General features: G+C 37.7%; 10 protein-coding genes and 2 long non-coding RNA genes across 20 annotated transcripts in view; 8 read left to right on the forward strand and 4 right to left on the reverse strand.

The window, feature by feature from the left end:
- The window catches only part of LOC310741155 (eosinophil peroxidase-like), a 152605-nt gene extending 146595 nt beyond the window's left edge, over nt 1–6010 (forward strand). For both annotated transcript variants that reach the window (XM_083568704.1, XM_083568703.1), the window contains exons 9-17: nt 690–850; nt 1461–1719; nt 1976–2146; nt 2381–2618; nt 3155–3354; nt 4146–4177; nt 4395–4445; nt 4867–4926; nt 5062–6010. In XM_083568704.1, coding sequence (XP_083424830.1) covers nt 690–850; nt 1461–1719; nt 1976–2146; nt 2381–2618; nt 3155–3354; nt 4146–4177; nt 4395–4445; nt 4867–4926; nt 5062–5067 — 1178 coding nt within the window. In that variant the 3' untranslated portion in view covers nt 5068–6010. The remainder of the gene's footprint in view (nt 1–689; nt 851–1460; nt 1720–1975; nt 2147–2380; nt 2619–3154; nt 3355–4145; nt 4178–4394; nt 4446–4866; nt 4927–5061) is intronic.
- Nucleotides 6011–18401: 12391 nt separating this feature from the next.
- On the forward strand, nt 18402–30142 carry LOC310741159 (eosinophil peroxidase-like). Of its 4 annotated transcripts, none has more exons than XR_014537864.1 (14): nt 18402–18523; nt 18988–19125; nt 21345–21441; nt 22405–22580; nt 22966–23098; nt 23241–23370; nt 24547–24753; nt 25127–25490; nt 26619–26779; nt 27319–27577; nt 27857–28027; nt 28754–28991; nt 29248–29618; nt 29716–30142. XR_014537864.1 is itself a non-coding variant. In XM_083568710.1 (14 exons), exons 2-13 carry the CDS (start codon nt 19059–19061, stop codon nt 29447–29449), a joined length of 2205 nt encoding a protein of 734 aa, XP_083424836.1. In that variant the 5' UTR covers nt 18402–18523; nt 18988–19058; the 3' UTR covers nt 29450–29452; nt 29687–30142. The 4 variants fall into 4 exon arrangements, 3 of the variants coding, with proteins under 3 accessions (XP_083424836.1, XP_083424837.1, XP_083424838.1); XM_083568710.1 differs by having other exon boundaries at nt 29248–29452; nt 29687–30142; XM_083568711.1 differs by having other exon boundaries at nt 29248–29452.
- Nucleotides 30143–43918: 13776 nt separating this feature from the next.
- On the forward strand, nt 43919–57973 carry loxa (lysyl oxidase a). Its single transcript, XM_083568808.1, has 7 exons — nt 43919–44793; nt 46485–46593; nt 47965–48102; nt 54587–54743; nt 55223–55318; nt 56034–56149; nt 57431–57973. Exons 1-7 carry the CDS (start codon nt 44214–44216, stop codon nt 57435–57437), a joined length of 1203 nt encoding a protein of 400 aa, XP_083424934.1. The 5' UTR covers nt 43919–44213; the 3' UTR covers nt 57438–57973.
- Nucleotides 57974–58829: 856 nt separating this feature from the next.
- snx24 (sorting nexin 24) lies at nt 58830–65885 on the forward strand. Its single transcript, XM_083568859.1, has 7 exons — nt 58830–59396; nt 59633–59716; nt 61255–61359; nt 62638–62732; nt 62849–62878; nt 63193–63257; nt 65651–65885. Exons 1-7 carry the CDS (start codon nt 59160–59162, stop codon nt 65719–65721), a joined length of 687 nt encoding a protein of 228 aa, XP_083424985.1. The 5' UTR covers nt 58830–59159; the 3' UTR covers nt 65722–65885.
- Nucleotides 65886–66683: 798 nt separating this feature from the next.
- Nucleotides 66684–69816, reverse strand: LOC310741235. Its single transcript, XR_014537888.1, has 2 exons — nt 69622–69816; nt 66684–69502 (listed from the first exon to the last, which is right to left on the reverse strand). It is a non-coding gene; the product is annotated as an uncharacterized lncRNA (long non-coding RNA).
- A 686-nt stretch (nt 69817–70502) lies between these two features.
- Nucleotides 70503–81075, reverse strand: ggcx (gamma-glutamyl carboxylase). Of its 2 annotated transcripts, none has more exons than XM_083568705.1 (15): nt 80653–81075; nt 80204–80410; nt 79317–79475; nt 77677–77842; nt 77350–77428; nt 77150–77256; nt 76482–76645; nt 75647–75948; nt 75404–75535; nt 75063–75214; nt 74396–74565; nt 74007–74137; nt 73697–73844; nt 73290–73494; nt 70503–71132 (listed from the first exon to the last, which is right to left on the reverse strand). In XM_083568705.1, the coding sequence occupies exons 1-15, from the start codon at nt 80681–80683 to the stop codon at nt 70973–70975; spliced, it is 2313 nt and encodes a 770-aa protein (XP_083424831.1). In that variant the 5' UTR covers nt 80684–81075; the 3' UTR covers nt 70503–70972. The 2 variants fall into 2 exon arrangements, with proteins under 2 accessions (XP_083424831.1, XP_083424832.1); XM_083568706.1 differs by lacking the exon at nt 80653–81075 and adding an exon at nt 80001–80120 and having other exon boundaries at nt 80204–80341.
- A 1574-nt stretch (nt 81076–82649) lies between these two features.
- Nucleotides 82650–93300, forward strand: gmcl1 (germ cell-less, spermatogenesis associated). Its single transcript, XM_083568790.1, has 15 exons — nt 82650–82915; nt 84508–84695; nt 85409–85532; nt 86550–86646; nt 86747–86844; nt 87765–87877; nt 87962–88027; nt 88128–88212; nt 88337–88427; nt 89866–90006; nt 90437–90506; nt 91407–91482; nt 91831–91976; nt 92089–92176; nt 92427–93300. Exons 2-15 carry the CDS (start codon nt 84520–84522, stop codon nt 92565–92567), a joined length of 1512 nt encoding a protein of 503 aa, XP_083424916.1. The 5' UTR covers nt 82650–82915; nt 84508–84519; the 3' UTR covers nt 92568–93300.
- Nucleotides 93301–94768: 1468 nt separating this feature from the next.
- On the reverse strand, nt 94769–97339 carry fam136a (family with sequence similarity 136 member A). The gene is made up of 3 exons (XM_083568871.1): nt 96968–97339; nt 95690–95830; nt 94769–95129 (listed from the first exon to the last, which is right to left on the reverse strand). The coding sequence occupies exons 1-3, from the start codon at nt 97052–97054 to the stop codon at nt 94941–94943; spliced, it is 417 nt and encodes a 138-aa protein (XP_083424997.1). The 5' UTR covers nt 97055–97339; the 3' UTR covers nt 94769–94940.
- Nucleotides 97340–97352: 13 nt separating this feature from the next.
- pcyox1 (prenylcysteine oxidase 1) lies at nt 97353–102494 on the forward strand. Of its 3 annotated transcripts, XM_083568788.1 has the most exons (8): nt 97353–97433; nt 97581–97674; nt 98181–98326; nt 99248–99454; nt 99704–99878; nt 100035–100246; nt 100495–100647; nt 101236–102494. In XM_083568788.1, exons 3-8 carry the CDS (start codon nt 98215–98217, stop codon nt 101904–101906), a joined length of 1530 nt encoding a protein of 509 aa, XP_083424914.1. In that variant the 5' UTR covers nt 97353–97433; nt 97581–97674; nt 98181–98214; the 3' UTR covers nt 101907–102494. The 3 variants fall into 3 exon arrangements, with proteins under 3 accessions (XP_083424914.1, XP_083424915.1, XP_083424913.1); XM_083568789.1 differs by lacking the exon at nt 97581–97674; XM_083568787.1 differs by lacking the exon at nt 97353–97433 and having other exon boundaries at nt 97594–97748.
- Nucleotides 102495–106963: 4469 nt separating this feature from the next.
- Nucleotides 106964–116428, forward strand: LOC310741229 (uncharacterized protein). 2 transcript variants are annotated; one of them, XM_083568870.1, is made up of 11 exons: nt 106964–107131; nt 108600–108653; nt 108763–108786; nt 109067–109096; nt 109826–109858; nt 110063–110122; nt 111583–111633; nt 112387–112431; nt 112536–112571; nt 114824–114856; nt 116316–116428. In XM_083568870.1, exons 1-11 carry the CDS (start codon nt 107077–107079, stop codon nt 116339–116341), a joined length of 447 nt encoding a protein of 148 aa, XP_083424996.1. In that variant the 5' UTR covers nt 106964–107076; the 3' UTR covers nt 116342–116428. The 2 variants fall into 2 exon arrangements, with proteins under 2 accessions (XP_083424996.1, XP_083424995.1); XM_083568869.1 differs by having other exon boundaries at nt 106975–107131; nt 108760–108786.
- Nucleotides 116429–118410: 1982 nt separating this feature from the next.
- slc20a1b (solute carrier family 20 member 1b) lies at nt 118411–135896 on the reverse strand. Its single transcript, XM_083568764.1, has 11 exons — nt 135586–135896; nt 131481–132242; nt 131245–131385; nt 130635–130720; nt 130300–130396; nt 125438–125557; nt 124033–124245; nt 123325–123859; nt 122514–122699; nt 122182–122266; nt 118411–120899 (listed from the first exon to the last, which is right to left on the reverse strand). Exons 2-11 carry the CDS (start codon nt 131827–131829, stop codon nt 120738–120740), a joined length of 1974 nt encoding a protein of 657 aa, XP_083424890.1. The 5' UTR covers nt 131830–132242; nt 135586–135896; the 3' UTR covers nt 118411–120737.
- Nucleotides 125564–126929, forward strand: LOC310741247. Its single transcript, XR_014537903.1, has 2 exons — nt 125564–125987; nt 126033–126929. It is a non-coding gene; the product is annotated as an uncharacterized lncRNA (long non-coding RNA).
- Nucleotides 135897–144179: the final 8283 nt, after the last annotated feature.

Below are 144179 nucleotides of genomic sequence, written 5' to 3' on the forward strand. Positions count from 1 at the left end.
ATATATATATATATATATATATATATATATATATATATATATATATATATAGAGGCGTGTCCTGAGAGTCACATAGAATATAGATTACCATGAAAGAGGTAGAGCTGCGTTCTCCTGGAGAGCAGAGCAGGAAAACAACACCTGGCTTTATTTAATATTCAGTCAGAAGGCACTTAAGTAAATCTTGAAAAGTCTGAACCGAAGAAATAAAAGCGAACTGTCTGTACCATATGGAATTGCAGAGCATAATATTTTTTTCCATTGTATCGTATTGCATTAAATCAAATCAAAATCAGATAATAACAGATGTGAATCGTATCGCATCGGTAGCTGCTTCATATGTGTCTATAAAAATCAATATAATTTTTAAGATATAGACAAGCCACAGACTAAATATTAGACACCCTGAGACTGTGTAATCACTTCAGGCAACATATCTGATAACATTTACAGGCAGCATTTTGGTTAAAATACTCTTGTACATGTTATCTACAATTATCCTATTATAATGAATAAATAAGCACATTTCTGACACTGCTGCTTGTCTACATTTGCAGAAAGGGCCACATTGTTTGCCATTTAAATGTTTCGCTAAAGCATTCCTTACAGTATCTAAAAATATCAAGCAAGAAAATGTAATAAAAAATAAGAAGCAAGTACAAAGAGCTAAGAACAGCTGATGTGTGCAGGTGATGAGCGCGTGGACGAGAACATCGCTCTCACTTCGCTCCACACACTCTTCCTGCGAGAGCACAACCGGGTCGCTCGTGCTCTGCGACGTTTGAACCCATTTTGGAGTAGCGAACAGCTTTATCAGGAAGCTCGCAAAATTGTGGGAGCCTACCATCAGGTACTACAAACAAGCACACACACAAATGCATGAATAATTAAGAATAATGAAATTCTTTTTTTTTGGAACCCGAACAGAACTGAAGAGTTGCTGGGCCTGACTTCTTTTTGGCCCACACTATAGATCTAAGCTCCGTTTGAGATTTTACACAAAAGAACAGATGTTTAGACATTTTGAATGAAACCACTAATGGGACATCGTTCATTTTTATGCTATTAACCAGACCTTATAATGCAGTTTAATACAATGATCAACCCTATTGCATTTATCACCAAGCCAGTCATTGGTATTAACCTTAAATTTTATATCACCAGTGGCTTTAAACATATACATATATTATCCATTCAGGATATCCAATCATTTGTGTGCTTTTTTTTTTCGTTATTGTGACAGATCACAATGATTCATTTCTAAATCCAGGTCTTTCCTAGCGAGATTGAAATTATTCTTCACGTTCACTGTCTAGAAATTGATTCAATTCAGACAAGACCTGTTTGGTGTCCGGTGCTTTCTTGTGCACTAGAGTTAAGAAGCTAATATAGCTAATATATGTCGTGTAAAATATATATATAACTGACTATATAGTAAATATCCATGCTGTGTCTTGCAGATCATAGTGTTTAGAGATTATCTGCCACACATCGTGGGACCAGAGGCCGCACGCACAAAGCTCGGCAAGTATCCCGGGTACAACCTCAACGTTGACCCGAGCATCTCCAACGTTTTCGCCACCGCTGCGTACCGCTTCGCCCACGCCACCATCCAGCCCCTCATCTTCCGTCTGAACGAAAACTTTCGGGAAAATCCACAGTTTCCCAGCGTTCCTCTGCACCAGGCCTTTTTTACACCGTGGAGAATTATATTCGAAGGTGAGTTAATACATCAGATTTTGCAAAACTCAATGTGTTTGGTAGTGTATTTTGTCAGCAATAAAACAAGCAGATTAAAACATAGCTATATCCAAAACACAGGGCAAGCAAAAGAGCACCACTGATGTATGTTGATGTGCTTTTCAGAATCGTTTTTGAGAGTTTTTCAGAGTTCTTATGGTTTGCCATATGTTTTTTTAAAAATCCAACTGTATCAAGTAGCATTTTTGAGTCTCACCCAAAATTCCACACACAGGTGGGATTGACCCTCAGATCCGGGGGCTGATTAGTAGTCCGGCGAAGCTGAACAAGCAGGACGGGATTCTGGTGGACGCTGTGAGAGAAAGACTTTTTGCTTTCACCAGCAAAATCGCACAGGACCTGGGTTCACTTAACCTGCAGAGGAGCAGAGAGCATGGCCTGCCAGGTACACACACACACACACACACACACACACACACACACACACACACACACAGACACACACACACACACACACACACACACACACACACATCCCATGGATAGAGAGTTACACACATCAGAACACAGCCATATACAGAAAGATTAATAAACTTATTTATAAGGGATCATCATAACTTTATTAAGTTAAAGACGAATGATTCCAACACATTGTCAAACATATTTTTTCCCCCATTAGGTTATAATGCATGGCGGAGGTTTTGTGGCCTGTCCACACCCAGGAATCTCGGAGAACTGAGTGCCGTTCTAAATAATGCAAATCTGGCACGTAAACTCCTTGACCTCTACGGCTCTCCTGATAACATCGACCTCTGGGCAGCGGGTATTGCAGAACCGTTCGTTGCCGGAGGCCGAGTCGGGCCGGTGTTCTCCTGCATCATTACTTCTCAGTTCCAGAATATTCGCCAAGGAGACAGGTGATGTGTCCTCAACAAAATCACTGAATAAAATGGCTTCTACAATTTCCCCTTGGATTCTGATTAGTCAGAAGTTTCGTTTCGATTAGTTTTTCAGTTCAGCTTGGCTATGCATGCTTGCACAATGGCTCGTGTTTATGACCCTCTCATGTATATTTACATGTACATTTACATTTATGGCATTTGGCAGATGCCTTTATATAGAGCAACTACCGAGCAGCTGTGGGGTTGAGCTATATTAAACTTACACACTACCCTGGCTTAAGTGGTTATATTATAACCCTGATAGCACTTATTTTACCTCAATCATAATGGCATATGGCAGAACATAAATATACTGTATGTCATATGTTACAAATAGTGCAAGCATCCAAAGAACCTCTTACCACATGCACATAATATTACATAACAGTACTGTATGAATAAATAAATCACATATCTTATTTACCTAAACGGCCCCTTATTCCAAACACACATAATCATGTTTCTATCTGAGATCAGCAATTAATCTGGATCCCTGTCATTTTTGCACTCAGGCTCTGGTGGGAGAACACTGGGGTTTTCACCCCACAACAGAGAGATGCACTGAATAAAGTGTCTCTATCTCGCATCATCTGTGACAACACCGGCATCAGCAGAGTTCCTAGAGACGCTTTCAGCTTTAGTCCCAACCAAGCAAGCTTCGTCAATTGCAGAAGCCTCCCGTTCGTCAACTTGAGTGCTTGGAGGGAATCAAGTAAGTGAGAGATCTAAATCCCAAGATTACATCCTGTTAACATTCCTTTTTATGTTTCATTTGGTTAAATAAATGGCATAATTTATGCCAAATACAGTTCTTACAAAGGTTTATTTAAACATCCTTAATAAGAAGCTAGCAAGTGTGATCCAAATCCGAATTCTGTCTGCTGAAACATGATAATAACACCTGATGAGAATCTGTTGATTGTACAATCACTGCCAATACATCAATGAAGCTCCTGCAAGTATGGCAAGATATTTTCACATCAAGACAACGATAATGACATTCGAAACTAGCATTAAAAAACTATCAAATATTACAGGTATAATTAGTGGACCAAAAAATAGTCTGACAAAAAAGCATCTAAGTTCATTTCCATACTGTACATATTTAGTCCCTGAGTTACAACGGTTCTCCTGATGACTAATGTAGGATAATTTGGGACGATGCCAGGACGTACGTGTCTCCCGCCTTGTGAGATGCCGTACTCTAACCTACAGTGTTGGGGCGTGTATTGTTTTCTGTAAAAAAAACAATAAAACAAAGATTCCACTCAGGATGAAAGGAAAATAATTAAAGCCATCCTTCAGAGATTAGCACTTGGAGGCATGAGCTAGGACGGTTCTGAGAAGCTTTGAAATATTGCCTCTGTGGAATACACATTGCTTATGGTTAGTCATTTAGTCATACTCTTACTACAGTGTGTGTGTGTCTGTGCGTGTGTGTGTGTGTGTGTGTGTGTGTGTGTGTGTGTCTGTGATGTTGACCTTTGGTGTTTTATCTTCCAGCGAAGGGTGAAAATGTCCTTGATGAAAACGAGGTCAGTAAAAAGTGTCTTCTATTTATTAAATAATATTGAAAAAAGTATGATGAAACACCTGAATTGTTAATTTCATTTAAACTGGATTTTTTTGACTTTTTCCACAAATTGAAATACGACAACCCAAAAAAGTGCCCTGCATCAAACCAATCAGCTTTAATTGTTGTTTTTAAAATTTCTACAACAATTTAGTAAATCTTTTTTTAACTCCTTTTAGATTCTAGGAAAAGAACAAACCAATGACTTACAGGACGTATTGGACAACCAGGTATAATATACAAAAACGCCAACATTTTAATCCTGTTAACATGCATTTAAAATGGTTTTTCTTTGTTTAAATAAATGCCATTATTTATGTCAAAAAGACCGTTCTTACAAAGTGAGCTCTCACCAGTCCTCGAATAGTCAACTCCCCAGTTGTTAAGTCTATTTTTTGCCTGGTATGGGGGGTCCTGGATCCCCCCAGCCCCCCCTCAATTCAAGCACTGGATCTCAAACCAGGGTATAAGACTACAGTAGGTTCTGAAAGTATTTAGACCACTTCAGCTTTTGCACATTTCATTTTAGATTGACTTTTTCCACAAATCTACCTACGACAGCCCATAAAGTCATGCACGGCATCAACCCTTTCAATTGTTATTTTTTTAAAGCTTCGACAAGTGCATAAATATAAACGATTTATTTTTCAGGTTCCAGGAGAAGAAGAATCCAATGACCTCCAGGACTTAGTGAACGTGCTGGACAACCAGGTATAATATACAAGAAGTTACAATGTAAACAGATTTTTGAATCTCAAACAAGGACAATTTTATTTAAATGTATAGAACATTTCATTCTGACTTATCCCATTTTTTCCTTTCTATCACTTTTTCTTACACTCCAAGAAATGAGAGACCCCAGTGGTCTTTATTGAAACCCCTGGACCCCCTGGATACCCCTGAACCCCCAGGTTCTTGCACCATCCTGGATGTCTGTGGACCCCTCGACCATTTATCCTTCTTTCATCTATAAACATCTGAACCTCCACTATCCCCAGAAATCCGAGTTCACCTGGAACATACATGAAATCAGCGACATCTGCAGTGTCAATGGTCTACCACTAGGGGTGCATGTTCTTCAAAGGCCTCATTTAACACTCAAGTTTTGTTACCCAGCAATATCCCAGGTTACTTATACAATCACACAACATATCCTTATATCAGTGATTATCGGTAACAATAACAATAGAAAGGGATGCATATTTTGAGGTGGTTTATATACACCAGTACACACAAAAAAAAGACTGTTTTTACATGGTTATACAGTTCATATATACATCCTCCTTCCCTTTTCTCCTCCCCTGTGCACTGTTTTTTTTATTGTAGGTTACAAATGAAAACATTGTAAAGCTTCTTTCTAAAGATAATTGCTTTTGAATGCTTTGTTAATAACATTTTAAAACAAAGGCTTGCAGAAAAGAAAAAAAAAAGATTTACTGTGAAGTCAGGCAATCAGTCTCCTGTCAAAATCAGTTATGGTGCTATAACGCTGATGCTTTCTTTTTTTTACTGAAGACTTAAATGAAATTTACTGCTCATATACCAGATAACTCAGATACCAGAGTTTTGGCAAATTGACAACATTTAGAATAAGATGATGCACTGTGTGATCTGCTACATAAGATCTGTATTCTGGTCTGATCAGCGCTATAATTTTTACATATACTGCATATTTTTCATTCTATAATACGTGCTCTCGTTGCCTTTTTTAAATGTTGTGTTTTATATTTTATACACATTTTATATTGTGTTACAAACCAGTTTGCAAATAAAATGATGTACCTGGTCTGTGCAACTTTTGGCGTCTTTAATGATGTGTAAAAAAATTTAAATGAGATAATGAGAATAATAATTATATAATAATACCAATAATCATTAACAATAAACATGGATGTATATATAAATATCGCCAGTAGATGGAGCCAGCACGCTTGCACAAATTTACACAAAACGTATCCATGGCGTAAAACACTCATTAGCTGAATGATGGCGTTTTCTCTTGCTGTATGGATGTTATTTAACCTCCCATTGGCCTGTATTAATACCACATAACTAAAGTAGTGAATTGATAGTACTGTCGTGGCTATAATTGTTCTACACTCCATCGTGGATTAAAAGTGTTTTTTTAATGATTTCATGGTTTAGTAATGATAATGGTAATTGTAATACCCACTCTTTGCAACTGTGGTAAGCAGACAAAACACAGCACGGTGGTTTTAAGCAGCTTTGTCAGGCAAGAACTGCAATCTGAGGCTAAAGGGCAATGACTCACTGACTCCGCTCACTGAATTTACATAGTGAAATCATAAGACAGGCCTTGGACCTGCAGTTGGAGTTAGCTGCCCTACATTGGCAGGAATCTAAGTAGGAGAAACTTCTAATTTTTCGAATATAAACAGTCATTTTTAGTCAAGAGCCTCGAAAACAGTTTTATACAACACTGTAACAAGAAAGTTACAAAGTAACAAGATTATTGTTCAGGAATGATTTTACTGATCGGCTGCAAAAAAAAAAAAAAAAAAAAAAAAAGGCTCCTGGGGCTCTCAATAAAAAAAAAAAGTAAGTAAATAAATAAATAACACTATCTGAAGGTTTACCATCAATAACTTCACAACACAAAACCATAACAAAGACAGATATAAGGCAGGGGTCAGGCTCTGAGCCTGCCTCAATTTAAATAACCATCAACAAAGGCTTGTTTTGACCATTGGTTGTGATATTCACCAGGTGCATCAATGAGCCTTGGCCATGATCCTGTCACAGGTTCACCAGTGTTCTTTCCTTGGACCACTTTTAATAGATACTGGCCACTGCAGAAACAGCTCACAAGACCTGCAGTTATAGAGATGCTCTGACTCAATTTGGCCCTTGTCAAACTCACTTAAATCCTTAAGATTGCCATTTTTCCTGCTTCTAAAATGATCACTTGCTTCCTAATATATCCCACCCGCTAACAGGTGCCATAATGAAGAGATAATCAGTGTTATTCACTTCTGGTCATAATGGTATTCCTGAAGTGTCTCTCTCTCTCTCTCTCTCTCTCTCTCTCTCTCTCTCTCTCTCTCTATATATATATATATATATATATATATATATATATATATATATATATATATATATATATATATATATATATATATATATATGTATGTATATATGTATTTGGGTCAGGGTGCCCTCTAGTGGCAAAGCAGTGAATTCTTCCATTACTAAAAAGGGGTAATCAAATGGTCAACCTGGATCTTTGGTAGTACTTTAGGGGTTTCTGGGATTCTCTGTTTGGACCACACCCGCTGTCCAAACCGCTTGGATAATGCCAGTGGCTCACTTGTTAAATTCTCTCAAAAGGCAATTAGTTAATCCCAGCTTTTATGGTATTTACTGTTGTGTCTCAATTTTTAAATACTTTGTTAGTCTCAGCCTACAATCCATTGATTCTTGGTGAGTTACACTTTTTTTTTTATTTTAGTCCTTGTTCGACTTTTGGTTTTAGTGCTTAAGGTTTTGATTTTCTTTTAATAGAGTTTTAAAAGAGTCTTAAAACTGGAACTCATAGTTTGTATCGACACATTCTATATAATATTATGTAGGGAAAGTTTTTGCTCAGTAATTTTTATAAAAAAAAAATATATATATACAGTGTTTATTCTTATTCTTAATTAATACATTACAGGTGTGACTACTATGATTCAGTCTACAGTCAAGCATTTGTAAATTAATATCATTTTCATAATTGTGACCACAATGGATGTGCAATAAATCATTATAATCAAGTATTCCTAAAAAGCTCAAAAGTTTTAAAAGTTATATTTCAATTATGTAAAATTGTGCTCAGAAAAAGTTTTATATAATGAATCATTTAATGAATCATTTAATTTTTGTCATGATTTTTGTTTGTTTATATCTTCTATTAACGAGTATTGTTTACTGTTTAGAGTTTATCATTATAGTAAATTGTTGCTGAAGTTTAAAATTATGCCAAAAAAGTTGATAAGAAGACATCAGTGCTCTTTATTTGTTTGGAAGTATAAACCTTGACCTAAGAAACCTGTCTGTGGACTCATTATAAGATATACATGTCCAATACAAAGGTAATTGAAAAATTGACTCATACACAGTTTATTGGCCAGGTGTGACAGGTTTTCTTCCTCAATTCATAACAAAAAGAAAAGTCTCTAAGAGTTGCCAAGTGTTTGCATTTTGTAGCTGAAACTGATCTAACGATTATGATCGCAGAATTTTTTCTTTGTTGAAGGAAAAGAAATTCAATAACATAATTAAGTAAAGAACACACTAGAGCAGGTAGGTGTATCAAGTTCCTTTAGTAAAATAAGGGGAAATTAACAATCTACTAATGAATTAATTATGAATATTTTGTTTTTTAGAACCTTTATTTACTGAGGAGGATTTCTAGTAGAGCAGAATGAACATGGATTTTGGTGCTAGGCCAGGATGCAATAGGCAATTTCAGCCAATTGTACGGGTAAAAGGACTGATCTCTGGGAACATTCATATAGGTAATTGGTAAATCAAATTTGCCATAACCTTATAATCTTTCACTTCTGCACATTTCCTCTTCAGTGCCTTAGCCTTAGAACATTTGTCTGTACTTCTTAATGATGTCCATCTATCTATCTACAAACACAAAATAAAAAAATAAAAAAGCTGGTTGGTGCTTAGTTGTAAACACGAACAATTTGTTCCAACTTGCTTTTCAACATAAACTTTAATCAATTTTAATGCATTATAATTAATTTTTTCAAATAAACTCCTAAATCTCTGAAACAACAATAAACCAGTTCTCAAAACCTATAAAGTCAATTTTGTTTTCCTGTTTGCTGCAGTAATTAAGACAAAAATATATATATTTTTTACTTTGTTAGTGATACTCATTTGGCTTGGTTTAACTGTTGGCTCAAAGACTAAAGCGTTTATTTTGTTTCTCAAATTTATACTCTGTAACAACATGTCACATTTTAGGAGTTCTTGTCGATTTTCCAGATCATTATCATACTTTTTGTTAGAGATCATACCTATCGTGTATCGTCAGAACCAGGGCTTGATCCAGGGCAGACTGCATGGGACACGTTAACTGTAGCAGCGTGCCACAGAAGAGTGGGTGGACCCAAGCGCAGAGACAGATTTAAGATTTTTTATGTTTCATTTCAAAAAGTCAAAAATGGGGCAAAAAGAAAAAAGACAAAGCAAAGATAAAAACTCAGGAAATCAATCAATCAATACATAAATCAATCAATACAATACAATAAATCTTATAGAGAAAAATGATTTAAGTAAAATACTTAAGTTCAGGGTGCAGCAATAAAAAAGCAGAACTGAAGAAACCCAAAATGATGGATGGCATGCACAAGTAGCTGGGCCAAGCAGAACAAGGACCTAGCAAAGAACTGACACTAAGGGAAAACTTAAATACACAATGATTGATAGGATGATAAATACTTTCTTTCGGCTTCTCCCGTTAGGGGTCGCCACAGCGGATTCTCCGCACGTTTGATTTTGCATATGTTTTACGCTGGATGCCCTTCCTAACGCAACCCTCCCCAATTTATCCGGGCTTGGGACCGGCACTGAGAGTGGCTGGGGATGGTTCCTTGACCGGGGATCGAACCCGGGTCGCAACAGTGAGAACGCTGCATCTTAACCACTAGACCACCAGGGGACCGATAGGATGATTTATGATGCTGAACTAAAATTCATTCTTGGTTAAGGAGAGGTCTCAGCTGCGATCTTTGATACCCATTGTGTCCAGCTGATATCAGGGAAGGAACACACAATACACAGTGTTGCACAAATGTTCTTCAGTTTATTGCAGGAAACAGTGGACTAAACCTGAGCTAAAACTATTCCTTATTTGGTAATAAGTCATGGAAAACCAGAAATGTGTTCGCCTGGACAGGATGTCACGTATACCTCATACTCACATTTTGAAGATCCTTCAGACACTGCACAGACACCACAGGAATGTGTTGGAATAGAAAAAGTGTGAGGCAATTTTAATAGGTTGCACCAGCGCAACCGATATCCCATTGTGTGAGGCAATTTTCAATTTTTGCTTTAATCAAACAATAGTGTTGTAATTGAGATGTTTATTCCTTTGCTTGTCACAGAACTTCGGCTGGTGTTTGTGTTTATATATTTCAGAATAATGTTCGCATAAAAAACGACATCTTGCTGGTAAAAAAAATTAAATATGGCTGGTAGAATATAGTGTTACAAAACAAATGAGACCACAAAATAAAAAATTATAAAAAAAGTAATAGAGGCGGAATCTCGGGCTTGAATCTCCTCTCTATACGCAGGTGTCTTTTCTGCACTACCTATTATTTCAAACCTTTTATTTCCAGCCAGTAACATTATGGAAACAAAATGATTGATGAAAAATGGTGCAGGATTCTAACGATATATGGGAGGATTTTATACCCCACGTGTGTGAGTCTTAGTTTTATTACTCTTTACAAACTCTAACTGGCCGAAGCAGCACAGGGTGTGACGAACCAGGAAGTGATGCAGCTCTCAGTTCGGCACAAACAGCTGTTTATAGCTCGTGCTAACTGGGCTTTGTTTACAAAAAAAAGAAAACAAGGGTTACAATATTTCTCCCTTTACAGTTGTATATGCTGTTAAATAAAAAAAGGTTTTATTGCCTGTTTGTTTTTATAAGAGAAATGCTTGAAAAGTGTGTATGTGTGTGTGTGTGTGTGTGTGTGTGTGTGTGTGTGTGTGTGTGTGTGTGTGTGTGTGTGTGTGTGTGTGTGTGTGTGTGTATTGTTGAATAAAAAAGCAGAACTGAAGAAACCCAAAATGATGGATGGCATGCACAAGTAGCTGGGCCAAGCAGAACAAGGACCTAGCAAAGAACTGACACTAAGGGAAAACTTAAATACACAATGATTGATAGGATGATATATACTTTCTTTCGGCTTCTCCCGTTAGGGGGCGCCACAGCGGATTCTCCGCACGTTTGATTTTGCATATGTTTTACGCTGGATGCCCTTCCTAACGCAACCCTCCCCAATTTATCCGGGCTTGGGACCGGCACTGAGAGTGGCTGGGGATGGTTCCCTGACCGGGGATCGAACCCGGGTCGCAACAGTGAGAACGCTGCATCTTAACCACTAAGATTGAAATGGCTGCACATCAATATGAATGGCCATGACTGTAAAACAAAAGCTTGTCTGGCTACCTGGTCATCAATATAAATGCCAAATCAATATCAATATCAACCATGTCACAAAAGCCTTTAATAGTCAGCAATGCATTTCTATGCAGACTGTATGAATAGAGTATGAATGACCACCTGAGTTTAGCCGATGGCTCTCAAACAGGGGGATGGAGAAAAGGATCAGACATAATCTCAGATAAATGTTTGTAGGAATCACATTTGTAAGGAAAATCTTCATAAAATTTGAAATATAAACTCATGAGACATGTGACTTTCATATATCCATGGCACTTCATTATCGTATTCATCATCTTATCATCTTATTATCCTTTTGAGCAATATCAACTTTGATGATAGACAGTATTCCAAAGATATCTAAATTGTGTATGTAGCACTTTTTTTTCATGAACTGTTAACATTTAAATTTAAGTAGGGCATTACAGCTGTGAGTCCTAATATTTGGGCTGGGTGGTGCAGGGAGGGGCAAACCAGACATAGTCTCAGATAAATGTTTGTAGCAATCTCATTTTTCATGATATCGCCATTCAATTTGAAATATAAACTCATTTACATTTACATTTACATTTGTGGCATTTATTAGACGCCCTTATCCAGAGCGACATACAAAAGTGCTTTAAATCTCTAGTAATGAACTCATGAGCCATGTGGCTTTTAACCCATTACTTTGGATCACTCCAGGACTGATTTCATGTATTTATATGTGAAGAAATACATTTCTATTCAGGAAATGTTTTTTTTTTTTCTGTACTTCATCATTTATAACTTATCTTTTGCAATATTAACGTTGAATAATGGACAGTAAAGATCAAAGTGTCTTCTTAATAAAGATATTTAAATTGTGTTTGTAGCCCACTTTTATCAGGAACTTTAAACATTTAAATTTAGGTCGGGCATTTTCAGCTGTGAGTTCCAAAATCTATGCCGAATGGGTGACACAAGAGCACTCTGGCGACCTCTGGTGGTGAAACATAGGAACGACAGAGAAAACCAAAATAAACAAGGGCAGAATCCTGTCAGTATGTACACCCCACTCAAAGTCTTACCTCTTAATTATGAATTAGTCAGTACACTAAAATACCAAAGATCTGAGTTAATCTGCACGATCATTATCATTAAGATGAAAATCAGTCTTTGTTTCCAGTAAAACACAAAAAATCTGATTGAAGAGCGTGATAAACTCATTATGCGTGCAGTTGCTAATCCCTATTCATCTAGGGAGACACGTGCAGGCAGAATAAGCAAAAAAAATATGTAGTTCGCCATGTTAATGTGAAACGTAAAGCCTGAAGACGTTTCCAATCTACAAAATTTAAAGTTATGGCTTTGTAAGAGCTTTTACGTAATTATTTGTTGTTTATCTTTTTTACAGCTTCAATTTAGTAAGTGAATTTAACGCTTAGTTACATATTGCCAAAATTCGGAATGCATGCTTTACTTATGGGAAACGAAGCACCAGTTTCATTGTGTATGGTTTGTTAGATGTCATTACGTAGGACCTTCAGATTTAAGATTTAAGATTGCGGATTATTTTTTTGTTTTAATAACTGTTCGAAAAAAAAGAAACTGGATTTGTCACACTTTCTACTCAATCTTATGTCTAAAACTGAAACAAAGAGCATAAGAATTAGAAAGATTGCTACCACCGGCTTTACCTGGAAACAGGGAATTTATATTTATATATAACAGTTACCCACACATGAGTCAAGCATCCAGCATACACATCCATGAGCCCTTTATTAGGCATAATACAATCAGAATAAAACCAAAAATTTATTTCCTTGTTCATTGCTACACTATTATATGAATCATAACATAAGTATAAACAGGACCTGAAATGAAAGGCATGCATTGACACCCTCTCGAGAAAGGTTTAGAAGTTTTTCTTCCTTAGCCAGTCTAACAAGAGCTTCTGGTGCAGTTTAACTCTGTCATTAAGTTTGTCCTGTAGAGATCAAGCACTGTCTGGTTAGGGTCAGCTACCAATCCTAACAAACTGTACATCACAGAGTAAGAAAACAAGCATCAAAAATCAGACACCAGGCCTACCACCCCTTATAAATGCTGCTTTCTGGTAGACCAACTTATGAACCTTGAAACTCATACCAACTCATCTTCTGTGCAGTACATATAAACCCATTCAGGTGCAATATGTAAACATGCTGATACCATTTCTATGCACTTCTTTCTGCTTGCACATATCCGTATATAAGATCTCCAAATTCTCCACAGTCGTCTCGGTTGTACAATCTTGTGTCAATGTTGTACCAAAATACTTCAGACACTAAATGCGCTTTACACTTGGTAAAAAAGTAAACTTTCTGATTCTGTGTCCAAACGGTACCTTGTATTTCTTTCATATTATTTCCTAGATTTACTAGCATTTAAAAATGAAGCAGCCATGACGTTATTAAAGTGTTGATTTTTTAGCAACACAAGAATTTGACTGAAAAGGCACTCGACTCATAAGAAATCTTTTCTCCCTATTATATAACGAATAACAAGTATAAGGGTTTCTGAGTTCCCAAGTGTTTCCTTAGTTGAAGAAAAACCTCTTTACATCTAGTGAAATTAAAAACACTTCTAAGGAGGCAGGCATATCACTGTAAAAGTATTCAAAAGAGTTCATGAATGTAAACACAGAGTTTATGTCAAGATGCAAACCACAGATTCAAGTGCAAAAAATAATAGGATAGACTAAGGAAAGAAAGAAGGAAGAAAAAAAAAGAAGCCCAGTTCTCATACAAGAGACGCAACATCTGAAAACTGGTTTACTACTGTTTATTGCTGGTGACTGGTATTAGGAGAAGCAGGATAAATTATGAAGTTTATACTTTTTACTGCTTATATTCGGTCAAATTACTGCAAAACAAATATGATTTTGCTGCTCTTCACGGTACAGATTAATAATGACCCAGAGTCAGTTAGTTACATTCTCTTGAATAACTGACAAAACTGAAAGCAGAAAGACCTACAATCAACTCAAATCAGGGGAAGAATGTGAAAAAAATATGGCTGTAATTCTTTGTAAGGATTGTAAGATTCATCTTTTTGCATTGGTACAAAAAAGTTAATGTTATTCATCGATTTAAAAAAGTGTGCATCAGATACTTATCTATTTATAATTTAATTTTTTAAAAACTGACTAATAATTTGTGACCACTATTTTATATGTAGCTTGATTTTCCTCCTCGCTGAACTGTTTCTCTCAGCACGTTGTTGCCACGTGAATATGACATATCACAACGTTAAAGAGGGCGAGGCATCTTATTGCACTTTCCGCCTACACTTCAATCATAGCGTCTCAAGGTTACGACCGTAACCCTAGTTCCCCGAGTGAATGAGACGCTGCGTCGAAGCGCTTTGACAACGCAGGGGGCGTAACCAAAGCGTTTCAACGCAGCCTAAGTTCCCGAAAAGGAACGTCTCAAGGTTACGACCGTAACCCTAGTTCCCCGAGTGAACGAGACGCTGCGTCAAAGCACTTTGGCAATGCAGGGGGCGTTCCCAAAGCGTTTCGACGCAGCTCGAGTTCCCGAATGGGAACGTCTCTAGGTTACGACTGTAACCCTAGTTCCCCGAGTGAACGAGACGCTGCGGCAAACGCTTTAGGAACGTTGCCAAAGCATTTCGACGCAGCTACAGTTCCCGAAGTGGAACTCATTGCTTAATTTAAAATCCGTTGCAGTGATCTAAAGAGGTGAAATAACCACAATGGTGTCAATGTTCAATACTTATGGACCGGACTGTAACTCTATAATTGCCTACTTCACGTTTTATTAGTTTTACACGTTTTAGTCTTTACATCAGTGAAAAAAAATGTGTTCCTCATATGAAACGGCACGTGAATTTTATTTTTTTCTTTACTGAGAACTTATCCACAATCATGTGACTAATCGGATTCAGGAATTCAGCTGTTCGTGGGTGTATTGTTATTAATGCAAACTTTCCTGTTTTGCTAAATGTCAGGTGAAGTTTTTAGAAAAGACATAAAACATCATTAATAATTAAAAATCTATTGTTTTCAAAAGTTTCTCTCTGTTTGCTTGTAGATTTTCAAACCGATCCCAAATAGTATAAACTGTCATGATTAATGGAATGCGAAATAAAGAAATGTGGTAATTTGTCTTATGAAACAGATGAACGCAACCTTTTAAACACATCAAACGAATTAAGTGCAATTGAACTAATTACCCAGGTAAGTGATGTGATATTGTGAACAGATATATAGTGTCACTGACGCAAATCTGAGTACGTGACTCAAAGAAGGAATGAGGACAACATTTTTCTTCAGAAAGGACATGAATAATTAGATACATACAGGTAGCAGAATGGTGAAAGGGTTCTGGAGAAAATGTAATATTACATCAATGTGTGTTTTTGTGTTTATGACAAAACCTTGGAGGAAGAAAAGGGTTTAATTAGCAATAATAAATAATATTGCAAAAAAACAGGAAGCAGGTGAAACAAATTGAAACGAAAATGAATTTAGCTACAAGTTAAGGTAAGGTGAAGAAATAATAAACATAATGAAAGCAATTCTCTGATATTCACTAATATAGCGACAATTACTGCTCAAACAGTCTGGCCGATATTCTTGGACCTTTCTGATTAATATGGTGTCTCAAAATGGATGGAAAAATTAAACGAAAGAATATTTTACCAGGGCCATGGTGCTGCATAAAACACAGATCTAACTACAACTATACACTGTATTACATAAAGTGTAGAAACGTGCAAATAACACAATACAGTACAATGATTACCCCCAAAACAGAGCAATAGGCAGAGTGAGTCTATTGATTTGGATCTGCATGATTTGCAGCCTTATTAAGTGCTGATTGGATAATTGCATAAATAAGCAGGTGTTCCTGTTAAAGTGGCCATTAAGAGTATCTACTTCTTCCTCTTTCGGCTGCTCCCATTAGGGGTCACAGAGCAGATCATCCGTCTCCATACCGCCCTGTCCTCTACATCTGCCTCTTTCAACCCAACTACCTGCATGTCTTCCTTCACCACATCCATAAACCTCCTCCTTGGTCCTTTTCCTCCTTCCTGGTGGCTCCATCCTCAGCATTCTCCTACTGATATACCCCATGTCCCTCCTCTGCACATGTCCAAACCATCTCAATCTCACCTCCCTCACCTTGTCTCCAAAACGTCCTACATGCTCTGTCCCTCTAATAAACTCATTTCTAATCCTGTCTATTGTCATCACTCCCAACAAAAACCTCAACATCTTCAGCTCTGCTCCCTCCAGCTCCACCTCCTGTCTTTTACTCAATGCCACTGTTTTTAAACCATATAACATCTCAGGTCTCACCACAGTCCTATAAACTTACCCTTTCACTCTCACAGATACTCTTCTATCACAAATCACTCCTGCTATCACTCTTCTCCACCCACTCCACTCTGCCTGCACTCTTTTCTTCACTTCTCTAACACACTCTCCATTACTTTGCACTGTTGACCCCAGGTACCTGAACTCCTCCACCTTTTCCACATTCTCTCAGAGAGAGAGAGAGAGAGAGAGAGAGAGAGAGAGAGAGAGAGAAAGAGAAAGAGAAAGAGAGATAGAGGCATTTCAAATATGGAGGGTGAATACTATTTTACTAAAGCAAGCTCCAAATCTCTACACTACAAACACAACTTTGCACCTATCATCTGGAGCAGTTCAGAATCAATATTTGTCAAATAACATGACAGAAAATTTGCAGCGCTCCTCAGAGGCTGTAATCCAGTGGTACCGCTCGTGTTACTTATATTTACTGTGCCTACTGTCCAGCACAGTATAGAGCATTTACAGTAGTGTGTAGTGCATGTAGTATATAAAATAATTGGTAGTGTTTATTTGTAGTATGCAGTGAATGTGGTATATAGTGTGGTATATGCTTCATGTACTATGGAGTTTATGTAGTATATAGTGTATTATATTGTATGTAGTAAATCATTAATCTATTATAAAGTACCTGTAGTATATACTGTAGTATGCAGTACAGCATGTAGAATATTGAGTTTTTCTCGGCAGTTTGCAGTGTATGTAGTATTTACTGTAGTATGTGGTATAAAGTAAATGTAGTAAATTCTGTCATTAGTAAGTTATTTCAAACCAAGCATTTTTTCCAATGTTTCGTTTCAGCAGATTGCAGAAGGAAGTATGCAGACAAGGAAACACATTTTCTCGTAGTGGAGGAGTCAAAGATATTATCTGTAAACGATCCAAAAGTATTTGTACACTTCATTATATTGGACACTCCTTAACTGCTATGTGATTAAGGGACTTCCCTTATTTTTGCAGCCAGGAACATATCATGTAAAAACAACAATGCACAGATAGCAATACAGATTTATTTTATACCTATAAGAAATCAAGTCAAACATTAGGTATTTTACAAAAAAAGGTATTTTCCTGAAGACAACCCAAATTTGTGTAGATTGTAAATATGAATTTTATATATAAATGTGTTTGGGATTTAAGTACGCAGTCAGTTTAATAGAATTAAACACACCTTAATGTCATGAAAAGGTATTTAATATGTATAAGCAAGTATTTTGAGATCCGCAGCCATAAATGTTTTTGACGTGTTATGTTTTTTTTTTTCCTGTCTGCACTGCACATTTGGTAGATGCATTTTTTATCCACAGTTAGGCAGAATCTGATGCAAGCAAATAATTGATCTAGAAATAATTTAAAAATAAGAAATAGATTTTGAAGTACATGTAATGCTTTATTTAAAGGGTCAGGTGGTCATGTGGAATCTGGAGGAAATACAATACAAATGCTAAAAACAAATCGCATAATACAGACCTTTTGCTTCTTTTATTATTAATAACAATAAATAATAAAAATAATTAGATCATTAATTACACATTAATTGTAACACATGCGCATCGCTGATGACATTTTGGAAAGCCCACATGGGTGGATGATTATTAATCCCACTTGAAAGTAAAACAATGACAGTAAGAGGAAGGAGGAAATGCACCCATATAAAATGCTAGGAAATTGCTCATTAGTGCGATGCACCTATGATATGCTGCTGGCTGTATAAATGCTCTGTGTACATACATAACCACACCAATTTTTAGAGCCAAAGAGGCAACACACAGGTGAGCAACTACAATTGTATTATTTTATTAATATTATTATTATTTTTTTTAATCAAAGAAACTAAATTCAAAAATGTTATGTGAATTTTTATTTTTTTTTGTCTTTGCTAATGTGATTGATTTTGGTTAGTTTCACAATGTATGGTTTTACTGAGCACAAATGAGAATTATATGATAATTGTAGAATAATTATTTATTATAAATCTTTGGTCATATATATATATATATATATATATATATATATATATATATATATATATATATATATATATATATATATATATATATATATATATATATATGTATCTACAATTCTCATATAAGGAATGCTAATCAGACACTAAGGCAGAAACATGGAATATATATATATATAAAAAAAAATAAAAATTTGTGGTAACCTGAAAAAAAAAAGTTATTTTTTTTCTTTTTGGAACATTGTTTGAAACTTTTCCCCGTTTCTTCAGATTAAAAAAGAAGAAAATACGTGAGAATACCCTTCCTGTAAATCTGGAGTGTGTCCATCCGTACTGTTGCCATGAATCTCTTACCATCCGCAGTGGTGCTGACACTGTGCTTCATGATCAGCTCTCTGACTGTATCAGGTGAGTTTTAAACAGAAGCAGGAAACACATACCACAAGAAATAATGTAAAATCCAAGAATCCTTTGACAGACGGTGTGGTTAAAAGTATGTGGACACATGACTGTCACACACATATGGTTTTTCAGAAAAAAACTCTACAAACACATTGTGTTTAATTTCTTTGTATGGTGCAGATTTTAATTTCCTTTCACTGGAATTGAGAGGCATGACGATGCTTCTGTGCATAAAGCGAGCTTCATAAAGACATGGTTTGCTGATTTTGATAAGGGTTAAAGAGCTCATATGTCATTTGGCCTCAACCTCACTGAACACATTTGGGATGAAATCGAACTCTGACTGCACCCCAGACCTCCTGACCATTGTCAGTGTTTGCTTTTGTAGCTGATTGATCACAAATCCCCACAAAGTCTACATAGAAGATAGAAGCACATTATAAAAGCAATAAGAACATATGGGTGTAAAGGTAATTTATGGACACCTGACTGATTAATAGTTATAATAAAGGTAGAGATCAAGTTGAACCAGACTCAATTAAATAGGAGGTTGCTGGTATTGACAAATAACTGCTGAAAAAATGTTCAGAATTTTCCTTTAATTGATGTGTGAAGGGTGCGGTCGAAAAATAAAAATAAACTGTAAAGAAGATTTCCGGCACATTTTTTTTGCCATTATGAAACCGAAACACTCGTGTTTGCTGAATGTATGAAATCTTCAGATAAGTAAAAAAGAAAAGTTAAAAGGGCCTAATTCTCTGTGGATGCCTTTGTTTTGTTTACCATTCTGTCTGAACTCTGTCTAAACAAAAAAACAGGAGTTGGGGAGATTCTGAAATTGAATTTCTACATGTAAACATGATCAGGATGTAAAAGTATGTAAATAATAAGGCTCACACACATCGTATAAAATCAATTGTATAGAAAATCAGGTTCTTCTGCATAGGATCAGGCCATATCACACCACCCTGCCATAGATCAGTTTTCAATAAATAAATTCCAAGTGTGTTTTATTAGATTTTACAGTAAAAAGAGAGTCATATTTTTATACAAACCTGTGTATAGTGCAGAGAACGTTTCTTTGGCTTATATTATTTTTTGTTATTTGTATGTTACTACCGTAATAAATTGTCCGGTGGTCCTGAATTATTGATCTGAAATGTTGAAATGCAAAACATTTCAAAACATTTTTATCAAGCAAATGAGAAAAGTTAATTTTTTAACAAAGGCACCTGCTTAAAATGAGCCACTAAATGCAAATGTCTGGAGGACTGTATATTGTTGTATAGTCATTGGCGTTCTTTTATTAAAATTCCTACCAGATACTACAGCCTTCGAAACCCATTGGCCCTCCAATTCCTGGAACAAACACACACACACACACACACACACACACACACACACACACACACACACACACACATACACACACACACACACACACACACACACACACACATTCCAGCACTAACTCTCCATCTTCTTAATAAAGCATAGATACACAAACACACAAACTCACACAAATGCACACAAATGCACACAAATGCACACACACACACACACACACACACACACACACACACACACACACACACACACACACACACATTCCAGCACTGACTCTCCATCTCCTTAATGAAGCATAGATACACAAACACACAAACACACAAACTCACACAAATGCACACAAATGCACACACACACACACACACACACACACACACACACACACACACACACACACACACACACACACACACACACACACACCATTTTTAAAGACTTTTGCTCAAGAAAACAATAGGCTCACTCTAACTCTTGTTCTTTGACTACTGCCAAGCTGTGTTTTTTTTGTTTGTTTGTTTGTTTTGCAAAAATGGATCATCCTTGGTTTGGATTTTGTTTCACTCTTTGTGAAATGCATGAACTTATTCCTTATATGAGAATTGTAGAATAATTATTTATTATAAATCTTTGATCAAGCATTGAGAAGATTCAGAATTTCTCTAATGGGCACACCTGAGGTTGTTACTCCTAACTGGCATCAAACTGTCCCAAGTTATATAAATAGTCTGGAGTTTGATGAAGAACACGGCCATTAATCATGTGAAAAATCTTTATACTGCAGGTCATGATTCTGTTCGGTTCTCTTGCTTTGTGTTCAGCCTGATTATTCTGTGCATTTTCAGATAAATGACTTTTTGCTATGCTGTGTGTTTGTACAGGATCTGAAGAGAACAGTTTGAGCCAGTCTTTTATTCTGGATGCTGTCAATGAAGCTAAAAGACTCGTAGATGACACTTATCTGTTTTCTCGTCAAACGTGAGTCCTCACTTCTATAAGACATTGTAGTAGAGGGAAGCAGAGAGGCCAGAGGGGAACTCGAGTACGCTTACAATGTGAACTATGTGAAAACTGTAAAAACAAGATCATGAAAATTAAAACATAAGAGCCACAGAAACTCTGCAGGACTGCAGCAGAACAAGAATACTTGAAAAGCCATGAAAAGCCAAATTGCCCAATTGTCTGGATATCGCAAGTTTTAAAAAATCTTGATGAAAAATCTTGAAACTTGTTTAAAGTTATGAAATACTAGCCTTTTAACCATAGTAGTGTTTTATGATTATAATGTATGCATTTCTTCTACACAACATGAGAATGTGTGTTAGTTTCCAGTTTATCAACAAATGAAACAATTTACACCTATTTCCTTTTAGTGCAACAAGATATATATAGAATATATATAGAATATAAGGAAAAAGTGTCCAACCTTCCAACACTATTATTATTATTATTATTATTATTATTATTATTATTATTATTATTATTATTATTATTATTATTAGACGCATGACCCTATTTCAGCATGACATGGCTACTGTACATAAAGCGAGCTCCATGAAGACATGGTTTGCTAAGTTTAAGTTTAAAGAGCTCATATGTCCTTTACAAAGAACTTTAACCCCACTTTGGGATGAACTCGAACTCTGTCTGCACCCCAGATCTAACTAACGCTCTTGTAGCCTAATGATCACAAATCCCCACAACATATTTCTAGAAGATAGGAGTTCAATATAAGAGCAATAAGAACATATGTGTGAAGGTCATTTGTGGAGACCTGACTAATGATATACTGATATTTTGGTTATATATTGATACTCACACTGAAATGTGAGCATTTTACATTTGTTTTTATAGTGAAGTTTTATAGCAAAGTTATGTTTTATATCTGTGTGTGTGTGTGTGTGTGTGTGTGTGTGTGTGTGCGTGTGTATGTCTGAACAGGAGCCTTGACAGGGTTCGCAGGGCTGATTTCAAGCCATGTGATGTCCTGCGTCTGATGAAGCAGCCAAGTCGGAAGGCGCGTGAAGCCGTGAGAAGTGCAGATTACCTGGAGCAGACGTTGAGGATCATTGAAAAGAAAACACACCATGCACACAAGAGATCCATCAACGCCACAGGTTTGACGCAAATCGTACTTACAAATGACGTTCTTAGGTTGAGCATCAGCAGGGTTTATCAGGTTTCCTTCACGTACTGTATTTTATTTTATTTACTTTATGCAATGAGGCTATTTTTCCAGAAAGAGCACCTTATGGTGTTTTTAAAATGAAACTATAAACCAGTCAGGGAATGACTGTTTGTAGCTGCTATAATGTAAGTGATAACAGGAACTAGTATGTTTTATAGATGTTCTACAAAAACTAAAAAAGGATAAAAAAAATAAAAATATACGACAATATTCTTGAGCAAAATTTGAATATTTATGCTTGGAAGTGATTGTGGTTGTGCTGTTTTATGTGCAGTGTGTGTGTGTTTACTCTATTTGTATGTTCTTTCTCTCAGCCCTGCTTACTCCTGCTGACCTCAAGACGATCATGCGTCTGACTGGCTGTTTCGCTCAAACCCTGCCACCTTCATGCAGAACAACACCAAATCTAAACAAATATCGCACCGCCTCCAGCGTCTGCAACAACCTGTGAGTCTTGCATTGACAAAGAAACACACACACACACACACACACACACACACACACACACACACACACACACACACACACACATTATTGCCATGTACAAGGTTTCTTCTAATACACAATGCTGTGACTTTTCAATCTATAGGAATAATCCACTTCAGGGAGCTTCAAACACACCATTCACCCGCTGGCTACCTCCTGTTTATGAAGATAACGTCTCTCAACCTAAAGGCTGGAACCAAGACAGGCTCTATAATGGTGTTGTGCTGCCTCTGGTATGCCAGAATAATATGACTTTTGAAAAATACTGTTAGGATTTTAATGTTAAGTCTCTTGATATGTAAAGAAACCAAATTCCAAACAGGCTGTACATTACAGAATGTGTTTCTCTGATATCCGATCCACAAAGCAGCTAAAAACTAGAATGTGACATTTCCTGAAGGAAATATGAGTGGTCCTTAGCGAGATAAGTGTTTCTAAACGTTACATGCCTGGTATTGCCATTGTTTTGTGTGTGTGTGTGTGTGGGGGTCTGGCCAGTGGCGTCACATGATGTCACCTCATTATCCGCCGTTTAACTTCTTTCGCTATGCCGAGTGTAATGTCGTTAGAGTTTTGTGATTATGCCTATATTGTTGGGGTTTAGGGTCTTATGGGGTTATGGGGTTTAGGGTCTTGCTAACCACTAAGCTACCACCTCCCATATTCACCTTCTGAATTTTGCAATAACTAGATAATAAAGACATATAAAGAATGGTAAAAGCTCTATTCTATTGTTGTAGTGAACCAATATTACAATGTTTTTATTGATGGCAACTTCAAAGCACTTTGTAAGTCGCTCTGGATATTGGCATCTGATCAGGGATGTGAATATGATTGTAAAATGCACTTTAATGCTGGGAAAATTCAGAATTGTTGGGAAAATTATTTATAAACACAAATGGAAAAGTTGTGATTGCATAAGTATTCACCTCTGTTGCAGTAAAATTGTAAAACTTTTTTATAAGTCACATTATTAATTATAATGTGACAAGTTTAAGTAGAAAATCAAGGTTTAGTTATAAAAATAAATCCTTAATTTTGATTACAATTTGTTTGAGCATAAATAAAACCCATAAAAAACTCTCAGTGGGTTGCTACCACCAACGTGCTTCACTGCAGGTGTGGTAGTCTCAGAGATCTTAGCAAATGTTGGCCACACTGAGCATAGCAAATTGTTCTGAGGCCAAAGCCTTTTTCCAGTAGTTCAAGTTCAAGTAGTTTCCATTTGTAGAGAGTCTGGTTTATGGTTGATCAACATCTGAGCTCATATCTGAATTATGGAGCTCTTCCTCAAGGTTTTATTTCAGAGTTCTATCTGAGACTCTGCAGCCACAACTGAGTATTTTCTACCTTCTTCTTCAGGAACAATTGTTCTAATCCTCTTCCTCTTTTTCATTTTTGTGTTTAAGGTGAGGCTGGTGTCAAACCGAATTTTCAGCACACAGGAACAATATGTTGAAGGAGATAGTCAGTACACATTCCTCATCACCTTCTTTGGCCAGTGGAACGACCATGACCTGTCCTTCACCCCCGTGTCACCCAGCATCCGGTCCTTTAGCAACGGCATCCAATGTGGGGCGAGCTGCGAGCGCTCAGAGCCATGTTTCCCAATCCAAGTACATACACACACACACACACGCACACACACACACACACACACACACACACACACACACACACACACACACACACACACACACACATATATACACACACAAATTTACATTTATGGCATTTGCCATTTGGCATTTGACACCCTTATCCAGAGCGACTTACATTTATCTTATTTATACAACTGAGCAGTTAAGGGTTCAGGGCCCAACACTAGCATCTTGACCCCTCCTTCACACACACACACACACACACACACACACACACACAAAAACACCTGCCACAGTCATGCACAACACATTTTTCAAGCAAACACTGAGCTGTGAATTCACATGTTTGAAATCAGATTTATGTTATATTTTTGAATATTTTTTTTAGATTCCTAAGAATGACCTTCGCCTGCCCTCGGGGCCCAACAACTGCCTCCCTTTTTTTCGCTCTGCGCCCACCTGTGGCTCTGGAAATGGTGCGTACATGTTTGGAGGCGTTCCGCAGGTGCGGCAGCAGATCAACACTCTGACATCATTCCTGGATGTCGGACAGCTGTATGGCTCCGAGGATGGGCTCGCTCGAGAACTCAGAGACCTCTCCAATGATGAGGGCCTCCTGCGTGTCAACGACAGATTTCAGGACAACGGGCGTGAGCTGCTGCCCTTTACCAATCTGGACAGCAATATATGCGCCACACGCAATCGCATTCAGAACACCACAGGCCTGGAGGAAGTGCCGTGTTTCATTGCAGGTGGGTTTAGAACTCAAGCCCTACTGGTAAATGTCTTTAATTTTGCTATATATGTGAATATAATACACAAACATATATAATAGAAATAGTAATTGTCAGAAAAGCAAGTGAGTGGGGACTGGATGGGAGGATTTAATGAAAAAAGGTAGCAGTCCAATAAACAGTACAGAGTTGAAGAGCCAGGAGACCAAAACCAGCAAACAGAGATACATAGGCCGAGCAAAAACACAAAAAACTAAAAACAGTCCAAAGTCAAAACCAGGGCTCAGGGACAGAATCAGGAACAGGCACTGGCACAGGAACAGAATCAGGAACAGGCACAGGCACAGGGCTCAGAACAGGCAGGGCGTCAAGAGTATACTCAGGGACTAGGAAGCTGGTGAGATAATATGGCCCTGAGCTAATAATTATAACACCTGTAGTGTCTTAAATCTATAGTATCTTAAATGTGTAATATCAAAAGGCCTAAACTCATATTATTTTACAATGGTGACATTGCTAGAAAGGCCAAAGTTAATTACTGAACCGCCTGGACAGATGGTTCTCTGTAAAACAGAAGCGTAGGAGGTAGACTTAATGTTGTCTTAAGACTGGTGAGAGATACGCGCTCTCACCAGTGTTGAGATAATGTTCTTAAAACAAATATGGAATGTGGTCCAGGATGTATATCTTCTTGGGAGGCAACCTCCCCGTTCACCAGATACTTCAAGGTACAGGAAAAGGGATGCCTTTATGGTTTATGATCTGGGAATGTAAGCCCTGGTACAGCTGGAACACATCAGTCTGGACAAAGACAGGTTTCTCTTTACATTCGACATTATTGCATAGTAAGCTCATATGCATCTCATTTACATTAAGAGGTGGACCCGGGAAACGGGCAAGCATTTAATGTGTGTGTAAGCATGGATCTGGAGTCAGACTTTGAATCAGAGCGTGCTGACTCCAGGCTTGACCGGAAGGCCTGTAAAGATGCTTTATTTCTGTGCTAAATAAAAATCATTATTTACACGAAATACGGCGTCTAACGAGAGTCCTTCCAGCCGACAACTACACCTCATCAAGACGACGAAATACACAACACACCTAATAACGCAGTCACAAATAGCTAAGAATGACTGATGTGTGCAGGTGATGCGCGTGTGGACGAGAACATCGCTCTCACTTCGCTGCACACACTCTTTTTGCGAGAACACAACCGGCTTGCCCGTGCTCTGCAGGATATAAACCCACAATGGAGCAGCGAACAGCTTTATCAGGAAGCTCGGAAAATCATGGGAGCCTTCCATCAGGTACAGCACATACGCACACATTTTTGAGACTTTTGTGGAATCAAGAAAACAAGAAAAAAAATAAACAATATGGTATAAAGAGACGCAGATTCCTGTTTGGCCCAATAAGGTCAAATGTCCCATAGATTTTCGACATTTGGGCTTATATACATTGTATGAACAAAATTACTGAAACACCTGACTTTTTCAGCCATGTGTGGTTCATTCATTAAGATGCATGTGGTAAGATAAAATCTTCCCTTCACTTGCACTAGGAGAAACTTGTTCCAGCAAGACAATGCTCCTGTGAAGATATGCTTTTACATGGGCTGGAGTGGAAGATCTCTTGCTGTAGAACGCTGACCTCAGCCCTATTGAACATAATGGATTAGAACTTTGACTGCACTCAGGCCTTCTAACCTCACCTACTGTACTTTAGTACCTGACTTTACTAACACCCTTGTGGCTTAATGAGCACAAATCTCCACAAGGATTTGACCATAAAGTTAACTATTCTCTGTGCTTGACTCACAGAAAAATATGCATGCTGTGTCTTGTAGATCATAGTGTTTAGAGATTATCTGCCACACATTGTGGGAACGGAGGCTGCAAACAAGAAGCTCAGCAGGTATCCCGGCTACAACCCCAACGTCAACCCGACCATCGCCAACGTTTTTGCCACTGCTGCGTACCGCTTCGCCCACGCCACCCTCCAGCCCCTCATCTTCCGTATGAATGAAACCTTCCAGGAACATCCACGTTTCCCCAGCGTTCCTTTGCACAAAGCCTTCTTTACACCCTGGAGAATTATATTTGAAGGTAAGTTAATGAAATTCATCTTTCTGCAAAACCCTTGTGGAAGTACATAAATATAATAGATACATTTTGTATCTATACTGCTTCACACCACTAGGGTTTCTAGTGTTTTAGTGGTTTAGAACATGAAATTCTGGAATTGCGAATGCACAATATGCTACTCAAGAGGTTAAAGGGGTAAAAACACATGATAAGCAACTAAATAACATGGTTAATTCTGTCAGATATATTGCTTATACTCCCAACATTTCAACAGAGTTTTACCTTATACTTCGCCCCCAGGTGGGATTGATCCTCAGATTCGGGGGGTGATTAGTCGTCCGGCAAAGCTGAACAAGCAGGATGGGGTTCTGGTTGATGCTGTAAGAGAAAGACTTTTTGCTTTCACCAGCAATCTCGCCCAGGACCTGGGATCACTTAACCTGCAGAGGAGCCGAGATCATGGCCTGCAAGGTGTATATATATACACACACACACACACACACACACACACACACACACACACACACACACACACACAAAATGACACACTGACAGACAGAAATGACAGACAGACAAAATGACACACAACAAACAGATCGACAGAAATGACAGACAAGCAAACAGACAGACAGACAGACAGACAGACAGACAGACAGACAGACAGACAGACAGACAGACAGACAGACAGACAGACAGACAGACAGACAGGAACAGACAAATAGACAGACAGCTTAACAGACAGGAAAGACAGACAGATAGACAAACAGACAGGCAGAGTGAGAAAATGACAGACAGACAGACAGACAGACAGACAGACAGACAGACAGACAGACAGACAGACAGACAGACAGACAAAAAAAATCATAGACAGAAAGACAGAAATGACAGATAGACAGACAGACAGACAGACAGACAGAATTACACTCAGGCAGACAGACAGAAATTACAAACAGGCAGGCAGCCAGACAGACAAAATGACAGACAGACAGACAGACAGACAGACAGACAGACAGACAGACAGACAGACAGACAGACAGACAGACATACATACAAAAATGGCACACAGACAGGCAGATATAAATGACAAACAGACAGACAAGCAGACAGGCAGAGAGAAATGACACACAAACAGTCATGCAACCAGACAGAAAGAACACATTCACCGCACATGTTTGAATATATATTTTTTCCTATTAGGTTATAACGCATGGCGGACATTTTGTGGCCTGTCCACACCCAAAAATCTCAAAGAACTGGGGACTGTGCTGAATAATACAAATATGGCACATAAACTCCTGGACCTCTACGGCTCTCCTGATAACATTGACATCTGGGCAGGAGGTATTGCTGAACCGTTTGTCGCCGGAGGCCGAGTCGGGCCATTGTTCTCTTGTCTCATTGCCACCCAGTTTCAGAAGATCCGCCAAGGAGACAGGTAATGTGTCCTCAACAAAATTACAGAATAAAATGACTACACCTCTCATGTCTGTATTAGGTTCATATGCGACCAGATGAGTTTAATGATAATGACCATTTTTTTAATGCTCATAAACAGAGTTTTTTACACATAAATAGACAAATAAAAGACTGTTCCTTTAGTGCTTAGTATCAGGATTAGAATAATACATGGGTAATTATCTGAAGATCAGGAGACATGACTTGTTTTTCATCTCCGTCATTTCTGCACCCAGACTCTGGTGGGAGAAAAGTGGTGTTTTCACACCAGCCCAGAAAGCCGCGCTATCCAAAGTGTCTCTATCTCGCATCATCTGTGACAACACGGGCATCAAGAGAGTACCTAGGGATGCTTTCCTCCTAAGTCGCAACAAACCAGGCTTCATCAACTGCGAAAACATTCCGGAGGTCGACCTGACTGCATGGGCGGAACTTTAACAAGTGAGAGCAAGCAAGACGAAAAAAATAAAAAAAATCATAGTTCTAGTTAAAAAGTGTCTAGTTATTAAGAGCTGAATTGTTATACTCAGGAGTCCTCATGCTTTAGAATAGTGAAGACTGTAAGATTTGGAGATTTGTTCCAACATGAAAAACTGAAAATGTATCTGTGATTTTCTGCGTCCTGTGTAAAAAAAAAAAAAAAGACAGTTTTGTAGATGTTTACAGTTCTTATAGTTCAAAATTCTACCAACTTCTTCTACCAGTGCAGTTGAACCATCATCCCTCTTGGACCACTGGTCTACCTGGAAACCTGTGGAACTATCTATGAACATTTTCCATCTTTATGTTTTAATTAAATTACTAGAATTGTATTTTATTTACATGACGGGAAAATGATATTTTAAAAGACTTTTTTCTCACATTGGAAACAGAATGTGTTACTGTAATCTAATTCCATGTGCTGCTCTGAGAATTAATTATAAAATGTTTTTCCTGATTAAATAAGACAAAGTTGTTATTTGTCCTAAACCACATTAGCAAGTCTGTGTAACATCACCAAAGATCTGAATAAGGTTTGAGACTCATGTTTAAATGGGTCAGTAAAATTTCCGGACATTTGTTATGTTTTTTGTTTGCTAAACAGTTGAAATTTTAAATATCCTTGTAAAAACAATACAGACACTCGAGAGTCCTTTCTACACTCTAATACATTCAGATGGAACCAGGAGCTCCTGAGCAATAAATTAGCTTAAAATCTGAGATCATATATTGAGGCATACATGGACACATTAATATATCGTCCACCTCACATGAATGGAGTGCTCCTATTATTTAGCATTTGGTGAATAAAATGCTCAAACTGTAGTGTGATCTTTAGGATGGTGCGATTTCATGGTCTATTGCCAGTAGGTGGCACTAAAATTACTTTATTCACAACGTTTCCGGAGTGTAAACCAGACAATAATGTCCTGATGCACACTTACAGACTATTGATTGTCAAATTTGTTTCAAATTGGTCCAATCCTATCTCATTGTTGAAGCCTAAAGTTATTAGTGTGCATGATTGAACCCTTCAATCACAATAACATTTCAAAAAACTGTAGCCTATAAAGAAATGAATGAAGAGGCTAGATCATTACTTCACTATCAGTAAAGGCTGTATCATGATCAGGTTCTGGAGCCAATCCTGGGAATACTAGGTGTGAGGCAGAATAACCTCCTGAATAACCTTCTGGTGAGGCTACATTATATCACAAGGGTCAATGCACACATGGACACATCAAATTTCCTTGATGGGTTAGTATTGTCCGTGGAAGCCATTTTGAAACCAATAATATACAATCCAAATGTGCCCTAAGCCGCATCAGCAACTCTGAAGAAAATGATTCGGAACGAGTGTAAGAGGCTTCTATGGGCTCCATTACATTACAATTCCACCCTGGAACACATTCTAATAAAACAAATAAAATATAGTTGCATGCCTTTCGATCCCAGGTGCTATTTTATGGTAGTGCTTTTTAGTATTTTAGATCATCCTGGCGCAGTGTAAAAGTAGTAGAAAGTGTAAACACTGGATTCGCAAGAGACTTGGATCGTCTGCGAAGCTATCTACCGGATAGTTATGAGGTGGTTTTACAAGGTTTTAAGACTAATGGTGCTAACTGGTGCAATTCTGACCACATTCGTTACCACGTGTGCAATTTAATCACAAACAACAATTTAGAACAAAGAGCAAACGTGAAATTCTGCATGAAACTGGGCAAATCTGCCAATGAGTCGTCCAAAATTGCATATGATTGACATACAGCGATGCTGCAATCAGTCATTCGAGGTGTTTTGAATGACACGCACGCTTTAAGAGCGGAAGAACATCACTGGAAGACGAGAGATCAGGAAGAGCCTCAATGACCTCAACCCCAAAAAATTTCGAAACCATTCTGGAGCTAGTGCATGATGATTGTCGGAGAACAATCCACATGATCTCACTTCGGTACCCACCCTACTTACCAGATTTGGCTCCTGCGGATTTTAGCCTCTTCTCCAAGATGGAGATCTAGCTTAAAGGTCGGCATTTTGACACCATTATGGAGATCCAGTGCGAATCGCAAGAGGTGATTGAGACACTTCAAAAAAAGACGTCCGGGACATATTTCAGAAGTGACAGGAACGCTGGAAGCGCTGTATTGCTGTGCAAGGAGATTATTTTGAAGGTGATAGCGTGCAAACCAAGATAAATAAAGTACGTTCTTGTCAACAGAGCTACTCTCGAAAACGTTTTAATACCACCACAGAATGACTAAAGTATTTCTGTACCCTTCTCATTATATATAGAGACATGACAAGGGTTAAATCCCACTGCACCACTATCAGGATGGTAGTCAAATGGCATTATGGGTAATCTACTCAATTTACCACTTGCAGAAGTGCCACACTGAAAATGTCTATAAGGATTTGTGAATCTCGTTAAACGCCTATTGTGATTTCACTGTGGAATATTTGACTTCGCAGACTAAACTTTGTTTCTCCAGCTGTCTCTCTTGACTGGATCTAATACCGTCCACTGTCACCCCATTCTGGCTCTGTGAGCCAAACACTGCTGCTTCACTAAACTTTGCAGGCTTTCTGAAGTTCTAAAGATCACGTCTGGTGTTTATTTTTCACTTGACAGCAGTGCTCAATCAAAGCATGATGGCAACCCGCTATGTATTCTTCTAAAGGAAATGACGGAAGAAGAGAGATTTATAATGCACAAACTGAAAAAAAATTAATGAATCATAATCTGCCTGGAATTTCAGAAATGCTCTTGAATTTAGTTCAAGGAGGAAGTCCCTGCTCCAGATTTCCTCCTGAACTCCTCCTCTGGTCTCGCTGTGATTTCTCACTGAATGCAGCATACACGTGTGGAGTGCCACGTAGGCCTGTGTGTGTGCGTATGTGCGTGCGTGTGCTTGTGTGTGTGTGTGTGTGTGTGTGTGTGTGTGTGTGTGTGTGTGTGTGTGTGTTGAGGTTTCACTCGTAGACTCTGAGTAATGGAAACCTCCTGTTTATGCAGGAAAAATCAGTCTGTGTGGAACTTCCATTTTACTGGAACGTTCAAATTATGTGGTATAGAACAAGACACAAAGCCGGCGTTAATTACAGCTCATTTCCTTACCTTTAGTCTTGCTGCTGGTGTTTGTTTGCAAAGTGTCAAGGAGGTTCCACAGACCACTGAGAGGAACATATATATTAAGAAAGCAGGTTAGGAAATAATCAGAATGGGACACAGAAAAGAAATTTCATGTGTTTCATATGAAAACAGATTAGTAGAGAAATGCACCCTGACACCAACATCAAGATGATATAACCACTGTAAAGAGGTGTAAAAAGTACCTGAAAATTATACTTGAGTGAAAGTATAAATACCTTACCGCAAAACATAGTCTATTCCAAGTTCAATTCCAATATGACTTTGAGTCTTAAAGTATCTGATTTGAACAGTACTTAAGTATTTGACTCATATTAAACGTAGGCTCAAAGATTTACAAAGACACATGATAGAGAAAAGCCAAAAACACTTGATTTGTGTGGTTTTATTTCCTAAAACACTCAACACTGCATTAACCAAAATCAACACAACAGCCTCTTTAACATGCCAGAATAAAACAATGATCAAACAAGTCGGTAAAATAAAAAGTCAAAGTAGTAAAGCAATCTTTCTAAAAGGGATCTTCAATTTACCAATAAAATAAAACGTCACTAGGTTCCCCTGAGGGAATGAGAGCTGCGTCGAAAACGCTTTGGGAACACATGTAAAATCTGGCCAATAGGCAGTCATGAAGTCATTGGCGGTCAATGTCGCACAAACCAGGAAGCTACAAAATGGGAACGCAATGGGAGCGACATCAGAGTATGGCACGTTGACGCAGCTCTTTTTCCCTCTGGGAACTAGGGTTACCTACGTCACCGAGTGAAGTTCCCTTTCAGGAACTTGAGCTGCGTCGAAAACTCTTTATGGAAACTAGTGTCCAATCACGCCGTACTGACCAGTCCCTGCCTAGTGTGTCTAAGCACAACCTGCATGCAGGACAGAGGAGCCAGGAGTGGCTCTAATGTCGAGGTCGTAGAACCTGACAAAGGTCAGCGGGGTGGACCAACTCGTAGTATTACAGATGTCCTGGAGCGACACCCCAGCGGACCAGGCCGTAGAGGCCGTCATACCCACCATACCCCATGGAGGGAGCTCTGGAATAGAGAATGGTCTATACTACCTCAGTAGAGAGATCAGCTGCTACGAACTGCACCCCCTCAGGGGCCACAGCCACAGCTTCCATAACTCTGGGCGAGGGGGGGGCCCGGGGTTCCCCCTGTCTGTAAGAGGAGATCCCTCCTGGGAAAAATTTTCAAGGAGGTCCCTCAAGGAGGGACATCAGGTCCGTAAACCAAGGTCTGCCTGGCCACCGAGGTGCCACCAGGAGGAGACGAGCTCCTTCCTGCCAGATTCTTTCCAGAACTCCCAGGAGCAGCGCGATAGGGGGAAAGGCGTACAGACATAGCCTTGGCCATGTCTGCACCATGGCGTCCAGCCCCAATGGGGCTGGGTAAGAGAGAGAGAACCAGAGGGGACAGTGCGAAGTCTCCCGAGTTGCAAACAGATCCACCTGGGCTCTATAATATCTCTGCCATATCTGCTCCACCACCTCGGGATGAAGCCTTTATTCCCCGGGCCTCGGCCCTTGCCTCGAAAGGGCGTCTGCTCTCCAGTTCAACCGGCCCAGGATGTAAACTGCTCTTAATGAGAGGAGTTTCCCCTGGGACCATAGGAGGATCTGCCAGCCAGCCTGTACAGGGTGAGTGACTGGAGACCCCCCTGGTAGTTGATGTATAAGACCACCAACATGTTGTCCATATGGACCAACACGTGGCGACCTCTCAGGTCTCGGTGGAAGTGTTCCAGTGCCAAGAACATGGCCATCATCTCCAGGCAGTTTATGTGCCATGAAAGATGAGACTTGTCCCACCAACCTTGGGCGAAGTGGCTCTCAACGGCTTAATGAGCTTCAGCGATGCAACATCTGGAAGAGATACCCAGCTAGCATTTCTTCAACCCTGGGCATCTCTTCATAGCCGCCCTTCCTTAAACCCTACTATATTCACGTATAGCAAATGCAGGGGAAGGGTATGGGGCGCATATGGGATCTCCCAAGACCTAGATACCTCGGTTTCGAGTTCGGGAAAAAACTGTAGGCCCCGGAGCGGGGGCTGTGCTGCGGGACACAGACAATGCTCATCCAGCTTGCTGGGAGCGCGTTGCTTCCGCTTCTTGTCGGGCCAGGCTATCACTATCACTGCATCACTACCTCCAGGAGCTCTTTGAACAGCACAGGCTGTGAGGAGTCTGTGGGTTTGCTAGCTTCCAAAAACTCTTCCTCCTCTGAGGAAGAGTCCTGGAGCTCTGCATCACACGTATCGGAATAAAGGCCTGCCAGAGCGAGAGCTTTCCCCAGGGAACGGGAGCTCGGCCCAGCAGGGGAGGTTGGAGAGGACTAATCCGTCTCCATGCCTTTTGCTAGGTCGGCCTGCGAGCCCCACAACCTTCGATGCCATTTCGCCCATTTTGTTGCCTCCTGGTTTGCGCGACGTCGACCGCCAATGACGTCACGACTGCCTATTGGCCAGATTTTACACGTGATTCGGAACGTGAACAACGCGAGGTGTTCCCAAAGTGTTTTTGATGCAGCTCAAGATCCTGAAAGGGAACAGTATAATGTAACAAAGTAATAGAGCCATTAGAATTCAATTGACACATACAATTAAAGTAAATAATTGTAGATAAAGTAAATCCATATATTCAGAGCTGACTGTGATTTGATGCAACTCTCAGTCTAAGAGAGGATCGGTATGTGCTTTCAAAAAAACGTAAGTATCCAAAGTATTACGATTTATTATGGCTATAATGTTCATATTATTATTTTTGTTAAAAGATTCTTACTTGTACTAACTTACAAGATTACTCTCAGCATAACAGTTTATTAATAAAATTATATTTATGTGTCAAACACTGATTGATATCCATTAACATTTTCATGAACCCAAAACCTTCTTTTTAACTACTTGAAAAAATGTGAATGTAAATAAAGCCACGGGGGTTGTGGCAAGTTAAAATCAGGAGTTTCTTCTATCATTTATGTCTCTCAAAATGTTCTGCTTGCTGTCGAACTGACGCTGAACTATATGATTATGTAAGTAGATACCACCAAGCGGCAATCAAAATAACATCAAAACAGAGTTAAGTTTTTATCCACTCATAAATAAAAAGGAACGACTGATTTCGCAAAATGTAGTAAGTAAAAAGTGAGATAGTTGACTTTGAAATGTAGTGAAGTTGAGGTAAAAGTCTCCCTAAATGAAAATAATTCAGTAAAGTACAGAAATGCAAAAAAAAAAAAAAAAAACTACAAACTAAATAATTTTTTTACTGTCCACCATTGGAGAGGGCCAATATTTTTTATTCAACTTCAGCAAAAGCTGGTTCTCAAACATTTTTTCATTTATTTTAAGTCTTTTTTGAGGTGAAAATGAAGCCAGCAGTGTTTAAAATTTTGCTCACAAGCAGCAGATGTGGCTTGGGAGTGTTAATGGCAGATCTTCAACTGAGGTGCGAAATTTTGCTGTTTTCCTTTTGGAGTAAATCATGCATAATGTATAAATGATTAGAAATAAAGTCTTTGGAACATCAATGTTTTGAAGAATCGACAGAGTGCCTATATGAATCTTTCCTGTTAAACATAATTTTTGCACTTTTGCGCACCATACTTTGGAATCATGTTGATCATAATTATTTGTTTGTACTTACCAAGGAAGTAAGAACAGCTTGGTGTCCTCATGCTGCTCTAGCAAAGATTTTTATTCCATAGTAACAATTTTGGGAGTTAAATACTGGGATGTTGTTATGTAATAACAAGTAGAACGGGTGTGAGTGCAGGTTATTTTTAATAAAGTGCAAAAGTACAGTATAATCAAATAGACAAAGACATTCATCTGAACCATTACCTCAACAACCACAACAGCAACCATTGAACACAAACTAGAGACAATTAATGATGTGAATGAGGCTATATACAGTGCAAGTGCTGACAGATATACACTTTGGAAAACATGCACACTTGCCTATTAATGCAGTTATCCAATGTGTCAAATCACGCATGTACAGGTTGTTGAGGCATGCATTACAATTGCAGAAGATCACATAAGGTTATACTTCTGTAGGCCGGAGACAGGAATCTGAGGCTATAATGGGCACAGACAGGGGTGCAACTGCACATTTGCTGAGGGGTATGCAAGATCATGGGTGGTGGCCCCCCTACCCCTCCCAAAAAATAGGGGTAAATACAATAATAAATACAGTGCGTGCAATGGCAGACCCCATATGCAGTGCACCTATGCACAGCATATACTGCAGACTGCAAACAGGCGCCTCGGGGCACAGTCTCACTGAAACTGAAACTTGTCAGTTGGATTGATGAAACTTGATTTCTCTTGCCACATGCACTTTGCAACATGTCAACTGCATGACATAACCTGTTTTGTGTCAGCAGGCTGTTGGTGGTTTGGCACACGCTTAATAACTGCTAAGCACTGATTGGATGCCGCAGCCTGTGGCTACCATTTTCCCATATTATATTTGTTACTTCCAGGTAGAAACTGCATCACGTCCGAAATCACAAGCACATGACGACAAGTTCAGACCAGGTCAGAGCGTTTATAGGGGAACCTTTTAAATGTTATTGTATCAAGATCATGCAGCTGACAAATCTGCAGCAATAATATGACACAATCTTAGAGCAGAATCTCAGAAGGAATGTTTTCAAAACCTTGTGAAATCCAAATTATTATCAAATTAAAATGTTCGGATCATTCTAAGAATAGTCTTGTGCTCCTAGTAGAGTGTATACCGGCTATAAGTTTTATAATTTTATTTACTAGTCGCAATTTTAACACATCACCTTACTTCATTTCATCCATTGCTTCATAGCTCTCTGTGTCATTCTTTCTACCACCTGATTGAAATGTCTTGTCATCTTCTGCCGGGAATTCACTCCCCCACATACACACATTTTGCACAAACACTTTTTGTGTTTCAGAAAAGGGAAATTTCAACAACGTGAATGGAGGATCTAGGTTGATCACTTGCAGATTGGATTCCACTGCTATTGAGTATTCAAATTGCCCACAGTAAAAAAACAAAAAAACAAAACTAAAAACAACTATAACCTAGTACATATGGTTCTTTTCTCTCAATGCAATACAAGGAGAAGCAATGAAATGATTTCTTCTTTAGAAGGGCCAAGCATTGAGCTTTTGCAAGTCTCTGATTATTTTTGTACACTATAATAACTGTAATTATTCTGGTTTTCGTTCGGTTTTGGAATATTTTGACATTTTGCTTATTTACTAGCCTTTCGGATGACCCCGCACTGCAATCAAAAATGAGTAATGATTTAAAAAAAATTAATTAAATATATCCTTGCCAATTTGTTGAGATGTATAAAAAAATATTTTTTGCCCTTTTTACTTGACATATCTCCCTTTATTTTGTGAAATTTAAAAACCTTTTTGTACTCAAAAGATCTTATATTCTATAAAAGGCATGACCTTTTTTCCTAATAGGACCATTAGCATCTGTACCTATATACACCAACCAGGCATACCAATATGACCACCTGCCCAATATTGTGTTAGTCCCCCTTTTGCTGCCAAAACAGACGTGACCCTTCGAGCATAAACAACATTAACTTTTTCAGCAGTTTGAGCTACAGGAGCTCGTCTGTTGGATCAGACCACACGAACCAGCCCTTACTCCCCATATGTATTAATGAGCCTCAGCCGCCAACGACCCTGTTGTCGGTTCACCAGTGTTCCTTCCTTGGACCACTTTTAAAATATACTGACCACTGCAGACCAGGAACATCCCACAAGAGCTGCAGTTTTAATGATGATCAGTGTTATTAACTTCACCTGTCATATTGTCATAATGTTATGCCTGTTATAAAATTATAACAGGCATAACATTGCCTGTTGCCTATATATATCCACCTATCCACCTCTTCTTCCACCTCGCTTGATCCACCTATCTGAATAAAATCTCCAATTTAAATTAAATATAAATTATTAAAACAAATAATAGTTGTATGTTATTCTTACAAACATATTTTTTATCACTTTATCACACTACAAACCTTTGGTGCTTGGCCCCTCTCATTGCTGCTGTTTTGACTTTGTGGATAGTAGTGGACTGCCTGAAGTGAACAACGGGTCCTAGTGGAGTAAGACACTCTTATTTTATCCCATTAAACGTCAAAACAGATGGAAATGGGAAAGAATTTATGAGGACAATGTAAAAATGGCCTGGAATGGTCACGGTGTTCTTTCCGTTTTCTTTTCCTGTTTTTGATGCCACTTTTGTCTTGCCAGAGAAGAAGGACATTGACTCACTATACAAAGTTGTTTTGACTCTATAAACTATTTCATACTTTATTTCAGTCTTTGCTGAGCTCAAAGCCAGTAACGGTTTTGAGACTGGGTCAAATGTCTGAGATTTAAATGAGACTCTGCTGCTCTGAGAACATTTGGAAGGAGAAAGGCACATTTTTGCGGCATAAAGTCAGACTCCAAAGCCAGGTCCTGGCTTACACGCACACACACACACACACACACACACACACACACACACACACACACACACACACACACACACGCATACACACATGCACACACATGCATGCACACACAACTTTGAGATAATGTGATTTTCAATAAAACCTTTTGGGGCTCCTTTACAAAGCTGGTTCTTTACTCCTGTTACTGTTAGTTGCTCGTCTTTTGTTTGCCTTTAGGATAAAACAGATTTATGTTAATAGTTGACTAACAGTAATATTCCTTTACATGTTTTAAACCAAATTAATCTGGTTCTGTGCCTCAAAATGTTAACTTCTTGTCTTTGAACAACAGCCAGGGGGCACATTTTAGTACTACTATAAAAGCTGAATTTCTGGAATGGAACAAATAAAAATCCTTTTGTTTCTTTACAGAGAGTTTGCCTTTGGTTTTTCTTGCATATGCCCCCTAGCGTCAGATATGTATCTGGAATGTAGTTTTTCGATTTTCAGAAAGTCGTAGTGCAGAATTAAAAATCAAATGTGGTGCAACGTTGTGGGCATGAAAAAAAGAATCGATTTGATTTAGTTTCATTCTTATTTATTTATTTATTTATTTATTTTACAATAACATTGTCACAAATCAACTTTACAGAAAAACAGAAATGATGTCTTCTCATCTATACCAAATAATCACAGGTCACTTTGACAGGTCAGAAGGATTTATTATTGGAAGGCCATGAGAAACCAGCGATTGAGCGCTGCATCCTTGGTCCTTGTGGTTTGTCCTTGGCTGAGAGAAACCAGACGAAAGTTTGGAGAGCACTGATTAAGTTACTCTAACTACCAATTAGGTGGTAGCCACACGTCTGTGCTGTTTAGGAGGTAAAACAAAGGCTTGTGGTAGGTTTCCAAGTGAATTTTATGGATCATTGAAGGAGGGAAAAGCCCTCACTGCTCCAGCCAAGGTGTCCACGTCAAGGGTTGGTGAAAGTGAGATCTGTTGTTAAACTCACACGCATGCATTAATGAACAAAAGTTACCATTCACAGGATCTACCCTTTTATCCCAGTTTGCCGTATTTTCAAATATTTGGGTAAATTTTTGGGTTAAGCAGCTGATCACACCAATTTCAAAGTCGACGTGTGGTCTATTTGCCTGACAGCAAGTACCCTGTGCTCTGGGAAAAAAAGTCCAGGGGGTGGAATTACTGATTCTTCATACCAAGCATAGTAGGACCTAAATCAAACTCCTTTGACCTATCAGATCTTTTAAGATCGCCCACTTATTATTCATCTTGATATAGTTCTCATTCAAAAGTTTGTACTTTGTAAATTTCGCTAAAATACTTGCTACCTCTCTGTAGTGTATTTGATAGCAACCAATGATTTAAACCAATTATTTATTGACTTCCTAGATGTGTAAAATTTGTGGGGCAGCAGTTCATGTAGCGTTCACAGTTAATTATTGGGGCTGGAATCTATTCCCAATGACTCGCTCTATAGACTCTAAGTTCCTTGAAGGATCCATAGTATCTTCTAGCATTAGCATAAGCACATAACACACTTGGCCAATAAATCTGATTCTGATTCTGAAATTTTTAATGTTGTCCTACCCAACCAAAATCTCTAATCAGATGACAATCGTCTTCAAGCCTTTTTGGGAATCTTCTTGAAGGACCTTCATTTGATTATTATATAAAGTTATATATATATAGAACCATATAGTTCCTCATATAATATTCTGCTTTATCTTCTGTTCTGATGCTTTTCAGTATAATGTCTTATACTTCAATGTTTCTGTCATGAATGTAACTATGGAGATGTTTCATCTTCCAAAATAAACAGTATTGTAGTTTAAACAAAGCCTTACATGCATCTGGAGCAGGGCGGAAAAGAACTCTTAAGGATTTGGAGAATAGTGAGGGGAAAAAAGAATAATGGTGTTTGTGTTCATGACAGAAGAAATTATGCATCTTTCATTACGATTTTGTATATATTTTGTGGCCTCTGTTGCAAGAAGACAGAGGAAACTTTCTGTTTGGATGATTGGCTTTTTTTTTTTCTTCTTTGAGTTCATCCTGCTGTTAAAATTATATCCATGCAGCAACAATATGTTACAATCTTGGCTCACTGAGCATAAATACCACAACGGGTTGAACATTAACCCTTTTAACACTACATTAGAGCCTTGGAGCCTTCATACTACAAAACCATCTGACTGTGTTTGGAGTTCTAAATATTAATTTAAAGCTTTCGGGCAATTAATATTTTTTTATTAAATCTAATATTTGTTTTTTAATGTGAGGTTATTTTTTGGCTGTGTGTGCACTTTGTACCCTTTACATCATTTATAAGCATAGATTTATAATGTAACTAGTGAAGGTTTATTTTAAAAAGTAGGAATCATTTATTGTTTCTGTGAAATCATTTTAATCAGTTTTTTTTATACAACAGATCACATATGTCCGGAATAATTTTTATTTTATGGTAATCACTGATGCATACAAGAGCTGATATATTGTTTTGTCTTTAATCAAATTAGCCTTGCCTGTGGAGTAAGTGAAAAATGTCAACAGTAACTAATTTAATGTATTTAATTATTAATAATAGCTTGTTTTCTGTAATTTGGGTAAACATGTTTAGATATATGTAGGTTTCTGGGTTAGCTTAATGATTAGCTTGTTTACTCTAATGCTAGTCTGGCAGATAGAATATTTAATGTAATGGTCATTTTTAGGTTTAGCTTTGTTTATTTAGATGCTAGTTTAAATATTAACTTGTTTAATGTAGTGCTAGTTTATATGCTAGCTTGTTTACTTTAGTGCTAGTTTGGAGGTTAGCTTGTTTACAGGAATGATGTGTGTGGGCTGGCTTGCTTGCTTAAAGCTAGTTAAAATTTTAGAGTGCAGTAACACTACTGTGTGAATACGGTATCAACCATCAACCAATTGATGTAAATAAAATCATTTGCTCATCTAAATAAGATTCTTTATCCTGGTTGTGGGGAATCCGGAGTCTGTGCCTTTTCAGGCAAATTAAACTAATGCCACTGCAATGGAATAATCTGCAAACATATCGTTAACTCGTTGTTGTTGTTGTTGTTGTTGTTGTTTTTTTGTTTTTTTTTTGGGGGGGGGGGGGGGAAGCAGGCAAAACTCCACACACTTATCTAAGTTCAAGATAAAACTGGGGATGTTTTCAAGTGATGGCCCGCACTATGATTACGCAGTTTATCAATCCATGATTCAGTAAAAAGTTACACATTTTACTTTTTTTTCACAAAATGTGGGATCGGCTCAATACCATGAAAGATATTTTAATTATTTCTTCAACTGGAGTATCATTAACTCTTGAAGTCCAAAGTCACCAGTTTTCAAATAAGGTCTAAAGAGTCTCTTCCTGAAATACTTAAATTAATATTTTCCAGTAAAAAAAAAGAAACTTTTTGCTATTCTAACTATATGCCCTCCAAAGTTTTTTGACTGATGGTATGAGTGGACTGTGACCTAATGAACTCGTATCAGGATATAATTATTAATAGAGACTTAAATGCACTTCTGTAAGTCACTCTGAATAGTATCTGTCTAATGCCATAAATGTCCATGTAAATGTACACAAATTTGGTACAGTAAACTGAAGGACAAATCATTATTGTTATGTGATCAATCACATCTACAGAATATGACCCATGGTTTGTGAACACTCCTCGTAACATTTCGGTTCTTTACGTGTTTGATGTTCATCTATTCCAAACAGGTGAATGAAATCAAACTTAATCTCCAAAGCAACAAACAAACAAGGCACTGTACATGAGTTTGTGAAATTTCCACCCTGCTTGGTCTGCCCCGGTCAGCTGTAAGTGCTATTAGTGTGAAATGGGAATGGAGCAGCAAGGAAGCTCATCCATGAAGCAACCGTCCATGTAAACTAACAAAGTGATTGCTCTAGTGCATAGCACATAAAAATCATTTATCTTCTATTTCATCACTCAGTACTGAGTTCCAAACTGCCTCTGTAAGCAAAATTAGAACAAAGCAGTGTATCATGAGCTTCATGAATGGGGTTTCCATGGCTGATCAGCTGTGCACAAGCCTAAGATCATTAAATGTGATGCCAAGAATCGGCTGGAATATGTGAAGGAGTGCATTCTGGAGCAGTGGACACATGTTCTCCACGTGGACTGATGAATCATGCCTTACTACCTTGCAGTCTGATTTATGAATCTGGGTGTAGTGGATACCAGGGGAGCACTATCTACTGGAAAGCTTAGTGCCAACAGTACATTTTGGTGGAGGAGGGTGATGGTCTGGGGCTGTTTTTCAGCGTTTGGACTCGGTTTCAATAAAGAGTTTATGTTAATGCAATAGCACATGAAGACATTTTAAACAACTTTCCAGCATGATCCTGTTTCATCCACAAACCAAGTTCCATACAGACATAGTTTGATATGTTTGGTGTGAAGGAACTTTAAAGTCCTGCACAAAACTCTGGTTTTAATTCCACTGTACACCTTTGGGATGAAATATTAGTTGATGGCACCCAACATCTGAATGGGAACAGAGTCCCATAAAAAAAAAATTATAGCAGCAATGATGGGGTTTCTATATTCATGCCCCTGGTTTCAGAGTGGCATCAAGCTCATTTACTGTAGAATTTGATGGTCATCTAGCTTTTCACAGAATTTTGTCCCTATAATGTACATCACACTACCATAAATGATGCCACATTTAGTAATTCTTGAACTGAACAAAGGTAGCTCAGTTCATAGCTCTGCCCCGGGATTTTTTTCTATAGTGTTTTTTTTAGGTCATGCAGCTCACGTTCACATTTGCAGGGGCTTGTCTAAGAACGTAATCAGAAACTTTTAGAGGGGAAAAAATTCAAAGAAAAAAATCAACTCCTCCTTCTGCTTTCACTTTGCGCATCAGTCTGGTAAAGCGCAGAGCAATAGGAGGCTGCACTAATTGTATTTTCCCATTATGCTTTTTTATTTATTTTTCACTTATTAGGTTATAGGAAATATTATTTAACCTTTGGATGGTCTATTTTAAATAAACGGGCATCAGGTGTGGGGTTTTTTTCCAATATAATTTGGCGTCTGTAGTCGGGAATCTCCTGGACAAAATGCGCGCACGGCGACTCGACGCGGTGTTTTACGCGTGCGCGCACCTGTGTGTACTAAGCTGCGTGCTCCAGGGCGCACGGTGCCAGCGGGACGCAGCGCCTCTCAGGCGGACCATCCAGTGGCAGCACGACGGCAGACTCTTCAGCATCCTGAGTCAGGGCGCGCAGTACGTGCCTCCGGTAAGAAGAAGCGGAAACCGAGATGTAGAGCAGCAGCAGCAGCAGCAGCAGCAGCAGGATGAGCAGCGCAGACAGCAGCCTCCGGCCAGACCCTTGACCGTAATCAGCAGCGTCGATGCGAGACATAGCGAGCCTTCGCACTCGCACGGATCACGCTTGTTGCCCCTGATACGCGCCGGTGCGCCGCGCGGTCGCCGGAACGACACCGAGCGCGCGGCCCCGAGACCCGTTCCGTCTCCGGCGCCTCAGAGGGCCCGTGAGGATGGAATGGTCGGAGACGATCCTTACAATCCGTACAAGTACAGCGAACAGGAGAACCCGTACTACAACTACTACGACGCGTACGAAAGACCGAGACCGAGACAGAGACCCGGATACGGAACGAGTTACTTTCAGCACGGTAAGGACTTTCTCTGGTACTGTGTACTCTGTTATATATAAAGAAAGAATACAAAAGTCTAAAGAAATAACATAACAATGACAGACAGACAGACAGACAGACAGACAGACAGACAGACAGACAGACAGATAGATAGATAGATAGATAGATAGATAGATAGATAGATAGATAGATAGGATTCAGTGCTCGAATGAGTCTTATGGGGGTCCCCAGTTGTTGTGTAATTCATATATTTTTTACTCAAATAATTTAGGGGACCCCATAAGTTTATTTTTTTTACTTGTCATGGGGGTGTCCAGGATTGCCCCCCCCCCCCCCATTTATTACTGACGTCATTACCCCGTTAACTACCACTTATCCATAAGACCTCATCTTATAATGTAATCTTATACTCATATCTTGTCAGCTTTTTGATTTAGTCTGTAATCATCTAACAGGGTCAAGTGACTGTAGTGTAAATAAAAAAGGGTTTAATGTGTTTATACCATAAGAGCACCCTCCTAACTTCCAGTCTAATACTACACCTTTTTATATATAAATCCACACTAACGGTTGGAAAAAGATAAACTTAAGGTGACAAGTGCCAAGGAAAGTTCTGAACATTCTGATTGGACTATAATTTATCTGATCATCACTATACTGGGCTGAATGAAAAATTCATTGGCAAAGCACAAGACACTTTATATGTGTCTAGAAATGTAACAACACTACTAACAATTACATTTTCACTAGTCTGCAAAGTGTAAAACATTTGCAATGTAGCAGTATAAAATCTATTGTGAATAATGTGAATACATATCAATGGGAGCATACTATGTTTGTATGTATGTATGTATTTATGTATGTATGTATGTACACAGAATTGGGAGTGAAAGTGCATACTTTGTACAGAAGTACTGTACATTACGAATATTTGGCCTAATTTATTTAGTTCCTCGAGCTCTGTGCATCGACCATCTTGAAAAATTCAAACTGCACCCCGTTCTAACTGCCCCACCTCTTCCGCTTTTGCAGATTGGCCAGTGTAATTTTACATATCATTTAGTTTCCCAGTGTAAAAAAAAGCCAGTTAAATGACATGATTTGACCCAAATAGGAAGTTCCTACTAAATAAATTTCAATCATTGCAAACAATTACATTCAGTCTCTTATTTATATACACAAAAGCATGCATACAAATGCATTAGGTAGCATTTAACAGCAATGTTTGCTTTTATGTTTAGAGAATACAAAGGTACACACATTGTTCACTCTAGTAGCAGTACAAATACTCATGGTTTTAAAGTTGACGTTCTGACTACACTTTTTTACTCAAGTTAATGTAAAGAAGTTTGGGCTCCGACATGTATTTAAATAAAAAGTATCCTTGACAACTACCTGTTTTAATGTAATTGGACATAATATTAACATAAAAGAATTACAGAGAATAGATGATGATCAGGTGATCAAGAATGTTTATCCTTCTTCCTTGTTGTTAGCTTTGCAGTTTAGCCTATGTTTGTGATGCATGGATAGCCAGTAAATGATACACCAGTGGTAGATTGAAAAAGCAGTGCAAGGACAAGAAATAGTTTGATTGGCTGAAAATTAGAAGATGAGAAGAAATATTGAATTAAAATATTGATTGTGTCACCAAATAGATTGTGTCGCTAACTCTTGTTGTTGGGATAAGATGTTGACATGTTCCACAGGTTTGCCTGACCTCGTGCCAGATCCATACTACATTCAGTCCTCCATCTATGCGCAAAGGGTGCCTATGTACAACCTCCGATGTGCTGCAGAGGAAAACTGCCTTGCCAGGTATTGCACGAAGAAACTAACATGAAACCTTTGAGAAATGAGTTTGCCCGTAAACGGCTATTAAATAGTCACAACGGTATCATATCACATAAGGGGTCTCGACTTGCATTATATTCTTCAATACACCAAGTGAAGCATAATCAAGAATATAAAGTCAAGTCAGCTTCATGCAGTACTGTGAGCTAGATAATATCAGAGTAAAAACATTCATTTCATTTCATTGTTTTCAAAAGATTAGCACTAATTATTTGTCAAAAAAGTAAAATGTTAAAGATAAAAAAAAAAAAACCCTCTACTTTATACCTAGACTTTCCTGTACTAGCTAGCTACATAAACAGCTAAGCACTCAGTGTTTCTAATTCATTTTATCTCTGGTGAATGGTACACCTAAGGGTTCCTTATGATTAACACAAAAGTGTCCTTGAAATGGCAATGCTACTAGTTAGCTAGCAAATGATAGTGCTTGGTTTGACTGTTGCTAGTGTAATATTTAGCTTTGTATAATGTTTCTATGAGGAAAAATGTGTTAGAAAGTATATTAAGTAACTAACAAGAAGATTAGTAAACTGACATTCTGACTGATAACGGCTTTCTGGATGAATCACCATCATCTCCACAAATTCATGCTAGTTCTGTGAAAAGAGGGAGGAAAAAGTAAACTCTTGCGATAGACAGGGCAGAATTTCCCTCCAAGACATGAAAAAAACCATTAGCTGACTGTGCAAGTCATCACTGATACATACTGAAGCTGTCTAATCTCAAAGAAAGACAGAAATAAAATAGCAACGGTATTAGTTTTCCACACAACTTCTCTGCATTAACACACTTTCCAGGAGTGGTTTGAAGTAGAGACCTGTGGCGCAGGAAAGATTCAAGATTGTGTGGCGGTTGCGGAAGAATAAAATCTTTCGCATGACTCCCATAAAATGGTCTTTAAAATCTAAAAAAAGAATAAATTACTAAAAACAACTGAACTGTTTTGTATCTACTGCACAAAAGCAACAATGGCAACTACTATGAAATAAAACTGTTCGAACAGGGTCGGAATGTTCGGTAGACTACTAGAGCACACTGAGGCACAAAGTCTGAAAGGCAAGACAGAGGAGAATCTCTGAGTGCTATAGATATTACTTCATTATTATAGAGAGGAACATACAACACAAAAAAACCTTAGCCTTTGTTTTAATAAGATATCGTTTCAGTTGATGTTCTACGTTCTGAAAAGTTCCTTGTTCATGTCTATGGGAGAAAATTATATATGTTTTTGCGCTGGAGCATGCAGGAGCGGGACGTGTAAGTCTAGTTTGAAGTCTCTGAGAACTTGAGTGATGTCTGATGCACGGTGTTTGGTGTCCTGTTTGTGACGAGCAGCTCAGCGTACAGGTCAAGTGTGAGAGATTACGATACCCGGATGCTGCTGCGGTTCCCACAGCGTGTCAAGAACCAGGGCACGTCCGACTTCTTGCCGAGCCGGCCACGCTATTCCTGGGAGTGGCACAGCTGCCATCAGTAAGTTTCTCTCTGCCTGTTTCTCAGAAGAACTGTGTGTATGTATTTAGTTGTGATTACTCGTCTGTTTTTTCTGGCACTGTTCCAAAGTCACTTTTGTGACTGATAATTGTAATTTTCTGGAACCTAGATGACCTCAAGAAAAAAACTTATAATAGAAATAATTTACTGTGTGTCCTTTGTGAACATACCTCACTCTATAGAACTAAAAACTGTGTTTTATATTGTGCATGAAACAACCAGTGATCTAGTTATAATTAGAGAAGTTAAAGCCAATTTCATAGATAGAATATTACACTAAATTACACATCACACTGATCTCGATGGTGATCCTCCTGTAGTTGCTAAATACACCTGAATCTGTTTCTCAGCTTTTAATGGGCCTCAAACAACACTTAATTAAGTCTGGCACTCTGAGACTAGCCCATAGATAAAAGCTACATGTTTGTTATAGTTATTATCATAGCTGTGTGCAAGTAATGCAAGGTTATCATTTAGTCTCTTGAACCAGACTTTTGGCTTTTCCCTAGAGCTTCTGATATGTCTTATTGGCAAAAGTGCCAAAAACAGCCTCGTTTCACAGGAAAATTGATACGTTTATGTTTGAGTTATGTTTGTTTTATTGGCAAAAAGCCAATATTTCTCATTTATTAAACCTGACTATGAAAAGTGTCAATCAGATTTTATTCACCTGTAAGTAACCAAGTGCAAAAAGCAAATCAGGTTCCTGATCCTGAAGTTTGTGGCCAGAAAAGTGCCAGATGCATGTGTGCTCTGGGCAAAGTGCCTACAACTGACACATCTCTCATTTGTAGATCTATTCCCTATCATACAGTATCTCACAAAAGTGAGTAAACCCCTAACATTTTAGCAACCATTTTAGTATATCTTCTCAAGGGACAATACTATAGAAATATTGACAATAATGGCTGTATGCTGAGTTGTTTTCAGAGGACAGAAAATCTGTACTGCTATAAAAGCTGCACACTGACTACTCTGAAATATATCCAAGTTTTATTTCTATTGTATTGTCCCTTGAGAAGATATACTAAAATGGTTGCTGAAATGTTAGGGGTTCACTCATTTTTGTGAGATACTGTATGATAGGGAATAGATCTACAAATGAGAGATGTGTCAGCTGTGTGATGTGTGATGTGTCAGGACAGAAAAAAAAAGTGTGTCTTGCCTACAGTTAAGCATGGTGGTGGTAGCATCATGGTCTGGGGATACATAAGTGCTTCTGGTTCTGGGAAGCTGCAGTTAACTGAGGGAAATATGGACCAAACGGCAGTTTTCCAACATAATAACGACCCCAAACACACCACCAACATGACAACTGCTTTGCTGAGGAAGCTCATGGTGAAGATGATGAAGTGGCCAAGTATGTCACCAGACCTGAACCCTATTGAGCACCTGTGGGGCTCAAGCGGAAGGTGGAGAAGCACCATGTGTCTAACATCCAGCAGCTCCCTGATTTCATTATGGAGGAGGCAAAGAGGATCCAACAACCAGTACAGCTCTGGTGAATTCCATGCCCAGAAGGATTAAGGCAGTAATAGATAACAGTGGTGCTCATAGAAAATCTTGACACTTTGGACATATTTTGATTGTTTTGACAAGTTTACTTAGGGTGTACTCACCTTTGTTGCCAGTTATTAAGACAATAATAGCTGAATATTGAATTATTTTTAAAGCAAAGTAAATTTATACTGCTGTACAAGCTGCACATTGACTAAAATGTATCCAAGTTTTATTTTTATAGTATTGTCCCTTGGGAAGATATGCTAAAATGGTTGCCTAAATGTAAGTTTTTTTTTGTGTGTGTGATACAGTAGTTATAAATAGTTGTCTGTAGAATTTTGTGGTCTCCAAAGCCTTGGAACAAAATGATGTTTCACATAGGCTCGTGTTAAATAGCAATAGCTCCATGTTGCCATAATGATATGATATAAAGTCAGACTTTATAGAGCTTTTTTTTCAGAGCTTTTTGAATATTCTCAAGCAAACTCTTTCCAATACTTTGAGCAGCTTTTAGATCCTCCCTCATTGTGATAATTCCCAATTCAATTTAAGATTACAAAGTCCCATTCAGATCATATATAGAGGCTGAGAGAAGATCAGGACAAAACCTCTTTACTTATAATATTTAGTTATTTACTTGGCTTAGAATGGACTGACACTTTAATGCTCCTTTGAGAGAAGCTGTATTGTTACAGCTGCTAGACAGCCCAGTTTGTGAAGGAAGAACATTTGGCAGAAATTTTTGTATATAAAAAAAATTCAAAGAGTGCAGTAAAAGCAGATCTGAGCAGGTGAGGTTTTTTCCTCAGAGGCTCCTGCTGTTGTTCTCTGGAAATCGTTACAGAATATATACCCTTGTTTCGTGATGTGAAAAAAGAAAATCAAGTTCATTCATGTCAGATAGTTTTCCATCTTACAAAATGCAAGCAAAAAAAGTCAAATGTACAATATTATACAGCACTGTTGCTATTGAAAATAGGTCATTTGACACTGTTCAGAATGAACCAATCCCATTCAAACATGAAGTAATTATCATACATTTGTCAAAAAATGGATGAGACAGAAAAAGAAATTAAGAAATTAAGATCCTCTTTTTCTGTGGGATTCTGTCTTTGTACTGTACATTTATAGCATAGAAATGATGTGATTTTTTCTTTATTACAGTTACATCTGATTTGCTCATTAGGAATCATTCATATTAATAAATAATAATATTTAATACGTTAAATTTTTATTTATATGTGGACATCAGTAAAGCTGCTTTGTGACAGTGTTTATTTTTAAATAAATCTTAATCTGTAAAATTGAATTGACTGGATTTTTTTGATGTGACTGCCGACGCTATTGTCCTTGTTAAATGCGCATTGGAATGCAGTGACAATGAGCATCAGCAAGCTGGAAAAATAGGGCCTAGCTTTTGGCAAAATGTACATACAAAATATATGATGATCTGATGAGATGGCTGATCATCCAAAAGCACAATAGCTACAGTATGTTGAAGCATGGTGGTGGCAGCATCATGCTATTAGGCTGCCTTTATTCATCTGGTAGTCAGAATAGAGAGAAACTGAGAATCAATCTACCTGAATTTTGTATCCACTTGGGTGAATTTATTTCAACTCGCTTCATGGTCATATCCGTAAATCGGAGTAAGGTACAGATTAAATACAACAGACATTATGTATTCAGAGTAAAAAAATAACAAGCTGTAAGTTTATATAACAAAATGATAAAAAATTTATTGGGGGCAGTGTCTGCATAAGCTCATCTCACTCTGGTTGGATTTGGATGGTGCAGCTGATAGTTGAATAAAAATGTGGTCTTGTCTAAAGGAAAACAGCATGGAGATCTGCTCTGCATACTCAGCCATTCCAGGCACTTTAATGGCTTCTAGAGAATAGTTTTGTACTGATGTCAGCTCGGTTTCACCACCATGTATGGGGTACATATGGCTGAGCTCCATTTAATACAACAGCCAGACACATACGGGCCATTTAGCATCGCAGTAAAATGTGTTTGCTCTGAACTGTGTTTGTTCTTTTCTTATTTGAGTCTCAGGTCTGTTTTAGTCCTGAAAGGCACACAGTTGCAGATACTGTTAGAAATAAACATAAACATAGCGTCAATGTGTAGCGGGCAACCATTTTAGACAACTTGAAAATGTTCTTTCTTTTTTTTTCTTTCTTTTTTTTTACAAATGCTTATTTTTGGCTCCAGTTTTTGTCCACACCGTGTTGATGAAAATGTAGCTTTTTGAAAACAAAAAGTTTTCTCTCCAAAGTGGATAAATTTGAAAACGCAGTTTTCGCACCACAGTGTGAAGTTTTTTTTTTTAAACGATGACACATTTTATGTTTTGTTAATGCACAGTACAGGGGCGTGAGTGTTTTCAGATGTTTCAGTGTGGATGAGCAACTTTTGGAAAACGATTAAAAGCGAAAGTGTGGACGCGGAGATTTATCCAGATTAGTGTAGACATAGCCAAAATAGAGAGACTGTATTTAGCAGAAATGAAGCCAGGCAGTTCCATGGCAGCACCCAAAATACAGTCAAAGCACAATCCTTACATACCATCTTCTGCAACCTGTGTAACTCCCAGCTTTTTTTTCACATTTTTATGGTCTCTTATTTTTGAAGGTATTATGTGATTTATTTATGGTCCAAACTGTGGCCTGGCCATGACCTTTAGCATGGGAGCCACCTCAAGTCCTGACCATATGTACTTCTGACACATTTATTACCCTTGACCACCTCCCCAGAAGTTAAGAGCAAGTGCAAAAACTTAAGAGCAGGTGCATTTTGCTCACTGATGCTTTGTGTGAATTTACCAATTTGTAATATGTGATAGAAACATGTAATAATGGCAAAGGTTAAAAGGTAAAAAGCACCATAAAGATAATAGAGTTTGTCTTTGCACAAAAATCCTTGATTTAACGTGAAATTGCTGAGCAGGTATTTAAAGAACTGTTAGCTACAATGCAAAACTACTAACCAAACATATTTTTGCGTTAAATGTGCCTGAAATAGTTTTCCTTTCTAATATTTACTTTAACTCTTGGTTCTTGGAAAAAAAAAAAAAAAATGCCATTAGAGGTATAAAGGAATATTGCAATTGTTCAGAATACCTACCGCTCTGTCAGTATTTTAAGAATGTACAGCTTGAGCAATTTTTCAAAATGAAAGAAAGCTATTTTTACAGCAATGTACAATTTGTTTTTTTTCCACGTTCGAACCGAAAAATGCCTTTAGTGTGAAAATCTGTGCGCTAGCACTGACCCCTACATATCCCTATGCCTTTCTCCCCGAAGGGACCCTCAACCTCATTTTCAGCGTTTTATTTGGAGAAAAAAATTTCAGGAATCTTAAGTTAACATCGTGTCATTCAAGTAGAATAAGCAAAGAGGAGCCTGACCGCAGAGCTCCTGGTTTACATTTACATTTAATTGCTGCACTGATGCATTTTTTATGCGAAGCAGCTTACAATGGAGACAGGATACAAATGTGCAGATGAGAGAGGAGGGTCTTGTTCTAGCTTGGCTACAACCTTCTAAATGGCTTCAACTTTCTTCTGAGTTGCCCTTATGGTGCATTTTACATCTGAATCTTTTTCATTATTATGTGTCCTTAATTTTAAAAGAAATAAATGTGTCAATAGTCAAGATTTTAAGTGGTCCCCTGGACAGAAGGTCATAAAAAGGCCATAACTGTATCACGTCACGTGATAAAGAAATAGTGATGGATGGGATCTGCCACCGTTTTTTTATTTCATTGGAAAGAACCTGAGCATTTGAAGAAAATGGTGGCGGATAAGCGAATGATTGTACAATAAAACAGATGGTTGTTACACAAATGGCAGAAAGGAATATAAAGATTGTGTGTTGACTGTGTGTTTGCGTACTTACGTACTACGTACGTATGTAGGCTACCACACATTACACATTATTTAAACCAGTGGTCCCCAATTGGTCCTGGGCCGCACAGAAAGAATACATAACTTACATTATTTCCGTTTTATTTATTTTCTGATTCTAAACAATGTTTTATTTTGGAAAATTACCGGATTCTATCAATTTATGTTCTCATGTTCTCACCTTCTCTCAGGATCTTCTAGAGCTTCTCATTCGAACTCAGTAAATTTTTTCTTCACATCTACAATGCTCCTGCTTACACCAGGATCTTCCAGGATTTTGTCCCCAAACAACCGGTGTGGTTGCAGGCTTTTATTCCAGTCAACCCAGAAGCACACTGGATGGTTGGATTGAAGACTAAGACAAACTGATTAAACCACTGGAATCAGGTGTGACTCCTGATTGGTCGGAATGAAAGCCCACAGCCACATGGTCCTTTGGGATAAGAATAAAGACTCCTGTGTTAGACATTGAATCATCACTATTACCATCTATTTTATTAACGTATAAATTATATTATTATATATAAATATATAAATAATGTACTTTATTCCTGTACTGTGACCACAGAGTTGGAGGCACACTACTGTATCTTTGGATGTGGTGGCATTTTCCTTTTACTTGAACTAGGAGACCCAAACTTGTTCCACAATGACAATACACATGTGCACAAAGCAATATATCTTTGAAGATATGCTTTACATGGGATGGAATGGTATATCCTAAGTGGCCTGCTATAGAGCTCTGTCCCCACCCCTCAATGAACACCTTTGGGATGAATGTGAATGCTGATGACATCCCAGGCCTCCTCATCTTACCTACATCAGTACCTGATTGTATTAATTCCCTTTTGGTTGAATGAGCACAATGCTCCAAAATCACACTTACTATCTAGTGGGACATCTTCCCAGAAGAGTGGCGGTTATTATTACAGAAGAGTCTAAATGTGGAATCAAAAGTTTAAAAAGCACATCATTAAAATAAATTTGTACAATTTTTATATAATCAGTTTTTCACATATTGAGGTGTTGACTGAGTCATATTTGTATCCACAGGCACTATCACAGCATGGACGAATTCAGCCATTATGACCTGCTTGATGCCAGCTCTCAATCCCGTGTGGCCGAGGGACACAAGGCCAGCTTTTGCCTGGAGGACACGTCCTGCGATTACGGCTACTACAGACGCTTTGCATGCACTGCACACACACAGGTGACGCAGCTCCACCTTGGCTGCTCCTGTTGTTAATTCATGCTAAATTAAGCAGGAGTCAACATGAGTGAACTTATGTAGAAATTTAGTTTGTAACATGATAAGCTTTTTTTTTTATTTTTTATTATTATTATTATTATTATTAATAACTTCAGTAGAGAAAAAAAAAGGCTTATGAGGGAATTATTGTTTAAGATGCCAACGATACCGGGAACAAACTTGTTTCACAGATTTTTCCCAACGTTAAATGCAAATATAGATGGGTAAAAACTTCATCAAGAAAATTATTGGCAAATTGCATATATGGAATATACTTCTCGTTGGTAACGGTTTATCTTATCAGCACAAGAGGTGCAAAAGCACATTTGCTTAGGGGCATGCAAGATCATGGTCGATCTCTGGTCAACGCAACTCAATGCAACATGTAAATAAGGACAAGTGCATGCTAATAGTGTTTGTGTGTGTGTTTATTGCTGCAGGGTCTGAGCCCAGGATGTTATGACACTTACAACGCCGACATCGACTGTCAGTGGATTGACATTACAGACGTGAAACCTGGGAATTACATCCTCAAGGTGTGTGACATGAACAAGACACCTGTGTGTGTGTGTGTGTGTGTGTGTGTGTGTGTGTGTGTATAATACATTTCTATCTATCTATCTATCTGTCTATCTATCTATCTATCTATCTATCTATCTATCTATCTATCTATCTATCTATCTATCTATCATCTATCTATCTATCTATCTATCTATCTATCTATATATATATATATATATATATATATATATATATATATATATATATATATATATTTACTACTTGCATGCATACACATACATACATATGCCTTACCTCTGCATCACACACACACACACACACACACACACACACACAAACACACACACCTAAAAACTTGTTATTGTGCTTCAAATACTTGTTGCTGATTGGACAGGATGTGTGACAATCTGAAAGCACAAAAACAGATACCTGGTTACCCGGTGGCTCCCCATCATTTGCTCATGTTAGTGGCAAGCAAATGTGGCAGAATATCTTACCACATGAATCAATGAAAATTAATAGAAATGATTTCCTTTTAACAGTAATCATCAGGCATCTAATTTTCATGTGCTGTTTTGTTTCCACGTCTGGTGTGGTGATGTCATTAATCTGCTGTGTGTTTGTTTGAGTTTGTTAATATGTTTATGGCCCTCTGTATTAACATGTACAATTCAAACAATACACTATAACCATCGTTGTTAGTAATAAATGTTTTGGTTTGTTTTTCAGATCAGCGTTAACCCAAGTTATCAGGTTCAAGAGTCCGACTACAGCAACAACGTTGTGCGCTGTGACCTGCGCTACACCGGCAACTACGTCTACGCTTCAGGGTGCCAGTTGTCACAGTAAGTGTCATCTTAATTTTAGACCCTTGTATTAGGTTTTCAGGGTTGTAAAGTATATCACAGACAGTTCTAACAGTTCAGGGATGCACTATACTCTTAAATACCAGTTTGGAATTAATTGGTAATACATTTAAATCATTAGTGAGGAATCAGGTAGGAGTTATTTATACATATAATGGGGTCAGTATTGTGATTATCATGAGATATAACCTGTACAATTAAATATATTTCTAGCCTGGAAATAGCAATGACAAACTCAGATTTACAGCAGCTGAAGTTATAATGTATACTCTATACACCTATCAGGCATAACATTAAAAGCAAATAACACTGAGAAAGTCTCCATCATGGCACCTGTTAGTGGGTGGAATATATTAAGCAGCGAGTGAACATTTGTCCTCAAAATGTACGTGTTAGAAGCAGGGAAAAATGGGCAAGTGTAAGGATTTGAGCGAGTTTCACAAGTACCAAAATGTGATGACTAGACATCTGGGTCTGAGCATCCCCAAAACTGCAGATCTAGCTAGCTAACTAGCAGAAAACTGCTAGCTAGCTAGCTAGCTAGGTAGGTAGGTGGGTGGTTCAGTTCCAGTTTAAAGACATTATAGTTTTTATTTTAAAAACAACAATTATTATGTATATACAAGCCTATATCCATTCAGTATTGTGTAACCTACAGTCAAATATGTCTAGAGATTATGATATTATACATTTTTATATATTCATGGAGATGTCTTTGTGTACATTGGTATTGTTATGCTGTAACTGGTTTGGGTCTATTAGTTTAAATGAAGGGAAAATTTTACGCTTCTGCATCCAAAGACATTTTATAACAATTGTGATGGGACCTTTTCCTCAATTACACAATTTGGTCTTGTGACTCAATCACTTAAATCACTTGCCCATTTTTTATTCTTCGAACATATAAACTTTGAGAATTTACTGTTCACTCGATACTTTATACATATCCCACCATTTAATAGCTGCAATTTTGATAAGACAGACAACGTTATTTATTTAAATTTGTCATTTAGTTTTAATGTAATGGCTGATCAGCATTTTTTTTTATTTTTTTTTATTAGAACAACATATTCTTTTGCATGAGGCATAATCCATAGAGCCAAGCTGAATTTATAATAAATATTACATTTAATCTTTAAAACATTTTTGTTAATTTTGAAGTATTTTCAAGTTGAAGTTTTGTGTTGAAAAAATAAAAAAATCAGAAAAGGACAAACAGTATCTGAGATATGACACTATGTGTGATTTGCTCTTTTTCAGATATTAAAACAAGTTCAGGGCGACTTCACAGATGGCGACTTCACCGATTCGACTATAACGTTAGTCACGATAAAGAAAAGCGGTGGATTTCCACACTAAGTTTGAATACGATATTTCTGATTCAATAATCTTTTGAAACTTAGCACATATTACAAGATGAAGCTTAGGTGCAGTTCTGTCTTTAATGTTTTTTTTCCCTTTTGGTTATTTTTTTTTTATGAATTGAGATGTCACGTAAGACGACAGACATATTTTAATATAGATTATAAAATGTTTACAAATAAAAGTACCTTCCAGCTGAAGATTAAATGGCTGTGCAGTTTACTTACCATCAAGACCAAGTGTAACTCAGCTATACAGTGAAATAGATTAAAGGCTGAGTCTGTTCCACGCCAGACAAAAGTCAGGTCTTTGCGGATGTCCAGGACTGTCCACTATATTTGTTTATTCTGAGAACTTATTTGACAAAAAAAGCTCATATTACTGCAAGACATTTATTACAGGAAAAACATGACTTGAATAAATCACTTTTCTTTCTTTGAATCAGGCTGAAACTTTTATTTGAATAGTTAGTTTCAACAGGAAATTACAGGTGTGAGCTGTGTGCATTCGAACTGCCAAATCCATGACTTATAAGATTCATCAGGAATCCTGTCCATGTATTTATGTGTCCAAAAATGAAATAATGTTTTACTTGCCTGTTACAAAAATAATTGATGTCATTCAGAATTTGTTTGGATTTAAAACATTACACAGATTTTCCACTGACCACAAATCAGCTGTCATCCAAACTACAAGATTTGTGTATATACTTTGCTTCTATGATGGCAATGTATCTAACAGGTAATGTCTTACAAACACCAGCGAGATTCATCTAAATGCATAACGAAATCAACACACATACACACACACACACACACACACACACACACACACACACACACACACACACACACACACACACACACACACACACGTATGCCTTAAATGATCCCGTTTGTCTGGGTGAAATAAACATGTTGTCTACAATGAATATGAAAATAAGAAAAAAAAAATAAGAAAAACCCCAGAACAATTTTTTGAGTGGGTGTATAGATCAGAAAATCTAGTGACAGCCCTTCCAGAACGGTTAATAATTATAAGAGCATTTGGCAATATAGTGTATTTAGACACTAATAACAGTTACGCATGTATATGCTTTTTGTCACGTGTACTTTACAGCTCAGGGAAATTTTTCGCATATCCGAGTAACGTTAGGCATCTGGGGTCACCCATGATACAGTGCTCCTAGAGGACAGAGGGTTAAGGGCCTAGCTCAAGGGCCCCATGAGTGGCAGTTTGGCAATGCTGGGGATTGAACCACTAACCTTTTGATCATTATCCAAGGGCCTTCAATGGCAGTGGTGGTTCAATAGTTAAGTCTTTGAGTTACTAATCAGAAGTTTGGGGTTTTAAATCCTAGGACTACATATTGGGCCCTTGAGAAAGGCCCCAAGCCCCTTCAGGGGCACTGTATTAAATAAAGACACTTCTTCAGGGTAAAATTTCATTTATTAATTCATTCATATGCATTTTGATCAGCAACTTAGTTTCGTTATACGTATAAAAAAAATACAACGGATCTTATCAAGTGGTAAAAAATAAAGATTTGCTTAGTTGCCTTAAATTATATTACAATAAGACGATTTCAAATCAGGCGGATTAATTCGCTACCTATTAAGGGTCCTCAATGCTGCAGACCGCGCATGCGCGAAATGTTGTATCCTGCGCATCGGCTGCCCGCCTGTTTTCACTGAATCTGACAGCCAGCAAAAGGGTCAACTGGGGATCCTTTTTACGCCTTATTTTATTATTTGTTGAAACCGTTATATATATTTGCACAAATCAAGGTTGTAGAATGCATCCCGTATCTGTGTCAATCCCGTCTTTCCGTTCAGAAGACAACGCCGCGGAGAAAGGCTACACGGTGGGTTATTATAAACCTGTTTACCCCGTATTTCGCGTTTCATTTTTTTTGGGAGTAATAAATAAATTTAGATATATTTAAAAAAATAAACACTTGATTATGAACTGAAATCGGTGAATAGACCAGTGCTTGTGCTGTGATTTGAGATTTTATTATGAGTTTAGTATCATTCCAGTTGAATTGAGGCTGAAGCCCGTGCTACGTTCATTAGTACCACGATTTGCTTGTTCCATCAGGTTTTTAAGATCGAGGTGTTAACGAGCGGGCGGCAGCACACTGTGGAGAAGAGATACAGCGAGTTTCATGCTTTGCACAAAATGGTGAGCTTTTTTTCTCCTCTAATTTTCTTTACCCAGACGGATATATGTGTCGATCTATACTTTTTTCTACCTGCCTTGCATTTTGGTGGTTTTCCGCTGAAACCACCTGCATGTGCAGCCTTCAAGTGCTCCCAAAGTTTAGTATCAAAACCAATCAATTGCAGGTGAAGCGTGGTTTATCTTTATTTCTTACCTTATTTTATTTTCCTAGTTTTCAGCACGCGATGAAAAATCCCTTGTACATGTATCCAATAATACTCTTTTAATAAATGGCCATTCTGATTCTGTATGCAGTGATACACAACACTGTATGCAGTGTGCACAACAATACCTTTAGTGTTTAATTGAATAGTCTTTTAGGTATGATAACGTTTCTGCTGCAAAGTTTAACGCCACACGAAATTGTTATTCAGGATTGCCAGTTTAAAATAATAGATAAATAAAATAAAAATAACTTTAAAACCTCCTCCTCAAACCACCTTAAGTGACATTTTTCTTATTTGTCTCAATCTGTATATGAATCCGCACAATTTGTATTTTGCAGTTTCCAGAATAAATCTTTTTTTATATCATGGAATCGAATGGAACTTTGCTGTGTTTTCTTCCAAAATTAGACCGCTCACTTGGCATTGCATTACATTTGTCCACCCGAAACTACACGTCGAATGTAATGGTGGGAAACTTCAAAACGAAGCATTTTTTTTTTTTGTGCGTCAGAACAAGATCTGACTGTAAATTGGCTCAAAAAAAAACACCTGTGGACTTAATTAGTTGTAGATTAAAAAAGCAAATAAAGCATTAATTCGAGCATGGCAATTAAATTTAGTTTTCAAGTTGCTTGTTAGGCTCTATTGTATACTCAGGGCCACGATCACTTGTAAGGTTCAATGTGTTCGAGCAGGAAGATCAACTTCAACCGTGCACAACACAGTGTGCTCTAAATAAACACACACAAAGGGTTGGATGGGATTTTGGGCTCCCAGGGTTGCACGGTGTGTTTAAGCCAAAAGCTGGAAATCAATAGCAATAACAGAATTGAACTTTAATCACTGTATATTTCTCTCTTTGAGTTACAGTGAAGCAGACGTAGCCTCCCACATGCCACATCAATTTCCTCCTAGAACTGGAGATTTCTACAGCACGATCATATTCACAAATGCATGTTTCTTAAATTACAGCAGCCCCTTTGTATCAGACGGAGAGATAAGCACCGATTTATACCGATTAAGGTTTTTAGTGTGTTTTGTTGTTGTTTTGGGTTAAGCTTAATCTCCTAAACTGTTTCTCACATGAGTATGAGCCATGAAGAATGATAACTGGGTGTGTGTATAATTATCAGCGAGGGTGTGTGAGTAATGTGCAGAACTGTGACTTGCTCTTTCACGCATGGGCTCTACTTTCACAGATAAAGTTACTAAAACTGGCATGAATTTGTTCCTCTGCTAATGCTCATGATAATAAATATTATGATGATAAAAAAACACTGCAGTACTACGTAACCGGCTGAGTTTGTTCTCTTTGTGTTTGCTTCCTTAAAGCTAAAGAAGATAATTAAACCTCCTGAGCTTCCTTCAAAGCATGTAAGGAACTGGATCCCCAAAGTTCTGGAGCAGAGACGACATGGGCTTGAGCTTTACCTACAGGTATGGTATTGACATTTTAGAGATATAAGGCTGAGAGCATATTTTTCTAAAATATTTTAATGTTAATATTTCAACTAAGATGGGTTTGATGAACTGTTCACTGGCTCTCCAAGGTTATGCAAAATCCTCTTTATATCATTGTCAATTAAATATGACTTTAATTCACACACCTCTATAATAGAGGTTAAACGATTAATCGGTTTTGATGATTAATCAGCAAAAATTGATCAGCAAATTGATTGTTAGAACAATCGACTATCAGCAAACATCCATACCGATTTGGGGTTCTGGTCTGCTGTCATTACGAGAGCGGCCTCTAGAGGCAAATCACTGACACCGTCTTCTGTTTGTTTTTACATGCTGCACTGAGAGTAGAGGTCGACCGATATGGGCTTTTATGGGTAACGTCTTGAAAAGTAATGCAGATGTATAAAATAATAAGCTAATCTAGCATTAGGAGGCGTAATAAATATATTTTAAATCATTAGAATCTCAACATAACTGTTAGTCACTCTGGCTCATTTTATTTTCTATTATAGATCCCCATTAAAGAAAGAAAAAATTATGTGGCTCCTTACAGAAAAAAGTTTGCTGACGCTGTTGTATATCATCAGCTCGTATGTGGAAAAACTTTAATCTTGGAGAACCGACGCTTGTCAAGAAACCTTAGCTGACCTGCTATGACTCGGTATAACCTGTGCTGCTGGTGCCCCTAAAAGCCAAACTAATTTCATGTGCCTTAGAATAGATTCTCCTAAACCCAGAGCTCTTTCAGGTTTCTCACTGGGTGCTTCACTGAGAAGAGCAAATCTGTTTAACACTTGAAGCAGAAAGGAATAGTGCTCCTGTGGGCAAATCTTAGTGTTAGCTTTAGCTTTGCGAGTATGCTGCAAAATCGTGAACCTTGTCATCAACTCGCTCCGCTACGAGGGCATTAATGCCGGAGTGGCAGGATTGCTAACTCTACCTAAGGCATCCAGACATTCCTCTGCAGAAACTGGACTGATCTCACACTCGCTAAGCCTCTCTAAACTCTGGATGCGTGCCAAAAGCTGACACAAACAAGAAACTTGCAGCCAGTGAATCAAAAACAAGAAGCAACCGATAATCATTTGTGCATCCGGTTTAGACGATCCTACATTGGCTTCAATAGAACCTGTCTTAGATCATAGGGAACAGCCCTTGATTGAGACATTTGAGACATTTCTCAATTCTCAGTCTTCTGTGATGACCATGTAGATGTTTCTTTTTTTTCTTTTTTTTTTTTTCTTTAAACAGACCATAATCATGGAGAACGAGGTCCTTCCTAAAATATACTTGGATTTCCTCAACATCCGCCACCTCCCGTCCCTACCAAAGGCCGAGAGTTGTGGGTAAGCAGTGTGTCATTTTTAGAAATGAAGACTGAGCCTGTGGCCAGTGTGACTCTATCAAGCTTTGTTTGTTTTTTATTTTTTTTTATTTCATCGGGTTCTTCTCTTGCTTTCAGGTCGTTTGAAACTGAATCCGAGGACTCATGGTATGGCTGTAATTTAATTTTGGGTGAAAAATAAGTCAATAAGATCATTTTAACAGATCAGATTTTTTTTTTTATGTAAAGTGTATGAATCCTTGGGGGGGTTCACACAGTATCAGCGTGTGTGGGGGTGTGAGGGTTGGTTGGGGTTTATCTGGAAATGTGCATGCGCCCATAATTGCAAAGTCAACAGTAATAATGTTACATTTCTCAGACAGAGAGAGAAATGTTGCAAGGAGTCTTGCATAACAGGGCTTCATCTCAGTTGTTCCTTCCTTCCTCATATCATTTTTCTCTGTTTTCCTGTCTAACTGCAGTAAACTGACACATCAGCCAGCACTGCTCTTCCTGAGGGACCCATATCTGCTTCCTGCCTCCAATGGTATGTATCTATATACATATTTAAAAGTCTGTTAGTTATGATGTGCATCATCCTTATTCTCATTTAAAATGATGATTCATAATTTAATTAAAAATTAATAAATAAACTAGACTACATAAGTAGAGAGAGTTTAAACATGCAAAATAAAAATGCGTCATAAACCACACCGGGGTTCAATCAAAAAAAAAAGGGACATCCTTGAAACATGCATGTTCAAGTCATGTGATTGTGTTCATTTAATGATGAGCTTGCACAATCTACATTTGTGAACTGTAGCGTGATGACTCCAGATAGCTGCATCCAGAATGTATTATACTTAAAAAGCTTTCAAGCAATACAAGAAGGGCGGCGATGGGGCATTTTAGCCAACTTTGGAGTTCTATTTTTGCTAGGGAGCTCACAACTATAAACAATTTCTATTTACACGGTGCTGTATTTCCGCTTTGGTTAACGCTCTTCACCCATGTTGTTGGTCCAGTCCGAAAGAGAGCAATGGGAGCAGTGGCACTTGAGTCACATTTTCACATTTCTACACACTTTATAACTAGCTGAGCTAAATTTTGTGTTCACGTGTAGTGCTTTCTGAGACAATCCTGAGTCTAACGTTTGCACAAATTTGTTTACCACAATAGGCGTGTCGAATCTCTTATTAGTATGATGTTGCACATTGTGGGGAAATAGATAGTGTGAAAAGACACCCTTGTTCTATTAAGTGATAAAATTAAGACCATTTATTGTTTTTAACGTTCTCATTATGCCATGGTAAGTCATGAGCTTGATGACTTCTGATTGGAAGATCGTGGGTTCCAATCCCAGCACCACCAAGCTGACACTGCGGGGCCCTAGAGCAAGGCCCTTAAACCTCAAATGCTCAGATAAATAATAAATATGATGATTGTAAGTTACTCTGGATAAGGGCTTTTGCCAAATGCCAATGTAATTCAGAATTCTGATTGGATGGAATGTCTGACTTACCACAGGTGTAGTTGTAGAATTATGACCAAACTCTTGATGTCACCCATATGAGGATGGGTTCCCCTTTGAGTCTGGTTCCTCTCAAGGTTTCTTCCTCATATCATCTAAGGGAGTTTTTCCTTGCCACTGTTGCCACGGCTTGCTCATCAGGGACAAACGCACACCATTCACCTTCACTGTTGTTTTCTGTAAAGCTGCTTTGAGACAATGTCTGTTGTGAAAAGCGCTATACAAATAAACTTGACTTGACTTGACTAGTTGTCAGTTTATGCACTGCTTTGAAGAAGAAGAAAAAAACCCATAGTAACATATTAATTTATTGTAAATTTCCTAATGATCTTTATTGAGCTGAATGGATAGTTCTGGGTGACATTTAACTAGGGTTGCAAAATTCTAGTAATTTGCAAGACTGGAAACTGGGAATATATGGGAATAAACTGGGAATTTACAAAATTGCAGCTTAGCCAATAACACTGAATTTAAATACAAATCTTATAGGATAATTTTGGTTAAAGCCTCCAGATTTAATGCAATTTCAGTTAAATTTCCTCCCTGCATACATTAATCACATACATACAGCACACTTACTGCAGGGCTACTGAGGTCACACTGTACATTCACTGTGCATTTCTTTAAAACACGCATCATTTCTTGAATCCTGTACACAAAATTATATCAGAAAAATGTCCATCTTAGCAAGTATTCACGTAAATTACATAAATTATATTATAATGAATCTGTATTATTTGTATGCATGTCTGCTTATGACCAAACAAACAATTCATGTTCGTTTATGAAACGGTTTATATACATTTCTCCGAATTTCTTATTAATTCCTATAAATACTTGGTATATTTACAAAATTCTCCAGATGAAGTTTCCAAGAAAATGTTCCAGAGATTTTTCACACCCTTTGCAACCCTACATTTAACTGCTATAGTAAATGGCCATTTCAGTAAAGACACAACATGAATTTGGTGACCTGGAGGAAAACCTAATGAAAAATTATTGAATTAAAACAAATCGAATTCCAGATTCGTATATAAAATAACGTGCCATGCATTAAAATCAGGTAGCACACACCTAGCTGTGAATCAGTCTGACTACAATTAACAAAAATATCAAACGGATCAAGTGGATCACTGACCTAAACAAAAACAGGACTAGAATTTCAAAACGGGTCATGTTTGCGGTTAATACGATATGACCCCGTGTTTTAGGAAGTGGACGTATAAATGAATTTCCCATCAGACCAAAACATGTGTTTCTTTAACCTCCTGAAGCTTCAGTGTCTTCTATAAACACTTGGTGCTTTGATATGCGGGACAGCACTGAGCCGTGCCTCTTTTGATCTTTTTTTAACAGTTTGTTGGACGACATAGCATCACTCAAAAACATGTATTTCTTTGCATTTACAGATACGTTTTCAAGCGTAGTCACTGAAGGAGTGATTCATGGAATATTCTATCCGGACCTGCAGCCGAGGTAGACCAGCGCTCGCTCTCCAGCCAAAATAGAACACCTCAGTTTCGTTTTAAGACAAAGAGGCATTTATACTCTAATCGTTTTCACAACACTACAAGAACAAGGTCACAAAGCCTACACTTTTTTTTTTTTTGCATGTATAAAGCCCAGCATTGTGAATTTATAAAGCATCAGCAACTTCGTTTAAACCAAGGGAAAAAAAGTTGAACTAAAAAAAATGCTGTGAAAAATCGTATCGGTCTAATTTGAGCTGGGTGATAAAAGGGGGTTGTGATGAATGTCATCAATAAATGATTCTATTATTTGTTTAAAACTTTTATCAAAAAAAAAGGTGTAAACTAATGTTTAGCGTTTCAAGACTTTTAATATTTACACAAACTCAGACACAGGTTTGTGTATATATACACTGATCATAGCATTATGACCACCTGCCTAATTTTGTGTTGGTCCCCCTTTTGCTGTTAAATAAGTCGTGACCCTTCGAGCATTAACAGCATCAACTTCTGCAGCAGTTTGAGCTACATGAGCTCGTCTGTTGCATCGAAACACATGGGCCATCCTTCGCTCCCTACGTGCATCAGTGAGCCTCGGCTGCCCACGACCCTGTCACCGGTTTACCACTGTTCCTGTTACCACTGCAGACCAAAACTGCCCACAAAAGCTGCAGTTTGGAGATAATCAGACCCAGACGTCTAGCCATCACAAATTGGCCCTTGTCAAACTCACTCAAATCCTTACACTCACCCTTTTATCCTGACAAATCAACTTTGATGGAACCCCCCAAACTGCTTTGAAACTGAACCAGTTTCAGTTGATTCATATGAACAGCCTTACACTCACAAAGCAGGAAGCCCCGCCCTTTCTCTGTTTTTAGTGGTCAGTATGTCTCTCTCTCTCTCTCTCTCTCTGTCTCTCTCTCTCTATATATATATATATATATATATATATATATATATATATATAAAATTTTTGCCACTAGGCATACTGTGATTGGCAACATGTAAACGATTTTACCTGGGCATAACCAACTAATGTTAAAGTATCACCCAGCTCTTGTTAGACCTTAAAAAAAAAAAAATGAAGGTGCTTCATTCATAGATTTTTAATATTGCCTTACTAGTACAACTCAACCCATACCTGTTCAATAAGTAAAGGATATATTGATCCTAGAGACCTGTTTAACAGCTACAGCATGTTCACTAAGCCCCTATGGAAAAAGTTTGGACATCTTGCCTCTGTAGTGTCTGTACTGTAGTAGCACCAATCATGGCATTTTTGCAAAAAGGGAAACTAATCGCAAACTCTTGAGAATCTCTGATTAACCAATGCAGCTGCTAGAAACTGTGAAGGAGAAGTTTATCCGAGTGTAAAGTTTACCAGTCTCCATGTTCAGCACTACACAAGGTCGAAATGGGAGTTGGGAGTAAGTGAGACTCAGTGACACAGGATTCCGTCTTCAGGTACTTGAAGGTGAATGCATTCAAGAAAAAAATATTTTTCCCCAAATGTAGCCAGTCAGCCAAGATGTTGGTCGTTTGCTTTTTGGGGACTATGAAATTATGGCTTATGGAAAATTATTGCTGCATTTGATTGACTTGGAGTTTTTTTGCATTTGGCACAATATCCTACATCTTAAAACTATCTTAGAAACAAGATTATTGCGATGAGTAACATAATCTCTAAAAAAACAACCAGCTATATGCTCAGTGTTCTACATTTAAACAACAGTATTTTAGTTTTTCTTGGTTTTTCATGCAGTGGAAAGCCTTGTTGATTTAACATCCTGGTGATAAGCTGGAAAGAAACTTGTAGATCAAGCAATTTGATGAGTACGATATTCAATTTGAAGGGCTTTATCTGGTTGCAGTTTGGGAATTAGAAGATTCTGGAGGTTGAATATAAAGATGGGCATCTGTTTGCCAGGTAGCTAAACACTGGAATATTATAAGGTCGGCCATATTGGACAACTGGAATCACTTTTCTCTGTATGACCCTTAAACCTTACATGCACAGAGTTGAAGCAGAAAACTGGAAGATGAAAGCAGACAGTTGTGTATATATATTTTTTATAAAATGCTTTATAAATACAGATTATTATTGTTAGCTAATACTTATACAATTGCAGTATTAGTGAGCCTTATATCTCCTATAAAACCTCTTGGCTGATTGCTAGATTTGAAGGAAATTCAGGAAGGAACAACAAAAAAAAAAAAAGTACAATTGGTTTTCTTTAGGTACCAAATACCAGGCATTGATCCATTGCTTAAAACTATTCTAAATAGTACGTAGTGTGTACGAGTGTAATGATGAGCATCATGTCATGATCCCCCTACACAACATTTTAACTTTAACAAATGAACACAAGAGCTACTTATGAGCTACATCGGTGTAAAAATATTGCATCAGGTGCATTATGATAAAGAAAGTGAAGTAGACATTTAACTAAACAGCTAATTGGGCAGACGTTGGTAAGTTGTAGGCATGCTGTTGAGCCTCGTGACCAAAACCCTACAAAAAGTGTCGTATACTATGACTCAGGTACATCGTCTTACGCCACAGCGCTGTTGAATCCTCAATTCCGATTGGTCAGAAGGTGTTTAATAGCCCATAAGAGCAGACACTAGCACAGCTGCAAATTATGCGTTTATATTAACGTGTTGTAGTTTCTATAGTAACTGATAATCAGCTAATCCACATGGGGTGATATGACAGATGCTGCACATAAAATAGATTTTGAAAAAAAATCTTCATTTATGTGGTGCTTTTTTGTGTTAAGTTTTAGTTTTTTTTATTATTATTTATTTAATATTTTTTATTACGTCAATTTTGTTTTTTAGGGGGGATTTTTTTTTTTTTTATTACCTTAAAAACATAAGTGAGCTGCTAATAAAATAAGTGATAACTTGTTTTTTTTCGTAGACTATAAAAAGAATTGCGTGATTGTAATCGGAACTCGGAAAATCGCTGTGGTAAAAGTGGAATAAAATGCATCAGGACAGGAGTCTGACAGGAAACTTATCAACTTTGAGACAGTAACTGCTTTCACACCATCGTGTTGATTTTCCTATAATCCCCCACACACACACCCCAAAAAAAATTTATTCTTTACCTAATTTAACCCTAATAATATGTTTGTTTAGACTCATCAAAGCTAAAATATTCACAAACATTAGTTCATGATGTACTGGAATGAAGTTTGGCCGAATGCAATGTGACAATGACGCATTAAACTTTTTATTGTGTATTTATGGCGACATCTTGAAAATGTTAACATTTTTAGCTCCAAATGATCATTTCTGGCATATCAGACATTTTGATGTATATGTGTATATGTATGTTTGTACTATGTGCCATGATGCTCAGAAGCCTTGGGGTTCCTGGTTAAAGTCGACTCTGAATCCTGTGTCAAGCACTTTACAGAATTATGATTGTTATTAACTCTAATATATAAAAAGGAATAACAGCAATAAAATTGTAAATTTTAAAAATGAGTTCTGTTGTTCTTGTAGGTTATTATAAAAGAAAATGGGGCCTAAATATAGAATGGGGTGTTCAAAAAGCACATACCAGTTTAATGTTCAAGGGGGTCCACAAACATTTGTTTATATAGTGTAATATATTGTGCATTATATTATATAAAACTAGGATTATGCAATGACCTGAATCCTCTGCTTCTTGTGGGCATGGCCTGACCAGCTCTTCTAATAAATATAGGGTAGAGACTTTCACACTAGTGTATTAGGGGGCCAAGCACTAAAGGTGCAACACTACTTCTTTACCGGTAGCTAGTTAAATAATTGTGAAATTTGGTACATTAAATGGGGGGAATTTAAGAAAAATACTGACCAGATTTGGGCCAAGTGCTGCCAATGTTCTAGCACCAATATCAGGGTCAGATTGGGACCCAATTTGCAAGTATGTTTATTCTAGGGGTGTAACGGTACGCATATTCATACCGAAATCTAGCGTTACCCTTGCATTATTTTTTTTATTATTATTATTCAAAATTAAAAACATATGCAACAACGCAAGGGGTATAAAAAAGAAAGTTAGCGCAGTGTCACTGTGGCTACTCACTACGTACCGGAAACAAGATTTGTTTTGCACATGCATGAAAACGCTAAAGTATCCATATTGCTAGCGTTAGCCGCTATGGATTCTTTAGAGTTTAATGTCTAGTTTTAAGAATTTCTCTTTTCTTCTATTTTTAAAAATTTTAAATCCATTTTGGGTTACTGGTTGGGGGGGGTCAATTCCCAGTATTGCCAAGCTGCCACTCTTGGGCCCTTGAGCAAAGCCCTTAACCCTCTATGCTGCAGGGGCGCTAAATCATGGCTGAGATTGCGCTTTGACCCCAGCTTCCTGACATTGCTGGGAAATGCGAAGAAAGAATTTCACAGTGCTGTAATGTACATAGAACAAGTAAAAATCCCCTTTTCCTCTTATACACTAGGCTCTAGAAGTGGCTCTAGTCCACTTAAAAGTTCAAGAGAACCACTTTCTTTTTTTAATTAAGAGTAATTACAGAGCATCCTCACTAACAGCTCATGACCCGTTCCATTTTAATAAGTGAAGACCCCGTGTTCACTGATCCTTTATGGTAAACAAGACAAGGCTGGACGTCCTACCTAAGTATCTGTACTGTTATATCACCAATCATGCCATTTCTGTGAAAGGAGACTAATCACAAACTCAGGTGTGAATCTGATATTCAATATTGCAGTTTTGCATGTTCCCAGGTTTCATATATTACCTGTTTTATTCACACTCATTAAAGAACGCTGATCACCACGCTTCATTGTTTTTATTCTTCTAAAAAAATTATTTTGCATATTAAAAATTTGTTCATCACTGCTCTTTTCACCTATTCCACCATGTTCACATCAACAGCTTCAGGGCAATTTCTCTTGTAAACAATCCAGCTAAACCAAATGGAAGCTTGATTAAAGAATATAAAAAATTAAAGCAGCACATCAAGATTTACAGATCAATTCCGATAGAAAACATGTGGCATGGGTTGCATAGTATGTAACAGTTAGTGTTAAGGGGGAAAATAGTTCAACGTTAAGAAAATCGTAACAAATTCAGTAACATCGTACCTGATTTCATTTTCTGAAACAGCAACGCAGGAATCAAACATAACATTTATGACTGGATTCGTGCTCCACTAACGTAATCAGAACACTGTAAACCTTTTCACACACTGATCTGGAATGTTCCTAAATGTTTGACCCTCGTAGCTCCAGTGTGTGAGGTCACAGCTCTTTGTGTCCCACCTCATTGTTGAGCTGCTCGTTTTGGTTCACATCTGTCTCTGGTGCCTTCATGTTGGCGAAGTCGACTTCCCTCCTGAGCTGCTCCATAGGAGGCAAACCGAACACCAGGTTCCTCATCGCAATGGCAGTCATTAGAAACCTAGATGAAACGAAGAATCATTCATTTATTTATTTTTTTTTGGGGGGGGGGGGGATATGCAATAGAAATTTTGGAGTATTTTCAAATTTAGATCAATGTATAGAAGTAGAAGGAGGTGAACGAGCATTAGCTAGAGAAATGGGCGGGGCTAATAATCTAGATAAAAATAGAAAATGCTTTTCTTTTTTCCTCATGATTAAGTCTCTCAAGGTTAGGTGAGTTTGACAACTGAATGATTTCTGCCAATGATCACAAAGCTCCAATCTCTCTGGATCTATCATGGCCTGTAAAGTGTCTCTTTACAGAGAGTACTGAGAGTAGTTAAATCCAAGGACAACCAATATTCCAGACCTGAAACTTCTTTTCCAAAATGATATGTACAAGTACTAAATGAAAAACATATTGCTGAATTCGGATTGGTCAGAAGGTCCACATTTTTATAGTAACTAACTTGGATACTTGTTTCGAAGACACTATGTAATCTAGGACTGATCAACAAATACAGTCAGGACAGGAGTTTTTGCTTTCCGGTTTCACAGCAACATGTTGCATGTTTTTGGCTAATTTCATTTTTTAAAAAGTGAATAAAATGAGAAGTAACGACTATTTTTAGCTGGTATGATGACAATGAGGAAGAAAAAAAAAAAAAAGAAGCAAATATTCCTGGCACTGAGATGGTTTCCTGAAGCCTTTTTTTTTTTTTTGTTAACAACAAAATTTCAAATGTTTTATAACAAAATATTGGTTTCTAAATTCTAAATGCAGATAAATACAAATGACTTGACAGTCAAACAATTGGTTTGGTCAAAAATCTCAAGTTTCAGATTTAAGTAAGAATATGAAAAGATTAATGACGTTAATATCCAACATGACCTCAAAGACTTGTATGCATCAGATAAGAATGTATAACTTGTATGTATTAGATAAGTGTGAACACTTGCTAGGCAAATTGGGAACATGCTAAAAACCAAGGCGAACAATAGTTTATTGTTAGCAACTATTCTTTATTTAGAGAACGTAAAGCAGAGGGACTCGCACTTTTTTCTAATAAGGGCCAAAAATAAATTACCATATTATATGAAAATAAAAGCTGCCAAAGTTCCCCATATTTATGATTTCATAATATTCATAAATAAATTAGAAAACATTACTCTGGAATTTGCTACAGAAAACTAATAGTTTTATTTTCAAAATGTCCCAGTTCAATTTAACATATAAATAGTACTATATACATATAAAAACATCAAAAGAGTGATTTTGTACTATTATAATTAATGCCTAATATATCTAGTCAGGTTATAAGCTTTAATATGCTTTTTAGCTCAGTGACCTCTATTAAGAGACATAAAGCTGGAGCTTATTTAAAAAAAAACAAAATCTTTCCAGATTTTTTCTGAATTCAAACTCACTTATAGTCTCTACTTTTCATTTTATGTGTTATTTTAAATGTTAATTTACCAATGAGTGAATTACATGAATTATAAATTAATTAATGAATTACAAGTGGATTTTTCCCCTCTTCTTATATATGGCCAAATCAAAAGTCATTAAGTTTGTGCATTTCTGCCAAAGTGACATTGCATATGAGACAAATCTTTTAGAAAAACAAAACACATGCTGGAAAAAATGCTTTTGCTATGAAAAGCTTTAATGAAAGAAAATGACACTGTTAGCATCAACTGTTATTTGAACAGTCATAGGTTCTCAGCGACACTAAGAATATATATGTACTGGCTGTTTCTCTTTTGCTCTGTGGTAACTTATTAGTTATAATTAGAGGTCGACCGATTGATTAGCGGGCAGATTTTTCCCATTTGTTTTAAATTAATCTACGGCAATTTTCTGTATCACGTCTAATTAAGAATTTTATTTTTATTACATGAAGGAAATAAATAAAAATCGCCCATCGGCTGTCCTGATTTCCAAATATCAGCATCAGCCAGACAAAAACCCGAACCGGTCGACCTCTAGTTACACTGTAATTAGTGCCTATGTTGTGAATAAAAATATCTACAGTATTGTATGGCAGGAATTGCTCCCATTTCTACGGTTTAGGTTTAAACCTTTATTAAATAAATCTAATTTAAATCTAAGAAATAATAAAAATGTTTTTTTGGAGTCTAATAAAAAAAATCTGTTTTATCTGAACAATCTTACCCTCGCCGGATCATGTAGTACTTTTTCATGGTGAATCGGTTGAATCTTTCGAGCACGGAAGCCTCTCGGCGTTTTTTCACATCCTGAATGCGCTTCTGGCGCTTAAGGAACAGTCGTACCAGTGGGTCTGTGGCGTTGACATCTGACCCCTCATCATCCAGACCGTTTATAAGCGGCTGCAGCTCAGGGGGCAGAGGCTCTGTCTCTGAAAGACGGGTTAAAATTGCGTATAAAGAAGAAATTTATTATCATATATCAGGAATTTCTATCCTCATGGTTTATTCCTAAAGCCCCATAATCAAATGAGGGTCCTTCAGCGATCTATACAATGCTTTTATTCTCATATTAACAAATATCCGCTGTCTTCGATCAGTCTTCACTGAAGCGACGAGGCTGTGAGCACTTACCGGTCCCATTGCGGACCTTTTCCTGAATCTCCAAAAGCTTGGTGAAGTTCTGCTGCAGCGCCGCCTCGGTGGTGTTAACGTAGATGTACATGTAGCAGGACGGGGCATCTGTTACAGTGTACACTTTGTGATATGCTCCAGCAGGAAGCTACGTATCAAGAGATAACGTTAGACGTCAGACGGTAATTAGCTGATAAAATATAACACACGTTATATGCATCATATTTACATTACTGCCTGCTAATGCTGTGAGAGACAGTAGGTTCTCAGTGTTACTAGTTAAACGTGCATTCGTAAACACTACTTTTACCTGCATCTTTTCCCCTGGAGTGAGTGTGTAGTTCTTTTTCTCATCCACTATCTCCACCTTCACGCTGCCCTGCAGGACCTGAACGCTGGTGTTCCCCAGATCCTCGCTCACATAGTTCTCTAGATGGAGGCCTGCCAACACGATGAGGTCAAATGCAATTAGTGCAGTGCTCTGAAATTCTGATGCAAATAGTATTAAGGTGTGTTTTCAAGGTTAAAAATAAATACATTTTGTTGAACCTAAAATGTCCATGTGCTTATAATATTGTCCATGTTAGCAAATCAGCACTATCTTTTTTTTTTTCTCTCAAAAACCAAATCATATGGCTCCCATTTCACAAAGTAATATACCTCTGAACCTTTAATGTGAGTATGGAGACAGGTGTTTACCTGAAAAGTCAGCTATAAAGACCACCTCTGTCTGGTTATCCAGTGTCCCCTCAATCTCCTCAAATTTCGCCCTCCATGGCGACAAATCGACCAGCAGGGGCATGAGCCAGGGATTGGTACGAAACGGAGACCAGTCTGCTTTCACAATATCGACCCGAGGGTCAAATATCCTACAGTCAGAGAAGGGAAAATTTTTAGAAAAGCATTGCACATGAAGAAATTGCTGAGTAAGCGTTAATCAATGTAATCTGGTTGACTTTTGAAGCCTTCACATAAGGTTTTTCACTTAAAAATCTCTACAGTGGTAGCTAGTTTGTGATTCTATGTTTGAGTGACTCCTCATTGCCATGATTTTGCCATGAGAGAGCAAAGTCTAGGCCACAATGTATGCTTGTTAAAATTGAGATTCTGGATGGAATGGATGGTTGCATGTGTGAACAGTATTGTAGGAAACTTCATGTTTGATCGAAGACCAAATTTTGAAAAAAAAAAATCTAAATAAGTTTTCAATCACAGTATTTCTCATATGCATAAACTCCACCTTTGTAGATTATTAGCCACGCCCATTTCTCTAGCTAATGCTCGTTCACCTCCTTCTACTTCTATACATTGATCTAAATTTGAAAATACTCCAAAATTGCAGCCTGTTCCCCCCTTGAATCCTTACCTCTGTTGGAATCGGTCATTAATGGACACCCAGATGTCAAAGTAAATTTGAGGTTCGCTGATGTTGTAGCTGGGCAGAGTGCGGCTCAGGCAGGTGGCGTACTGCTTCAGCATGTCTCCATGATCCTTCCATCTCCGACTCTGAGTGAAAACCTGCAGTCACAGTTAAAGTGTTGTTTGGATGGAAGTTGGTAGTTTAATATACAGGGTATTTCCAACATCTGAAGCTACTATTAATAATTCATTTATTTAAAAAAACAAATGCATCATTTGTTTCAGTTTGTCCACATTATACATGAACCCATGTGTTTCAATAATCAAGCGAGTAGTGGGTAAAATTACCCCAGGGTTAAGGTAGCCGATCTCTCCTGTTACTCCATCTTTGTATGTGATTTTAACATGCTGGTGGGAGCGAGAGTGGACCATCATGTCCCACGAGTAGCCATACAATCCGTTAGTCCAGTTATTGTAGCCCTGTAATAAACCCAGAGATAAATATGTAATCATTTTAAATATCTAATGTGTTAGATGTGTTACCCAGAACACAAGTGAGCTCTTTATGCAGAAAGTGCAGAAAGAAATTACTTTTGTAATGAAATGGGAATATGGCATGAAAAACTGCTCCATGATGTACACAATTGTGAAGATGGCAGCAATCTTGTGTCTAAAGCGTTGTGTGGAGGGCTTCGGAAGTGTCTGGGTGTCTGTTCGCGCCGTCGAGCTCCTTGACCCACTGGGATACAGACATGAGGCGCTCGGTTGTGGAGGCGGAGTCACAGTAGGCAGGATGGGCCAAAGGAAGCCTGGAAAGCGACCAAAGCAGCGCCTGGGCCAGTCGGCGTAGAAGAAAAGAAGACTTGTGGAAAGCATGGTGTAGGCAAACATTCCTGCAGGAATAAAAAAAATTAATATCAGAATAAATATATTGGATTGTATTAAAGAGAAGAAACATTAATTATGGAACAGTAGGAATCTGTTGACCATGTGTTTGAACAGACCTGATTAAACTCCTTATTAAATGATAAATTGTTCATGATGATGAATTTTGCAAAACACCTATGAAGAAGTAGGCACTTTTTAATGATGAAACCTATCACTTTAATTTTTTCAGAATATAACATGCATCTTAAATGACAGCAATGTATATATGAGTTCTTGTATCATACATGTCTCTAAGAAAAATAATAATAAAAAAGGAAACAAAAGTATGTCTCATTGGTTAAAGCTCTGGGTTAATGATCATAAGGATGGGGTTAAAGTTCCAGCACCACCAAGCTGCCACTATTGAGCCCTTGAGGCCCTCAACCCTAAGCTCTGATCCCAATTTCCTAATAAGTCCGGATATAAGAAATTTTATTTTGCTGTAATGTATAAATGAAAACGACATCCTTCTATCCTTTTTTGAATCCGATCCTTTTACCTATTTCGAAGAGTTGTGAGTTCATGCAGTGAAAGTAGCTGACGAAGAAGAAGGCAATTGGACGTGTGGCATCGAAAAACAGCAGATAACCAGCTGTGAGATCCAGGATAAGACCTCCACCATGGACCACCATCAGACTGACCAGCTCCACAGGCAGGATCAGCCTAATATTAACAATGTGCAAAGTGGGAGTCACATTTCAGTGTTGGTATGAATTAACACAACTGTACTATATAATAAATATAACTATAAAGACTATAACTAAATGTCTTAAACCTAATAAAGTATCAGTTTATCAAAAAAAATAAGGTAAAAAGAATATATTAGAGGCAGGCATCACTACATTTATGTGGTAATTTTATGAAAAGATTAACCAATAACATAGAGGTCATTTACTCAAGCAAAGATCAATAAAAGTAAACCCCTTGAAAAGAATAGTCCACATAAATACAGTATTTAGAAACACATCATTATGATTTGGCAGAATTTAAGTTTTTTGTGTATGGAAAAATGCATATCATTTTAATGCAAGCGAAAGTAGATCGTGAATTGTTCTGGGTTCTAAGTGAAACAAGTGGACAAGTAATAAAGCACTGAATACATCTATTTTTAGTGTTACTTTAAATTACTTCCAAAAAAAAAAAAGGCAGAAATGTTAGATTATTTACTTGAAAGGGTCAAAAAGCCAGTGATGAGCTAGATTTTTCATGGAGTATCCCTCCACCCAATCAGCATCCAGCTTTTTCACCCCAGCAATGAAGTAGACAATGAAGATCTGTCAAGCAAATAAACAAAAAAAATGAAGCATTCTACTCACCATGTCAGTGTGATGAGGGGTGATGGATAAATCTACATCAACACAACAAACCTGCACTCTGAGCAGAGTATAATTCCACAACGGCACTTGTGCGTTCCTCTTACGAGGGTTACGGAGTCCATCGATTGACCTGCAGACCAGCACAAAAAAGATTCACTTCCTGTATATTAGACACTGAATTATTTAAAAAGGTAGAATACATTATTACTCCAAACAAAGGATGTTGGTACAGGAGGTTAAAACAATCCTGCTTTTTTCTTCTTTTTGCACAATCAGGATCAGGATTAGGCGAACGTTTAAAAAATTTTAAAGTTTTCCAAGTGCATTTTAAAGAAATCGTTCAAGAGGACTGATCCCTATCTACATCCATCTTTTTACCAGTATCTGTTGGCGTCCATGAGCGTGAGCTGGAAGCCAATGAGCCCGTAGAGGTACGAGTGATTGTTCCAGGCCGTTTTGTCCAGGAAGAAAATGTACCAGTAGGTGGAGATGAACATGAGGCAGGAGAAGCGATAAAAACAGCCGAGCATGATACCAACAGCACCTGTGTAACACAAAACGAAAAGAAAAAAACCCAAATATGATCAGCCATTTGAACACGACTTCTTCAAGACTTGGCAGTATTTCTTATACAGCGCTTCACATAAAACCAGTTATTTAACTGATAACACAAAAATATACTTCAGATAAACATTACTAGCTGGCTGTGAAGATTAGCTTTTTGCTTAAGATATAATAATTACACTTCGGTCAGCTAGCAAACTAGAGGATTTATCATATACTTTCACTTACATGAAAACTTAATCTAAAGCTGCTGACTTACCTGAGATAAACTAGTTTGCTAAAGAATTAAATTGCTAGTTTTAAAGACTCAACTACATTTAAATTAGTTTGCCTCATGCTAGCTAGTGAACTTAGCAACCTATTCTACTTAGCCTACATGATCTGATCATTTTACTCAAGTAAACTGGCTTGCTTGAGATTTTATTTAATAGTTTCAACACAAAGAGCTACATTAAAAATTAGTTTGCTTTAAAATAGCAATATTTATTACATGCTTATTAAGCCTACGGGATAAATACATCAAACGACATCGCAATTGTTTTGCCTGGTGCTAGCTACACGGCTATAAAACGTTGCGTTTTATTCACTCTTGCTGTGAGGATTGCTAAATAACGCTCTTAGATAATTATAAGAATTTAACCTTTTATATAAATATATGTATTTTGTTAACATTATTCATTTGATAAAACAGTTTGCCTAACAAGTAGCTTATATAACATATCCACTACCTAGCTATTCACAAGATTTATAAGCTAGTCTATAGACTAGCTAAGCTAATTATTAATCCGGCTAACATTAGCCTAGTGCAGCATTTAGGTAGCGGGCGAGGCTTAGCTAATGTTGCGTAAATATTGTGTAAGTAATACCAATAAAGGGAAAATCATCTTTGTGACCGCTCTCTATTGTTTTATATTTTTCACTTTTCCTGACTGTCTTTATATTTATATAAACATTTTGATTTATTAATAGTACAGATTCATCCGTAGGGCCGTCTCTGAATATGTCGTATTTCTAATTCCTTGTGTCTTGGTGAGGTAGGTCTCTGTGACAGAACACACTAAAGTCAGAAGTGATAAGACTCTCTCTCACGCTTTCCTTTTTATCTACTCCCCCAATGCTTTTGTTCCCCTCCTCTGTACACTGAGCTTTTCTAACATTTCAACTGTACTGGTTTAGACTTTCTGACGTAATACTTGTGTTGGTGAAACATCTGATCTGAAGTTACCCCAAGCAATTCTCGACAAGTCAAATCCTTCGATTTTTCCCCCTTAACTGTTAAGATTTGACCTTCTCTACTGAATTTCTAACACAACTATAGTAAATATTTAGCTTCTTTGATTTTCTCCATGACATCTGATAGTAAAGTGAAGTAATGTTAATGTTAGTTTGCTCTGTGAATTAATGATTAGACCAGGACTCAGGGGTTACACTGAAGCAGAAATAACCTTACTGACCAAGGAACATCACCAGATAGACGAGGTACATCCAGTCCATAGGCAAAGGCTCCAGAAAGTTAAAGAGAGGAAAGCGGCACACAGGAGCCCCATCCAGGTATTTGTAGTCCAGGTGACTGAGACCGCGTTCCTGCGTGATGTCTATGGCCATCAGCAGACCTGCAAATAGCACAGTATTGTATCCATTAGACCAGCTGCACAGAATGAGAGGAGGACGTGTGATAATTTTTCTCAATAAATAAATGACCATGGTAAATATTTTTGTCTGATTTACATCATTTAGTGGATGCCCTTATCTGGGATTTGAACTCATGACCTTCAGATTAGAAATCCAACATCTTCCCCATTTGTTTGATTGGGTTCGCTGTTGTGTCTTGACGTGTGTGAAAATCTGATAATGTTCTGATTCATATTTAGGTAGAAATAAAAAAAAATTTAAAAGGTTCAGAAACATTCAAGCACCTCTGTAAAAGAGAACCTCTGGACTGCCTGAGCAGGGGAAGAACTTTGTAGAAACTTTCCAACGAACAAGCAAATCTGTGGGATCTATGGAGAACATGATCACTGCGTCTTTCTGGCTTCCTGAGTCTGAAACGCCTCAATCAGACAAATGTGTGGATCTACAGAAGACATGATCACTACATCGTTTTGGATTCCTGAACCCATGGAGAACCCCTGGATTACCTGAGCCGGTGGAGAACATTGTAGAAACTTCACCCGAGGAAATGTGTGGGATCTACATGATCGCTTTGTCTTTTTGGCTTCCTGAGTCTGAAACGCCTCAATCAGAGAAATGTGTGGGATCTAAGGAAGACATGATCACTGTGTCTTTTTGGCTTCCTGAATTCCTCAATAAGGTTCTTAAAATCACAAGAACACCAGCTCACCAAAGAGACACCGGAAGATCCCGAGCGATGCCGGGTCGGTGGGGCGATTCAGGAGACACACAAATCGGTCCCATGATGAGATGTCCTCCTTCTCAAAGCCGAACATGCGCCACATTCGGCTCCTGACTTGTGGCCCTGTGGATTTGGGGTCCTTGCCTTGTCTTCTTCCTCCACCTGACCCTTGGGGTTGCTTAGTAGATGGAGCACCTGTGAGTGTAGACAAATAACTTATGGCTTTGCACAGGATCCTGCAGAATGCCATCAGGTTTATTAATCCTCTACATACTGCATTAGTAGAAATAACACTTTCAGGAAACAGGAAATCATACAAAAAACATCATAAATCAGTGCATTTCACATGCAAGTCCATGAGTTCTTATAGAGGAGTTGAAATGCAATGCATACATGCAGGGCTTATTTTTCTGCCCAGGTGCACTGCATGTGTTTACCTGGTTTGCGTGTGGTCGTGCCCGCTGCCATTGCCACCTCCGCTTGCACCGGATGTTGAAATCCCTGAGCGTGGATGTACTCTGGACAAGTAATGCAATGGTCTACGTGTCAAACGGCAGCAGGATTACCTCCACTTCGTTTCATTTTATTCCCACCCGTATTGTGACAAGTGTCGCACTCGTTGCTTCGTCCGCCATATTGGAAAGGTCCACGTATTTTCAGTGCACAATTCAGACTCAATTTTTCTTACAAAGATAAAAATTTATATTTTTTAAACAGACTTAAATTAAATTAAATAAGAAATATCAGTCGATTGAACAAAAAAAAATATCGTCACGATTTAGACACTTTCATGCGTGGCGTTAAGTATTCCGGCATTTTCTTTGGTTGCTACGGAAACGTAAAAAAAAATCCCAATAGACCAATCCATAGCGGCTGAGAGGTCTAGCTAGCCAATCACAGAGCAAGGAGTGGAGCTGATTATGAATACGGGTAGGGGGAAAAAACGCTGGTTAGTTGTGATCCAGAAAGCCGGAAGGAATTTGGCAGCTCCGTAAAAGTTCATTGGCTGAAGACAGGTAAAAGACACGCCCATTATACGGTTATTGTAGCTCTATAGCGCTTATTGTGGATAAAATCTGTAATGACAATACAGTTTTCAGAGTTAAAAAATATGTTCACGTGTTCATATTAGAACAAAAAAAAAAAATGCTTTTGCAGAATTTGTTTACTTTCCACATATTTTTACGGAAGCGCATTGCAGTCACAGAAAGGATCTCATAATTATGACTTAATATCTCATAATTATGAATTAGTATCTAATATTTATGACTTACTATATCATAATTATCACCTAATATCTCATAATTATGAGATCCTGACCTTGTTAATGCACCTTAATGTGCAGGTTTAACTGACTGCACCTCTGCACACAATGAATCATAGCATCTTTTTATATATAACATCCTATATAAATAACAATAATACAATTTAATAATTTCATTATAATTATATTTAATTTTCTATTACATCTTGTTGTTTGTATTTTGCTGCATGTCTTTAAACTGGATGCTGTAACATTAAATTTTTCCTTTTGGATTAATAAAGTACACATATTTAATTAAATTAATTTATTTGTATAGATCTTTTTACAATGGACATTGTCTCAAAGCAGCTTTACACAGATAATGTGGTGATAAAGAATGAATAAGTTGTTCTTTATAAGTGTAAGTTTGTCCCTGATGAGTGAGCCGGTGACTGTGACAAGGAAAAAACTCCCTGAGATGACATAAGGAAGAACCCTTGAGACAAACCAGACTCAAGATGATCTGGGTTGCACTGAATGTCCATTTATTACAGATAAACGATGTTGTGGGGTACGGTGATGGTGATCAGAAGCAAACAGTAGTCCTGAGTGTAGCAGATTGTTGACATTAACTACAGTTCAAATCCATCCTCGAAGCTCCCGTTCTTACTCCGGAATTTCATGGAACCCCAAGGTGTTGATGAGAAACCATCCACAGAGTGGCCTTAATTCGAAGAGAACATCCAGAGGCAGGCCTGGACAAAGTGGGAAGATCTGAGGAGTGAAGAGGGGCAGGAACAGTGGTCACTGAAACCTTAGGAGCATGTTTCACTCGACCGAGAGAGAGAGAGAGAGAGAGAGAGAGAGAGAGAGAGAGAGAGAGAGAGAGAGAGAGAGAGAGAGGTGACAGGAAGAAAAGGATATGGATTATTATGTGTCCTTATTGATGTATGAAAGTTAAGGACAATGTACAGTTGGTGACTCTGGCAAGGCTTGCTATGACAGCATAACTAAAAGGTAGAACAAGATCTATCTATCTATCTATCTATCTATCTATCTATCTATCTATCTATCTATCTATCTATCTATCTATCTATCTGTCTGTCTGTCTGTCTGTGTGTCTGTCTTGTCTGTCTTTCTTGTCTGTCTGTCTGTGTGTCTGTCTTAGTACTGAATATTAGTTTGTTCTCCAGGCCGGTAGGTGGCAGCACAGGCATGAACACGTTTCAGTCCAAATAAGAGAGAAACTGTTGTGTTTGTTGGGGTTTTGTTGAAAATTTGGGACCTTTGTGTGCGTTTTCCTGCTTGTTGTCAGCAGTTTAGATTAAACTATTCTAAACTAGATTGGATCATAGAAACGTGTTCAATGTGTCCTTTAGTGTAGTATAGAAGTCTGAGTGCAGTGCAGTGGTGTGGGAGGAAATTCCAGTCTGATCAACATCGCAGTGCATTTCTGGGTGAGAAATTTATTATTATTTTAATAAATTAATCCCATTAATTTCATTACAAATAATTTTTCTTTGGAGGATGATGATTTGTTTAGATTTATATTTTTCTTTCCTTTGCGGTTGTTGAGCAACTGAAACTAAACAGTTCACTTTCATGTACTTTATATGGGCTGTAAAATATTTGGGGGAGTCATAAAAGTTTCTATAATATATAAAAGAAACAAGCTACTACTTATCAATATAATACTTACAAAAATGTATATATATTGCACCTGTTTATAACTGCTGATCTCAAAATATTAAGAAATGTCAGAAAAAAGAGGCTTCATCTCATTGAGCTTGTGTTTATATACATATTTAAATTTGGTAATTTGCATATCTAATCTAATTAAATAAATAATATAAAAGTTGTTTTTGATCATCTCGTATGCAGAAAATCTTTCAGAAATTACAAAAAAATCTCTTTGCTGTACAACCAAGAAGTCTGAATAAAATGAGTATAAAATCTGATGCAAACTTTATAAATATGAGCTGTTTTTTGAGAAACTTTTTCCTAATATGCTTCTCACTAGTGATTTGGATAATATTTTATCAACGCAAGGTTGATTTTATTTTGTGCCGCCCTTAATTAGGTATTCTACATCTAGATATTTGCAAAACATAATAATAACTTGATTTACACAAATGAACCAGATTATATGTTTACACACACTGATTCCTAATACTTTTTATTACCTGGGGGATTTACAACCGCTTGTATATTTTGTGTATACTTTTGTTCACGTCCTTTGTTTTTCCTCCCGTCCTATATGATTTTTAGATAGATATTCACTCTATGGACAAAAGTATATGGACACTGGATTTTTCCGCTATATGTTCTTCCACAAACTGTTCCCACAAAATTAGAGGCACTCGATTGTACAGGACGTCTTTGGACACGATGAAATAAAATTTTCCCTTTATTTGAACTAACCTGTTCCTGCATGACATTTCTCCAGCACCATGAAGATATGCTTTACATAGGTTGGAGTGGAAGATCCTCTGCTATAGCGCTCTAAACCCTCAACCATATTAAACACATTCGGGATTTATGTGAATGCTGACTGAACTCCAGGCCTCCTCACCTTCCCCTACATCGCTACCTGACTTAGTAGCTGAATAAGCACACATCTTCTCAAACACATTTCAACATTTAATGGAACATCTTTCCAGAAGAGTGACGGTTATTATGACAACAAATGGAGACTGGGATGTTCACAGAAGCCTAAACCAATCTTATACTCAGGTGTCCACAAACTTCTGAACATATAGTGTAGATATGGATGAATTGAGTTGATTTGGATTTACATTACAGACATGGATATTTTTAAATTTTCTGTAATTGTCCTTAAAATTTATACAGACTCCAGACATTTGTCAATGAGGTTCTAATAATGATATGCATACACATCACAGGAGCTCATGGAGCCTAAAGCTTATACAGGATGGAAAACAATTCACTAAAGTGGTCAATTCTTGTGCTATACTCTCAGAGAAACTCACATTTAAAGTGTGTGTGTGTGTGTGTGTGTGTGTGTGTGTTCGCGTGTGTGTGTTGGCAGGACAAAAAAACGATGGGGTCCCTCGGGAGTCGTTTTCAAGCTACTCCACACCGTCACGGCGAGACCGCACAACCCCACTGTGCAGGAAGCGCACACACCTGTGAGTGCAAGAAGAGGAAACGAAGCTCACGCTGCGAGTGTGACAGCGAACCCGAGGACGAGGACAGTTTGCTGGACACACCATGCAGGTCACACGCAGACACACCCACACCCACACACACACCCACACACACAGACTGTTCTTTTATTTTCAAAATTATATCAATTCATATATTATTTAGAACAATTACAAAAGGATGGATTTGATTTGAGATGGATTGATGGTTTGGAAGATTAATTTAGTGATTGATTTGAATGATAGACAGATCATTTGAGAGATTGATGAATTGGTGGATGGTTTGATTTGTTAATTGGACTGATGGACTAAATAATTGATGGAACGATTAATTTGAGTGATGGATTGACTGATGGAGGGTTTGATTTAAGTGACTGATGTATAGATTAATTTGATGGATGGATATATAAATTGATTTGTTTGATGTATTGAAAAAGGGATGGATTGATTGGATGGATGGATAGATATATAATTTGATTGATTTAAAGGATAGTTTGATTGATTTGAGTGAAGTGATTGACTTATAGATTGATAGATTCATTATTTATTTTTAAAAAGAAATGGACACAATAGTTGAATACTCATTGTCATATTTAATACCCTTGGATATTATTCCTCATGTGTTCTGTAATCTTTTTTTAATTTGACAGTTTTTAACTTTTTAAATGGTAAAACCTAGACAGAAATTTTTTTTTTTTTTTTGTCTAACATATCTTGTCTAATTTATAACTGATTAAATATTCATAATAATTAGTTTTTGCTTTTCTCCTGATTGGGCTGAAACAGGAAGAAGCTGAAGAGCACGTCTAAGTACATTTACCAGACGCTCTTCCTGAACGGGGAGAACAGCGACATCCGGATCTGTGCGCTCGGCCAGGAGTGGAACCTGCACAAGGTGTACCTGTGTCAGGTACAGTTCCCTGTTGAATTCTTCATTCTGATTGGTCAGTAGGTGTTCAATAATGTTCTATAACAACTGTGACAAATCAGGGGTTTATAGTAAAATGCATTTGGTAATGTTTGTATAAACGGTATGACGTCTAGTTCTCAAAAAGATAAACAGAAGTTTTTTATATGAGAAAATATTTATCTAGTGTTTATATAAGGGGTCTCCCTCAAGTACCTTTCTTAATCCACTAATCTAATAAAATTGTAGGAGTCTGGCTAGTCTTCGCTTAGATAAATATGTCTTTGTCTGCATGCATCACAAACATAAATCAAAATAATCATGCATTTACTTTCTTGGTCATGTGACATGTAGAGAAAAGTGTGTTTAGATACAAAGAAGTTAGCAATTTCGAGATCTTGTTTGAAGCCTTATCCTGATTGAGACACTGCACACAGCTGATCGGCTTGGAGAAGCCACGTGTTATTATGTATATAAGTGGCTCTTCAAGTGTGGAGTGCGTCCCTCTAGTGGGAAATAAAGATATGACAGGTGGGGCGCAATTAACGGCAAGATTTAGAGTTCTTCATTAATCTTCATTTATGAATCGGTCTAATAAAGATAAGATTCATACAGTCAAAGCAACTACAAACAAATTGGGTCTTTAATGCAAGTAAATTAAAACATCAGTTGAGGTACCTAAATCAACTACAATTCTATTTTCTCTATTTTTTATCTTGATGCTGTTTGATGGTATTGATTTTGGAACTTATTTAAATAAATTTTTTAAACTTAAACTCTAAAAAAGTTTATGTTTTAAGTTTTTAAACTTGAAGTATTTCATTATCATTTGTTGGAGTGTTGGAGGACAAGTGGGGTTTAAAAATCCAACCCCTCTAAGTGGTGTATGGCAGAAAAAGGTTTGAGACCCACTTATTCATATCATTGTCAGGATATATGTAAATGTAGGATCAGTGTGTGTCTTTAAGGTGTTTTAAATATTTGTTGCCACAATGATGGTCTGTCTTGTTTTCTGTACAGTCAGGATACTTCTCCAGTATGTTCAGTGGCTCCTGGAAGGAGTCCAACATGATGGTCATCCAGCTGGAGATCCCAGATCAGAATATCGACACAGAAGGTGAGATGGTGTCAGTTACAGTAATTACAATAATTTCTTTTTGCTTTTTCTGTGCTGAATCAGTAAACTGGATTGTGCGTGCACGCTTGTGTGTGTTTAGCCCTTCAGGTGGTGTTTGGCTCTCTCTACAGGGACGATGTTCTGATCAAACCTAGCCGAGTTGTCAGTATCCTGGCCGCTGCCTGCATGATTCAGCTGGTCAGTGCACTTTTGTATCATCAGGAAGTCAAGATTTATTGTTTCTGCGTGTCATTTCACACAAAGCAAGCTCCATGAAGATATGCTTTACATGCTTTGGATCTCGACTGGAAGATCTTCAGTTGCCTGCTATAGAGCTAAATGAGAGGATTCATTGCTTTCGGTCTCCTTTAATCGCAAAGGGAATAAAGAACAACAACAAAAAGTGGTCATGGGTTGAAGAGTGAAAAATATCTAGCCTACCAGTACCAGTCCCGACTTTATCAGTACCGCACCCTGTGGCTGAATGAGCACAAATCTCGACAAGCACACTCCATAATCTAGTGGAACATCTTTCCAGAAGAGTGGAGCTTATTATAACAGCAAATGGAGACTAAATGTGGACTGAGATGTTCAAAATATTCATACCAATCTTCTAGTCAGGCATGTCCCATAGCCTAACTAATATTTAGCTGTTTGTGAAGATCGTTAAGATCGGATAATTGTTTCATTTTTATTTCTGTATGGAAACACAATATATTAAGAGCATGTCCACACTAATACATTTTTCATAATTTGCTCCCCATTTTGGTCTTCTGTCTACACTGAGATGGCGTTTTTAGTCAATGAATAAACGTAGCTTTTAAAAAACTCTATCCAAAGTTTATACATTTGAGACATGACACACAACGATTACACATTTTTAATCTTGCTACCGAGTTTTTACAAAGAGGAAAAGTAAATAGCGTTCCGTTCATGCACAGTACAGGGACGTACGCGTTTCCAGAGGTTTCAGTGTAGATGAGCAACTTTTGGGAAATGTAACGTTTTTTAGATTTTGAATTGATCCGGATTAGTGTAGACGTAGCCTAAATAACTCGCATTCTTCATAACATATTGTCTGTGCGTGTGTGTGTGTGTGTGTGTGTTTGTGTGTGCAGGATGGGTTAATCCAGCAGTGTGGTGAAACCATGAAAGAGAACATCAGTGTGAAGACGGTGTGCGGTTTCTATGCCGCTGCTAACATGTACGGCCTGGACTCTGTCACAAAGAAGTCAGTTTTGGTTTATACTTTGAGCCATTTATTTATTTATTTTTCTCTATGGCTTTATGATCCGAGTGTTTCTGTGCTTTTCAGGTGTTTGGAGTGGCTTCTCAATAACCTGATGACTCATCAGAATGTGGACCTCATGAAGGAGCTGGGGTATTTCTCTCTTTCTCTTTAGTTCAAACATTAGTGAATTCTATCACTTGATATACATATTCGCCATGTTTAACGTTTTTTTGTTTGTTTGTTTCTGAAGGGTCGAAATCATCGAACAGCTGATTCAGTCGTCTGATCTTTTCGTCATGCAGGTGGAAATGGACGTGTATACTGCTCTAAAGAAAGTGCGTCTGTCTTGATGTTAAACCGCCATTAAATGAGTATTTTTTTTTGTTTTTTGTTTTTTTAATCATATTTTTGCTACTCAATTGGCCTTTTATTTCTTCTTCTGTTTTTATCATCGTACAGTGGATGTTCCTGCAGCTCAATCCATCATGGGATGGTCCCATCAAGCAGCTTCTTGTCGATGCAGATACGTGGCTCTGTAAAAGAAGAAGCGGTAGGATTGCTGGCTTTTGTGTTTTTTGAGTAATGGATTTTGTAGTTGTAGTTTGTTGTAATCTGTTTTTTTCCGTCATAATTTTGCCCTGGGTTTCAACTAAAGTTTGTAATCCTGAATATCTGATCTACAGCGGATATTAAAATTCAACTCTGTTAAAATTGCACTAATGTAAAAACTGATTTAGATGTTTATGGTATTATAGTTATATAGTGTACAGCATTATAACACGTAAAGTGCTGGATTTACACCCAAATTTGATAAATATGAGACCCGGACTGTAACCAGCAGGGGGTGCTAATGTTCTAATGCGCAGGTTTATTTTTTTCTAACTCAAAACTTGTGCGGGTGTGTTTGCGTGCGGGGTGGTATAAAAAAAAAAAACATTTTCTTCTCTTCTTACAAGAAAGTAATTTTTATCGATATTTAAACACTTGTCACCTTAAAAATAGTCCCCTTGCACGCAATGCAGCGTTCCTGACAATTCTAAAATGTGTCCTAGAAGTCTTTTTTTAAAGCTTGTTAAGCACCTTTTACTATTCTCGCTGGATCTCCGCACTGAAGTCAAATCATTGCTCTGGATCTTCGTCTTCAAGAAGGGGGCGAAGTCTGCAGGAGGAAAATCTTTCGAATAGGCTGGGTGCGTAGGTGAGATCATGTTGTTTCTGGGAGCAAGTCACGTGTGAGGAAAACTCGGTGACAAAATGCACATGTGATCAGAATTGCAGACGTGGTAATGCACGTAGTCGGAATAGCACCAGGACGATATCTTTTGGCACACTTTTGAGGGTTGGTGCTCCTTGTGACTGTGCATGCAGCCTTGTGCTGCCATCTGTTGGCATGTCTTGAAACTTTTTGAATAAGTACAAAAAGCATACAGTTATATTCCCACTTGGGTAGGTCTTAACTTTTTGCTCTCATAATCACTGGTTTATAAAATACCACATCTTAACATGATAGAACAGTTTCATTTGTAGTAAAGAACTTGATGCTAGCTCATGAGCTTTTTTGTTCGCAGATTAGACAAGCTTTGCCTGAGCTCCATGTCTTTTTGTTGCCTTGGAACATGACATGAGATCAGACATCCCTCTTGTGTATTAGGTTGAAGTCTGCATTTTTCCAAAATGTTTATATTGCAAAACTGTGAATTAGCACCCCCTGCTGGTTCAATGTATATCCCCTCCTGTTAGGGTTTCAGTAATTGTTCACTGGAAACAGTCCTGGGCTCATATTTATCAGATTTTTGGTGTTAATATTGGATTTTATGTTTGTTAATGTGGCATACTTTGTTTGTTAATGTGGCATACTATCAAATTCCAAGCGCTTTTTAGGTTTGTACATCATGTTACTGGAGAATCTTACTTTAGTTGGTAGGAGAGCAGCAGTTTCTCTTTGTTCTTTATTTATTTTATATATATAGTGTGGGTTTTTCCTACAGAGCTGAGAGAGGAGGAGCCGTTCCTGTGCACGGAGCAGGGCTTGCCTTTCACCCCTGTGTTCAGGCACATCCGTCTGCAGTACATCATCAACGACCTGGCTTCCGCCCGCATTCTCGAGAGGGACAACATCATTCCACCTGGTAAGATCCCTGCCGTCAGATTAGAGTGGCTTTACCATATCAATCACCAACAGCAAGTTATGAATTATCCTTGTTTTGAAATGTATACCAAAGATGTCAGGTCTTCAAAGCACAAAGGTTTTTTTTAGCTTTACCAAACGCTCATGCTCAGACATGCTCAGACATGGAGAAGTGGTAGCTCAGTGTTTAAGACTGATCAGGGGTTCAATCCCCAGTATCCCCATGCTGCCGCTCTTGTTGTGGATCCTGCGTTCTGACCCAAGCTTCCTAGCGAAGAAAGTATTTCACATAATTAATGTCATGCACATGTGACAAGTACAAAGCACGTTTACCTTCGCACCTTTAACTAGTCATCTGAATACAGTCGTCAGACACAGCTTCATGATGATGTACACAACTTCCTGTTCTCTCTTTTCGTCTTTCTTTTAAGACTGGTTGTCGAGAATATACAAGCAGCAGTGGTTTGCCATGCTTCGTACAGAGCATGACAATGACAACGGGTGAGTGGGATCAGACCTAACTGACGCAGTGAATTATTGCAGTTTGCAGTCTTATGCCTCTAATTTTCAAAACATGATGTAGTGGAGCTGTAGCAAATACTCTAATCGCATCCATTAATGGAAAGTAGGTTGATGCAATTCGCACCTCGATGCATAGCCAAAGATACAATACATTAAAGATATATACGAAGCAGCTAGCGATGTGATACTATATAATTCACCCCAATACGATGCAGTGAGATCCGATTTCAATCAACACAGTGCGATTCAATGCAGCGCGATGCAATGGAAAGGAAAAAAAAATAAAAATATTCCCTGCAATTCAATATGGTTCAGATACTTCGCTTTTATTTCTTTGGTTCAGACAGACAGCAAATCATAGATTTACACCTTCTAATGCATGGCCCCTTCACAAACAGGTCTTTTGAAGTGAAAAAAAAATGTTGTGTCTGCAGGAAGTTACAGCTCTACCTCTGCCATGTTAATCTGTATTCTATGCGACTATCAGGACACACCTCGGCCTCACATTTTAGTGAGGAGAAATCGATCTACATATAAAATATTGGTCACTTTCTAAATATTAAAGGTGTAGCGCATCTACTAATAATTATATATAAATCAATTGTTTTTTGCCGAAGCAAATATTTTTAAAAACGATGCATCACAGTACAAATGCCAACTTGTATCCGATGCACATGTTTTTTAATTGGATGCATTACCATCTTTAACTTTTATGCCGTTGCGAATTTGTGATTCCATCCCTACTATAAAGTATTTATCTTAAAGAAGCTAATCAGATAAGAGAAAGAGACATTCACTCACAAAAATAAAAAAGATATGCATTATCTTGGATTTCCTGGTCTAATTGGTGTTCTCTCCATGTGTCTTTGCATGCGTTAGACCCCAAGAGGCCAATAAGGAGGAATTTGAGCAGAACAGCATGCGCTGCGGTCGAAAGCTGAACAAAGACGGTGACGTAAGTCTGCTAGTTATTAATACATTGTGATATTATATCATATCAAATATCATAAAGAGTTGAAGTGAGGTAAAAAAAAAAAAAAAGTGAAGTGGAAAAAAGAAGTGAGGTTTGGCTTCCTCTTGAGTCTGGTTCCTCTCAAGGGTTCTTCCTCCATCTCAGGGAGTTTTTTCTTGCCACAAGTCACCACCAGTTTGCTCATCTGGGACAAACTTACACTTATAAAGAACATCTTATTTATTCTTTATCACCACATTATCTGTGTAAAGCAGCTTTGAGACCATGTTCATTGTTAATACAAAATACAAATAAAAATGAATTGAATTGAAAGGAGTATTTCGCCCTCAGTACTGCTGGAGATGGACAGGCTTTAATTATGGGTTCGATCTGCTGGTCACCTACACCAACCGCTTCATCGTGTTTAAAAGGAACACGCTCAGTCAGCCGTGCGGGGGTGCGGTCAGCCTGCAGCCACGACGACACCTTGCTTTCAGGTAAGCTGCCCGGAGAAATAATAAGTGTAACTGTTTAATAATTGTACGTGTTTGTTTCTAGCTATGTTCTTCATTTTCTATTTGCACGATTTTTCTCTTCTTCGTCGGACAGGTTACGGTTGGCATCGTTCGATGGCTGCGGCAAACTGACCTGCAGCCGATCTACAGGCTACCAGCTGCTCACTCTGGAGAAAGATCAGGTTTGTTTGAAACAATCGCCACCTGCACGTTGGTGATATTCATTTAAACGTTCTAAATATTGCATCACATCGCATGAGCCAATCAGCTTTCAGTATGCAAAACTAGAGCCAAGTAACACTGATTTAACAGGTTTGTGTGTGTGTGTGTGTGTGTGTGTGTGTGTGTGTGTGTGTGTGTGTGTGTGTGTGTGTGTGTGTGTGTGTGTGTGTGTGTGTGTGTGTGTGTGTGTGTGTGTGTGTGTGTGTATAGGAGTACGTGGTGATGAACCTGGACAGTCGGCTCCTGTCTTTCCCACTCTACGTCTGCTGTAACTTTCTGTACACCTCCCCTTCCCCTGAGCGCCGGGTCAATGGCAGAGAGTCAGAAAGCAGCTCCCGCAACAAGTCGTGACCCTCCAGCCAATAAGCCTCCATCTTGATCTTGTGACATCATCACTTCCGAGCACTCACTTTTGTTTTTTTTTTTTTGTTTTTTTGTTTTGTTTTTTTAACCATTAGATTTCTATTACTTTTTTATTTTTTTTTTATTTTACATTTTTTAATTGTATACTGATTTTTTTTTAATTACTTTTATATTTATTTCAGATTTTTTAATGATTTTGTTATAATTAAACCCAAAAGACGAACCACAGACACGGTGAGTGCACGTGTCCTCCGTTGTGTAAATGCTGTTTTTTTTTGTAAAAAGTTAACCGTCTCCTTTTGTTCGTTTACAGATCCGAATTTTTGCCAGGCGTTCCTATTTATTCAGTCTCTTTTTTTTGTACTGTTTAAAGAATAAGAAACAGGTGCTGGTGCTTTTTTTCTTATGTATATAAATATATAAACAGGATGCTCCTTCCAGTGCAGCTCCATCACACACATCTGAACAATCTGACTTTCCAGACGTTTGCGTAATTCTGTAACGGTATTATATTTGTGTGTGTGTGTGTGTGTGTGTGTGTGTGTGTGTGTGTGTGTGTGTGTGTGTGTGTGTGTGTGTGTGTGTGTGTGTGTGCGTGTGTGCGCGCACCTGATCTTGAATGTGTCATGGTTTAAACCTTAACGGACCAAAATGACATCGTCACTATTGAGGTGTGTGTGGGAGACGAAAGACGCAAAAGATAATAAAAGGATAAACAGCATCTTGAAGCCCAGATTTCTGTTTGCTTTTGCTGGTTTAAAAAAAATATATATATATATATATATATATATATATATATATATACACACACACAGTACAGACCAAAAGTTTGGACACACCTTCTCATTCAGAGATTTTTTTTTATTTTCATGACTATAAAAATTGTAGATTCACACTGAAGGCATCAAAACTATGAATTAACATGTGGAATTATATATGGAATTATATACATAACAAAAAAGTGTGAAACAACTGAAAATATGTCATATTGTAGGTTCTTCAAAGTAGCCACCTTTTGCTTAGATTACTGCTTTGCACACTCTTGGCATTCTCTTGATGCCTACTTTGAAGAACCTACAATATGACATATTTTCAGTTCACTTTTTTGTTATGTATATAATTCCACGTGTTAATTCATAGTTTTGATGCCTTCAGTGTGACTCTACAATTTTTATAGTCATGAAAATAAAGAAAACTCTTTGAATGAGAAGGTCTGTCCAAACTTTTGGTCTGTACTGTGTGTGTATGTGTATGTGTTTATATATATATATATAATGTTCTCTATACAATATTTTTTATAAGACAATCCTCAGCATTACTCACCAAGACATTTTACTATTCACTCATCAGCCATATATTCATTGTTTGACAGTAACAAAGTAAATGTAATTCGTTACTGTACTTAAGTGGCTTTTTTGTGTCCAAATATTTCCATTTGGGGAAACTTTTACTTAACTACATTTTGTAAAATCAGTCGTTCCTTTTTATTTATAAGAATAAAAACTTGACTGGTCAAACATGCGTCAAGTCACCAAACAGTGTAGAGCTTTTTAACTGTAGCATGAACATACAGTTCAGCATCAGTTCAACAGCAAGCAGAACATTTTGAGAGGAATAAATGATGGAAGGAAGTCCTGACTCAAACTTGCCACATCACCTTTGGCCTTTTTTGCACAAAAATTTTTTTTTATTCATTTAAAAGAAGGTTTTGGGCTCAATCATTTTAATAGATATCAGTGTTTGATATGTTAGTTGACTCAAGCAAGATTCTTGTGACAAAAATTATAATAGAACCACTATAGCCATAATAGATCATAGTACTTTGATACTTAAGTACATTAGAAGGCAAATGCTTTTGTACTTTTACTCAAGTGAAAGTTTAAAGGGAGCAATTTTACTGTAGTAATATTTTACCACATGTATCTCTACTTTAACTTAAGTACCTGGTTTGTGTACTTCATACACCACTGCACAGCTGATCTGCATTTGGCTCCGCCCACAAAACTCCATAAAAGGCAAAGCTCACATTGAGCTGAAAATGTTTTTTAGAATTAACATTTTCATATGCAAACGATTAATCGATGTGTTCATAACCCATTAATGTGTATGAGGATGACAAATGCCTCAAATCTTCTAAATTTTTAACCTTACCGCTTGCATTCCCATGACACATTCGAACCGCCAAATCGTTTCATTTCACAGGTTTTGTTTTATTGTCTTTACAAAAAAACAAACAAACAAAAAAAACGGTGGAGGTGGACAACGGATCATAACACGCTAGTTTTGTCACAATACAATAACGCTGATAAAGAAATCCACCATGAAGCTCGAGCTTTCTGGGATTAATCCTTCACATATTCATCACTGTGGTATAGAGTCGAGGTTCTCCTTTAGACGGCGGGTCATACTGGGGAGCAGGCTGAGGTGTTCGTCTATGCAGGCCCCCACACACTTCTCCATGAGAGCTCGCACGGCAGGCTCCTTCGCCCCCGAGTCAAACAGATCTTTGGCTTTATCGTTGCAGTGCATAGTGCATCGTGTGAGACGATCCTGAAAGAGAGAGTGAGTATTCTAATTTTTAGATACAGTGTCTGAGAAGTTTGGAAACCCCCAGGGTTTTTTTATGGTGTTTGATACACATGGATGTTCCTTTTGTTTCTATGCAACAAGCCAGGTAAAAGAAAAAACAAGAATAAGACATTGCATGACAAGATTCTGTGTAGTCAAAATTGGACCATTTTGTCTCTAACAAAAGAACTTCTGTAAGATGAAGAACAGGAGAGATGATGTAAGCAGACTGCCTCATCCCCACAGTCAAACATGGAGGTGGAAGCTTAATGATTTGGGGTTGTTTTAAAGCAGGAAACGTTGGAGAATTATTCCTGAAAAAAATGAAAGGAACCAACATGGCAACCAATCCATACTTCAACACCATGCAATTCCGTCTGTACGGAATAAAAATAAAGTGGAACATCTGGACATTATAGTTGTTTGTTCAAAATTAAATGTTCATTCTGTTACATGACCAAGTTTGTTGCATAGAAACAAAAGGAACATAAATAAACCATAAGGTCCTCAGCATGGACGCATTTCATTGCATGTGCATTTACCTGAAACTTTTCCAGCTCGCCAGTGACCAGTCCCTGCGCTTTAGCCAGAGGTGTGTGACAGCGGTCTATACACTCATGAACCTGACTCATAGAGTCGGTCGTGCGGTCGCAGCAGTCTGCACTGCACCGGAACATTCGGCCCTAAAAGACACATTTACAAAGAAATGTGATGATACAATAAAAATTTTATTATTATCAAAAAAAGTGACATGTTCACTGTGTCTGTATGAAAGATGCACCTATGAGGACACATTTTTGTGATCAGATCCAGTCAAATATACCAGGACAAGGAAACGCACGCTGCACAATAATTAATCCTTTGGAAACATTACCTGCTGTAAGAAATTAATAGGTGACGAGTGATAAAGCTGCTCTTCCGCCCTGCATTCAAATGCGCAAGTCTGATCAGACCACATTACAACTGGACGTTCTGGGAAAGTTGTATCATTAATGCAGGATATGACAAACATATAAAAGATGATGTAAATGCCTTCATGTGTGTATTCAAAGTTTTCTGAGTAGGAAGAATGTATAGTGTCATTATGGTAAAATGTGAACTTTTTTTGCCATCAGCCTCTGATCTAATCTCCTTTACCTACAAAGAAAATAAATAATAAATGGAGAATAAATAGATTTCCATTCAAATCTAATAAAGAACAGGCCGAAATCTGAATCTGATTATTCTTCACACGCTGATGTTGAGTTACAGCATGATGTAAACATGACGATGTTTGTTCTACTGGAATACTGGAAAACATAACAGTATCTTAGTCTATAATACTCACTGCAGGTGTGTGGTTGAGTGAGTGGATGTGTGGTTGAGTGAGTGGATGTGTGGTTGAGTGAGTGGATGTGTGGATGAGTGAGTGGATGTGTGGATGGTTGAGTGGATGTGTGGATGAGTGAGTGCATGTGTGGATGGTTGAGTGGATGTGTGGTTGAGTGAGTGGATGTGTGGTTGAGTGAGTGGATGTGTGGATGGTTGAGTGGATGTGTGGATGAGTGAGTGCATGTGTGGATGAGTGAGTGGATGGTTGAGTGGATGTGTGGATGAGTGAGTGGATGGTTGAGTGGATGAGTGGGTGGGTTAGTGAATGTGTGGATGATTGTGTGGGTGGGTGAGTGGATAAGTGGGTGGATGGGTGAGTGGGTGGTTGAATGAGTGATTGGATTATTGGGTTGGTGGGTGTGTTGGTGAATGAGTGGATTAATGATTGGATGTGTGGGTGGGTTAGTGAATGTGCGAGTGAGATGACTGGGTGGGTGAATGAGTGTTACCTGCATTTTCCGAATATGATTCCTTTCCAGGGTCTGCACCATCTCCTCCGCTGCCTGCTGTACTCTTGCTTGCTGAGCCTCCGCCATATTCCCTAATTACTACTAGATAAATTACTGTATAAATCTAAGATCTGCCAATAAAACTAACCCCTACACTGAAGCGTATCTACGCTAGCATGTTAAAATGCCAGCATCAATAATAACACAGTGTTGCATTCACTGCGTCACGTGCAAACGTTGTTCAATAAAACCAATCGTGTATTTTATTATTATTATTATTATTGCTCAGTCTTCTGTAAGGTCACCTCTTCGACAGTGAAGACATGAGGGACAGGGTTATACCATGCCGCTTCCGGATTTAGGACCGCGCTACTTCCGCTTTTCCTTCTTCTTCGTTTTCAGTTTATTTTGTGCATTTCCGCCTCCAAACGTGGAGCAGCTCGTACATGATCTATATGGACTTGTGGTACGTATTTTATTAGAGATATGTTTTAAAAACGACTTTAGATGCTTTAAACAAAGTAAAAAATAATAATCATCAAACGATATAAACCTAAATTACAGTGTACACACCATTTGAATCGACCTCATTTCAAATGTGATTTGTTTTCAGATGTCAGGCGAAGAGCGACTAGCCAATCACAGTGCAGATAATTAAAAGACAAACCAATCACAGAAGAGGGGAGGCGGGCTCTTTTTGGATACAGGTTGCATGGGGGAAATAACTTTTTTATTAAATACCACAGCAAGCTCTTTTTATTACCGATGTCAAATTTAATAGGTCTGTAGCTGTTTGGGAAAGATTTAAATACTGTAACACATTTTCTTACTGCTTTCGAGCGGTTATATTTATGATCAATTTGATTAGCATGCTAGCTGAGTAAACTAGTTTACTTGAACTTGTGTGAATGCAGATTAAGGAAGTTGGGAAACAGACTGAGACTTTATTAGATTTTTATTCCAGATAAATAATCAGATTTGCTCTAATCATACATTTATTTAAATCATTACTGAGTTATTAGACAATGCACTGTATTTAAGGTGCAATTATCTGAAGTTGCTTTGACCTTTGATATGGAAAAAAGAAAATTAATTACTGATCTCCTGATACCGATACGAAGTTGTCACTTCCCCTTCAAGAAAACATTTTATCAGTCTGTCCTGGAGTTTGCACTCACTTACTTGTTGCTTTTCTTCTTCTTTTCCGTCTCAGGTCTTAAAATCTCAGGAAGATCTAGACCCTCATCATGTTTGCAAGAACCCTATCGCTCAAGGCTTTTCTGTTCCTCTGGATTTGTCAGGTCGGAAGCTGGGGTCTGGCGTCTGCTCCTGAGCCCAGACACCCGCCGAAAAATATTGGTAAACACCTTTTTTACACTTTTCACTTGATTTAACTTGGGCAAACACAATCCAAGCCAAGTATAAATAGAAATATGATGCTTCTATAGTTTTGGAACGATGAGGCAAATTTAATGGAAGTATATGTCACTGGAAATCTTCACTCTCAAATACACTGCGTCTACACAGGGTTTCACTTTTTCCACATTTTGGTATGTTACAGCTTTTTTTCAAAATGGATTAAATTCATTATTTTCCTGTAAATTTTACAAACAATACCCCATAAAAACAACACAAAAGGAGTGGATTTGAAATCCGGATGCACCGTACGAGAAGCTCAAAGGATGTCATTTTGACACCATTGCAGAGGTCCAGAGACTTCCAGGACACTTTCTGGAAGTGGTATGAACACTTGGAGCGCTGTATTGCTGTGCATGGGGACAATTATAATGGTGATGGTGTGTAAACTTAGATCAATAAAGTACTTTATTGTACACAGAGCTCGCCTCAAAACTTTTTTTTACACCACCTTATATTAAAGCAAAGATTTCCAGTGACACAGACTTCCATTATATTTCCTCATAGCTCCAAAACTACAGAAGTACTACATTTCTATATATACTTGGGTAGAATTAAAACATTTTTTTAATTTCTTCACACTTCTAGATCATTTACATTTTTGCCATTTTGTGGACTTATCCAGAGCGACTTATAGTTATCTCAGTTATACAGCTGAGCAGTTGAGGGTTAAGGGACTTTTTCAAGGACCCAGCAGTGGCATCCTGGTGGTGCTGAGATTTGAACCCACTGAATTTGAACCCAGTCATGAATGTCAGTTTTTGCCAATTATACAGCTCTAGAATAATTACTTGGCTGTAAAACTTCTGTGCCTTTATATATTGAGAGTATTCACTGAACGTAGTATTGATTTCCTGCTTTCAGCTATCGTTGGAGCCGGAATCGGAGGAACATCAGCGGCGTATTTCCTCAGGCAGGAGTTTGGACCCGGAGTCAAGATCGACGTGTACGAGTCAGGCACCGTTGGAGGACGCCTCGCCACAGAGGCCATCGATGGGAGAGATTATGAAACCGGAGGCTCCATTATACACCCGCTTAACCTGCACATGAAGCACTTTGTGGATAAACTTGGTGAGTTCTGATGTATTTTGGATTACATCTCTATTCATTCACACTCACGCTGTTGTCTCTGAGTGGAAGCCTTGAAAAAAATCTTTATTTTAATCTAGAATTTAGTTGAAGGAATTCTGAAATTGCTTTTTTTTTTCAATAGACTGCAGCTGTCCAGATGTTTCATTTCAACATCTTAAAAACCTTATTTCAGTTATTTATTATGGAGCACTTAATCTCAGTCTCTCCATGTTTTTTTGTTTCTGTCAGGTCTGTCCATTCGTGCTGAAGTTCCATCGAAAATGGCCATCTTTAACGGCAAGGAGCTGACGTTCGAGGAGAGCGACTGGTTCATCGTAAACTTTCTGCGCATGATGTGGAACCACGGTTTCAACCCACTTCGCATGCACATGTGGGTGGAAGGCTTGCTGGACAAGTTCATGAGGTAAATCCTTCACATCTATGCTAAAATATAAAGGCGCAGTCTTTGAATGTATCTCTGATTTGAACGGTGGAAGGATGCTTCCGACATTCCTTTCTGTACAAAATGTTCTCGCTGAGGCCTTGCTCTAACGCAGATGTCTCGTCCTGACCCTGACAGGATTTATCAGTACCAGCAGTTCAGCTACTCTTTCTCGACTGTGGAGCGAATGCTGCACGCCATGAACGGCGAAGAATTCCTCGCTTTGCTCAACCAGACGCTGGAGGAGGCCATGTTGGCTCATGGCTTCTCCCAGACATTCATTAATGAAATCGTCACCCCGATATCACGTGTCAATTACGGCCAGAGCGTTCGCCTGCATGCCTTTGTTGGTACGTCTGTGAAAACCGGGACGCTTTTAGGTGCAGGTTTAAAAAGTAAAACAAGAAAGAGAACAATAGTGAAACTCAATCAATCAGTCAAACAGAAGTAAAAAAATAAAACAAAGAGTAATACTATCAAATTTAGCAAAAGCAGAGCTTTTTATAAATAGAGCTAATTATTAAACAGTTTTTCCACTGTATAAAAATGTCTGATCATTCTGAAGATCAGATTAATTTCCCACAGTTCCTCTGTGCAGGAGCGATAGCTTTGGCAGGCGCTGAATCAGGACTCTGGGCTGTGGATGGAGGTAATAGGAGAGTCTGCTCTGGGCTTCTGTATCACAGCAAAGCCGAACTCATTCCAGCACGTGTGACCAACATCGCTCTCAAAACAAGGCCCTCTAAAAGCGGTACGGTTCTCTCTTCTGCTCTCGTGCGCTCTCTCTTTTTTTTTTTTTTTTTAAATTAGCTAGGAGTCAGTACATGGACCGAGGGCTGACAGGGATTATAAAGGTCTTATAAATTTAGCTGTTTAATATGGCGATATTTATTCATATAAGTGAGACATTCACATCATGGAACAAATCAGTATCAGATTTAGCTGCATGTGGTAGCAAAATGTTTTGAGAGATTTCGAGTTTTTTAACACCCCAGCAGATGGCAGCACAAAGCTGCATGCACAGTCACAAGGAGCACCAGCCTTTTATAAGTCAGTGTGTGAAAAAAACCGTCTGTGTACATGAGCTGTGCAAGTGGTGCTATTCTGACCGCGTGCTTTACCTTGTCTGCTGTTTTATCATGGAAAGCAACTTAGAACACCGTCACCAAGCTCTCCACATACGCGGGTTTCTCACCGGAAACAATTGTAGTTTCTTGTGTTAATGAAGGAACATCTGTATGTGTCTTGAATCTACAAATTAAACGTGTGTTTAGTTTTGTGTTGAAGGTGTGCAAACCTTCTAATTCACCCTGCCCTTCTCCTTTGCTTCTACACTTAGGCACCATCACAAACTTTTACGAGTTGAACTATGTAGGTGATTCTGGCCCCGCCCACTCCCTTTACGACATTGTGGTTTTAGCCACACCCCTCCACCTGGGTCTGTCTGACATCAGTTTCTCAGGCTTCTCTCCTGCCCTGTCCTCACACTTTCCTGGGCACTACCACCAGACAGTGAGTACTCTAGTCCACGGGCGTCTCAACGTCTCCTTCCTGGATGCCAAACGGAAAGCGAGCGACTTTTTCGTCTCTGAAATTTTCACGACGGACAGCGAAAAATTGGGCATCAGCAGCTTGAGCTGCCTGGATCCTGTCCACATCACGCCGGGTTACACGCGCCCTCCGGCTAGCCAGACGGCAGTGTGGAAGGTTTTTTCTCCTGAGCCCCTCACAGACGAGCAGCTAAAGACGCTGTTCATATCGCGAGAGCACGTATCAGAGAAGCGCTGGCTGGCTTATCCGTCCTACAAAGCACCAGAGCGTCAAGCTCCGCCCTTCATCCTCCATCACAGCCTCTATTACCTCAGTTCTATCGAGTGGGCGGCGTCAGCAATGGAGATGAGCGCCCTCTCTGCGCAAAACGTAGCACTGCTCGCCAATTATCGCTGGCATGGAAACACAGAGAAGGTGGATCAGGAGGGTCTGCACGCTCGCCTCCGGGGGGAGCTGTAGACACATGACGGACGCTTCTAAGACAATCATGAAATCTACAATTCACTGGATGTTTGATTGAATCGTTTGCGGTGTGTTTTTACTGATATAAAAGACATTTTACCGCTTTCTATTCTAATTTTGTGGCAAGCTTGTGCTTTCTTTCACAATAAAAAAAAGTCTTATAGAGACTAAAGCTGTTAAGTTTTTGCAGAAACTTAATTTCCTTATCATCTAATCGTTAATTAAAAACCTAAAACTAAAAACAACTGGCCATCAGATTCGTGTACGTGATTTCTGAAATGACTGCTTTTAAACGGACAAACAAACTCCGATATTCAGGTTCTTCACACCATTCTTGTAGGAAGGTGTTGCCTTTTATAAATAGTGTAGAAATGTAGTAAACGATACTAATTTACAAGCTTTCAGGATTAGATAATAATGCGCAGGAAATATCTCAGGCCAGTTTAATTCCTTTTTATAATACAGATTTTACAAAACATGTAGATATTTTTTTAAACATGACGCTTGGAGTCCTATGAGGAGGTGTTGGAGCTGGAGATCAAGCGAAAGTGCTAACATGATTAATAAAAACAAAATATTAAATAATTTGTGTTTGATTTCATCTCATCACTTCATATTGTTACTGCCTGGGCTTGTGGCCACATGACAATTTAGCAAAAAAAAAAAAAAAGTACATTCAACAAAATGTAACTACTACTTCTTCTTTCGGCTTTTCCCATTACTGGTCGCCACAGCAGATCATCCGTCTCCATACCCCTCTGTCCTCTACATCTGCCTCTTTCACAACAACTACCTGCATGTCTTCCCTCACCACATCCATAAACCTCCTCCTTGGTCTTCCTCATTTCCTCCTTCCTGGTGTCTCCATCCTCAGCATTCTCCTACTGATATACCCCATGTCCCTCCTCTGAACATGTCCAAACCATCTCAATCTCACTCCCTCACCTTGTCTCCAAAACGTCCTACATGCGCTGTCCCTCTAATAAACTAATTTCTAATCCTGACCATCGTCATCACTCCCAACAAAAACCTCAACATCTTCAGCTCTGCTACCTCCAGCTCCACCTCCTGTCTTTTACTCACTGCCACTGTCTCTAAACCATACAACATTTTGCACATGTGGAGATTTATTCAGCCACAAGGGTGTTAATAAGGTGAGGAGGCCTGGGGTGTAGCCAGCATGAAACATTCATCCAGAAGGTGTTCAATAGGGTTTATAGCAGACCAATCAAGATCTTCCACACACCTCCAAACCATGTAAAATCTTTATGGAGCTCACTGGTACTCATATTAGAACTGGTTTGGGTCTCCTAGTTTAAGTCAAAGAAAAATGTCATTCTAGTGCATCCAAAGACATCCTGAGACAATTGTGTCCCTCCAGCAGTCTGGGGAAGCACCACAGAAGATCCACATATGGCTGGAAAAGTCAGGTGTCCCAATAATTTTATCCTTGTAGTTTGTTTTTATTCTTAAATGCAGTGCGGTTTGTCCACCTGAACAGAACTACAGCATCTAAAATGTATTAAACTCTTTCTATAACACAAAAAATCACATTCACACACTGGTCAGGTTCCGAAAAGCTATTTATAAATTTTATTTCAGATTTTTTATTTTTATTTTTTTACAGTTCTGTGTATTTGGTTTAAGATTCAACAATCAAGTGATTTGTATTAATTTGTTCCATTTGCAAGATGTTAAATAATGAAGCTTACTGTTTGCTTGTAATAAACTTTTAACAGAATATAATTTTGTGTAAGCTGGTGTGTAATCTTTATAAAAAAACACTATTCTGTAGTTAAAGTTTAAGGAACTGTAATGTAAATCTATATATTTTGCAGGATCTGCATATATTTATGGTGGTTTTATGGTGTGTTTTGTATAGTTTCTCAGGGCACTTTCCATATAAAAACACTTCTGTATAAATACATAAAACAATCAGCACATATTAATTATTAAACATTTATTCAAAAGTTAATTATAATATTTTTTAAATGTGTAAATGCAGTGAATTTCTAAGTACAACCGCTTCCTCATTACCGAAGCACTGTATTAATCACAACAATGGAGTTTGTTGATTAAATTCGGGATAAAATGTAATGATGGAACTCTGGAGTAATAATAAATTAATAATACATTTTCTCATATTATTCATGCACAATGTCTGTCAAAAGTTTGTAAACACCTTGTCTTTTATCGGTTTTAAGAGACACATGCATGTTACCTTTGAAATAAGTCTCCAACATTCCCTGTTTCAAAACAACACAAAAACATTTTCATCTCCATGATTGGCTGTAGGGGTAAGGCAGTCTGATAACATCTGCTCTCCTGTTCGCCATCTTATAAAAGTTCTTCTAGAGCCACAAATGCTAAATTTGGACTCCTCTGTCCACAGAACTTTCTTCTAGTCACTGTGTATTTTTTGTGTTTTTGCCTTTTACTGAATTTGATGTATAGAAACAAAAGAAGTAAGCATGTGTCTCAAAAACAATAAAAGACTGTTTACAAAATTTTTTACAGGCAATATATATAAATATATACAGTGAGGAAAATAAGTATTTGAACACCCTGCTATTTTGCAAGTTCTCCCACTTAGAAATCATGGAGGGGTCTGAAATTGTCATCGTAGGTGCATGTCCACTGTGAGAGACATAATCTAAAAAAAATAAAATCCAGAAATCACAATGTATGATTTTTAAACTATTTATTTGTATGATACAGCTGCAAATAAGTATTTGAACACCTGAGAAAGTCAATGTTAATATTTGGTACAGTAGCCTTTGTTTGCAATTACAGAGGTCAAATGTTTCCTGTAGTTTTTCACCAGGTTTGCACACACTGCAGGAGGGATTTTGGCCCACTCCTCCACACAGATCTTCTCTAGATCAGTCAGGTTTCTGGCCTGTCGCTGAGAAACACAGAGTTTGATCTCCCTCCAAAGATTCTCTATTGGGTTTAGGTATGGAGACTGGCTAGGCCATGCCAGAATCTTGATATGCTTCTTACAGAGCCACTCCTTGGTTATCCTGGCTGTGTGCTTCGGGTCATTGTCATGTTGGAAGACCCAGCCTCGACCCATCTTCAATGCTCTAACTGAGGGAAGGAGGTTGTTCCCCAAAATCTCGCAATACATGGCCCCGGTCATCCTCTCCTTAATACAGTGCAGTCGCCCTGTCCCATGTGCAGAAAAACACCCCCAAAGCATGATGCTACCACCCCCATGCTTCACAGTAGGGATGGTGTTCTTGGGATGGTACTCATCATTATTCTTCCTCCAAACACGTTTAGTGGAATTATGGCCCAAAAGTTCTATTTTAATTCTCATCTGACCACATGACTTTCTCCTATGACTCCTCTGGATCATCCAAATGGTCATTGGCAAACTTAAGACGTGCCTGGACATGTGCTGGTTTAAGCAGGGGAACCTTCCGTGCCATGCATTATTTCAAACCATGACGTCTTAGTGTATTACCAACAGTAACCTTGGAAACAGTGGTCCCAGCTCTTTTCAGGTCATTGACCAGCTCCTCCCGTGTAGTTCTGGGCTGATTTCTCACCTTTCTTAGGATCATTGAAACCCCACGAGGTGAGATCTTGCATGGAGCCCCAGTCCGAGGGAGAACATGACAGTCATGTTTAGCTTCTTCCATTTTCTAATGATTGCTCCAACAGTGGACCTTTTTTCACCAAGCTGCTTGGCAATTTCCCCGTAGCCCTTTCCAGCCTTGTGGAGGTGTACAATTTTGTCTCTAGTGTCTTTGGACAGCTCTTTGGTCTTGGCCATGTTAGTAGTTGGATTCTTACTGATTGTATGGGGTGGACAGGTGTCTTTATGCAGCTAACGACCTCAAACAGATGCATCTAATTTAGGATAATAAATGTAGTGGAGGTGGACATTTTAAAGGCAGACTAACAGGTCTTTGAGGGTCAGAATTCTAGCTGATAGACAGGTGTTCAAATACTTATTTGCAGCTGTATCATACAAATAAATAGTTTAAAAATCATACATTGTGATTTCTGGATTTTTATTTTTTTTATTATGTCTCTCACAGTGGACATGCACCTACGATCACAATTTCAGACCCCTCCATGATTTCTAAGTGGGAGAAATTGCAAAATAGCAAGGTGTTCAAATACTTATTTTCCTCACTGTATATATATATATATATATATATATAGTATATATATATATATATATATATATATATATATATATATATATATATATATATATATACACACTATATAGACAAAAGTGTTAGTACACCTGCCTTTTCCAGCCATATGTGGTTCTTCTTCAAACTGTTATATACATATATATATATATATATATATATATATATATATATATATATATATATATATATATATATATATATATATATATATATATATATGTTTATTTATTTAAAATCATGCATTAAACCAATTATTTATGAAGCCATTATTTTTTCAGAACTCTAAATATGATATTCTATGCATTATAGTTTATAATAATTCTATAGGGAAACTGTTTTGGGAAGTTGAACAAAAACAAATTAAAACGATTTTTTTTATATAATCTATTACACAAGCAGATTGTAGTCTTATTAATTCTTGCGAACTTGTCAGCTTACTAATCTTCTAATGTGTTTATATGCCACACAACTTGCATAATTAAAATCCAAGCTCTTATGTTTTATTGTGCGTCAGAAAAATCTCATGAGCATGTGTATATATATAAAAAATAAAAACTCGTCATAAATTTTTCCACTTCAACCCATATGACATCAGCACTGTGTTTACTGTTTATCCCCATCCTCAAGCCCAATTCAATATTAATCATTTCGGAGTGTTCAGTCGTTCAGGAAATAAAGGGAGGGATGTTCTCTTTTGGCAGTGCGCCCTTCAAAACATCCCCTCTCTCTCCAAGTACACACACCAGTCTCCGACCTGCACCACAGCGAGACATCTGACCAGCACAATGCAGCTCTTCAGCACTGAGATAATGCCACTCTGTGCTTGTGGCAGGTAGAGCAGGATGTGCCGTCTGTTCACTCTGAACATGTGATGCTCAGCCACGCTATAATAACCCCAACTGGGCCGTAAGGACATCTGACAACATCATAGATCTCTTCCATCATCATTATCATCCATCAGCTATTCTTCATCCTGATATAACCTCTCCAAGATGAGAGCTGCTCTTCCAGTCCTGTTCTTAGTGGCACTCGCCGGGTGTCAGAGCGGTAAGAGACTTTACCGACCCACTGACTCACACTCAATTGGGTTCTTTGATTATGGAATTTAACATAATTATTGATAGAATAAACCAATTCAAGTTTCAGGTGTTATTGTCATGTCCATGAAGAGAGCTGTAAGCATCTATGCAGTCAAATTCTTGTACAAAACTCGCAACTAGGACAAAGTTTTTTATTTTTTTTTTAAAGAAGAATGTGTTTCTGGGAAAATGGAGGAAATAGGTTGAATATGTTTTAGAATAAAATGTGTTTTTATTTCTATAAGTAAACAGAAGATGATTGATGTATAGATAAATTTATGTACATAATATATTATATATATATATATATATATATATATATATATATATATATATATATATATATATATATATATATATATATAGGGCTGTCATTAGATTAAAATATTTTAATGTCACGAGTTAACTCAATTGTCATGGACAAATATGGATGCTTTTTGCAAATGTATGTTTATTATTAGTAAAAACTTAATGTAGAGCACGAAGACTAAATATTCTTGTAAATGTTTTAAAGTAATTATGGTATTTCAAATTATGTAAATCATCAGGATACCAAACAAAATGTTTGCTATGTTTCCACACGGACGGTTTAAATTGCTGGACATGTGCATCATGGTGGTTTTTGGTGCTTAATTTGAGACTCGGTGCATCAATAAAACAAATGTTTATTAATTTTTTTTTAAATGTCGGTGGAGTTAATTTTATTTTTTTATATCTGAGAAAAAATAAGGACGTCCTTTGTGTTAACATGTTGTTAACATGTACTCTGTTTAATAATCTGTATACATAACGCAAGTCATTTTAGGTTATTTTGGATGGAAATGAATTACTTCTTTTACACTTCTACACTTTACTGTAGTAAAAGAACTTCAGGGCTGTGTTTCGTTCTTGCTCACATTCTGACCAATGATAAATTAAATTAAGTCCAATAATACAAAAATCCACAAAGCAAAAAGCAATGACACACATTTCAAAGGAAAAACAAAAATAGTTCTCATAAACTCATAATATCCAACGGATTAAACGCAAAGCAAAAAAGAAACCATAAACCAAGACACAAGGCAAACCTAACAAAAAAGACAATAAGACACAAGTGACAGCATTTAACAAGGACCAGGGAAATGGTGACCTCTGATGGACAAAGGCAGTAAGGCAAGGCAAAACTCCTGACAATTTACTTAGACAATGTTTTTTGGGGAGTTCTAGATTCACTGTTAGTTGGAAATGTCAGACATTGATAATGTTCTGGCTGCACTTGATCAATGGAAAATTGAAAAAGTTCCTCTAATAGTAATACTTCCATTGTACTATTATAATGTATTGATAGTTTTTAAGATTCTGATGTTCTAATAGACTTTATTAAATGCAAGATTTATGTAAAACAAACGTTGATCTGTAAATCATTTTGTCACGCATATTAACTGTGTTATTTGCAGCATTTTCTGCTTCGCTGGTAGTTGCTGATAAAGATGATGCATCTGATGAGAGAGGTAATACTGTTTCTACATAAAAACAACTTCATTCTTTTAATTTTTATAAGGCTGAGCGCATTTAATTTTTCTTTCTGTTTCTTTATGGTTGAATTTTTTGACACAGTAGAGATTAGTGACCTGCAGAACTCAGGTATGTCATGATCGTAAATGTCATTTCCTTTATTACACATTACACTTTAACAGTGTAGAACGACAACCTGTTTTATAAAGATGCATGTGTGAGACAACACTAAAGAACTAAAGGAATATGTAAAAGAAAATGAACACATGAAAAGTCTGTGTTATATCTTTTATAAGGGTGTATAAACTTTTGCAATCATCTATATGTGCACAGGGTTTGTGTAACTTTAGTCTGGCAACAAATAGTTTTTTAATGACTCTGAAAACTGATTTTCACCCTTTTTTTCCAGACGAGACTGAGGCTGAAGAAAGATCAGAAGGTAATTAGTTATAAAGTTATATTATTATATATTAGCAAAAAAACTCATATGGGTGTGTTTTTATTGAAAAATAATCCTCTGTGTGATGTGATGAAGCCACATCAATTTCCCAATTTTTTTAAATTAATTAAATAGCAAAAAATATTATATGGACAAAAGTACTGGGCCACCTGACTTTTCCATCAATATTTGGTTTATTCCCAAAGTTTCCAACAATAATTGGAAGCACATGTAGCATATAATTTCCCCTTTGGTTGAACTAGGAGACCTAGACCTGTCCCAGCATGACAATGCCCCTGTGCACAAAGCCGGCTCCCTGAAGATATGCTTTACATGGGCTGAAATTTACTCTAATCCTCCTCACATCACCTACATCAATACCTGACTTTAATAACACCCTTTCGGCTGAGTGATCTTCACAAATCCCACAAGCACTCCAAATTTGAGATGGTTTGGACATGTGCAGAGAAGGGACATGGGGTATATTGTAGAAGAATGCTCAGACTCCTTCCATAAATGTTTGCCCAATATCTCCTTACAAAGATCCTCACCATACTAATAATTGTAAGTTTTTACATACAGCACATTTTAACAACAAAAATATCAGCTGTTATTAAGATTAGATTATGTAAATTAGAGCTCCTGTTACAGAAATATCCACCAATCAGCAGTGACGTAACGAGTAATAAAACTGTTCTAAAGATTGTCACTTGTTTCTTTGGTTTGCAGAGGAAAGAACGGACCATGACAACTGCTTTGGGAGTAAGTCGCATCCTTTATCTTTAAAATAAATAAGCCACAGTATAGTTACTGTGCTATTCAGTTGTATAGACTATATATATATATATATATATATATATATATATATATATATATATATATATATATATATATATATATATATATATATATATATATATATAAATTATGCTATACATTAAAGCAATAATAGTATTTCTATTACAGAAGCTGTGAGAGATCAACTTGAGCAGAAGTTTAACCCCACCACCTCTTTAGTCAGTAAAGGTGAGATTACCTGGTTTATAAGTTCTCAAATAACTTACAGATATAAAATCTAAAGACTAAAATTTAATTCCTTGTTGCTGCATATTGATTTTATCAAAGGTATTGCTTTTTGTTACCTAGTCAATCAGATATTTATGTAATAATTGTGCTGTGCCTGTTGTTTGCTGTGGTTTCCTATTAAAAACCTTTAGATGTGCTGTCTGTTTATCTCTGCACCCATGTTACTGTTTAGAGCTTTAAGAGCCATGATACTCTACACACAGAAACCAAACGTTGTCCTGATTTATTTTATAACAGACTAAAACACTGCTGTATAATATTTCATTTGTTTAAACCGATTAAAAATAATTTCATGAGTCTGTGAGGAAAATGGTTGAAGGAATTGAGACAAGAGGGAACTCAAACGCACAAAGTACAGATGGAAAGAAATAAAGTACAAATACTTTATTACTGTACTTAAGTAGATTTCACTCATGGAATTGTTTACACAAATATCTGTACTTTTTACTTCGTACATTTTCAAAACAGGCTCATTACCTCAGTTTTAATCGACTTGCTTACAAATTTTTTCTTCTCATTGTGTGCCGTTTTCAGCCCATCAACCTATTTCTTTGTCCTTGCGCAGCTTTTTCAACCTACCACTGGTGTATCATTTCCTGGCTCTCACACACCACAGATGTAGGCTAGCCTACTAAGATAACAGTGAGCAGGCAAAACAACAATAAGTATGGGGGTAATGTGGATGAGACAGAGGGAGTCTGTGATGTAAACGTGACTGAGAACAGAGACATTCCTGATCAACTGATCATCATCTTTTCTCTGATTGTGTTCTATATAGTGGATATTCAGCCTGGATACATTCATTAGACAACAAATTTTAAAATTATTTTATATTTATATATAATAATATGGTGTGAGGTTCAATTACCAGTGTGACACGAAAACAGGTAGTAGTAATGGCTTTTTTTTAAAGTAGTAGTATTGGCTTTTTACCTAAGTACATGTCAGAGCCCAGATTCCTTTACTTTAACTTGAGTGAAAAAGTGTAGTCAGAACTTTCAGAGTCTTTTAAAACATGAGTATCTGCACTTCTACTTGAGTGAAGGATGTGTGTACTTTTGCCACCTCTGGCACAAAGACAATAGGACACAGGTGGAAACAATAAGCTGTAACAAGGACCAGGGTAAAACAACTTGGAGGAAATGGGGACATCTAGTGGACAAAGGGAGTAAGGTTGGACAAAGCCCTTACAGACTTTAAAATCCTGACAAATCTCTTCCTGAAGGGTTATTTTAGAGGTTCTAGATTCACCCTTACTTGCATAATCTTATCTGCATAAGCTTGCTCTCAATGTTTTAAGATCAGATAGGTCAATTTCACCAGTCTGTGAGAAAAGGGTAAAACTTGATTAAATAAGCTCCAATTCTATAATAAACAGTGCTTCATTTGTCTCTGTACAGATATGACACGAGATGCTGTGACTCCGAGTCCAGAAGACAAGAAGCCTGAAGGTAAGACATCTTATCAGTAGTACTGTATCTAACAATATTATCATGATGGACACTTTGAGAAATTATATTTTCTCTTAAACAGTGTATTCAAACTAAATGCTTCAAAAAGGATGAAATCTTTTTTTTTATTATTGTTCTTCTAAATGATATAATATGATATTATAGTTTTATAAATGTGGCTGTAAATATAATTTTATTGCAGTGTTGGAATACTTAATAAAAAACAAACACTTAACTTTTGCTTCGAAGGGCAGTATTAGACTTAAAATAAATTTTCCCCAAATGTTATTTCACATTCACAAAGTCACTATAAACACTTATTGATAAAAAATGACCTTAATACTAAAAAAAAAGAAAATTTGCAGTTGCAAAGAATTTGGTTCTTCAAGATGTCCGTCTCCAAAACATTCAAATATTCAGAAAACACAGTAGTAGCATTTTATTCATGTCTTTTCAGTTTTACACCAGGATACTGACTGTATCCTAAACCCCGGGAATGAATGTGTGTGACTTAAATAAAAAACATGAGCCTAATATTTACAGAAGATATTTTTTGTGACAGATTTCCATACAGGGCCACACAATGCAACACTAACAACGCAAACACCAAACATGCTAATGCTGATCGTTCATGAACTGAGTGTGTGAATTATCTATAATATCACTCAGAACATGCCTGGGTTACTGGGAAAGGGTTTTAAATGTTTTAGATGTGTGTGTGTGGAGAGTGTAACCACAGCATCTGATTGATAGATGAAGGAACCGAAGCGAGAGCAGAAGTGCTAGCACAGACTTTAAGTAAGTACATTGTTTTGTTCCGTTGTGACAAAGTGTGTAAGTGATGTAAGGTTTGTGTTAATTACAAATAATAATAATAATAATAATTTATTTCATTTCCACAGATATGGCGGAAGAAGACCCGAGTGCCGAGGCAGAAGGTGAGGATGTTATATGTAGTAACCACATATAGCCACCAGAGGGAGCAAGTGTGTAACTATAACTACACATAAACCTGAATCAGAGGCATTAGAAATCATATTAATCTACAAGAAGTAAAAAGAATAAAAAGTCTTTAAAAAGGGGGAAATCAGTCTATCTTTAACCAAAATCATTAGCCTATTAGTCTATTAAACTAACAATATTATTAAAACAAAAATAATAATACATTTTCTTTCTTCTTCTTCTTCCTATAAATATTATTATTATTATTATTATTATTATTATTATTATTATTATTACTAGACCCTGATTATTGTCTACAACCTTTTTTGCTTTTATTAATGTAATTGCTGTTAAATCCCCACTCGTTGGTCAAAAAACAAAAATAATATACAGTATAACAAAGAAAGTGGAAATGAAGTGTAAAGTAATTGTCAAAATGTTGAGATTACCTGACACCTGACTATAAAATTTTATTGTGTGCCTCCAACTTTGTGGTAACAGTTTGGAGAAGAACCATATATATATACTGTCCACTGTGAGAGACATAATCTAAAAAGAAAAATCCAGAAAACACAATGTATGATTTTTCAACTATTTATTTGTATGATACAGCTGCAAATAAGTATTTGAACACCTGAGAAAGTCAATGTTAATATTTGGTACAGGAGCCTTTGTTTGCAATTACAGAGGTCAAACGTTTCCTGTAGTTTTTCACCAGGTTTGCACACACTGCAGGAGGGATTTTGGCCCACTCCTCCACACAGATCTTCTCTAGATCAGTCAGGTTTCTGGCCTGTCGCTGAGAAACACGGACTTTGAGCTCCCTCCAAAGATTCTCTATTGGGTTTAGGTATGGAGACTGGCTAGGCCACGCCAGAACCTTGATATGCTTCTTACAGAGCCACTCCTTGGTTATCCTGGCTGTGTGCTACGGGTCATTGTCATGTTGGAAGACCCAGCCTCGACCCATCTTCAATGCTCTAACTGAGGGAAGGAGGTTGTTCCCAAAAATCTCGCAACATATGGCCCCGGTCATCCTCTCCTTAATACAGTGCAGTCGTCCTGTCCCATGTGCAGAAAAACACCCCCAAAGCATGATGCTACCACCCCCATGCTTCACAGTAGGGATGGTCTTCTTGGGATGGTACTAATCATTCTTCTTCCTCCAAACACGTTTAGTGGAATTATGACCTAAAAGTTCTATTTTGGTCTCATCTGACCACATGACTTTCTCCCATGACTCCTCTGGATCATCCAAATGGTCAATGGCAAACTTAAGACGTGCCTGGACATGTGCTGATTTAAGCAGGGGAACCTTCCGTGCCATGCATGATTTCAAACCATGACGTCTTAGTGTATTACCAACAGTAACCTTGGAAACGGTGGTCCCAGCTCTTTTGAGGTCATTGACCAGCTCCTCCCGTGTAGTTCTGGGCTGATTTCTCACCTTCCTTAGGATCATTGAAACCCCACGAGGTGAGATCTTGCATGGAGCCCCAGTCCGAGGGAGAACATGACAGTCATGTTTAGCTTCTTCCATTTTCTAATGATTGCTCCAACAGTGGACCTTTTTTCACCAAGCTGCTTGGCAATTTCCCCGTAGCCCTTTCCAGCCTTGTGGAGGTGTACAATTTTGTCTCTAGTGTCTTTGGACAGCTCTTTGGTCTTGGCCATGTTAATAGTTGGATTCTTACTGATTGTTTGCGGTGGACAGGTGTCTTTATGCAGCTAACGACCTCAAACAGGTGCATCTAATTTAGGATAATAAATGTAGTGGAGGTGGACATTTTAAAGGCAGACTAACAGGTCTTCGAGGGTCAGAATTCTAGCTGATAGACAGGTGTTCAAATACTTATTTGCATCTGTATCATACAAATAAATAGTTTAAAAATCATATATTGTAATTTCGGTTGTTATATATATAATGACTCAGATCAGACCAGCTCAAACTTTTTTTAATCTATATATATTACCTAAATATTATATGGCTGTTATTAACAAGAAATCATGGCTCTTGTTTTCTTGCAGTTTAAATACTCGTGCTTTTATACATTCGCTGAGTGAAAAGTTCATCATGAACTGAGAAGGTGTCACAGATCAGCTATGGTTTTAACAGTTTGGTCTGCTGAGGCTGGATTTTGCTGTGTACACACGCACACACACACGCACACACACACACACACGCACACACACGCACACACACACACACGGTGGATTAGTAAAATCATTTCTCTGTTTCTGTTTTTAGAACGATTTGACATCGAGGTGCTCAGACATGCAGGTACGTGTTATAATAACAATAACAGCTAATATATAAGATGAAGATGAACCACGTATGAAATTTCACAAACATCCCAGAGGTTCTTGACTACATTAGTCATTGTTCTGTTAATTTTCAGTCATTTTTAGTTTCATTGAAAGTCTAATTGTGTCTTTTTGTTTTTAGAAAGAAATAAAGGTGCTTTATACTTGTCACATGTACTTTTACACAGTGAAAGGTTAATTTTACTAAGTGATGTTAAGAAGCTACGGTCAGAGTGCAGGGTCAGACATGATACAGCACCCCTGGAGCACTGAGGGTTAAGGGCCTTGCTCGGGGGCCCAAGAGTTGCAGCTTGGCAATATCAGGGATTGAACCCCTCGCCTTCTGATCAGTAACCTGGAGCCTTAACCTCTGAACTTCCCAAATTGTATGGACAATGAAAAGAATACTGTAGGAGTTGAGAGTGTGCTGTTAGAGCAGTAATATTATTTGGTATGAAATCCCAACATGAACCACCCTGCTACACTGTTACCCCTCCTGAAGGTGATTGACAGACAAACCTGAAGTGTTTTTGATGAGATTTTTATCCATTTGTAGATACGTTTAATATTAAGGAATGTCCATCAAAAAACCCGGCTCCTGTACCTGATTTATAGCAGCTTTAAAATCTTGAAAATGAAAGAAACTAAATGTAGGCATCTGGATAAGGGCGTCTGCTAAATGCCATAAATGTAAATGTTGTTCCACAGCAAAAAAAAATTCAGTGTTGGGCCCAAAAGCAACTAATGACCTTCAGATTAGAGGTCCAACAGCTTAACAACTGACCTTCTACTTCCAAAACACATAACACCTACAGCATTTAGCAGATGCCCTTTTCTACTACTTAGCTACTACTTTCAGTTGGGATCCTCACATTCACTGTTCATTCCTAACACACACACACACACACACACACACACACACACATACACACACACACACATACACACACACACACACACACACACTCTCTCTCTCTCTCTCTCTCTCTCTTACTCTTGTGGCTAAACAGTGTGTTGAAGCTTGAAGTGTTACACATGGTCTAAGATTTTATTTTAAGCTTCTAGATGTTGCTTTTATTGGTGTGTGGTTTGGGTTAAGACTGTCTGAGACTGTTGGGTTTTATTGAGCCGCAGCTTCAAACTCAAGTGCTGCTGCTGCTGCTGCTGCTGCTGCAACTGCTGTGAATTTGGGCCAGATATCGAGGCCAGAGCACCGCACTGCTCTCTGTGATTTATATCTCCTGCATCGTCCTGGGTTATTTTAGGAACTGAAGACGCATTGTTACTGAGTTACTAAGAAGAGAGAGAGAGAGAGAGAGAGAGAGAGAGAGAGCCTGTATCTAATCAATCAAATCATCCCTGACTGCTAAATGTAGTGAAATAAAGATTCACACTTAATATCAAAATCTGTATTAATGACATTTATTCCACAACAGGTGAAAGAAACGTGGCTGAGGAATGAGAGACGCATGATTTAAATCCTTATGTACCTGCTGAGGAAACACATGAGGAGATTACACTTATAAATAAATAAAATAATACTCATAAATACAGCCTCAGTGTTCAGTTTGTGGTGTTCTAATATTGTTTAGTAATTTTTATTTATTTATATATATATATATATATATATATATATATATATATATATATATATATATATATATATATATATATATATAAATAAACCTATAGGGACTCATTTATCCTGCCAAATTATTGGTAATCTACTTAATTACGTACAGCTGCTTTGGGAAAATGTCTATTGTTAAACGTTGTATTGTTAAAATCTGACTATTTAATACAAAATAATTTATATTACAAAAGTTATTTTAGTTAAATGACATTATGAAACTACATATCCACACTCTCTCTCACACACGCTATATACAAGTCTACATCTTACCTAGTACAACTTACCTAGTGTTGAATAATCAGGTGAAACTGATCAGGTGATAGGACTGACCATGTCCTGTAAGTAAACATTGTTACATATTTGTAGCATAAGCATCCTGAGCAGCAGCATCACAGCCTGGTTTGGGAACCACACTGTCTCAGATCATAAGACCCTACAGCGGATAGTGAGGACGGCTGAGATCATCGGGGTCTCTCTTCCTTCCATAATGGACATTTACACCGCACGCTGAATCCGTACAGCCACAGTTGCATTGTGCATAGCATTGTGGCTGACCACACACACACACACTTTACCCTCCTGCCGTCTGAAAAGAGGTACAGTATCATTCAGTCAGATGTTTACATGTACAGAATTTATTTTTGGTCTTTTAAGTCTGTGTTCCTTTTCTTAATTTATGTCTGCTGTAGCATCTTGGTCCCGGGAAACATTGTTTGATTGTTGCACTGTGTACTGAAGTGTATATAGCTGAAAGTATGGCTGCAACAACTAATCAATAATAATCTATATTGAAATTCGTTGTCAAGTGCAGGTCATTCGGCAGTAGGAAAAGTCATCCAATGCACAAGAACAATTTATTTTACATTACGTATATTACACTTAACAAAGAGCACTAACCTACAAGTTATGCAAAGCTGATCTTGTGGGGCATGAAAGCAAAACAGTGATGAACACATGATAAGAAAACATTGGTTTCACGGATGAACATCAGCACGGTGAACAAAAAGTGTATAATCTTGATTATGTGAAAATGGTATAGTTTAATGAAGTGCTATTGTGTAAATTGTGTATAACTTCAGGACAGTCGCACTTGATCTGATGTCGAGCATCATGTTGCGCAATTAGCGCGCGAGCGACTTAGTGATTGATTCAATTAAACCGGTGCGAACAAACACTAAATCTAAAAGCAGCAAAATTTCAGCAGCAGTAAACAAATATATTTTTACTTACTGTTGTAGTTTTCAGCAAATGTTACTGCATTTGTAAACTAATGCATATTTTTTTTTATTAAGCCTGTTCGCTCGCCTGTACAACAGTAACTTCTTTCAAACGTGATTTACTGCTGCTTTATGTTCAAATGCTTGTTTTTAATGTTTGTATATTTAATTTATGCATAACAAATATATATTTATACAAAATTAAATTATATTTTAGATGCTTATTTACTAAACTGAACAAAATCTTTTTTTCTCAACATAAAATGGTCAAAACAATGTATATTTTATATTTTAAGCATAGTCGTCAACTTCCAACAGCTATCTGCAATGATCATTAAAAACAATAAAGATTTTGACTTGCACAAACTGCTTACTCAAATGCTGTTTTCTTTTTTCTCGTAACAACCTAGCTGCACTCAATAAGCAGCCACTATAAGGTTTGGAAATGTCTAAATTAAAGAGTTAAACGCAAAAGCTACATAAGTACACTTTTATAAGCTTAATTTGTTCTATATAGTTAAGCTATGATTAATCAACAAATGTATCTACCGATTAATCAATTATCAAAATAATCTTTAGTTGCAGTTAAAATGGAAATAAAGCCTAATTTAACTTAAGTTGTAACTTATTTACACACATTTTCAAAGAACATTAGACAGTAATAAAAAATAGTCAGTCAAATTTCCGCCCCAAAACAAAAAACTTTATTTTTTCACCCCCAATCTCATTTTTTGACAAGATTAAATGTTTCAATATTTACACAAATAGTTTTCTTTGGTACCTTAAAAAAAAAAAAAACGAACAATATTAAGCCATCTATAGCAAATCTAAAGATTAGCTAAATGGCCACTCGCAGAGAATATAGCAGTAACTGCAGGGCTGTTAACAGGTGAAGTGGAGGCACTAATAAAAATTAAATAACAAAAGAATGTATTTCAGATGGTGCTCAATGCTTCATTAGAATGCCTACATGCCTCTGCCTACAAAAACACACACCAAAATAAAAGTGGCGTCTATTCGTTGACTCAAAACTCATTTTGCATAAATATTCACGACTAGAACTGTCGATAAGCCAGTGTGTTTCATTCTAATTTAATTTAAGTAACATTTGAGTCTTTGTGAGATGTGTTGAGAAAATCTGAATATTACTATACAGACAGTCAATCAGAGCAAGCCTGGAGGAAATGAAATAAATAGAACTGGTTAATGATGAAAGAAAATAACCAAAAAAAACATCTCATAGAAGATCTAACCTTCTGCTAAATACCCCCCAGGGTAAATTGTGTAAATTTGACCGATTCGATATCGCTGTACTCAACACCTCATTCGAAAAAATAAACAAAAGCTAGCCTTAGATCTACTGGTCCTTCATTCAAAAACCATAGTAGAATATATAAATGTGACCTCTTGCTGCCTTATTTTTAATTAAATATCTGCTCCAAAAACCCTAATGGAGCCTTATTTTTTTAATAAATAAAACAAAGTGTGTTCAAGTTTCTCTCCTTCACCTCAGGGTCCTTATGAAGGGCTGCTTCATATCAGACTGGTCATGAGAAAGACTTCTGGTAGCCTAGCTCCACTTAATCAGCATTCAACAAGAGGGCTGCATGGCAGCACAGCAAAAAGCACATAAGCACCATATGGAGACTGGAAACATTTAGAGGGCGTTGTGTTAATCCGAGTGCTGGAGACTCGGAGGGCATACTCAATGACACTGCTCTGTTTCTGCCACAGAGTTTATGTTCAATAAAAACAGCACTACATGGCCGTAACAAGGAAGGATTCATCAGGAATCTGATCGTGACCTGTTGTAGAATTCAATCCCCCTCTTTACGATCCCTCCCCCCCAAACAAAGTCAGCTCAGTTCAGATCATCATTTCCATAAGATCTTCTGAGATGATTCAGCAATGTTCTGAATTGCCATTACCAAAAAAAAAACTGCAACAGATCAACAAAATGGTTGAGCGAGGCAATGTCAAAAATAAAAAAATTAGAATTTTATGAAAACAGTAGTGCTACGTTTAAACATCGATTTAAACATTTACAAAAGAAAAGAGTGCCACAGCCAATCAGTTTGTCTGCTGCTGCATGTAATAAACGGAGCCGATCTGTGTATGCCGCAAGGACGACATAATTTAGTGCAAGACGGATATTATATTAAGGCCATATTTTCCAGCACCATATGGTACTTCAAATGAAATGGGGAACAAAAAGGGATCAGTGCATTTATAAAATGATATACATGAGCATCAATTGGGGAAAACAAAATGACAGCTTGTCCCCTTGTGTGGGTTAAGTTGGAAGAGGGAGGGGAAAATTCTCATTTATATAATTTGTGTCTCAATAATCTGGAGGGGGGGGAATAAAAAAAAATTTCCAGTTCACAATATGAAACTTCTCAAAAGCTGCCCGATATTAGAGATTCACCGTACATCAAATATTAGCAAGGGAAGTGTCGGGCCAGGACGAGCACTTCCTACTAACAATCAATAGATCAGAAAATCCGAATTCCAAACATAGTGACCGCGTTAACGTCTAAATACTGCTTTAAGCAGAGTTCAGTGAGCCTCAAATGATGTGTATAAAATGTCAAAAGAAGGCTAATACTGCACTGCAATTGTTCATCCCCCCTCCCCCCCAAAATAAACTGAAAAAAAAAAAAAAAAAGGCAAATAATTATGTACATAATTACATAAAAAAATTATTAATTATTTACAAGAAGATATGTTTACATGGCAACGATTGGACTCTTTAGAAAATGGAAATAAAAATTGATTTTTTTTGCTCCCTTGGCATATGAACCCTGGTGCGTGCCCACACAGAGAACGAATGCATTTGAATGGTCAATGCATGGCGCAAGCTAAGAAACCCAAGCCCTAGTTAGATAAACAAAGCTATTCATCAAGCCCCATTGAAGGTGGATATGGGAGCTTTGAAGGTGGTGAAGTTGTGACAAACAGGAGAACGGCCACTTCTGTTTTCTTAGCTGTGAAAGTTAAAAGCTACACTACACCGGGAAGATGACATAAGTAAAAAGAGCCATGATGGCGGCGCTGATGAGGCAGGAGATGGGCACTGTCACAAACCAGGCCATGAAGATGTTGCGGAAAAGACGCCAATCGACGGCTTTACGAGAACGCATCCAACCCACGGCTACCACAGAACCCACCTAAAGGAGAGAGAAGATGAATGCTAATTAGACAAGATCCACCATTACAGTACAATTAAGCATTCCACCATTTCTTCAGTTTGATATCATCTAATCCAACATAGAAGATATGTAGCAAGTACCAAACCAAAAGTTTAAAAACGCCTACTTTATACAAATGAATGCTTGAAATAAGCCATGCCAAGAAAATAAAAATGTAAAAAGATTTATCTATAATCTTTATATATATATATATATATATATAAAAAGCAATATATGCATAATTGAAAAGAAACTTTCCCGTGGGCTCACCACCTGCAGGAGGGACCGTAAGGGACGGTGCTGTGAGGATTGGGCAGCAGTCGAAGGCGGGGGCCTGCTTAGACTGCTGCCCCCGCGACCCGAATTACGGATAAGCGGAAGAAAATGAATGAATGAATGAATGAATGAAAAGAAACTTTTTATAGAGCTAAACATTACATGAGCTTTTTATTTTTTATTTTTTACCACCTGGCCAATATCCAATCCATCTGGAATTGGTTTTGGAAAATAGTGTTTCCCCTGAACTGTAAATATTTACATATACATATGTTTATATATAAACTTAATATTTGAAATGAATGTGTTGTTTCCTTTTGTAAGTTTATTATTAAGCTCTAACAAAAGAGAATACATGGCTTTACTGCGGATTTCACACAAGCATTTTCATGCCTACAATACATACATCATAATTTCAGACATCTGACCTTGCTTTGAATTTTTTTTTGATCAATCCCAAAATTAGATAAGTTAATTTTTTGGTTACAATGATAATTTTATAAAAACCCTAAAAACACTGTCACTTGTTCTGAGATAATAAAAACAGAATGGATTAGGGACTTTATCCTCCATGTCAAATGACATAGCACACAAGTTCCCTGTTTATGTTACTCCATGTGACTGACTTATGACACTCTTTAGCAGTCCATTTGTATAAACCTGAATTAAATTAAGCACTGGAAGATAGTAAACTTCGTGTGTGTATGTGTAAAAAGCAAAAAAGTATTTACATATAACCTTCTTACTATTTATAAAAGAAATAAATTGTAAATAGTAATGAGGCATTATAAGAAAGAATTTTTCAGACAACACTACCACAAGATTGGCATGGAAAAACAAACTCCAGGTTTGCACCCTGTAGTTATCCTCCTACACTGCAGTCTGGACTCCTCCACCCCATTCAAATGGGTCTGTGCCATTGGCCTGCTTTGCATCAGCTCATGTTTGCATAGTGTGTGTGACTATGCGTGATTCCGTCATTTACCTTGCAGTGGGTGGTGGAGACGGGCAGACCGATGTTGGAGGCGACGACCACAGTGACTGCTGAAGCCAGCTCGATGCTGAACCCACTGTAAAGACAAAACTGAGTTTAGAACAATGTAATAAAAAGTGAAATTCCACATGTCACAAGGATACAAAAAGACAAAAATAATAAAATAATCGGAAATATTGGAGCATCAAAGTAAAAAAGCTTGAATGTAAAATCAAGTAAGAGAGGGAGGGGGAAGAAGAAGAAGAGAGAGAGAGAGAAAGAAAAAAAAAAAAAAAAAGCACATGTACAAATAATCAACAGTACAAACAAATGAGTGCACACACCTGGAGGGAGTGATGGGAGTGAGGTCTCGGCCCATTGTCTGGATGACTCTGCGGCCCCAGACCCACAGTCCGATGCAGATGCCCACTCCTCCATACAGCAGCAGCCATAGAGGAGTCGGAGCAGTGGTATTAACAGAGCCGCTCTGATAAACCAGCCACAGTGCCACCAATGGTCCAATAGCGTTACTGCATGAGGGCAAGATGAACAAAAGGACCATTTTTATTTTTTTTTTATATTTAAGCATGCGATCTTGTGGGATGGTTATCGTGCAAACATGTAGGTACAGTGGAACCTCGATACTCACAACATTGACGCTCTCGTTTGATGGTTCGTGACTTTTTATTTATAATCGGACTAAGCGTGGCTCAAAAGTTCAGGGAAACATTTCAAAACAGTTAACTAACAACTAATATTATGCAATTTATTAAATAAAAGGGTCATAGAACGTAACCCCTGTGAGTATCGAGGTTGTACTGTATTTGTTTACAGTCCTGATGAGGTTATGCAACAAGTACACGAACACTAATTTCCAGATCAAAACAAGAGCATAGGTAAGGACAAGATAAACTGAAAATTTGGAATTACAACATTGGATACATGAAATAATATTTGTTCGAAATCAAATAAATTTAATCAAATGATTAAATAATTTTATGTAGCCAATGTTGTAATTCCAAATCTCCAGTTTATCTTGCCCTATGCTCTTGTTATACTTAAGCAATTACATGATCATGAAGAAATGATTATTCGCAATAAAAAATAAAGAATCTGCTTTGCATTTAGTGTATTGGAACTAAGGTTTTCCCGTACCTGACATCATTTCCACCATGAGCAAAAGAGCCAAAGCAGGCAGTAAGAATCTGCAGGAATTGGAAGAGTATGGAAACTTCAGGTTTATCTGCATCGGTCTTTTCTTCCTCCAGCGAACTGCTGTTGCTTCCTCTATCCTCCTCTTTTATCTCAAGGGTCACTTCTGCATCTCCAGGGCCGTCTTCGGGGGCACCATTCTCAGCCACAGCATTGCAGTAGCTCGTGTAGCTGTCCATGCGGACCCTCTTGCGCTCTTGCACCTTGTCTCCTTCCTCTAAGGCACGGAAATCCGAGTCTCGGGGCTTGAACTCGCCATGGAGACCAATGATGGCCATGGTGTAGGAGGTGTAGCTGTTGTTGCGGCGGATGGGTCTGTCGCCTGTCTCGCCCATGCAGTCGCCTACTTTGGCAAGGTGCAGCTTGTGCAGCAGGTCCTTGTAGAGACCAGAGTCCTTGTGGACAGTGTGGTACTGACTGTAGCCGTTGCTGGGGGCGGTGGGGCCGTTGTTGAACTGAGCATGGACTGATTTGGAAGCTGATCAAAAGAAATGTATAATTATAATTAATATATTGATAATATGGATAAAATATCATTTTATTTTTGTCTCTTTGAAAGCACTATTTATTATACGATTGCTTGAGTGACTTGGGGATATCTTTAATTTCCGGTAGATGTCTGTGCAAAATTGCCTCTGCCTCAAAACTTACCGCTCCCATTGCTGATTTCACCCTCTTTTGGTTCGAAGTCATCAGAGTCTCCTATGTCAAAAGTGACTCTACGTTCTTCACAAGGAGGAGCACTGGGGGTCAGTGTGGATGTGGGCACCTCAGTACCATTCTTGAGGATGGGACAGTGTGCCTCCACCATTTCCCTCTTTTCCATTAGGGGACTTTCTGAAGGGCTAGAAGATTTGATCTCACCTGGAAAAACAGAGGACACAAAAAATATAATAAATTAAAAGGAGGGCAGAATGACAAACATTCCCGATTCTTCACACAAACACATAGGTAACAGCGTGATCTTTGCAAATATGCTTTACTGCAGCCAAGTTTCAAAACCGTGTTATGGGTGTGTAGGGAACGCAAGCAAACACTGGACGTCTGAAGACATCCTGCCAAAACCAATATGAAATGCATAGTATTTATGCAATTACATAACACCAACGACCCCGTGGGTCAAACTTACATTGTACATATGGTTTACATTTTCAGCTACATTGTTCCCTCTATTAATGTTAATTAGAATTTTTTTCTATGTTATATTGCATTATTAAGAATGATTTAAATGTAGGCATTTAAACTACACTGATTTTAAAACCCCTTGCTGCTCTTTTTGTCTCTAATCCTGTGCTAGAACGTTCTCGGGTCTGTCTGTCATGTTGTTTTAACCAATTATCAAGGTCCAACATCCTTGCGGCACGTGATCGACATGGTCAAATGTGCAATGGTACAAGGTTTCACATTTGCCTGCAGTAACCTCAACGCAGAGTCTGAACAGGGTTAGTGTCTAAGCAAAAACTATTTTAATCCACCAGGTAAAGTCCAATTACTGGATAACTGACCCAATGACCCAGTCTTACACAAGCAGCACAACAGAATTACAAAGCAACAACAGTGTTTAATACCCCAGGGCAAAGGCTCAGGGTTTTTTCAGAGCTGATGTGATTGAAAAGGATCTCTTAGCGGCTTGTCAGTCACATGACCACTTCCGAACAACCCGAGGCCACGTCAGTGCGGATCGTAAGCACTGAATAATTTACACCATCTAATGTGTTTAAGAATCATTATCGAGATTAATCATATAAAATACATGTAGCCTCATTTGCAGCCACGTGGCAATATTTTGGACAAAGATTGTGTGTATGGGAAGAACACAAGTTAATAAATAAATGAGTTCTGCAATTACAGATTTAAAAAGAAGGCTTGTTTATAGCCCACATTTCTAAATGCTGCTTGGCCACAATTATTTGCAGTCAAATTTCTTGTCATTCATTTAGGCACCATGTGGGCTGATATAATTAACACCTTGTATTTGAGTTTAAAGCGAACCACACCATCACATGATCCAACACAAACTAGAGAGACAAACTTTAAAAAAAAAAACTTTACTTACGCTCGATTTTTCTCTTGAGGTAGGGGCAAACAGCAAACCAGACGATGAGTCCAGTGAGGATGGCACATCCGATGGAGAGGACAAGGGTTCCCCACCAGGGCAGCGCATCAAATCCCAGCACTGCGGGGCCAGCGTAAATACGAGAGAGAGGGGGCCGAGAAGGGGACCAGGGGGAAATAGAAAGAGAGACGAAAGGTGGTTTTGAGACAAAAATGGCAGCATGTGCTACCGGAACAGATTTCTGAAAGGAATCATTCAAGGGTGAGACTGAATTACTTAATCCTGGCTGTTAATAATGTTAGCACTGGAGACACATGAGAAATAAAATAGTGTATTTAAGGCAGGAAAATTTGGATCCTGCTTTTTGGACTTCTTTGCTGTTATTAAAAATAAATCAGATGACGATTAAAACTAGAGTTAAAATGACGCCATAAACCACCTCGACGTCATCTGCAACCACGTGGCAAATGTGGCAGGTAGGTAACAAGTGCAAAGTCTGGCATGCGATACCAAAGAAATGGCAAAGCGTGAATAGCAGCAAAATGCCCCAGTGGCACAGGCCTGTTAATGATCTACACAAAAAGTATATTGCTAGAAAGACTTCAGGGTTGCAGATCACCTGCTGGATAGAAATTAGGATCAGAGGAAAAGCATACAATTGGTTCAGAAATTTTAAAGTCATACCCAAGGATAAAAATGCACCAGGATAGATTAATTAGATAGCAACTGGATTGACTTAAGTTTGCCTGCCATAAAAAAAATAAAATAATAATTAAAAAAAAATGTATAATTAAATAAAAATGTCCCTACTTGAGCCAAATCATTCTGGTGCCAAGACTGCAGAACGCGAATGTGATCAACATAGTGCTGGCACAAGACGTGGCCGTTAGACTAAACTTTGCTATGTGTGAAGTAAAAACACAAGTCAGCAAACCCGGTGGTGCTTTTTTTTTGTTTTTTTTCCCTGAAAGAAAAAAAAAGAAAAAAAAAAGAAAAAAAGGACAGGGAGGGGGGAGAGATGAATGCGTGTAGAAATGTTCTGGACGAGACCGGTTACAGCGAGCAGTGGCTCTCCGCCTCCTGCACTGACTCACGTGCTCCTGCAGCACACTGCTGTGACTTGCTCCACTTACACTAATAAAAGAAAGAACTGTGGGCGGTGTATTTTCTTTTTAAATGCTACTCTTTCACATGACCGAGTGCCTCATGGAAAAGGCTTAACAGGTGTGTGAGAACGATGGGAGGAGGTCCAGATAGTATCAGCTGAACAAAAACAAACATTATAATCCAAAAATTTGAGACTTAATATAAAAAAATATTTTTTGTTTGTGTTGGGGAAAAAAAAAAAAGGGAGGAAACGAGTGGCTAATCCTGTGTTTACTGTGGTTCAAGTTTAAAAATAATAAATTGGAAGGTATGCACGGTTCGTCACATGAGAATGATGCATTAAAAAAATAAGGGATGCTGCACCACAACCACGCCATGGGATAAAGCGGAGAGAAAACGACTGCAGCTCAACTTAAATACCACTTTCACAGACTATAAACCCCCAACTAAAACCACAGCTTCTGGTGTAAAAGAGCTCTTTTTCCCCTCAGACGGTGGCGTGCCAAACTTAATTGCCATGACTGTCTGATGACTGATTTATTTGGAAGAAAAGGGTCAGTTGCTTTACTTACAAGGTTTCAAACAGTCATTTATGTTTCAAGTCTATTTTAGATTCATAATTAGTTATAAACAGTTATACTGTGATTAATGCAGTTAAAACTGAAAAAAAAAAAAAAAAAAAAAAACATTTTACATGCAACATTTTCACATACAGATTTTTTCCTCATCATATAATTTGATTGAAGGGAATGCTCTACTCTACACAAACCTTGTAAAATCACAAGAGCCTCGTTCAGTTGTCACAGTGCCACAAATATAAAAATATCTTCAAACATCCTAAAGGAAGGACAATTTTCCCCTCCACTTTTTACAGCTCTCAATTTTAACCTTCTCAGACAAGGGACTCAAAACTGTATTGTGAAAGTGGTAGCTTCCTGCTGTTCAGTAGAATCTGAACACATTAAATGAGTCATTCCTCAAACTTAAGTTTCCTTAGATAAATTAGCACAATATATTATAAATATGCTATATTTGTGTGTTTGGTCTTCAGGTGTTTGCAAAATAACTTGGGTGTGTTTATCATGCACTGCGGTTTATAAGGCCTTGATAAATGCAACAATAAGAATGGCAGAGCTGCTTTACAAGTAAACTGTTGAGTAACATGTAACCTTGGTTGTCTCATGGCTAAAGCTCACGTGTAGCAATTGGGAAATAACATCATGCAGGTGACATGAATTAGGTTATTGCGTACCAAGACAAGATATTTTTCAACTCCTACTCTTAAACAACCAACTCAAAAACACGAGAATAGTGTTGGCTTTGCTTTATATTGCACTTTATAGAGTTATAAACTTACATATTGCTTGTGTAAAATACTAGAACTTAATGATTTTATTGCTGCCTAACCTGTAAGCTAGAGCATGGCCACCAGATTAGGTTTAGAGTGACACTAAAGTAACCATTCTGAACAAACATGAGGCCAGTCACCTCTTTTCAGTTTACTTTACAAATCACAGGTCACACTGTTACACCCTGACTGGGCAGTATGAGAGGTAAGAGTTTGAAAGATTGAAAGCATGTAAAATTTTTAGTAGGCTAGTGTACTCGCTAATGGCAAGTGAAATCAGAGAGGACTCTCCTCTGTGTGATGTAAATGAGAAGATGCAAACTGGTTTCTTCAGCCTGTGAGCAAGCCGCCTTAACATATTCATGCGAAGCACAAACCCAGCAAGCTGACTTGTGCCATGTGAGGCTTCTGGACTCTATTCATTTCACCCTTAAAATGATCATTTATGCTTTTACATAAAAGAAAATAATGGTGTGTGTGTGTGAACTTTCCAGGCAGAACTATTACTGCTGAATCTGGGCTTTGCTGGGATGAGGGAGTTATTTGTGTTGGTATTTCCATCAGTTTACCACTAGCAGCAGTGCCCAGCTCAGTGAGTGCTTTACAACAGTAAACAAATGAAACCTGAACTGGGCGGGATTTACAGAGAAATGAGACTTCATACCACAGCGAGGAAGAACGTTCTCTTTAATCCTGAACTGCCGTTTTATATAGGCTCTAACTAGACACCCTTTTTAAACAAACCAAGAGCAGTGAAATGACGACTCGCAGCATGCGGCACTACTCGTAATAAGCTGCTAAACTCCTACGTGTCTTTTTTGCGCAACCATGTTATTTGCATTAAGCTTCAAGAACATTCCTCACTCCAAAGACTGCAGGGCCTCGACACAATGCATTTGTGTGATAAAATGATGGCAGTGCTTTTCAAGTCCTAGCAAGTCGATGTACCAAGTTTTGTACCACTTCACAATAATAAGCACGTACATATTGTGCTCAACGTGTTGCATTAATAAATAAAAAAATTAAAAATTAAAAAATAAAAAAAAAACCTGTAGTGGTACATTTAGGCAGTTGCTAAATTACACCAATTCATGAATCCAGGTGATTGCTGCAGCAAGATTGGTTTAAAAACACAATGTTCCAGCCCTCTGGGTGAGAGAGCAATGACTACATGTTTGAGAAGGGTACAGACGAACTCAAGTAAACTAACTGTGCCTAGAGGGCATTTGCTCATGAAGACTGGTCTACTGCTCCTGAAGCTGATCCAGAAGCAGATGACACGAAGTCAGCAAAGTGAGTCCAAAACTCTGGCGCTAATCCTCGCATTAATCTGGTTCCTGGATAGGAGACTAAACCGGAGCAGAAGTGTTTGTTGAACTGCACAGGAGTGAGAGGTGGGGAATGACTATTATTAAAATATGAGCAGGTCTCCCATCTCTGTCTAGTTCAAATGTCATTAAATTGGTGCTTTTTTTTTTTAAATCTAAACTTAAACAATCATTTCTGGTGGATCAAATAAGAGCAGTCAAAATGTCTATGATACAAGACACTGACCATTAGCAAACAAAGAAATCCAGCCCTTTTTGCAACTTTAAAGCTGTTTGTTCAGTCTTCTCACCGTTAGGTACATCACATGCAATGCGACATGCATTAGAAAGATTTTGCATTGTCATGCTTCTTCCTTTTATAGATATTGAGCCGAATGTCTTATTGATCCACTCAGATAGCAGCCAGCTTCAACTACCTCAGAAAAAAAAGAATTCTAAACTAAAAAAAAAAAAAAAATTAAAATTATGCTAGCGCTACCTCCTTTCTCAGGTTGACTGTTTTAAATCAGTTTGTGTGTAGGTGGGCCTGGTGGTGTAGGTGCATATGATGCACCTTCCAGTGCCTAATAAGAGTGCATACATGCCACACACTCCTATCTGTGTATCCTGTCATACTCTGGCCTGAAGCCTTCATATACGGCCCAGGCCAGCTGACTCCTTGCATTGTTGATCCCTGTAGGTAGAAGAAAACAAAAAGGAGCAAAAAACGCTCATTTAATGAGGTTCCCAAATGTTATGTATTAAAAAGTATGCACAGCAAAGAAAAAAAAAAAAAGGGAAAAAAAAAGAAAAAGGAGGCTACTCTGATGAAGATTCAGTTTGATGGACGGCAAGTGTACTCCATTGATTTTATTTCTTTCCTCCGTGTTCAAAAAGGACAGAAAGCCTGATACAGAGGTCAAAGTTACAAAAAAAAATAAAAATAAAATAATGCAGCACGGTCATTTCCATCTGGCTTCCTCTGGTTAGTAATCTTAATGACGTTCACAAATAGTGTTGCATCAGTCTGTTAGGCCTCGAGTTAAGGGGAAAGGCTTACCCATAAAGAGAAATGGATGTGACAGGGGAACAATACTCACTCGGTGCGCCTGTATACATGATGGAGAACATGTTGATTCCCAGAGTGACAGCATAGAAGACAGGCAATGCCCTGAGTCCATTGGGAACCGGGTCTTTCTACAAACATGAAGGCAAAGGAAAGGAAAAAATTTTGACACCTCAACAATAATAAAAAGTGCAGCCAATATCAGAGTGGCTCTCCCCTCATTAGTATATGTACAAAAAGAAAGACATTAGGTTTTCATGAAGTCTGTCTGATCTTCAATGTCCTCATTGTGGCACCTCTGCCATTATGCTAATTCAACCTTTAGCGCAACTCATGGTGTGCGAGCAGGGTGAGATTTCCTGTTCTTACCTTCTGCAAGATAAATACGCGGACAAAGTAGAAGAGAACTGCAGACATAAAGCCAGAGAGGAGAGGAGAGAGGAACCAAGATGCAACTGTAAGAGAGACAGGGAGGAAGGGGAAAAAAAAAGGAACATGAATATAGGGCAGAACAGAATCAATAGTCCTATTAAAAATTAATAGTCTTAAAAATAAATAAATAAATAAATTAAAAAAATAATAATAATTCCATCTCAACCCTGAACGCTAGTGATTTCATAGACATTTAAGGACAAATTACCCAGTAAATATTTCTAATCCTTTAACATTCATCCTTTACAAATTATTTCTGTCTATAAAAGGAGCAGGTTAGAAAATAATCTGTGGTAAGTGTTCACATGGAGCATAAATACTACAAAACTGAACGTTACCAACTTTTGGGAGTAAGGTAAATAAATAAGCAGCATAAATACTTTATTGATGGTCTTTAAACCAGACCATACGACTTAATTGAATGCGAATTACTACTGTTTCGTTTTTCTGCAATCAACTCACTGACACACTGTACATCAAGCCTTACATTTTTTTTACCTAATCCTTTTTATATAAACTCTTTAGATTTAATAGATCTAGGACTTACCGATTCGCAGAAGCTCAATCCACCGAACTCCCTGTAGACCTTTTGCCACTAGTGAAAAGCCGATGGTGGCTCCCACAATGCAATGTGTACCAGAAATGGGCAGCTTGAGGAAAGAAGCCAGCAGTTGCCACACAGCAGAGCCTGGAGATTTCAAGAAGGAAAAAAAATATTAAAATCTTCACTGGTAATAATATTTACGTTAAAATGTATCAATCCATTACAGGCAGGTCACTTACCAAACATCGCGCTGACTGAGCCGGCCATGAGAACGTGCTCAGAGCCGTTGTACATGTTCACATCGATGATCCCTTTGCGTATCGTCTCGCTCACTTTGGCTCCCAACAGCACAGATCCCAGGGTTTCGAAAATGGTAGCAAGAATGCACGCGACTTTCAGGGTGACCACGCCAGAGCCCACAGCAGTGCCAAAAGAGTTGGCAACGTCATTAGCTCCCACAGAAAAGGCTAGGATGAAGGCTATGATGAAACCGACAATCAGGAGCCACATGTAGTCGGTCAGCGGGCCCTGAGCGACTTGGGCAATGGAGGTCATCAGTATTACTGAAGCTAAAGTTGTCGACACCATTTTGTGCAAAAGCGTTTTGATTCTTTTCTTTCAAGTTTTAAATGGAGTCACAATATTTTAGGGTTTCAAAAAAGCTAATAAAATAAGCCCTTGATTTAAGCAGCACGCTAGAATTGTTTAAATAACTGAGGTACTAGTGTTGAAAGTTTTTTTTCTGAAATTCCCCTAACCTACCTACCTTCACCCTCTGCTAAAACAGCAATTTAGAGCAAATCCAGACACTACTGAGTGAATCTGCAATGCTGTAAGATGTAAACTGGTGTGTAATGCGGAGGGAGAGGGTGGAGTGAGGGGGCTATTGCTATCCTCTGAATATACTAGTGCTGCTAAAATGTGTTTTAGTTTGGCCTATTGGGCTAAATGAACGGACATCCATTGTGCAACAGAGAAGATGGATGAATGGAAGCTCATTCCTGAAAAGAAAAAAAAAAAAAAAAAAAAAAGAACAAAGAGGAAAGATTTCTAAGTTTATTGTTTACAGATTAACAATATACAGTGTTTACTAATGCTACAGTCTGATTGATGCATCAGCGATGCATAGTTCAAAAACATGAGTTGTTCACATGAACACAGCAATCATATCAGAAACATCTTACTATGCTTTTAATCTGGACCTGAAAGTATTCGAAAAATGATAAACAGCAGAGGACATTTTTACAATTCTTCAGAGCACTGTATTACTTCCTTCTTTACTACAGATCCTAAGCGCTACACAATAAATTGTTACTTGTATGCCACAACACGATGTTACCATGGAAACGGACATGCGCTTCAGTGTGGTAACATTCCTGAGCCTTCACGTTTCAGTGATTAAGTGTGCAGTATTACTGCAATGCCACCACAGTTTACAGAAAGGATCTCACAACCTTCCAAGTGCCCCATGTGAGAGTGGGCTGCTTAGATACACAGTAACAGGGGTTGTTATGCAGCATGTACTGCAGATAAAGTGTGTCCTGTTTGACATCACTATGCTCAGCTCTCTTCTCAAGCAAAACATTTTGAAGGACAGATTTGTGTCATGGGAAGTAGTAGCTCAGTCGTTAAGATGGACTTCCTATAAGAAGGTTGCGAGTTCAAATCTCAACACCACAGAATGGGCGTTTTTGGGCCCTTAAGCAAGACCCTCAAAGCTCAAATGCTCAGTTGTATAAACGAACATCAATACTGTAAATATAACACTTGGTACTTGTTTTGAATCACACCACCTGTCGCACTACAAATATAACTATGGGGCGGAAAAGAAAAATAGACACTAACCAGATTCGAAACCTTTTATATATGATTTTAAAGCAAGCATCAACATAACAGCAGAAAATATGGCTGCTGACTGGCCTGTTTTAATGTGAAAATGTCTAGCTTTGTTAAAAGTAGATAAAAAAAAAAAACACTAGCATTGTATATTGTATTCAATTTATTAAGCGTGGCCCTGACTTATCACTGGGTTAGCTAATAATTTAGCAGTTTGTTACTACATACAGTTATGTCATACTGTAAGAAACATACGAACTGTTATGTCGGCATCAGCGACCCATTTATGGACATGGCTATTTTTTGGGGTGCTACTAATCCAAAAGGTCACGTATTCAAAGCCCCACCAAGACGTGACCAGTCAAAAAAAAAAAACAAAAAAAAACAAATGGCAGCTCAGATTTCAAGCTGTGTGTTGCTGAGCTCTGCAAAAATATTCAATCTCTAGAAATAACTTGTAAAAAGAAACGAATGTACAGGGATTATGTGAGTTCATTGAAAACTATTACACAAGGTATATAGAATACAAGGGGTTAAATGTGATCGTAACCGTTTAACTACTACGTAGTATTTCCTACACCCTTCAACAATAAACCATTTCATTCTTGACTCGCACTTGGGCAACTGCTAGGTGGAGATTTTAAAAACTACTTTTGCCTGAATCCAGCCATAACAAGACACTGCATAGACTAAGCAAGGACTTAGACACATGGCAAACATGCGTCATGAACACACCAGACCCAAAGCAAAGTCTCTGGTTTGGCCTGGAACGTGCAGGTAACATCAGTGTAGGTGGCGATCAAACAGAGAGGCACCATATGCCGAGAGGGAAAAGAGGTTTTTCCACAACACGCTGACTTCACCATGCACAGCCCAATATTTATGTCTGGTATCGAATAAGACCTTTATCCTAACTAAAAAAATAATAATAATTGGACACCAACAGATCAAAATTACATCTCATTTTTAAAGTAACATACTTGAAATACTCATGTGAGCACATTCTAGTTAGTTTGGTGCCTACTATGATCACATTTATCGATCATCTTGACCCTGGAGAAACCTGGTGGGTTTGTTGATTAAGCAGAAGTTTGACCAAAATCCTGTTTGTAATATTTAACTGTATGACTTTGTTGATTTTTTGGAGGAACCACAAGCTGGTCTAGACTTGTATTCATCCCAAGATACACGCTTGCACTTGTAAGACCAGACGTTTTTACCACCACCGGTCTTTTCAAAGCGAAGGTACGAAAGGGATTACATTATTGCAGACATGCAGGGTGGAGGTGCTCCCATGGCTAGATGTATTCCTCAATGACAAAAGCTCAATATTTGGCCAATAGCCACGTCCTTCTGTTCACTTCCTGTTCCTGCAAGCTGGTCGGTTAATTCAGACGTCGACGACGTCGTCCCTTCCCCTTTATATTTATCTCGGCTTTAACACGTGTAAAGGAGAACAACCACGCTTATTTTGGCACTTACACAGATCACGAAAGCGGGTAACAGCCTACATGAAAGCGTTTGGAAGCTAAATAATCCAGATCAGCCGTTTACTACGAAGCTAACCACGACTAATTCACGGAGCACGAGACCGGCTCAAGGATAATCCCAGTCTATAATAATAGCTAGTCTGGCTCCTAAATGGCTCTTATTTCATTTCCTATATAGTGCAAAAAACAATTAAAGGCTCATAACGACATCGGTTTGGTGCAGTGTCCCATTTCTTCATTTCAAAACCTACTATGAATTAGTGATGGGGATTCCAGCCCTTTCTATGGAATCGAATCAATTGATACATCGCCAGAACACGAATCGACTCTACAATTAGAAAGACTTCGACGCGCTCCACAGTTGCTTTCCTGGTTATTGAAAAGAGCACACATTTTGTATGAAGTGACATTCGTGCATGTATATCGTATCCATTGGATAAACTCATGGTGTCCACACTAAGATGAGTCGACTCAAAGAGCATAGGAGTCGACTCGTGCGCGAGAATACATTGAAACAATGAATTAGTCAATCTAAAGGTTATATTACCTCACATTATTTGACGTACTCCATAAAAACCCGACAGTACTGTAGGAAATAAAAATGTTAAGCGTTTACGCGTATTATTTCATCTTTTGGTGCGTGTTATTTCGCAAGACCAGACCGGCATTCACTTTTATTACACGTGCGACACTGACAAGCGCGGAAAAAGAACCGCGGAAACAAACGGACGGCCATTTAAAAAAATACACAGTCACATTGAATTACGAAATAACACCACATGATATTAAATAATATTAATATGCCCCTTTATACTATGTAAAAAAATCATTTAAGACAACACGTTCAAGTCCCGTTCATGGCTGTAGGCGCGGTTAGCTAGCACCGACTAGCCTAGCCCGCGCCAAGACCAACCCAGAAAAATGTCATTTTTCGTCACAAACTCAAATTTCTAAAATACCATTTAATAGGCAAATAGACAAAATACGTATCATAACAATGGACAAAAAGGTATCTTACCACGCTAAAAGACAGATGATATCTCAGCTTCTCTTCTTCTCCTTTTTTTCCCCCGCGCCCGCCTAACGCTTAGGTACCCGCGCTATGTAGTTCAAAATTAAATAGATATAAATGTCAAAATTAGACTCGAAATGAACCCGCTCGGCACCTACAGCAAACTAAAAAACAACAACACGGAATCTAATACGGTGTCCCTAAATTATTCTTAAACTGCTCAAAACCGCCTAAAACCCGAACTCCAGCTTCTGAGGAAATCCCGCTCAGCTGCGCTCTTATATGGTCTCACCGCTCCACGCGCTCGCCAAAGCCGGAAGTCTCGCGTTTTTTCCCTCTCACTCGCTGTCACGCTGACGCCTGGAATCCCCGCCCACAATTCCTTTTTTGGAGACGTGTGTAAAAAAAAAAAAAAAAAAAAAAAAAAAAAAAAAAAAAAGAACAGAAAAGAAAAGAAAAGAAAAGAACAGAAAAGAAAAGAAATGAAATGAAAAAAAAAAACCCGCACCGCGCTGGACTAGACTGGTTTGAGGCGAGCAAATGTCCCAATTTCACTGTGTGGCTTTCAGTATATCTGTATCTGAATTACTTTGTCTTTTACTGCACTTTTACCTCCATAATGTCTTTGTGTTATTTTACAAAATGATCTATCTATATATCTGTCTGTCTGTCTGCCTGCCTGCCTGCCTGCCTGTCTGTCTGTCTTTCAAACCTGTCATGACGTGTAATTCTTGTACATTTTTCCCAGATCTTTTTGAATAGTTGTATTTATTAAATCGTTTAACATAGGGTGCACATGCTTCCATTAAACCACTCAGAAATACTGAGTACTGTTAAACTTTAAACCAAGTCAAGGGACAGTTGATCTTTTCTGTTCTTTCCTGTTTTTTTTTTTTTCTGTACCGGACGTTTTCCCTGCCACTCAGCCTTTCCATCCGGACATATTTTCTTCTTACATCAGCTGTAACACTAAGGCTGGTTCACTATAAACCTATTAAAAAAAGGAAACACCTCTCAGAACACCTCGGTTTATCTGAAATTCATGGTTAAACTATAAACCGAGTTATAGGACGGTTGATTTGTGCTGGACACAGTCAAATTCCGGATCCCGTCAGCCAAAAGACACCAGACTTTGTCCCTCCCTTTTGGCCTTCCTATCAGCGCACATGCTCTACCCACATCGACTGGTCTGCTAAAACCTTGCCATCAGTTTCTCTATGCTTAAGCAAAAATAGCCCCAGACAGTACACATTAGTAGCTCTGAATAGCTTCAGACTACACAGTAGAACATTTACCTGACACTCTCAGTAAACACTTTCGCTTAGTTACAAACATTATCTCACAAGAATGCATTTTTCTATATTGTCTGTCACAATATCTGTCTCAAACTCATTACTGAAACCTGGAATTACAGGATGTATCCATTGTTTTTTGGGGCACAAAAGGAAACCACTGTTTGTAAACATGTTTTTTCAGTGGGTATGATGGTAAGACTGTTTACTATTACTGTGGTTTCTCTGTTTTCTCTCTAAGAAACACAACTGGGATGGACTAAATGGCAGAAAAATAGTATTTACTGGGAATGTTGCCTTTGCTCTAATACATTCTTGTTTCTGCCTAAACAAATATATTTAACACATTTAAAAATCATGTGTTATGGCTGTAAGCTTACATTTTTTATCAATTCAAAACATTTCAGAATGGAGAAATTTTTGCATTTCAGGGTTTCTCAGTAACAACTATATATAATTTTTTTTATTTTGTGTTATGACTGCATGAGTGACTGGTGAAAGAACAGCTGTTAGCTGCTATGACAAAAGTGATAACAGGAATGGTTCATGTTAATTGTCAGGATAATTTAATGAGAAATTATGGCACTGTCCTTCAAATAAATATAAGAATTGTAATATCTGCTTTAAGAGCATGTTCCTTTCCAGTTATTAAAAGTTGTACACTTAACTTTGAGTTGTTGATTATTTTTCTATAACAGCATGTCCCATTATGATTTGTTTCATACTTACAGTAGCTTTGACCACAGTAAGTTGGGGAAAAATGGTTAAATTATGTTTTTTTCCCCCTCCACATTATATACAGTGGGGAAAAAAGTATTTAGTCAGCCACCAATTGTGCAAGTTCTCCCACTTAAAAAGATGCGAGAGGCCTGTCATTTTCGTATTTCTAAATACTTATTTTCCACCATAATTTGCAAATAAATTCTTTAAAAATCAGACAATGTGATTTTCTGGATTTTTTTTTTCTCATTTTGTCTCTCATAGTTGAAGTGTACCTAATATGAAAATTACAGGCCTCTCATCTTTTTAAGTGGGAGAACTTGCACAATTGGTGGCTGACTAAATACTTTTTTGCCCCACTGTATATCAAGCTGTCTTTTTTAACTACATTGCTAACTACGGTAGGAATTTTTAACAAAATCCTTTTGTATAATAACCACAATATTATGGTAGTATTATAGTTCAGAGTTTAATAACTATGATTATCATAAGTACCACAGTTAATCCATTGTAAACTGTAGTGTGTATCTTATAAAAAATATATACAAAATATCTAGTTTACTCTAAATGATTGTTTATGGTAGCTAGGGACTTAAAGTGGGATTTTAGATATGGGTGAGATCCTACTGCTTTCACGGGAACTAACAATGATGAATCAGGAAAGTTCTCTGTATGTGTTATTATTGTGGATCTGAAAATATTTTCTTGGCTACAGAATCCATTTTTCTTTCATCTATAACACCAAATACACGTTTTGACATAGGAGAATAGATTTCCTATTATCTAAAAATAAGGATAAAAACACATAGTGTATACACTGATACAATACAAACTGATACAGAGATTTCATTATACAATTCTCCACATCTTGTATATTTCATATTAATACTGCACTGTTGTAGAATTATTATATGCATTTACATGTACGCCCTTATCCAGAGCAACTTACTTACAATTATAAAGCTTATATAACCTCATAGATTAGGTGTATGGGGTCCTGCTTAAGTGCATAGTGAAAACAACAACCCAGAAATAAAGGGTCCTGTTCTATAAGCAATATATATATATATATATATATATATATATATATATATATATATATATATATATATATATATATATATATATATATGTGTGTGTGTGTGTGTGTGTGTGTGTGTGTGTGTGTGTGTGTGTGTGTGTGTGTGTGTGTGTGTGTGTATAGACACACTATATGGACAAGGGTTCCATATTTAGTCCCTATTTTTTGAGATATATATATATATATATATATATATATATATATATATATATATATATATATATATATATATATATATATATATATATATATATATATACATACACACACACACAAAAACACACCAGAAATTGTTATTTATTAATTTAATATCTATAAATGTAAAATCTGTAAAAAACAAAATAAATAATTTGTATTACATAAAAAATATAGTTAAAATAATATTTATTTAATATTTAATAGCACATATTTAAGACACACTGTAATGTTATGCAAGCTGCATAAGCTGTTACATAAAGTTCTCAACACATTTCCACCTAATTTCAGGGTTTCAGTGAACTCACAGATAATAATTTTTTTCATGTTTATATACTTTAGAATACTAATCATATATAATCCAATTCTTGCATAAACTTGCATAAAATATTTTCCAGCAAAAACAGGATGTGCCTTTAAACAAGCAGAATTTGTTTTTAATGATTATTAACACAACAGTTAACAATTACCTTGAGTCAGTGAGAAAATTTTCCACTGAACTGCATAAAGCAGACATTAGTATTACAGTTTTTCTCAGTTCCTTTGGAAAGTTTCTCAGATCAGAAATTAAATTCACGAAACTACTTGTTCAACCTCCACATCATTTAGTCATTTGTGCTGACCATAAGAACTTTTGCTTTGATCAAATTGTGAATGCTTTTGTACATTAATTTAATTGATTGTGTACAAGTGTCTGCTGTTTCCTACATTATCAGTTGTTTATGTTCATGTTGATCCGCTGTGGCGACCCCTAATGGGAGAAGCCGAAAGAAAGTTGTTGTTGTTGAATGTCACTAATGACGAGTGTATAGCATCAGATCAACCAATAATCAACTAGTTCTCTAAAACAGGTCAAATGTGAATCTTGTAAACCTTCAGTTGATGAGTGAAAAACACTTGTACAGGAAAGTAGAAGTGTGAATTCTGTCCGGTCTCTTGCAATCATTGTAAATAATCTGTTTAATAAAATAAATGAATATGTGCTGCTGAAATTTATAGATGACATACAGAAATAAGTCACATTTTGTGCATTTTCAGTCACTCTGATCCAAACCATAGTTTATATCAAGAAATCCTGAAACTGTGCGCCATCATACTGACAACACGACTAAACATTTTGATGATTTTGTTTATGAACAGTGACTAAGAGACTTTTCATTCTGATGTGAATGAGATGTTCATTGACACAAATACTTACTTTTGAGAGATAACCTGAGGATTTTGGGAAAAGTACAGGCTTGTGCAAGAAATCCAATGTGTTGTGCTGCTTGTACAAATTGTTTTGAGAAATGCACTTACTGATTTGCAAATATTATGGATGATTCGAGAAATGCTCCAACTAAGAAAAACTGTAATATTAACATTTACACCAGTGCCTTTAAAATATCAAACATTGACCGAAGACAAGGATCAGGTCTCTGGAGTTCTCTTGAAATTTCAGCCTCATGCACATGTCTGACATAAGGTTATCTGTGTGTGTGTGTGTGTGTGTGTGTGTGTGTGTGTGTGTGTGTGTGTGTGTGTGTGTGTGTGTGTGTGTGTGTGTATTACTGTGTCTGGGGTGTTCCTGCTGTACTCTGTGATAAGCAGTACAAAATGTGCCCGGACAAGCTCCCTGAATACACCATGCAGTACAGAGAAATTAAAGATCTTGTGTGTGATTATTAGCAGATTATTACATATTAGGTCAAATGACTGGTCCGAAAAAATTTTAAATGATTCATTAATTAATTCACTAATTCTCGTGACAGGTTCAGGGTAAGATTAGGTAAAATATTCTGGTTTAGAATGCATCTGAAAGAGCCCACATTTCCACATTATAGCACATTTCTGTTTCTTGCTCTACCACAGGTGCATCTCGATAAATGAGAATATCATTAAAAAGTTTATTTATTTTAGTACTTCAATACAAAAAGTGAAACTTCTATGTTGTATAGATTCATCACACACATACTGATATATTTGAAGTGTTTATTTCTTAAACATTTGATGATTATGGCTTACAGCTAATGAAAACCCAAAATTTGGTGTCTCTGAAAATTAGAATATTGTGAAAAAAGTTCAATATCTGAGACTCGTGGTGTCACACTCTAATCAGCTCATTAAATCCAAACACCTGCAAAGGTTTCCTGAGCCTTTAAAATTTAAAGTTTAAATTGTGTCTCAGTCTGGTTAAGGCTACACAATCATGGGGAAGACTGATGACTCGACAGTTGTCCAGAAGACGATCATTGAAATCCTGCACATGGAGGGTAAGAGACAAAAGGTTAATCGCTATTGAAGCTGCTGTTCACAGACTGCTGTATCCAAGCACATTAATGGAAAGTTTTGATGCGTTCCTCGTGTCGAGCCGCTCCTGAACCAGAGACAACGTCAGAGGTGACTTACCTGGGCAAAGGACAAAAAGGACTGGACTGTTGCTCAGTGGGCCAAAGTCGTCTTTTCAATAAAAAGCAAAGACAATTTTGCATTTTATTTGTAAATCAAGGTCCCACAGTCTGGAAGAAGAGAGGAGAGGCACAGAATCCAAGTTGCTTGAGGTCCAGTGTAAAGTTTGCACAGTTAGTGGTGGTTTGGGGAGTCGTGTAATCTGCTGGTGTTGGTCCACTGTGTTTTATTAAATACAAGTTCAGCACAGCCGTCTACTAGGAAGTTAAAGAGCACTTCATGCTTCCCTCTGCTGACCAGCTTTATGGAGATGCTGATTTAATTTTCCAGCAGGATTTGGCTCCTGCCCACACTGCCAAAAGCACCAAAAGTTGGTTAAATGACCATGGTGTTGGTGTGCTTGACTGGCCAGCAAACTCACCAGATCTGAACCCCAAAGAGAATCTACGTGGTATTGTCAAGAGAAAAATGAGAAACAAAGATAAAAAAATGCAAATGAGCTGAAGGCCACTGTAAAAAAAAAAACCTGGACTTCCATACCACCTTAGCAGTGCCACAGACTGATCACCTCCATGTCACGCTGAATTAAGGCAGTAATTGAAGCAAAAGGAGCCCCTACAAAGTATTGAGTACATATACAGTAAATGAACATACTTTCCAGAAGGCCAACAATTTACTAAAAATGTTTTTTTGATTGGTCTTTTGAAGTATTCTAATTTTTTTTAGATTAAATGGATTTGATAGTGAATTGGTGGGTTTTTTAGGTAATTGTGAGCCAAGAAATAAACACTTGAAATATATGTCTGAGTGTGATGAATCTATATACTATACGAGTTTCACTTTCTGTATTGAATTACTAAAATAAATAAACTTTTTAATGAAATTTAAATTTATTGAGATGCACCTGTACTTTGCTAAACTCATGTTCAGTTTACACATGAGAAGCAACTGAGCTCACCTGAACTGTAGTGAACAGAAAGAAAAAAGAGCGCCTCCTGGTGGTCAATTTAAATTATCGCTCGTCCAAAACAATTTGCTATGAGTTTTTACTGTATTATGTACTTCCACATGCTGTATCCGTGACTTAAAGGGCAAACGCTTGCAAATCCTTTATTTAAGAAGAAGAGTTTAACAGTTCCACTATTTAATCTCAATCTAACCCTACCACATATTTGTTTTAATGACCTATTACATGAGGAAAAGAGGAAGGCCAAGGAGGAGGTTCATGGATGTGGTGAGGGAAGACATGCAGGTAGTTGGTGTGAAAGAGGCAGATGTGGAGGACAGGGTGGTATGGAGACGGATGATCCGCTGTGGCGACCCCTAATGGGAGCAGCCGAAAGAAGAAGAAGAAGAAGAAGAAGAAGAAGAAGAAGAAGAAGAAGAAGAAGAAGAAGAAGTTTAACAGTTCCACTATTTAATCTCAATCTAACCCTACCACATATTTGTTTTAATGACCTATTACATGATGCTACATATAAATAACATTTAAAAAAAACACTATATTCAGGAAACTCATTTGTAAGAGAAATATAAAAATAACAAATAATGCAGAAATTTGGAAACACTTAGTCAAATTTTATGGTTTTAGAGAGACACATGCATGTTTCTTCTGTTCAGATGCAACAAACTAGGTAACGTAACGGTATGAAAATTTACATTGACTAAGCAAATATATAAATGTATAGATGTTGCACTTTATTTTAATAAAAAAATCCCCCTTAGCATCAATACCAGCTTTACATACTATTCGCATGTGGACAGTTCATTTCTCCAAACATTTAGCTAAGATACTTTGTTATGCCTCTTGTAAAACTTGCCAAAGGTGTTCTTTACTAGCTGGAGATTTCTTTCTTGTGAACCAGTTCATCCCATAGCAATTCAATAGGATCTAGGTGCGGTGATTCCAGCTGACTCCAGCTGCAGTTCACAAGGAATTGCATGGTGTTGAAGTATGGAATGGTTGTCATGTTTGTTTCTTTAACCCGGAATATGTCTCCAACCTTCCCTGCTCCAAAGCAACCCCAAATCATTAAGCTTCCACCTCCATGTTTGACTGTGGGTGTGAGTCAGTCTGCTCTTCTCTCCTGTTCTCTGTCTTACATACGTTTTTCTGTAGAGCCAAAAAATTTCCAATTTGCACTCATCTGTCCAATTTCTTTCAGTCATTCTCTGTTCAATCCTTGTGTATCTTTTACAGGGTTGGTGCATGTGGACAAAAGAAATATGCATGTGTCTCAGACATCATAAAAGATTGTGTTTCCAAACTTTTGGGAGGCTCTGTATATACATGCTGTAAACATGCACAAAATGTACGAGCATTAAGTGACAAGTGGAAAGAAAAAAAAGAAAAAAAAATTGTTGGGAAGAATTGTTACAAATCTAACATTTTACAATAATCTAAAAAAAAAAAAAAAATATATATATATATATATATATATATATATATATATATATATATATATATATATATATATATATATATATATATATATATACACACATTGGATTTGCACTTGCAGTTATAGGGTTCATGTTGATATCCAGTAAAATAAAGCTGGTCGAAAAGCATTGTGCAAACTATTATCAGGTGGCAAGATAAATGAAAAGTGAATCGGTCAGTTGTTGGGCCAATACAATCTCCCCAAACTGCTTCAGAGTACTTTGGATTAGTATCTGCAAGTCTCTGGAACTCTCCTGGAGAGATATAATGATGGTGGTGAAACATAGTGTCTAACATGTTGCACCAAAATCTCCTATTGGCCCAATAGAAAAGTCATGGTACATGATTTACATAATTTTTGTCCTCATTAAGGCCATTCAGTGAGCCATAGCACCCTGTGGATGGTGGCAGGATCATCCTGGAAGAGAGACCACATGCATAGAAGCAGTATAGAAAGGCTTAATCACTCAGAAGAATGAGT

This window comes from Silurus aristotelis, assembly GCF_946808225.1.
Source record: "Silurus aristotelis genome assembly, chromosome: 18".
NCBI lineage: Eukaryota > Metazoa > Chordata > Actinopteri > Siluriformes > Siluridae > Silurus > Silurus aristotelis.

Excerpts from the sequence above, each read along its gene's own strand:
- LOC310741159 (XM_083568710.1), top strand. The coding sequence starts at position 19,059 with ATGAATCTCTTACCATCCGCAGTGGTGCTGACACTGTGCTTCATGATC. Across the intron at positions 22,581-22,965 it reads GAGATCCATCAACGCCACAG|CCCTGCTTACTCCTGCTGAC; the intron begins GTTTGACGCAAA and ends TCTTTCTCTCAG. Across the intron at positions 27,578-27,856 it reads CTGGAGAATTATATTTGAAG|GTGGGATTGATCCTCAGATT; the intron begins GTAAGTTAATGA and ends CTTCGCCCCCAG.
- loxa (XM_083568808.1), top strand. The coding sequence starts at position 44,214 with ATGCGCGCACGGCGACTCGACGCGGTGTTTTACGCGTGCGCGCACCTG. Across the intron at positions 48,103-54,586 it reads GAGTGGCACAGCTGCCATCA|GCACTATCACAGCATGGACG; the intron begins GTAAGTTTCTCT and ends TTGTATCCACAG. Across the intron at positions 55,319-56,033 it reads CTGGGAATTACATCCTCAAG|ATCAGCGTTAACCCAAGTTA; the intron begins GTGTGTGACATG and ends TTTGTTTTTCAG.
- snx24 (XM_083568859.1), top strand. The coding sequence starts at position 59,160 with ATGCTGCAGACCGCGCATGCGCGAAATGTTGTATCCTGCGCATCGGCT. Across the intron at positions 61,360-62,637 it reads GGCTTGAGCTTTACCTACAG|ACCATAATCATGGAGAACGA; the intron begins GTATGGTATTGA and ends TTCTTTAAACAG. Across the intron at positions 62,879-63,192 it reads ACTGAATCCGAGGACTCATG|TAAACTGACACATCAGCCAG; the intron begins GTATGGCTGTAA and ends GTCTAACTGCAG.
- ggcx (XM_083568705.1), bottom strand. The coding sequence starts at position 80,683 with ATGGCAGCGGGCACGACCACACGCAAACCAG. Across the intron at positions 75,536-75,646 it reads ATTCCCATTTCATTACAAAA|GGCTACAATAACTGGACTAA; the intron begins GTAATTTCTTTC and ends GGTTTATTACAG. Across the intron at positions 73,495-73,696 it reads AAAGGTCCGCAATGGGACCG|AGACAGAGCCTCTGCCCCCT; the intron begins GTAAGTGCTCAC and ends CCCGTCTTTCAG.
- gmcl1 (XM_083568790.1), top strand. The coding sequence starts at position 84,520 with ATGGGGTCCCTCGGGAGTCGTTTTCAAGCTACTCCACACCGTCACGGC. Across the intron at positions 88,028-88,127 it reads GACCTCATGAAGGAGCTGGG|GGTCGAAATCATCGAACAGC; the intron begins GTATTTCTCTCT and ends TTGTTTCTGAAG. Across the intron at positions 92,177-92,426 it reads TCACTCTGGAGAAAGATCAG|GAGTACGTGGTGATGAACCT; the intron begins GTTTGTTTGAAA and ends GTGTGTGTATAG.
- fam136a (XM_083568871.1), bottom strand. The coding sequence starts at position 97,054 with ATGGCGGAGGCTCAGCAAGCAAGAGTACAGCAGGCAGCGGAGGAGATG. Across the intron at positions 95,831-96,967 it reads ATCATATTCGGAAAATGCAG|GGCCGAATGTTCCGGTGCAG; the intron begins GTAACACTCATT and ends TGTGTCTTTTAG. Across the intron at positions 95,130-95,689 it reads GCGAGCTGGAAAAGTTTCAG|GATCGTCTCACACGATGCAC; the intron begins GTAAATGCACAT and ends TCTCTCTTTCAG.
- pcyox1 (XM_083568788.1), top strand. The coding sequence starts at position 98,215 with ATGTTTGCAAGAACCCTATCGCTCAAGGCTTTTCTGTTCCTCTGGATT. Across the intron at positions 99,879-100,034 it reads TTGCTGGACAAGTTCATGAG|GATTTATCAGTACCAGCAGT; the intron begins GTAAATCCTTCA and ends TGACCCTGACAG. Across the intron at positions 100,247-100,494 it reads TCGCCTGCATGCCTTTGTTG|GAGCGATAGCTTTGGCAGGC; the intron begins GTACGTCTGTGA and ends TCCTCTGTGCAG.
- LOC310741229 (XM_083568869.1), top strand. The coding sequence starts at position 107,077 with ATGAGAGCTGCTCTTCCAGTCCTGTTCTTAGTGGCACTCGCCGGGTGT. Across the intron at positions 112,572-114,823 it reads CCCGAGTGCCGAGGCAGAAG|AACGATTTGACATCGAGGTG; the intron begins GTGAGGATGTTA and ends TTCTGTTTTTAG. Across the intron at positions 114,857-116,315 it reads CGAGGTGCTCAGACATGCAG|GTGAAAGAAACGTGGCTGAG; the intron begins GTACGTGTTATA and ends ATTCCACAACAG.
- slc20a1b (XM_083568764.1), bottom strand. The coding sequence starts at position 131,829 with ATGGTGTCGACAACTTTAGCTTCAGTAATACTGATGACCTCCATTGCC. Across the intron at positions 123,860-124,032 it reads TGAAATCAGCAATGGGAGCG|CTTCCAAATCAGTCCATGCT; the intron begins GTAAGTTTTGAG and ends TCTTTTGATCAG. Across the intron at positions 122,267-122,513 it reads ACTCCCATCACTCCCTCCAG|TGGGTTCAGCATCGAGCTGG; the intron begins GTGTGTGCACTC and ends TTGTCTTTACAG.